General features: G+C 36.4%; 2 protein-coding genes and 1 long non-coding RNA gene across 3 annotated transcripts; 1 reads left to right on the forward strand and 2 right to left on the reverse strand.

Annotated features, from left to right (window-relative positions):
* Positions 1-30,249: 30,249 nt before the first annotated feature.
* LOC101895336 (monocarboxylate transporter 13) lies at positions 30,250-107,126 on the reverse strand. Its single transcript, XM_059128249.1, has 6 exons — positions 106,874-107,126; positions 98,565-98,658; positions 60,579-60,812; positions 60,397-60,523; positions 60,159-60,338; positions 30,250-32,405 (listed from the first exon to the last, which is right to left on the reverse strand). The coding sequence occupies exons 2-6, from the start codon at positions 98,653-98,655 to the stop codon at positions 31,061-31,063; spliced, it is 1,977 nt and encodes a 658-aa protein (XP_058984232.1). The 5' UTR covers positions 98,656-98,658; positions 106,874-107,126; the 3' UTR covers positions 30,250-31,060.
* Positions 74,429-75,719, forward strand: LOC131805022 (uncharacterized). The gene has a single exon (XM_059128250.1). The coding sequence runs from the start codon at positions 74,700-74,702 to the stop codon at positions 75,690-75,692; it is 993 nt and encodes a 330-aa protein (XP_058984233.1). The 5' UTR covers positions 74,429-74,699; the 3' UTR covers positions 75,693-75,719.
* Positions 107,127-138,696: 31,570 nt separating the features above from the next.
* LOC131804905 (uncharacterized) lies at positions 138,697-141,287 on the reverse strand. Its single transcript, XR_009343383.1, has 3 exons — positions 140,641-141,287; positions 140,152-140,362; positions 138,697-140,078 (listed from the first exon to the last, which is right to left on the reverse strand). It is a non-coding gene; the product is annotated as an uncharacterized LOC131804905 (long non-coding RNA).
* Between the last annotated feature and the right edge of the window lie 2,892 nt (positions 141,288-144,179).

A 144,179-nucleotide genomic window follows, 5' to 3' on the forward strand; every position in this document is an offset into this window, starting at 1 on the left:
ATACATAGAATTTTCAATATAAGTGACCAGCAATTCCACCAAAATAATGAATTAAAAATAAGAAATATATTAACAAAGAATGATTTCCCACAAAAAACAATCGACGGTTTAATAAAACGTGTAAAGGAGAATACAAATGTAAAAATTAGAGAAGAAAAGGAAATATCATACAAATCTTTGACGTATATACCTGGATTTTCGGAGAGATTTTGCAGATCGAACGCGTATAATAAGGACAAATACCAATTAGCTTTAAAAACCAATTACAGTGTCAACAATATGTTCAGTAGAACTAAAACGAAGACAAAAAAGGAGGAAAGAGCAATGTCGTTTATAAAATAGCATGCAACGGCGACGAAACCAATATATGCCAAAAAGTATATATTGGCACGACAAAAACAAAATTAAAAACTAGACTTTCCGGACATAAATCGGATCAAAAATCAGACAAACCTTTAGAACAAAAGACAGCTCTAGCAGCACATTGCACATTAACAGGACATAGACCGAACTTTAAGGATATTAATATAATGGCACAAGAAAACAACTACAAAAGACGATTCACATTAGAAATGTTACATATCATAAATGTACCACCGGAAAAAAGATTGAACTTTAAAACTGATACGGACTACTGTGCACATATTTACAGAAATTTAGCACATAAACACAGATGGAAAAAGACTTAGTTCGAATTTGACGTTAAATTAGAGCAGACGTTTTCCTCTAAAACAAAGTTAATGTAAGAATTGTGTGTTGTGTAATTTGTCTTATTAATTTGTAATAATTTGTGTTATTTGTAACAGATCCCTGAAGATGATTGTCGATGATAATCGAAATATTGGATAAATAAAGAGAAAAAAGGAGATAACTAAATAAAATTGTTTTGTTGTATAAGACTTTCCAAAAGAATTTTAGTTTTATTTAATTCTTTGGTTCCTCTTCTATTGTGCTTACAATCTCGTCACAAGAGTAAAAAATGTTTTTTGTCATAGAAGTTATTTTTAAAATAACTTCTGGGGAGAATATCCCAGACAAAAAACAAGGGAACTGATGAGGATTGGTGGCTCTTTCCGAAACCTAGGTATTCCCTGCCTTACCCCCTGGTAAACATTACCATCGTTCTCCACTAATAAACAAACGTTGTTTTTATAAAAACAACAACAAAATACTACGGTATCCCGAACAAACAAGCCACACTGTTCTACTTATAGACAAGGCACGGTCGACGAAGGGGTTTTTGTTGTAACAGACAAAACCAACTTACACAGTTATGCTACTTCGTACAGGTTGAACGAAAGCATAACAAGTGGAGAAAAATGAAAATGTTTATAAGTGCGGTTGTAAGATTTTTAAGACTTTTCAAAAGAATTTTAGTTTTATTTAATTCTTTGGTTCCTCTTCTATTAAGTTTACGATCTCGTCACTTGGGTAAAAAATGTTTTTTGTCATAGAAGTTATTTTTAAAATAACTTCTGCGGAGAATATCCCAGACAAAAAAAAAAACAAGGGAGCTGATGAGGTTTGGTGGCTCTTTCCGAAACCTAGGTATTCCCTGCCTTACCCCCTGGTAAACATTACCATCGTTCTCCATTAATAAACAAACGTTGTTTTTATAAAAACAACAACAAAATACTACGGTATCCCGAACAAACAAGCCACACTGTTCTAATAAATAACAATGATAAATCTCATATAAATACAAATAAAAATAAATAGAAAAATAAAATGGATTTAACAATTTGTGCTAAGTTTAAATAGGATTCTTTAATAGAAATCAAATTAGAATCCATTGATGAAGATTGGCAAAATGCACGCAGTGTGTGTGTGTATATTTAGCAATGTGTATATTTAGCAGAAATATAGGAGAAAGAAGAAAATACATAAATTAGAAGTCTCTCAGGGACAAATACCAAACTACAAAAGCTAAATTATTACAAATTTTAAAGAAAAGAAAACAAAGTCAAAATAATACCGCTAGAGGCGATGTTACAAATCCGTCACTGTTTCACAGCTCAGCTGTGTATCCTCCGGGTACAACCTTTGACATGACGGGAATTTGTATTAAAGTGCCACCTTGTGACACCCAAAACTTCTACGGAAGTTATGAACAATGGCCAACTTTTAGAGACATGTTTACGGCCATATATGCAAAAAAGCTATCGTTTGCTTAACAAAGCAAAGGGTGATGCTGGTTGAATGGTTGATCGGTACCCGTTATCTGATCAGAATTTTTCGTTGGCATGGGAATGGGAAGCATTATCAGTGCGATACGAAAATGTGAGGGTACTGGTAGATAATCAATTAACGATTTTATTCAAGACTGAATCTAGCAGAGATATAAAAAGAATTCAATCAACAGTTAGCGACTGTCTAGGTATATTAAAAGCACATAAGGTGCAAGTAGATCAATGGGATCCTATTTAAAATCAGTAAATCAGAGAATTGAATTTGCAAGAGAAAAAAGGTTGTGTAACAATTGTCTTATATATGGACACATTTCTCAGGAATGCGTTAGTGTACATAGGTGAATGTTCTGCAAAAAGAAACACCACACTTAACTACATTTACCAAATAACGTTCAAGAGAGATCTACACAGCCAAGATTTGTAGCAAGAGAACATCAAAACACTTACCGTTCTGAAAATGGACGCTAAACAAACAAACATTCGTTCGAAACGAACATTCGTTACTCAAAAAATAATTAAACGAATGGTCATATTAACTGAAAAAGCTAGTTTCAAGATTAGTGGACTGAATAGAACAGTCGTGGCTAATTCTAATAAAAAATGTGTTCTGACGCTATGTTCAGAAAAACCTTTAGTTGTGCAAAATTTGACAAGTTTATTGCCGACACAAACATTTAAAATTTCAGATTTGGGAAGCATTAAGGATTTGAAGTTAGCAGATCCAGGCTTTATGATTTCTGCTCAAATTGATATGCCTATATGAAGCGATGTTATCCCATATATAATCCTAGAGGGAGTTAAAAAGAACATATTGGCCAACAGGATAGCTCAAAATTCGATATACGGTTGGTATATCTATGGGCCAATAACAGCCAATGAAATTTGTTTAGCGTCTATAGAAATAAAAAATAATTCTGAAGATGAAGTTAGTTCATTATTGAGAAGGTTTTGAGAACAAGAAGAAATAAGTGCCATTTCCACGAAATCTGACGAATTTTGTGTATTGTGGAAGATTCTTTGTAAAATTACCTTTCAAAGAAGAATTTTCCCAAAAAATGTACCTAGATTCGTCCAGATTCAAGGCAAAGAAACAATGTGAACATAAATCTTCCAAAGAAATTTCAGAAAAAATATTGTTAACGGCTTCGAGTGGAAGTTTATTTCACCTAGCGCTCCACATATGGGAGGATTATGGGAAGCAGGAGTTAAAAGTTTTAAGACACACTTTAAAATGGTTATGTCTGAAAAGAAATTCAATTTTATTTAAGAATGGAGAGTGTTTTAAACTCTAGGCACTAACACCACTGTCAAAGGATCCAAAAGATTTAGAGGCTTTAACCCCGGCACATTTCCTAAGAGGTGGACCATTATTATTCGCTCCGGAAATGCCTATTGGCGATTTATCGCTGATAAATTGTTGGGAAAAATAAAAGCCCTACATCATACCTTTTTCTAAGAGATGGAAAACAGAATATATCCAGGAACTCCATAAAAGATACAAATGGAAATATCCTAAACAAAATATTCAAGAGAATGACTTGGAACTAGTCAATGATGAACTGCTACCTCCGAATGACTGGAGAATGGGACGTGCGGTAAAAGAGCATGAAGGGCACGTAAGAGTAGTTGATGTAAAAACTACAACAGGTATCATATCTCGTCCAATTGTGAAGTTATGTGTACTCCAACTCAGTGGTTGTCAGTAGAAATGTAATATATGTGTATGTGTGTCAAAATCATGATTAAATGTCTAACATACAATGCCTTGAATGTCACTATTTTTTTTTTTTTTTTTTTGATATCTTTTCTTCCAATATATTTCTTGCAGTTACATAATCATGAATATGGGCCAAGATAGAGTCTGTCAGGTTTGATACGGCATTCATCACCTGAGGAACTGTCCCGCATTTAAAATGATGACAGTGGAGCAAAGGGAGAGTGTGGTATTGGCCCGGAGGTACCTCAAGAACTTTCTCGGACGAAATCACGTAGCTATATTTTGTTCCTGGCCAGGGACATGTCGTTGGTGTGGTTCTCGCCACAATACGATGCTGCATCGTCCTGTAGTGGCAGGTCACACTGATAGCAACATAGGGTTTGCCAGAATTCACCCGTATGCAAACCAAAGAGCGCAGCAAAACCAGCAGCAACAATAAATTCTAGCACAGCTTCAAATAAGGAACGCGCAGACTATCACAGGGACTACACTAAGGCAAAACAACGAAAGCAAAAACAAACTAAACAACAGATTGGTGTGCAGAAAACACAATCTAACAACAAACAGCAGCGACTAAAGACAAAGCAAAATAAAGAACAAACCCGACATGCCGTCCAACAGCCCGTAGAAAACCCCGAAGAAAAGCCTTTAATGCAGCAGCCAGAGATGATGGACAGATTTCAGATTTAACTGTTGCACTAGTACAAGGGGCCCGGCATGTTGGTAATAGACCCAACCCGATGGACGACGACATCGACATCTCGATAATTAAAACCAATCGATGTCGTCACATCATACAAAAAAATTGTGAATTTTTATATAAAATAAATGAGTAATTTTTTAATTTGAAGTAATAATTTACTTGTGCTTTTTTCTTTTGTGCGGACAACAAACGTAAGTATCGCCAGAATACTTTTGTGTTTGTTGTAGTTTGCTAAATTATATTGTTGTTCGTCTTTGTGCAACAATAAATTTCGGCTCAAAATCAACTCAAGTCCATACGACGGTTTTGGAACTTGTACAATATATAAAGTCCCTTTCTTTTGGCAAACACGTTAGTTCGGATCAGCAGTTTCAAAAAACATAGCGCGTAATTGGAATTCTATTAGGTGTAGATTGTTTATTACAGTCCGCAGACGTTTTCCTACAAAATTGAATAATTGTGTTGTTGGAAATTACAACTTCATTTGTTCTTAATTTGGGGTATCTCAATAATATAATGAATTGTATCATATTTTTTAAAAATAAAAACAAAATATTTTTTAAAATCAATGAGTGGAAGAAACATGTATTACGGGACACGCATTAAAGATATTAACCTGTTTTGCGCTGGAATTGAAAGATGGAATAGTTTGGATCATATTTTGAATGAAAATGCTGGCATTTCATTCATTTCGGTTTTGGCCTTTAAAACTGTATTGTAATGTGGCGTTTCCACTGCACTTGATTCGCTCTCTATTCGTTGTTTGACACTTAATTATGAAAAAACTACTTAATTCTTCACACAAAATTTCCTGAGCGAACACTCATATTTGTACATTGTTCAAATGAAATCACTCTCAGAACAACGAAAAAATGTGTCTCATCCCTAACAAATGACAGCATTTATCGAAAAAATAAATTATGACATTTAAAAATTAAAAATAGGAAAATTTAATGAAATTTAAAAAATTTTTGGGAAGCCTGAAAATTATGAATGAAAACTACAATGTTGAATGGCCTATGTACATTCAAACGAAAGTTCATTTTGAGTTTTGCCTTGTTAAGGAGAAGATCATATGTTTTATGATTTATGTGTTTGTTTTCTCTTTCGAGACGAGCTTAATGATCTGAAATTTGCAGTGAAAAGGAAAGCTAGATAGACACTATCACACACTCACCACTATGCGACTCGTTTCGCCGTTGGTTAAGCGGCTCATCAGGCATATTTGGTGTGGATGATGGCTTACAAGGGCCGTTCTCTGGAAAGTAGTATATATTTCGAACTTATTGCAAATTAGCATATGCGAATTATACACTAGAAACTCTCCAGGTTCGACTCAAGTTCTATTGGAAGATCTTTTTCACAGCAAAGTTTTTTTTGTTTTTGTAGTGATGGATTTTTTGTCCACAACAACTACATTGCTTCCAATGCATACACTTGTTTTAGTGCTGCTTTAGGAAGACGGGTTAATGGCTCATTTTGTTTTCTATCTCATTCGAGGTACGCATTTTGTCCACGACTTAAAATTTCCACAGAAAACCGGAAACAAAAGAGGCAATATTTTCAAAATGTTTGTATCGGCGGAAAAATGCTTTACAAGTGTCTCTCCAGCAGAATTTAAAAATAGAAAAGTACAAAAATATGTTCAAAATGTCAACATTTACACAAAAAGTTGAAAACGTGAATGAAAACTATAAAATTAATGATATAATAAATCTTTGGGAGAAAAACAATCATTTCTTCTATTCATATTAGTGAGAATTTAATGAATTTTAGTATAAATTCCCATTAAAATCAACAAACAAAGTTTTTGAAAAAAGGAATTATTTTACTATGAATTACGAATCGTTCCGTATTAACGGGTTAATTCGTGTACCTAATTCTGAGAGCGAACAATGTTGTTCGGTTTCCAATGGAAACATGCTATAATATTCTTTATTGTATTTGTTACATTTTTTTCTTCTACCTTCTAAAAATTCTGAAATAGTGGGGACCATTATTCACATTTCCAACAGCATACGGCCCCAGTTGTAAAAATCTTATTACCAGGTGGTAAATCGGGGAATTCCATGGTTTCGGAAAGAGCCACATATCTTCATCAGTTTCCTGGGTTTTAGTCTGCGTATTTTCTCCCAAGATTTTTTAAAACAAGACAAGGACTTTTTCACCCAATGGGAACGGCAGTGGGTATCGCGAGGAACTTCTTCTCGCTTCGTCGCGTTGTTGCGCCACATCTTCCTGGGGAGCCCACCTTTTAATAGAAAGGCAAACCTTTTAATATAAAGATTATTTGTGAACCGCCTGAGGCGTGAATCAAACGAAAACGGCAATATACAGATTGGTAAGTGGTCTTTCGCATACCTTCTGTGTAATATCGACGGTCCTGTTTATTAAGAAAGGATGTAAAGCTCATACTCTATCAGTGGGTATATATCCCATTAGGTTATTAGCTTTGGCTTATATTGATAGCAATGGATACATTTTCGAACAATTTTATTATATTTGCACTCAGAAATCGTAAAAAACAGCGTCGACTATTAAAGACTGACATTTAACAAATGTTTTTCTTATATTCAGAAATCTCATCTGAAAAACTAGAATTTTTTACAACTTCGACCGTTTTCAGCAAAGCCCAATTTAATTCACGAGATGTAAGATAGAAACGAAATTGTACAGAGTGGAAGGATGTGTTTTTCTGAATCGCACCAGAAGTATATATTTTGAACTTCAAAGTTAATTATTGTCCTAATTCGTAACCGCGTTTTCGCTATAAGCTGCCGCTGAGAGCTCAAACCTTTAGTTTTAGCTTTTAATAGACAGCATGTCACAAAACGAAGGAATAGAAAACAGCATCCATAAACATGAATTGATGCGTTATGAAAATGCATGCACTTGAATTTCAGATGAAGTCGTTGTGTTTACGTATCTCAGGATTTGAATCGTATCTACCCGTGGCAAATTAAATTTGAAATATTCACATGCTGAATTCAAACGTAAATCGATTCATCTCAGTCTTATTTATTAATCCATAGTTCTTTCAAATAAGCGTTTCCAGCTCTGCAATCTCTGACTTTGTGTGTATACAATGGATTAATGAAAATAGATTTTGACAATAAGATGTTGCCAAATGTACAAATTTGAAAAAATTTTAAACATATGATTACATGGCTTTACTTTTTTAATTCTACCATAGGTACATTTCATAATTTGTTTCGTAATTCATTCATAATTTGTTTGTAATATCAGCATTTTCAGGCTGTGACGACTCCTCTTGTTGTCTTCAATTGGAATTATTTGATCGATTCTTCTTCTCTGGGATGTGGCGCTAGAATTATGACTTTATTTCATCTTGTTAGGGTTTCAAACACACACATAAATATGTTTTTATTTTTATTACACATTGTGGTTTTGGCCTTTTTGTTTTTTGTTTTTGCATGCCCAAACAACAATTGAACAGTTGAAATATTTTTAAAACTGCTTGATTTGTTTCTACATTCTAAGAATAGTGGGACCATTATTCACATTTGTAACAGCATACGGCCCCAATTCGTGCTTATTACTCCGTGGTGTAGGTTACTCAAATTATGATAACAGGTTTCTGTTTTAATATTTTTGCGCCATAAAGTTACATAGCTCAAATTTCATCAATTTGTTGGATTGCTGAAGATTTTGTGAACAACCGTTTCAGGTAGATTGCAAATAATGCAGATATGTATATGGCAAAACATTTAGATCCAGAATATCAATGCGCCTTCTCCCTGAAATTTTTGAAAAGTATGTACGTTTTGCTATTTATATTTCTATGAAAATATTGATCTATAGAATTACAGCTCTATGCATTTGAACGTCCATTACCGGTTGAAAAGGATTTATCGAGATGTTATAATATAGACTCTGATTTGAGCAGTTGAGGCTTTATTAGGTTGGTCACGCTACTGCATAATAGTTTTGAAGTAGCGTTTAAAAGCCAGCAGCTATTAATGATAGCCTTAGCTTCACAGTGCAACTGCTCTTAAATATTGACAGCCATGGTTCATATTGCACAGAGTGTTGCTATTTGCTTCGATGTTTATATGCTATAAATTAGCGGTTCGGAAACTTTTCAGCCATCAATAAAGAGAATAGTTTTTCAAAAATATTTTTATTTTTCAAAATAATCTCCTGAAACTTCAATACACTTAGTCCAATGCTTTTCTAGCAATTTTTCCGCTTGATTAAAAATTGTTAAAACACTATTTTGCGCTGGCGTGTTGTCTTGATGAAAAATTATTTTTTGTGTTATTAGGCATGACGTTTTTCTCGAATTTGTACATTTAATTGATCCAAAAGGTGGTTAGTATTCTGAATTTATTGTTTTACCCTTTTGAAGATAGTCAATCAATAAAATACCTATGAAGTCCCTTCTCTGGGGCCTTCCTCCAGGTTCAGTCCATTGTTTGGATTGTTCTTTTGTCTCTGGAGGATAGTGGTGGATCCATGTCTCGTCAACAGTTATGAAACGACGCTGAAAATCTATTTTATTTCGCTTAAAACGATCGAAACAAGCTTGAGAAATGTTCACTCTTATGGGTTTTTAATCGACTACTTTTCTGACATTCTACTCCCTCCAGGCGGCATAGAGATAAGAACATACGCAGATGATTGCACGCTCGAAGCGTCCGGACCCATTATTGATGACATTTGCGATCGGTTAAACGCTTACCTTGTTGATATTGCCGCCTTTTCACTGCGAGGAATATGAAGATATCCGCCACTAAATCGACGGCCACACTTTTTAGCACATGGACTGCGGAGATGGGGCTATCTTTGAATGTATAGGTAAATGGTGCTGTAATTCCGACCACCAACTACCCCAAGGTCCAGGGGTCATATTCATCCGCAACAGGGTGCCTCCTCATGACCTACATGAGGAAGCGAATATCTTACCGGTGCGACAGCATAACAAAATGCTGTCAATGCAATACCTGCTTAGGTGTTATAGACAAAGCCATCCGAATCACCATCTTGTGGATAGGCAAACTCCGCCCAGGCACGTAAGGAAAGACCTTCATGATCTAGAGAGAGAGGTGCAGAGGTATAAGAGAGAGCCTCTGATCAACAGGCCTATCAAGCGAGACTGAATAGTACTCACTCTAACGCGGTCTCAGAAGTCATTGAAGGATATAGAGTGAATACTGTACTAGGAGACCATCCCCCTCCCGTGGCAGCTAAAAAAACGAGAGCTGCCCCCACAAACCCGAGTAGTTTTGCTACAACAACCATATCATTTTGAATTTCTTATCCTGACAAACCTTTTTTATGTAAATATTTAATGACAGCACGCATTTCTAATTTTTTCATTGCAAAAAATTGCGGATTCGTCTTTTTGAACGCCTGTTTCAATATGTAAGTGTTGCCAGAAACTAAATTGAACATGTGTTCATAAAATAGATGGAAGTTTCCAAAAAATTTACTTATTTTGTTTATAACGCGCTTTTTGTGCTAAGCTAAAAAGTTTCGGAACTGCCCTCATATTTATTTCAGCTCGTCGTCTAATCGAATTTTATTTTTGAATTGTTCTGTACCTTAGATAAAATCCTTAGCTAACATTCAACGTTTACCCTTTTTTAATTAAGCTTCAGTATAGTACCTTTCTCCAAATACTGGCATCTTCTGTTAACAATAGCTGGACAATGCCAGTGCAAGTCTAATAGCAGTTCAACTATACGTAAGGATGTTTATTGTTGCTGATCCTTGTAAGCGCTATACCAGTTCAGGGATCCTGTAATTGCTCGGATCTCCGCTAAAGTACCGTATTATGAACCGGCAGACGTAAAGAGATCTCGGTTTCCGGTTATTTTATGAAGAATCTAAGCCCTAGCATTTCTGCTCGATTTCCATCGATCCACGTGACTTCCATTAGCATTCAACGCACAGAAGATATATTTATTTCGGGTATCCGGTCCGATACAATATAATTTTTTGAATCTCACGTTGATAACCGTAGTATTGTTTCACGGTATGTTGCGTGCCCATTTCTGTTCCACTCGTCTATTGCCTTCAGCGTTACAGTAAGATGGCTGCTTCACACCTTTTCTAAATTTCTATTGGATGGATAAACAGAATTGTCTTTTATACCCCAGTTGATGTAATCTTCATTGACCTTTTGCAATATTTTAATATTGCATTCCTTAGCCATATCTGTCCACCAAACTATGTATATCTGTTCACCAAACTATATATATCTGTCCACCAGACATGTATACCCCGAGGTATACCCCGATTGCAAATACTTGTTTACATTTTAGACATATATTCCACAATAATTTCGGCAAATGTAGGTAAAAAAACAAGTAAAAAACATCAAGTTCGGCCGGGCCAAACTTTTAATAAACTCCACCTTCGGGTAAAGGAAACATTAGAGCCCATTATGACCCACATATACCAATTTTTATTTAGATTCATGGGAAAATGTGCCAAAATCATCAAAATTCCGAATATCGGGAAATACGTCTACATGAGGCTTTACAAAAACTTGGACCTATACATACAGTGTTTCGCCAAAAGAGCTAGAACCCATCAAGACCAACAAATACCAATTTCTAGACAAATCCGGGAAAAAATGTGGCACAAACCATTAAAATGCCGAATATCGAGAGGTACCGTTATATGGGGCTATAACAAATCGTGGACCTATACATGCAATGTTTCGCCAAAGGAGCTAGAACCCATTATGACCTACAAATGACAATTTTCAGACAAATCCGTGAAAAAATGTGGCAAAAATCAGCAAAATACCGAATATCGGAAGGTACCGTTATATGGGGACTATACCAAAACGTGGACCTATAATTACAATGATTCGCCACACGAACTGGGACCCATTATGACTTACAACTACCAATTTTCCGAGAAATTCGTAAAAAAAATCAGTTAATAATCATTAAAATACTGAATATCGGGAGGTACCGTTATATGGGGACTATACCAAAACGTGGACCTATACATACAATGTTTCGCCATACGAACTAGGACCAACAAATACCAATTTTTAGAAAAATCAGTGAAAAAATGTGGCAAAATACAAATTTTCAGACAAATCCGTGAAAAAATTTGGCATAAATCATCAAAATACCGAATATCGGGAGTTACCGTTATATGGGGACTATACCAAAGCGTGAACCGATATATCTCATTTTCAATGCCAACCACACACAATACAAATTGCTCTGTAACATTTTGGAGCTCTATGTCAAATAATGAGGGCTGTATCGTGATTTCAACAGACAGAGGGACACCGTTAAATCGACTTAGAATTTTATGCTGATTATGAATATATATACTTTATGGGGTTTACGATGAATATTTAAGGATGTTACAAACGGAATGAGAAAGTTAATATACGCAAAAAATTATCAATATAGGCACACGTGTTGGTATAACCCCCATACAAATGTATAGCTAATTTCAGCTATTTCTGGGGTCGTATCCACATTTTTCAATTGCTTGCCCTTATCCTGGTTTCTAAGGGGCAAATCTTTCATTGTAAATCTACCATGTTTTATTCTAATACAAACCAATAACAAATGAATATTTTATTACAAAATATAATAAAATTTAGCAAAACGGCATTGTAGAGCCTGGCTGCTGTATAACTAAAATGTGTGTAAGATCTTCTACAGATTGCATGTCCTCTTCATTACTAATTCTTAGTTCATAGACGTATTATTAAAATAGATATAAATGTATACAATGAATTTCTAAATATTTATAGCCTGTTCAACAAACATACTTTTCTTCCAATTGCAAGGCAAATGGCAGACAAATAGATTTTTGGTTTCCGCACGTAAATAAACAAAAAGAGCTTTTTTCTGTAGGCAAATTTGGGTTCACCTAACTCAAACACAAACAAAACGAAGTGCCAAAGTAGACAATCAAAAAATATCAATCGTTCATTCACAAAATTTAAATAAAGTAAAATATTGTGTTTGAAAATAAATATTTCACACAAAATGTATGGTCCATTTCAACCGCTGTGCTGCATCGATCCCAACAGGTGCGCTTCTTCGCTATTCACTACTATAACCCCTCGCAAAATTAAGCACAATTTGGTATATATTTATGACCTGAGAGACTACAAAATCAGAAAAAATTTTATGTAGGCCCATTTCAAGCCCTATAGATTTCTATTCTGACCCTATCCCTGACTCAATGCAAAATTTCGTGAGGTTTGAATCATAATTGTGGCGTGATTTCAGATGACAATGGACACTCATAGCTCGGCGAGATAGGAAGATAAATATGTAAAATCGTTGAACCAATATTTCGAGGTTTGTGGCATCACCTAACCTTTGGTGGATTAGGTTGATATTTCACCCACCACCCACCATTTACACTTTTATTTAAACGAAAAACCGAAGCTCGGACATGATTTCCGCGGTCATAATCTCCATTGTAATTATGGAGATTACGACCTTTTTTCGGTCATAATCCCCATAATAAAGTGGGGACTACTTACAAAAGTTATTAAACGTAGTAAATTTGTGTTCGCATAGTCCGGTGCCGGACATACACAGAAGAGAAAATCTTTGGACATACAAAAGTTATTAAACGTAGTAAATTTGTGTTCGCATAGTCCGGTGCCGGACATACACAGAAGAGAAAGTCTTTGGACATACGCATTAGTATGGGGGTTATGCCCGCTTCTTTCTGGGGTTTATGACCGTTTTCCTATTCCATTATGGGGGTTCCGTCACAATCCCCAGAAAGTTGCGGAAATAATTCCTATAATAATGGGTATGCCCAAAACGATTGGGTGTGAGAACAAATTTAAATTCTCTGCTCTCCTGCCGGGCATCGAGTGTTTTTCCTCTGAGAATATCCCGCTCCGGCTACCGTGAATCAAATATTTCTAAAATTAATTATTTTTGTAAGTAGTCCACACAGCAAGCATTCATATTCCCCATGGGAATTGTATCTCTTTTCAATGGACGCAACCATTTTTAAAAAAATAAACAAATTTTCTTTTCGGAAACATAAAAAAATTTTTGACAGTAGGACAATAGGTGAAATGAGCATTTACTCCCAGACGAAAAAAAAATGAATTGAAATAAAAACTTGATCGTCTTCTGTGAACAGGCTATCAGTCTTTTTTTGCATTAAAAAATGACTAACAGGAAATTTTAATAGTTTAGCTCTAGTTTTACATACACAAAAGAATCGCCTTTTTTGTATGCCAAGCAAGCCACATTTTCTTGCTTTTCCAAATCTGAGAAAAATAAACATTTTTATTTTGTACAACAAGCGTATCAATATTCAAGACAATTTGTACCGTGCAAACTCCATTTTAAGTAGCTCTACTATGTCAATCCATTTCACATTACAATAACTGTGTGTTTTTACTCGATATCTAGTAAAAATTGTTACCAAAAGTGCGACAGCATAACAAAATGCTGTCAATGCAATACCTGCTTGGGTGTTATAGACAAAGCCATCCGAATCACCATCTTGTGGATTGGCAAACTCCGCCCAGGCACGTAAGGAAAGACCTTCATGATCTAGAGAGAGAGGTGCAGAGGTATAAAAGAGAGCCTCTGATCAACAGGCCTATCAAGCGAGACTGAATAGTACTCACTCTAACGCGGTCTCAGAAGTCATTGAAGGATATAGAGTGAATACTGTACTAGGAGACCATCCCCCTCCCGTGGCAGCTAAAAAAAACGAGAGCTGCCCCCACAAACCCGAGTAGTTTTGCTACAACAACCATATCATTTTGAATTTCTTGTCCTGACAAACCTTTTTTATGTAAATATTTAATGACAGCACGCATTTCTAATTTTTTCATTGCAGAAAATTGCGGATTCGTCTTTTTGAACGCCTAAATTGAACCTTTGTTCATAAAATAGATGGAAGTTTCCAAATAATTTACTTTTTTTGTTTATAACGCGCTTTTTGTGCTAAGCTAAAAAGTTACGAACTGCCCTCATATTTATTTCTAGCTCGTCGTCTAATCGAAGTTTATTTTTGAATTGTTCTGTACCTTTGACAAAATCCTTAGCTAACATTCAACATTTACCCTTTTTTAATTAAGCTTCGGTATAGTACCTTTCCCCAAATACTGGCATCTTCTGTTAACAATAGCTGGACAACGCCAGTGCAAGTCTAATAGCAGTTCAACTATACGTAAGGATGTTTATTGTTGCTGATCCTTGTAAGCGCTATACCAGTTCAGGGATCCTGTAATTGCTCGGATCTCCGCTAAAGTACCGTATTATGACCCGGCAGACGTAAAGAGATCTCGGTTTCCGTTTATTTTATGAAAAATCTAAGCCCTAGCATTTCTGCTCGATTTCCATCGATCCACGTGACTTGCATTAGCATTCAACGCACAGAAGTTATATTTATTTCGGGTATCCGGTCCGATACAATATAATTTTTTGAATCTCACGTTGATAACCGTAGTATTGTTTCACGGTATGTTGCGTGCCCATTTCTGTTCCACTCGTCTATTGCCTTCAGCGTTACAGTAAGATGGCTGCTTCACACCTTTTCTAAATTTCTATTGGATGGATAAACAGAATTGTCTTTTATACCCCAGTTGGTGTAATCTTCATTGACCTTTTGCAATATTTTAATATTGCATTCCTTAGCCATATCTGTCCACCAAACTTTGTATATCTGTTCACCAAACTATATATATCTGTCCACCAGACATGTATACCCCAAAGTATACCCCGATTGCAAATACTTGTTTACATTTTAGACATATATTCCACAATAATTTCGGCAAATGTAGGTAAAAAAACAAGTAAAAAACATTAAGTTCGGCCGGGCCAAACTTTTAATAAACTCCACCTTCGGGTAAAGGAAACATTAGAGCCCATTATGACCCACATATACCAATTTTTAGACATATTCATGGGAAAATGTACCAAAATCATCAAAATTCCGAATATCGGGAAATACGTCTACATGAGGCTTTACAAAAACTTGGACCTATACAAACAGTGTATCGCCAAAAGAGCTTGAACCCATCAAGACCAACAAATACCAATTTCTACATAAATCCGCGAAAAAATTTGGCACAAACCATTAAAATGCCGAATATCAAGAGGTACCGTTATATGGGGCTATAACAAATCGTGGACCTATACATGCAATGTTTCGCCAAAGGAGCTAGAACCCATTATGACCTACAAATGACAATTTTCAGACAAATCCGTGAAAAAATGTGGCAAAAATCAACAAAATACCGAATATCGGGAGGTACCGTTATATGGGTACTATACTAAAACGTGGACCTATAATTACAATGATTCACCACACGAACTGGGACCCATTATGACTTACAACTACCAATTTTCCGAGAAATTCGTAAAAAAAATCAGTTAATAATCATTAAAATACTGAATATCGGGAGGTACCGTTATATGGGGACTATACCAAAACGTGGACCTATATATACAATGTTTCGCCACACGAACTAGGACCAACAAATACCAATTTTTAGAAAAATCAGTGAAAAAATGTGGCAAAATACAAATTTTCAGACAAATCCGTGAAAAAATTTGGCATAAATCATCAAAATACCGAATATCGGGAGTTACCGTTATATGGGGACTATACCAAAGCGTGAACCGATATATCTAATTTTCAATGCCAACCACACACAATACAAATTGCTCTGTAACATTTTGGAGCTCTATGTCAAATAATGAGGGCTGTATCGTGATTTCAACAGACAGAGGGACACCGTTAAATCGACTTAGAATTTTATGCTGATTATGAATATATATACTTTATGGGGTTTACGATGAATATTTAAGGATGTTACAAACGGAATGAGAAAGTTAATATACGCAAAAAATTATCAGTATAGGCACACGTGTTGGTATAACCCCCATACAAATGTATAGCTAATTTCAGCTATTTCTGGGCTCGTATCCACATTTTTCAATTGCTTGCCCTTATCCTGGTTTCTAAGGGGCAAATCTTTCATTGTAAATCTACCATGTTTTATTCTAATACAAACCAATAACAAATGAATATTTTATTACAAAATATAATAAAATTTAGCAAAACGGCATTGTAGAGCCTGGCTGCTGTATAACTAAAATGTGTGTAAGATCTTCTACAGATTGCATGTCCTCTTCATTACTAATTCTTAGTTCATAGACGTATTATTAAAATACATATAAATGTATACAATGAATTTCTAAATATTTATAGTTTGTTCAACAAACATATTTTTCTTCCAATTGCAAGGCAAATGGCAGACAAATAGATTTTTGGTTTCCGCACGTAAATAAAAAAAGAGCTTTTTTCTGTAGGCAAATTTGGGTTCACCTAACTCAAACACAAACAAAACGAAGTGCCAAAGTAGACAATCAAAAAATATCAATCGTTCATTCACAAAATTTAAATAAAGTAAAATATTGTGTTTGAAAATAAATATTTCACACATAATGTATGGTCCATTTCAACCGCTGTGCTGCATCGATCCCAACAGGTGCGCTTCTTCGCTATTCACTACTATAACCCCTCGCAAAATTAGGCACAATTTGGTATACACCTTAGTCTGTTTTTACACGGTCTTTTTGTACACGGTTTTGATATAACACGGTTTGAAAATTGAATATTTTTAATTTATTTACACGATTTTATTCCATTTAGCACGATTTGAAATTTTATGTACTTAAATTTTTTTGTCAAATTTAATTTTTGCGAAGTATGTTCATATCACAAACAAGTATTTGTGAAAGAAAAAAGTCTGAAACCATCGATAGTATCGATAATTTGCGAACACTAGCTTAAAGATTTAAGTGAATTCCCCTTTAGCGCGTACAAACAATTTTTACTGGTCAAAGCAAATGTGAATAGCACTATGTGCATACAATAAAATTTACTGGTCAGAGCAATTGAAACGTGTTAATATTTTGTGAACTGTTAATGCAATAAGACGTGTTTGGTAAAGAAAAACATAAAAATTTTTGTTTTTTACTAATTTTAATAGGTTTTAGAGATTAGGAACAAATCACCCATTTTTGTATAAGATCAATGTCTTTTTTACACGGCTTCTTCTGGAACCAATCTACCGTGTAAAAACAGACTTAGGTGTATATTTATGACCTGAGAGACTACAAAATCAGAAAAAATTTTATGTTGGCCCATTTCAAGCCCTATAGATTTCTATTCTGACCCTATCCCTGACTCAATGCAAAATTTCGTGAGGTTTGAATCATAATTGTGGCGTGATTTCAGATGACAATGGACACTCATAGCTCGGCGAGATAGGAAGATAAATATGTAAAATCGTTGAACCAATATTTCGAGGTTTGTGGCATCACCTAACCTTTGATGGATTAGGTTGATATTTCACCCACCACCCACCATTTACACTTTTATTTAAACGAAAAACCGAAGCTCGGACATGATTCCCGCGGTCATAATCTCCATTGCAATTATGGAGATTACGACCTTTTTTCGGTCATAATCCCCATAATAAAGTGGGGACTACTTACAAAAGTTATTAAACGTAGTAAATTTGTGTTCGCATAGTCCGGTGCCGGACATACACAGAAGAGAAAGTCTTTGGACATACGCATTAGTATGGGGGTTATGCCCGCTTCTTTCTGGGGTTTATGACCGTTTTCCTATTCCATTATGGGGGTTCCGTCACAATCCCCAGAAAGTTGCGGAAATAATTCCTATAATAATGGGTATGCCCAAAACGATTGGGTGTGAGAACAAATTTAAATTCTCTGCTCTCCTGCCGGGCATCGAGTGTTTTTCCTCTGAGAATGTCCCGCTCCGGCTACCGTGAATCAAATATTTCTAAAATTAATTATTTTTGTAAGTAGTCCACACAGCAAGCATTCATATTCCCCATGGGAATTGTATCTCTTTTCAATGGACGCAACCATTTTTAAAAAAATAAACAAATTTTCTTTTCGGAAACATAAAAAAAAATTTTGACAGTAGGACAATAGGTGAAATGAGCATTTACTCCCAGACGAAAAAAATAAATGAATTGAAATAAAAACTTGATCGTCTTCTGTGAACAGGCTATCAGTCTTTTTTGCATTAAAAAATGACTAACAGGAAATTTTAATAGTTTAGCTCTAGTTTTACACACACAAAAGAATCGCCTTTTTTGTATGCCAAGCAAGCCACATTTTCTTGCTTTTCCAAATCTGAGAAAAATAAACATTTTTATTTTGTACAACAAGCGTATCAATATTCAAGACAATTTGTACCGTGCAAACTCCATTTTAAGTAGCTCTTCTATGTCAATCCATTTCACATTACAATAACTGTGTGGTTTTACTCGATATCTAGTAAAAATTGTTACCAAAAGTGCGACAGCATAACAAAATGCTGTCAATGCAATACCTGCTTGGGTGTTATAGACAAAACCATCCGAATCACCATCTTGTGGATAGGCAAACTCCGCCCAGGCACGTAAGGAAAGACCTTCATGATCTAGAGAGAGAGGTGCAGAGGTATGTATAAAAGAGAGCCTCTGATCAACAGGCCTATCAAGCGAGACTGAATAGTACTCACTCTAACGCGGTCTCAGAAGTCATTGAAGGATATAGAGTGAATACTGTACTAGGAGACCATCCCCCTCCCGTGGCAGCTAAAAAAACGAGAGCTGCCCCACAAACCCGAGTAGTTTTGCTACAACAACCATATCATTTTGAATTTCTTGTCCTGACAAACCTTTTTTATGTAAATATTTAATGACAGCACGCATTTCTAATTTTTTCATTGCAAAAATTTGCGGATTCGTTTTTTTGAACGCCTGTTTCAATATGTAAGAGTTGCCAGATCGAAACTAAATTGAACATGTGTTCATAAAATAGATGGAAGTTTCCAAATAATTTACTTTTTTTGTTTATAACGCACTTTTTGTGCTAAGCTAAAAAGTTTCGGAACTGCCCTCATATTTATTTCAGCTAGTCGTCTAATCGAAGTTTATTTTTGAATTGTTCTGTACCTTTGACAAAATCCTTAGCTAACATTCAACATTTACCCTTTTTTAATTAAGCTTCGGTATAGTACCTTTCCCCAAATACTGGCATCTTCTGTTAACAATAGCTGGACAATGCCAGTGCAAGTCTAATAGCAGTTCAACTATACGTAAGGATGTTTATTGTTGCTGATCCTTGTAAGCGCTATACCAGTTCAGGGATCCTGTAATTGCTCGGATCTCCGCTAAAGTACCGTATTATGATCCGGCAGACGTAAAGAGATCTCGGTTTCCGGTTATTTTATGAAGAATCTAAGCCCTAGCATTTCTGCTCGATTTCCATCGATCCACGTGACTTCCATTAGCATTCAACGCACAGAAGATATATTTATTTCGGGTATCCGGTCCGATACAATATAATTTTTTGAATCTCACGTTGATAACCGTAGTATTGTTTCACGGTATGTTGCGTGCCCATTTCTGTTCCACTCGTCTATTGCCTTCAGCGTTACAGTAAGATGGCTGCTTCACACCTTTTCTAAATTTCTATTGGATGGATAAACAGAATTGTCTTTTATACCCCAGTTGGTGTAATCTTCATTGACCTTTTGCAATATTTTAATATTGCATTCCTTAGCCATATCTGTCCACCAAACTATGTATATCTGTTCACCAAACTATATATATCTGTCCACCAGACATGTATACCCCGAGGTATACCCCGATTGCAAATACTTGTTTACATTTTAGACATATATTCCACAATAATTTCGGCAAATGTAGGTAAAAAAACATACAGTTCGGCCGGGCCAAACTTTTAATACCCTCCACCTTCGGGTAAAGGAAACTTAGAGCCCATTATGACCCACATACACCAATTTTTAGACATATTCATGGGAAAATGTGCCAAAATCATCAAAATTCCGAATATCGGGAAATACGTCTACATGAGGCTTTACAAAAACTTGGACCTATACAAACAGTGTATCGCCAAAAGAGCTAGAACCCATCAAGACCAACAAATACCAATTTCTAGACAAATCCGCGAAAAAATGTGGCACAAACCATTAAAATGCCGAATATCGAGAGGTACCGTTATATGGGGCTATAACAAATCGTGGACCTATACATGCAATGTTTCGCCAAAGGAGCTAGAACCCATTATGACCTACAAATGACAATTTTCAGACAAATCCGTGAAAAAATGTGGCAAAAATCAACAAAATACCGAATATCGGAAGGTACCGTTATATGGGGACTATACCAAAACGTGGACCTATAATTACAATGATTCGCCACACGAACTGGGACCCATTATGACTTACAACTACCAATTTTCCGAGAAATTCGTAAAAAAAATCAGTTAATAATCATTAAAATACTGAATATCGGGAGGTACCGTTATATGGGGACTATACCAAAACGTGGACCTATACATACAATGTTTCGCCATGCGAACTAGGACCAACAAATACCAATTTTTAGAAAAATCAGTGAAAAAATGTGGCAAAATACAAATTTTCAGACAAATCCGTGAAAAAATTTGGCATAAATCATCAAAATACCGAATATCGGGAGTTACCGTTATATGGGGACTATACCAAAGCGTGAACCGATATATCTCATTTTCAATGCCAACCACACACAATACAAATTGCTCTGTAACATTTTGGAGCTCTATGTCAAATAATGAGGGCTGTATCGTGATTTCAACAGACAGAGGGACACCGTTAAATCGACTTAGAATTTTATGCTGATTATGAATATATATACTTTATGGGGTTTACGATGAATATTTAAGGATGTTACAAACGGAATGAGAAAGTTAATATACGCAAAAAATTATAAATATAGGCACACGTGTTGGTATAACCCCCATACAAATGTATAGCTAATTTCAGCTATTTCTGGGGTCGTATCCACATTTTTCAATTGCTTGCCCTTATCCTGGTTTCTAAGGGGCAAATCTTTCATTGTAAATCTACCATGTTTTATTCTAATACAAACCAATAACAAATGAATATTTTATTACAAAATATAATAAAATTTAGCAAAACGGCATTGTAGAGCCTGGCTGCTGTATAACTAAAATGTGTGTAAGATCTTCTACAGATTGCATGTCCTCTTCATTACTAATTCTTAGTTCATAGACGTATTATTAAAATAGATATAAATGTATACAATGAATTTCTAAATATTTATAGCCTGTTCAACAAACATACTTTTCTTCCAATTGCAAGGCAAATGGCAGACAAATAGATTTTTGGTTTCCGCACGTAAATAAACAAAAAGAGCTTTTTTCTGTAGGCAAATTTGGGTTCACCTAACTCAAACACAAACAAAACGAAGTGCCAAAGTAGACAATCAAAAAATATCAATCGTTCATTCACAAAATTTAAATAAAGTAAAATATTGTGTTTGAAAATAAATATTTCACACAAAATGTATGGTCCATTTCAACCGCTGTGCTGCATCGATCCCAACAGGTGCGCTTCTTCGCTATTCACTACTATAACCCCTCGCAAAATTAGGCACAATTTGGTATATATTTATGACCTGAGAGACTACAAAATCAGAAAAAATTTTATGTAGGCCCATTTCAAGCCCTATAGATTTCTATTCTGACCCTATCCCTGACTCAATGCAAAATTTCGTGAGGTTTGAATCATAATTGTGGCGTGATTTCAGATGACAATGGACACTCATAGCTCGGCGAGATAGGAAGATAAATATGTAAAATCGTTGAACCAATATTTCGAGGTTTGTGGCATCACCTAACCTTTGGTGGATTAGGTTGATATTTCACCCACCACCCACCATTTACACTTTTATTTAAACGAAAAACCGAAGCTCGGACATGATTCCCGCGGTCATAATCTCCATTGCAATTATGGAGATTACGACCTTTTTTCGGTCATAATCCCCATAATAAAGTGGGGACTACTTACAAAAGTTATTAAACGTAGTAAATTTGTGTTCGCATAGTCCGGTGCCGGACATACACAGAAGAGAAAGTCTTTGGACATACGCATTAGTATGGGGGTTATGCCCGCTTCTTTCTGGGGTTTATGACCGTTTTCCTATTCCATTATGGGGGTTCCGTCACAATCCCCAGAAAGTTGCGGAAATAATTCCTATAATAATGGGTATGCCCAAAACGATTGGGTGTGAGAACAAATTTAAATTCTCTGCTCTCCTGCCGGGCATCGAGTGTTTTTCCTCTGAGAATGTCCCGCTCCGGCTACCGTGAATCAAATATTTCTAAAATTAATTATTTTTGTAAGTAGTCCACACAGCAAGCATTCATATTCCCCATGGGAATTGTATCTCTTTTCAATGGACGCAACCATTTTTAAAAAAATAAACAAATTTTCTTTTCGGAAACATAAAAAAAAATTTTGACAGTAGGACAATAGGTGAAATGAGCATTTACTCCCAGACGAAAAAAATAAATGAATTGAAATAAAAACTTGATCGTCTTCTGTGAACAGGCTATCAGTCTTTTTTGCATTAAAAAATGACTAACAGGAAATTTTAATAGTTTAGCTCTAGTTTTACACACACAAAAGAATCGCCTTTTTTGTATGCCAAGCAAGCCACATTTTCTTGCTTTTCCAAATCTGAGAAAAATAAACATTTTTATTTTGTACAACAAGCGTATCAATATTCAAGACAATTTGTACCGTGCAAACTCCATTTTAAGTAGCTCTTCTATGTCAATCCATTTCACATTACAATAACTGTGTGGTTTTACTCGATATCTAGTAAAAATTGTTACCAAAAGTGCGACAGCATAACAAAATGCTGTCAATGCAATACCTGCTTGGGTGTTATAGACAAAACCATCCGAATCACCATCTTGTGGATAGGCAAACTCCGCCCAGGCACGTAAGGAAAGACCTTCATGATCTAGAGAGAGAGGTGCAGAGGTATGTATAAAAGAGAGCCTCTGATCAACAGGCCTATCAAGCGAGACTGAATAGTACTCACTCTAACGCGGTCTCAGAAGTCATTGAAGGATATAGAGTGAATACTGTACTAGGAGACCATCCCTCTCCCGTGGCAGCTAAAAAAAACGAGAGCTGCCCCCACAAACCCGAGTAGTTTTGCTACAACAACCATATCATTTTGAATTTCTTGTCCTGACAAACCTTTTTTATGTAAATATTTAATGACAGCACGCATTTCTAATTTTTTCATTGCAAAAAATTGCGGATTCGTTTTTTTGAACGCCTGTTTCAATATGTAAGAGTTGCCAGATCGAAACTCAATTGAACATGTGTTCATAAAATAGATGGAAGTTTCCAAATAATTTACTTTTTTGTTTATAACGCGCTTTTTGTGCTAAGCTAAAAAGTTTCGGAACTGCCCTCATATTTATTTCTAGCTCGGCGTCTAATCGAAGTTTATTTTTGAATTGTTCTGTACCTTTGACAAAATCCTTAGCTAACATTCAACATTTACCCTTTTTTAATTAAGCTTCGGTATAGTACCTTTCCCCAAATACTGGCATCTTCTGTTAACAATAGCTGGACAACGCCAGTGCAAGTCTAATAGCAGTTCAACTATACGTAAGGATGTTTATTGTTGCTGATCCTAGTAAGCGCTATACCAGTTCAGGGATCCTGTAATTGCTCGGATCTCCGCTAAAGTACCGTATTATGACCCGGCAGACGTAAAGAGATCTCGGTTTCCGGTTATTTTATGAAGAATCTAAGCCCTAGCATTTCTGCTCGATTTCCATCGATCCACGTGACTTGCATTAGCATTCAACGCACAGAAGTTATATTTATTTCGGGTATCCGGTCCGATACAATATAATTTTTTTGAATCTCACGTTGATAACCGTAGTATTGTTTCACGGTATGTTGCGTGCCCATTTCTGTTCCACTCGTCTATTGCCTTCAGCGTTACAGTAAGATGGCTGCTTCACACCTTTTCTAAATTTCTATTGGATGGATAAACAGAATTGTCTTTTATACCCCAGTTGGTGTAATCTTCATTGACCTTTTGCAATGTTTTAATATTGCATTCCTTAGCCATATCTGCCCACCAAACTATGTATATCTGTTCACCAAACTATATATATCTGTCCACCAGACATGTATACCCCGAGGTATACCCCGATTGCAAATACTTGTTACATTTTAGATATATATTCCACAATAATTTCGGCAAATGTAGGTAAAAAAAAAACAAGTAAAAAACATTAAGTTCGGCCGGGCCAAACATTTAATACCCTCCACCTTCGGGTAAAGGGAACATTAGAGCCCATTATGACCCACATTTACCAATTTTTAGACATATTCATGGGAAAATGTGCCAAAATCATCAAAATTCCGAATATCGGGAAATACGTCTACATGAGGCTTTACAAAAACTTGGACCTATACATACAGTGTTTCGCCAAAAGAGCTAGAACCCATCAAGACCAACAAATACCAATTTCTAGATAAATCCACGAAAAAATGTGGCACAAACCATTAAAATGCCGAATATCGGGAGGTACCGTTATATGGGGCTATAACAAATCGTGGACCTATACATGCAATGTTTCGCCAAAGGAGCTAGAACCCATTATGACCTACAAATGATAATTTTCAGACAAATCCGTGAAAAAATGTGGCAAAAATCAACAAAATACCGAATATCGGGAGGTACCGTTATATGGGGACTATACCAAAACGTGGACCTATAATTACAATGATTCGCCACACGAACTGGGACCCATTATGACTTACAACTACCAATTTTCCGAGAAATTCGTAAAAAATCAGTTAATAATCATTAAAATACTGAATATCTGGAGGTACCGTTATATGGGGGCTATACGAAGACGTCAACCTGCACAAACAATTTTCTGTCTTAAGGTGTAGTATCCATTTCGAACTTCAAATACCAAATTTGAAATAATTCCTGTGAATATATTGCTAAAATTATCAAAATACCGAATATAGGGAGGTACCGTTATATGGGGGCTATACGACGAAGTGGACCTGCAAAGACAATTTTCTGTATTAAGGTGTAGCATCTATTTCGAAGTTTAAATACAACATTTGAAACAATTCCGGTAAATAATGTCGCTAAAATCATCAAAATACCGAATATCGGGAGGTACCGTTATATGGGGGCTATATGAAAACGTGGACCTACATGCCCATTTACGAACTTAACCTGCCTACTGGAAAAATAAATATGTGTGCAAAAATTTTAGACAGACAGACAGACAGAGGGCAGACAGACAGGGCTATATGAGAACGTGGACCTACATGGCCCATTTACGAACTTAACCTGCCGACTGCAAAAATAAATATGTGTGCAAAAATTTTAGACAGACAGACAGAGGGCAGACAGACGGATAGACAGACAGAGGGCAGACAGACGGACATCGTTAAATCGACTTAGAATTTTATGCTGATTATGAATATATATATATATATATATATATATATATATATATATATATATATACTTTATGGGTTATACGACGAATATTTAAGGATCAGTCTGGCAACTCTGCTCGCTTACAAGCGTTTTTCTGTGTGTCGAATATCATTTTTAATTATAAATTAATTTTTCGGTGTTTTTTTGTGTCTCTCAAGTGCTAAATAGTGATATTTCAAATAATTGAATTTATTAAAATTCCATTTGTGCGAAGTTTTCGCGTTTCATTCAGTGTTTTCCTATTTTTTTGTTTGTTATAATTAATTTTTTTTTGCGCCTTGTTTACATTGGTGTTTATATTCTTCTTTTTGGTTTCTATCCTTTGTTGCTTCCTTTGTGTTATTCTGTGTTTTGACGTTTGTGGCTAATTCCCCTTAATATCTTTGTTCGTAAATAATTAGCTTTTCTTAGCATACTTTTAGGCAGTTACATTAAATTACTTACCACACTATTTCCAAAATTACACTTTTAAATTAAAAAAAAATAACTCTTTTTTACTTGAATCATTTTCCCTATTGTTTGATATTTAATACTCTCATAATGGCTTTCTCAAATAAAGATTGTGCTGTTAGAGACATCAGTGAACGGTTAATATCTTGCTTTATTTGCGATAAATTTTGGCATCTTAAATGTGCTGGTTTCAACGGTTGACAGTTTGACTTTATTACAGACAAGGCTAAAGGTCTGCGTTAGTCTTGTTTTGAATGTAGAGATTTACAAGTTGATTATCATTGCCTATTTAAAGAAACTAAGGCTGAAATTGAAAGGTTAAAAAAAGCTTTAATTTAACTTTTAAAAAATTTGAAAAAAGTTGAAAAATTAGTATTGAATTTTCTGATGACTCTCCTAAGAGAAAAAAGGCTTTAGTTGAATCTAACAATCTTGGCCAAAATAAATTGGGTCTCGATAACTTAATAAGTATAAATTCTCCAATTTCGCCAATTCCCCCTCCAAATGCTAATAATCCATCCAACGAAAGCCGCAAAGACATAGACCTAACTTCCAATGCTTCCACTTCGATCGGAAAAAGGTGTAAAAGCTAACCCACCTGCAGTAGTCGTGCAGGCTCCAACTATAACTCCTACAAACTCTTCCGCGGTTGTCAATGGCATTGATCCCATCGTTGTAGAACGGCGTAAAACAGTATTTGTATCTAGACTTCACTCTGATACTTCTACTGACAACATTCACAGCTATATAAAATCTAATCTAAATGGTGAAACTGATCAAGATTTAAACATCTTTAAATTTCGTTCCTCTCAGCAGCGTGATATTTCGTCATTCAAAATAACTGTTCCTCCCAGATTGTTTAACATTATTGTTAGTAGTTCATTTTAGCCCGAAGATACCTTTGTAAAAGAATTTATATTCCGAGAACGCTCTAATTTCATTAGACCTGTGAATATCTTGCCAGCTTCAAAAAACTAATTGATGTTTGCGGGATCCTCTACCAAAATGTTAGAGGATTAAATACTAAACTGAGAAGTGTATTCCTTAAAAGCTTCTTTTGTGAATTTAAAATAATTGCTTTTACGGAAACATGGTTAAAATCTGATGTTCTTGACAATGAGGTTTTCTCTCACAATTATCAAGTTTACAGAAAGGATCGAGTAATGGAAAAAGGAGGCGGCGTTTTGATAGCAGTTCATAACTCGATTCCTTCTGAAATAATTGATGTCTCAGCTGATCCCTTTAGTGAATTTGTCTGTGCTAAACTAAATATCACAGGTAACACTGTATTCTTAACTTGTTCTTATATTGCTCCTAATTCTGGACTTGAAATTTATATAAATCATGCCAATCTAATTGATAAAGTGTCTTCTTTTCTTAAGGATAATTCTTCGTTATTGTATTTTATTTATATTATAGATTATGTTCCCTCGTCATACCCAATTGGTTTTACTGCCTTTTGGGATATTATATTTGAATCCTGCTGTACGAAGTGAATGGCATTTTAAATATTAAAGACAGATTATTGGATTTAGTCTTCTCTTCTTCGTTGAACATTTCGATTTCCAGATCCTCTCCCTTTGTACTTCCTGAGGACAGCTATCATCCCACGCTGTTGATAAATCTCGAATTGAGAGCCTCTTCTCCTAATATAATATCTACTAATGCCTTAAGTAAAAGGCGTAACTTTGGAAAAACAAACCTTATCGATCTTCGCACTCTTCTATCGAACACTATATGGCGTATAAGTGACGACATTGACTCCAGTGTCTCAGCATTCTATAATCAACTTAATTCTGCTTTATCTTATTCGGTACCTACTGTTAAGCAAATTATAGACCAGGGTCCTGCTTGGTTTACGCCTGCACTGGGACGTTTACGCAATTTAAAAAGTAGATTATTTAAAAAATTCAAGAAATCGAATACGGCATTGAACTATTCAAAGTATTCTTCTGCAAGGTATAAATACAACTCTGAAAATTCCAAATGTTATTCTCAACATTTAATAAAGATGAGACAGAACTTGTTGCATAATCCCAAAAACTTTTTCAAATTTGTAAATTCTAAAAGGAAAGCACAAAAATTTCCAAGTCGTCCATAACTTGGTAGTATTAAATCTAGTGATAACTTAGATATTGCTAATTTAATTGCCCACTTTTTTCAATCATCTTATACGTCGGACACTTTTAACGCTATTTATAACTACAATATCGTAAAAATAAACTATTTTCCTAGTATCTTAACAGAAGATGAAGTTTTTTCTGAGTTAAGAACATTACGTTCTTCGTTCTCCCCTGGTCCTGATGGCGTTCTAACGTATATTCTAAAATCTTGTGCTAGCGAACTTTACGTGACACTCACTAAAATTTTTAATTATTCCCTAATAAAAGGTTATTTTTCATGTTACTGGAGGTCGAGCCTTGTCTTTCCTCTTCATAAATCAGGAAATAGGTGTTCAGTCGATAATTATAGATGAATCGCTAAATTAAGAGCTATTCCCAAACTCTTCGAACTTTTAGTTTCGCGTAGGATATCACATTACCTTAAAACTATAATTTCACCTTTTCAACATGGATTCATGAAAGGTAGATCTTCAATCACTAATCTCTTAGAATTTGTTTGTCATGTACATAACGGTTTTGTTAGTAAACAGCAGACTGATGTAATTTAGACCGATTTTAGCAAAGCTTTTGATACGGTAGTGCACAAGCTTTTGCTCCTTAAATTAGATTTAATGGGTTTCCCAACATCCCTGCTAAACTGGATATCCTCCTATTTAGATTGTCGCGCCCAATCTTCTTTTTATATACATCTTCATAAAAAATATTTATGTTTCATCTGGTGTACCGCAGGGAAGTCACTTGGCTCTTACAAATTGGATAATGTTGAGTATTTTGTTGATTTGGACGTAATCTTAGATCCTAAGCTACGGTTTCAATTACACATTGACTCTTCTGTTAATAAAAATCTTTACTAGGCTTCATCAAGCGTTGGTCCAAAGAGTTTAATGATCCTTACGTAACCAAAAGATTGTTTGTTAGTCTAGTTCGACCAGTATTAGAATATGGTTGTATATTATGGAGTCCATTTTATAAATATTATACTGAAAAAATTGTCCATTGCAAGAAGAAATTATGAACTTAACATCCCAATGAGATATTTTTGTGTAATTTATAACAGCTTAGATAATACTATTTGCTTAAATAGTCCTTTGAACACAATTAAAAATATATTCTACATATGTAATTTATGTCGTGAAATGTCTATGTTAATGTTATGTTTATGTTACCTTTTATTTTTGTTTTTTCTTAACTCTATAAGCTCATTTTTACGGCATATTATGTACAAATCCCTCCGCGGAACCAGTAGAACTTGCCTTTGAGCAGCAGTTGTACATGTTATAATTAAGGTTTGTTTTACTTCATCAAGCTGCTTGATCATCTGGCATTTGATCTACAATCCCCTATGCGGAACAGTAGACGTGGCCAATGAGCCGTGCTTTTAGATTGTTGCTTTGTAAATTTATGTTTACCAATTTGTGTGTAACTTTTAAAATGACTTGTATTTTATTCACTGGCTGATGTATTATCTGTAGCCGGTGTGAAACCATCGCTAACCCGCCTTGGTCCGGATTTTGGTGTGTACACGCTCCCTACGTTATAGAGAGGTTGCCCCCACGGTCGGCAGGGGCGGGTGTGAGAGGCGTGGGACCGAACGAAGAAAAAAAGTTAAAAACGGAATGATAAAGTTAATATACCCTCCTTTCCAAAGTGGAGGGTATAAAAAATTAATAAAATTTTCGAATAGCAAAATAATTTATTTTACTTTTTACTCTTTTGTCACAACTACAATTATAAATGTAAAAAAATTGATAAACTGTTTTACAATTCTGCAAATATTTTCTAAGAATGATATAGAAGAACAATTTCATTAATAAGAATTTTATGACTAGTTCTATAATTATTTATAAATTCTTGCACTTTTCAAAGTGCATTTCCTGTAAGTAACAAAGAAACCCCTGTAAATTTAAAATTGAAGTTGACATTATTGCATGGCACTTATTCTTGCTAAATCAAGTTGCGAATTATGGAGCGGTAGAAGATTTGCTGTCAAGATTATTCCAACGGTATCTTAATATCCAGTTTTTTTGATACACGGAACATTCTATGTCAGTGTAGTTACTGTGTAATAAATATATATTTTTTTTCGAATTCAAAAATAAATTTTCATTTCAATTAAGTCAACTATTCTGACGGAGGAGTGGAATGAGAAATAATCAGATGGATTTACATTACAAAAATAGTTCAGGGTAGCCCGAGTTAGTACATCACCGAGAGACATAAAGCAAACTAATATTATATTAAAATTAAAAACTAGGCAACAGCAAGTTTCGGCAAACGCAAAAATCGATCAACAATACGATTTTTTCGGGTGTACCAATGCTTGATGATTTATCTGAATTCATGAATAAGATTATTTACAAGTAATATAATCGTTTTTTACATAACGATAATCAGAATATACATTATCATACAAATATTATACTATGCCATATTTGTGCCCAGCAGCTCAAAATTAAGTATAGTTTTTCAAATTGGCCAGAACTTTTATTCAATATTCTCATCAGATGAAACCTCTTTAGATTTATGTTTGTTAATAAGTGGCATAAAACTCCAAAGACTTGCACCAGCAAGTAGAATAAGTCCAAGAGTGTGAAAGAGAGGATTGTATTTCCCGACAGATTCGAACCAAAGACCGCAAATAGGGGGACCAACTAGCTGTAAAATGCCATTGACAAATAAACTGATGCCGTAGGATGATGTTAAACGTTCGGTTCCAAGCATATCTGCCATTATAACAGCTGTTATACCCACATAAACCCCTGAGGCTAGACCAAAAACTGCGCACCAAAAGCCAACCATTCCATAGCTCGTTGAAAATGGGAGTATTGAAAGACTTATTCCCGATATAGCTAAGCCACCTATAAAATACCAAGTCTTCGGAATGAATCCCATATCTGAAAGTGCTGAACCGCCAATACGCCCAATTAGATCTGTGGTAGAAACAATAGATATGAGGTAAGCGGCAAGTGATTTATCAAAACCTAATGCCACACCGAATGCTGGTAAAAGTATTATGAAATTCGTGTAACCTATTGCGTTGGTGGAATTAGATATTAATATAACTAAGTACGTTGGATCTCTCAATAGACTTAAGTCAAAGAATTTTGTGCGTTTTTCTTGTTCTGACTCTTGTTGCATATTTGTCTCCAATATAGAATCGGAACCAGCAACAGCACTTAAAGCTGCTCCACTAGCAACTGACCTCAATGATAGATGTGATGAAAATTCTTTAGGTTGGAACGAAAGAGTACTCCCGTGATAAGGGGTGCTTATATACTGAAAACTACTTGTAGATGGGGAAAGACGTGACAGCCTATTCTTTGAGTTATTGCGCAAGGCATTGACGCGCTCCAATTTATTACTTGATCGTCCCATTTCTTGTACAGCATAGAGGGAAGATTGTGAATTCATTTGACCAGGTGTAGCAAAAGTTTGGTTACGTTGCGGCAGGCGAACTGGAGTACTGACTTTGCGAATACGCGAAGAGGATGATGAATGAAAATCATCATGATTTTTTCCCAGATGCTGCACAACGGCTGCCGAAGCACTTCTAATAAATTGAGAGTCATTTTCAACTAAATTGTAATCATGAGGAAGTGTTGGTGGGGAGTTATAAGGCAATCCTGGATTATTGGCCACATATTTTCCATCTTCGTGTGACTCGTCTACTGATTCAAATTTCAATACTATGCCAATGTCCTCTTCTTCGATGTCTTCCAGCATTTTCTTCACTATAGGAACACGTACCATATGTCTTTCCACTGGCTCATAAAATATTGCAGCTACAAACACGTTTAACGTTATTCCTCCCATGATGAGAACCGCACCCCTGTAACATAAAATAATATTTCTTAAATAAATTGCATAGAAGATATTTTAAAGTCAAATTAATTAAATCAAGGCCTATATAAGGGCGGCCAGAAAGCACATGTGTCAATTAAGTTTGCCGCCAAAAATCATAATTGGGATTTGAAATTCAAATCCCAACAGCATGAAAACCCAAAGTGTATGGCCAAATTACTGTGAGTGGTAGTCTGATTGTCCTACCTTACATGGGCCCTGGAAATTAATAGCAGTATTCGGTATTCTGATGGTTTTTATAACATTCGTAATGGGTTCTACCTCCTTTGTCAGAACGTCATGTTTATAGGTTAATGTTTTCCTATAGCCCCCAAGTAAATGAATAATTTTAGCAGAAATTGTCCGCGGAGCCGTTTAAAATTTGATATGTATAGTGTGAAATGAGTTCTGTCTTCTAAGACATTAGACTGCTGCATTAGGTTCACGATTTCTTATATCGCCCATGTAGTGTACCTGCCAATATTTGATATATTAGCCACATATTCAAAAACATTTTTTCCCGCTTTGCATCTGATATTAAACACTTTAACAAGAAATTGCCTATGTAGTTTATCGTTTTGGCGTTACCCCTATTTTTATGGGTTTTATTTTACTGTAATCTGTAACCGACCCACTGGCCAAAATTAAACTAGATGGGAATATTTTTATTGAATACGTTATGAAAATCAAAAAAAAAAAATTCTGAACACATATATATAAATATGAGGAGTGCTATATTATGAATCCACTATATAGTAGTAGATATTAATTTGTCAAACACACATTTCAACACTTTCCTTTGTTTAATTAATTTATAAGTAAACGATTATATAAGCAATACAATCGAGGCTTCTGTAGGGGTTTGGTCGTTAGATCTGCACGTTTATATTCAGATGAAACTTGACATGTTGACAATAACATTTTCTGTAACATTTTCACGTATGAAAAAATGCTTGAGATCGTTGTACTTCGTTTGCTTATAATATTCTGGAATCTTTTGAAGTTTTTTTTAATCATATTACTTCTCTTGCGGTTGTTGATGCAGTTGGTTGCCCTTGACTCATCCAAGATATAGCTGTGCCTACATAGGTTACTACAACACCTGTCAAGATTATTCCAACGGTATCTTAATATCCAGTTTTTTTGATACACGGAACATTCTATGTCAGTGTAGTTATTGTGTAATAAATATATTTGTAACATAAAATAATATTTCTTAAATAAATTGCATAGAAGATATTTTAAAGTCAAATTAATTAAATCAAGGCCTATATAAGGGCGGCCAGAAAGCACATGTGTCAATTAAGTTTGCCGCCAAAAATCATAATTGGGATTTGAAATTCAAATCCCAACAGCATGAAAACCACAAAGTGTATGGCCAAATTACTGTCAGTGGTAGTCTGATTGTCCTACCTTACATAGGCCCTGGAAATTAATAGCAGTATTCGGTATTCTGATGGTTTTTATAACATTCGTAATGGGTTCTACCTCCTTTGTCAGAACGTCATGTTTATAGGTTAATGTTTTCCTATAGCCCCCAAGTAAATGAATAATTTTAGCAAAAATTGTCCGCGGAGCCGTTTAAAATTTGATATGTATAGTGTGAAATGAGTTCTGTCTTCTAAGACATTAGACTGCTGGATTAGGTCCACGATTTCTTATATCGCCCATGTAGTGTACCTGCCAATATTTGATATATTAGCCACATATTCAAAAACATTTTTTCCCGCTTTGCATCTGATATTAAACACTTTAACAAGAAATGGCCTATGTAGTTTATCGTTTTGGCGTTACCCCTATTTTTATGGATTTTATTTTACTGTAATCTGTAACCGACCCACTGGCCAAAATTAAACTAGATGGGAATATTTTTATTGAATACGTTATGAAAATCAAAAAAAAAAAATCTGAACACATATATATAAATATGAGGAGTGCTATATTATGAATCCACTATATAGTAGTAGATATTAATTTGTCAAACACACATTTCAACACTTTCCTTTGTTTAATTAATTTATAAGTAAACGATTATATAAGCATTACAATCGAGGCTTCTGTAGGGGTTTGGTCGTTAGATCTGCACGTTTATATTCAGATGAAACTTGACATGTTAACAATAACATTTTCTGTAACATTTTCACGTATGAAAAAATGCTTGAGATCGTTGTACTTCGTTTGCTTATAATATTCTGGAATCTTTTGAATAGTTTTTTTTAATCATATTACTTCTCTTGCGGTTGTTGATGCAGTTGGTTGCCCTTGACTCATCCAAGATATAGCTGTGCCTACATAGGTTACTACAACACCTGTCAAGATTATTCCAACGGTATCTTAATATCCAGTTTTTTTGATACACGGAACATTCTATGTCAGTGTAGTTACTGTGTAATAAATATATATTTTTTTCGAATTCAAAAATAAATTTTCATTTCAATTAAGTCAACTATTCTGACGGAGGAATGGAATGAGAAATAATCAGATGGATTTACATTACAAAAATAGTTCATAGTAGCCCGAGTTAGTACATCACCGAGAGACATAAAGCAAACTAATATTATATTTAAATTAAAAACTAGGCAACAGCAAGTTTCGGCAAACGAAAAAATCGATCAACAATACGATTTTTTCGGGTGTACCAATGCTTGATGATTTATCTGAATTCATGAATAAGATTATTTACAAGTAATATAATCGTTTTTTACATAACGATAGTCAGAATATACATTATCATACAAATATTATACTATGCCATATTTGTGCCCAGCAGCTCAAAATTAAGTATAGTTTTTCGCTATAACATTCCAATATCTTGAGTCCTTCTTTCTTATACGTGGTTCCAATATCTAGGATCCAGCAATATATATGAAAACTCGGTTTAGTCTCTGAATATCATCTTGGGTATAGTTATCAAGGTATCTTGAGAGGAAGCCATCGCTGTATGCCAGATCTGGCATTGTTCCCAGCATCAATCACACATCACATCAGAGCACCTACTGCTTGTCTATAAGGAAATTAACTTCTTGATTTTTCTGCTTTTGAAACACTGTGTTTTCCATCGGTGTTGAAACTGGAGGACACTCCAAGAAATTAAATCTCTCCAAAATCTTCTTGGAATATGTTTTCTGGAAAATTTTAATTTAATCATAACTGTTTTTAACTTTAGAAACTATTTTGAACTCTGATTTTAAACTGCTTAGAAAATCCTTAAGATCATCTTTGTCTGATGCAGCTACCAATCCATCATCAGCATGGAGAGCAAGGATTAGCTTTCTACCATCTTTCTCTCTTATAAACAAACAAGTTCTGCAGCCATCATTAAAACCAGTTTACCACATAAAAATGCAGCTTCTGAATAGTTTACTGGAGACTCTGTTTGGTTAACGAAATCGTGTGACATCATTTCAATATTATCGCTGATACAATTTGATAATATAACTGTTCGATTTCTTCACCGTTTTATATTGCTATTATCACATGTGTCATCTAATTCGTGTTCTCTCCGACGTTTCCCATTTTGAATTTTTCAAAATCTTCTAAGTCGCTTATTTAATTTTTGTCTTTTTTTAATCGAACGTTCCCACGCCTCACGTTCCCAGCCCAGCCAACGGAGGGGGCGACCTCCCTTTACGCAGGGATCTCGTACTCATCATGATCCGCATCATAATGAGAATTTAGTAGGAAATTGAAAACCTACTACAGAATCTAATTCATTAGCTAGTTTGTCAAATAATAAAACATGTATTTTAATTGTTTAAAATAAAATTATTCTAGATTTAATAAATTCTAAACTCATACCAAAATCTGCATTACAGTACACAGAATTAAAGTCAATACACATTTTACTAAGAGGTTCGCCCATTGAATACTTCGTGCGGTGAAAATCGGTACACAATTTTTGGTAGTATCTACTAGACCTAAACGGAACATTAATTCTAATAGATGAGATTAGGAAATCTGAAGGTATATTACCATATACTATTTTTAGTACAAAAATGGAGTTCAACATAATACGTCTGATTTTAAGTGTAGGCAATCTAATTAATTTTAGCCTGCTAGCATAAGAAAGCAAAACAAAATTACTATACCAATGTAAACCCCGTAAGGCAAATAGCAGAAATTGTTTTTGCACGGATTATATTTTATCTGAGTATATTGCATATTGAGGATCCCATACAACAGAACCGTATTCTAATATAGTCTAACAAAAGACGTAAATAGCTGTTTTGTTATATATGGATCAGAAAATTCTCCATTCACAATTTGCTTTATTTACTATTATTACATGGCCATTAAAATTTAATTTTGGATCCATCAAGAGGCCAAGATCGACAAATAACTCTACAGTTGATAATGAATGACCTTCAATATTATATTGCAATATCAAAGAAGAAGATCTGGAGAAGCACATATGCTTACAACATTTGCTTAAATTTCCAGCCGAGTACATTTCAGTTCCGTTTTTGTTTTCACTTATCTACACAAACAGTACAAAACAAGAAACAAGTCCCATTATCTTCTAATATCGGTTTTGATTCGTTTCGTACATCGAGAAAAAAACAGAACGAAACGATTGCAAACGTTTCCAATAGTTTATATTCGTTAGCTGCTCAAAATATCACATTATCTCTTTAATGTAGACACGATATCATATCTAATATATCTGCCTTTTTCTCCATATCCTTCCGGTGTTGACTAGGAACATGAACATAGCATTTTGATCCGATAATTCTGGGTTGTTTAAATCTTGGTTTATTCTCAATTTTTTAACATGCCGTTTATCTTGATGCCCAATCAACTGTGCATAACGTTTCATTCGGCAACCGGTGTCCAGATAAAATCGTTTCACCTTACACTCTTTAATTGTAGAATAAAACTTACTTGAGGGGTTTCTGTAATGTAAAGACAACATAGAATTATTTATCGATGAATCATACACACCATACATTCCCAAGTGTCACCGTCTTCTCGGCATTGTTTACTTTTAATAAAACTTGAATCACCGCTTTGTCCATTGAATTTAAGGCCTCTTTAACGGCAGCTTGTATAGAGTGTGGTATTTTAAATTCGTCGTAATCAGTAAAGAATTCCTTTGAATTTGTTACGTGCCAATACACCAATCACTGGTAGGTATGCTCAAAATAACTTCATTCGACACAGAGTGATAGGCTACATTTGAATGAGATTTGTCCGATGGTTTTGGTTTTCCTTCTGCTATCTATTTTCTGCAATCTTTAATCCAATGCCCCATTTTCTTGCAGTAGTGACAAGTTTCTTTCAATATTAAGATTCATCTTATTTTTTAACTTCTTTTCATTTAGCACTACAGGGTGAAATGAAAAAACTGCAACCAACTTCAGACAGCTGTCATTTCTAAGCCACTCGTCCGACAGCTGTTAAAATTATTCCAGTGACAGCTCATTATATTGTTTACATACGTACAAATGCATATTTGTGAGAATTTTCCAGGAAAAATGTTATTCGTGATGGAATTCAAGGGTAATAGTGTGATTTCTATGTATTTGGCTGGAAAATCACAAGTCGCTATCGTTAGAGCATTCCAGCATTTAAATGTAAATAAATCTTTTGTGTCTCGCACCATCGCTCGTTACCGGTAGCGTCATTTTATGCTATCCATTTAATAGAAAATAAATTCATGCTCATTTTGTATAATTGATCTTTGGAAGTTTCTTCCAAATTGCTGATGCAGAGCTTTCCAAATATTAGCTTTTCTATAATAATTACTATACTTGTTGTATTCTCTTGCTTGAGCTTCTGATGCTGCTTCCGCCAAGGGCTTTGTAAGTCTTTTCTCAACTACATTCAGAGCTTCCTCATAGAAATCCAAAAGATCCTTGACCTTCCGCTGCCATATTGGTCAATCTGACTCACCTCACAACGGCTTTATGTTTTGGCAAAATTCCATGGTAAAATCTTTATATAACCTTTCTTATATCTTAGCTGGATTTATATTTTATTATGCAAGCCATACACGATACAACTGGTTGTATAACTCGGACAGGTTGTACTCTTTTTTTAATGACTGTTTTAAAAGTTTAATGACTGCTAGTATAAGCAATCTATCCTCCGAAGAGACGTTGGCTCGTGTTTAATAATACCGCCAGGGCATGGAAACGGCCAACTGCTTAAAGATGAACTTGAATTTTATACAAAAAGGTAGTGATGATCTGAATTTTATTATGGTCATAATAGGTGATGAAATCTTCCGTAGATCTTGCTCTAATGAGCTCGTTAATAGAGCTCCTACTGGATTCATGTTTTCGACATTCATATATAATTTGATTTGCGGTTTCCTCAACATTACAAAGATAGCAAATAACTGAAGGTTCCACACCAAAACTGTTAGGGTTATACTGTAAACATTCAAAAACTAGGCATCATTGTTATTATGAAGGCACACATACACACACACTACCCTCAGCTACACTCTTTCTCACTCACTCAGTCTCTTTCAGTCATTCAGACAACTCAGTCACTACACAACACAATTATCTTACAATCCAAGTAGCAACGCGCTACATCATATTTGCTACGCATTGAAGTGCTGCATTGCTACGAGTCCCAGCACTTCAAAAGCAGCATTAATGGAATCTCTTTCGCATTCCATGACAGACTTCGTATATGAACCGGAGAGCGGATTAATTTTCCAAGCGTGGTATAACCGCTACCAACACGTTTTAGAGAAAGAAGCCCAATCCTTGGACGATCATGACAAAGTTGCGTCACTCTGCAGAAAGATGTCAAACAGTGTTCACAAAAGATTCAGGAACTACGTTCTTCCAAAGAATCCAACAGAAATGAGTCTCAAGGACACCATAGAGAAACTTAACAAATTATTTGGTAAGGTACAAACTCAAGTGTCTCAACACTACAAGTGTTTACAAATGAAAAAACTTGATGGAGAAGACTATAAGGAATACGCCGGTAGAGTCAACTTACAGTGCGAACTCTTCAAGCTAAATGAAATGCAAGTGGATCAATTCAAGTGTCTAATTTAAGTCTTAGGTTTACAATCAAGCAAAGACAAAGACATTCGCTTACGTTTACTCAAATTGGTAGACGAAGCAAAGGACTCCACAACTCTAGACATTCTTGTAGATGAAACTCAACGACTCATGGATTTGAAAACAGACAAAACATTGATCGAGCATCAATCGTAATCAATTTGCGCAGTTAAGAAATTCGCCAAGAACAACAACAAGCATTTTCATAAAATTCCTGAAACGCCCTGCTGGTTATGCGGAGATATGGCAATCTAATTAATTTTAGCCTGCTAGCATAAGAAAGCAAAACAAAATTACTATACCAATGTAAACCCCGTAAGGCAAATAGCAGAAATTGTTTTTGCACGGATTATATTTTATCTGAGTATATTGCATATTGAGGATCCCATACAACAGAACCGTATTCTAATATAGTCTAACAAAAGACGTAAATAGCTGTTTTGTTATATATGGATCAGAAAATTCTCCATTCACAATTTGCTTTATTTACTATTATTACATGGCCATTAAAATTTAATTTTGGATCCATCAAGAGGCCAAGATCGACAAATAACTCTACAGTTGATAATGAATGACCTTCAATATTATATTGCAATATCAAAGAAGAAGATCTGGAGAAGCACATATGCTTACAACATTTGCTTAAATTTCCAGCCGAGTACATTTCAGTTCCGTTTTTGTTTTCACTTATCTACACAAACAGTACAAAACAAGAAACAAGTCCCATTATCTTCTAATATCGGTTTTGATTCGTTTCGTACATCGAGAAAAAAAAACAGAACGAAACGATTGCAAACGTTTCCAATAGTTTATATTCGTTAGCTGCTCAAAATATCACATTATCTCTTTAATGTAGACACGATATCATATCTAATATATCTGCCTTTTTCTCCATATCCTTCCGGTGTTGACTAGGAACATGAACATAGCATTTTGATCCGATAATTCTGGGTTGTTTAAATCTTGGTTTATTCTCAATTTTTTTAACATGCCGTTTATCTTGATGCCCAATCAACTGTGCATAACGTTTCATTCGGCAACCGGTGTCCAGATAAAATCGTTTCACCTTACACTCTTTAATTGTAGAATAAAACTTACTTGAGGGGTTTCTGTAATGTAAAGACAACATAGAATTATTTATCGATGAATCATACACACCATACATTCCCAAGTGTCACCGTCTTCTCGGCATTGTTTACTTTTAATAAAACTTGAATCACCGCTTTGTCCATTGAATTTAAGGCCTCTTTAACGGCAGCTTGTATAGAGTGTGGTATTTTAAATTCGTCGTAATCAGTAAAGAATTCCTTTGAATTTGTTACGTGCCAATACACCAATCACTGGTAGGTATGCTCAAAATAACTTCATTCGACACAGAGTGATGGGCTACATTTGAATGAGATTTGTCCGATGGTATTGGTTTTCCTTCTGCTATCCATTTTCTGCAATCTTTAATCCAATGCCCCATTTTCTTGCAGTAGTGACAAGTTTCTTTCAATATTAAGATTCATCTTATTTTTTAACTTCTTTTCAAAAAAAAAAAAAACTGCAACCAACTTCAGACAGCTGTCATTTCTAAGCCACTCGTCCGACAGCTGTTAAAATTATTCCAGTGACAGCTCATTATATTGTTTACATACGTACAAATGCATATTTGTGAGAATTTTCCAGGAAAAATGTTATTCGTGATGGAATTCAAGGGTGATAGTGTGATTTCTATGTATTTGGCTGGAAAATCACAAGTCGCTATCGTTAGATGATGAAATCTTCCGTAGATCTTGCTCTAATGAGCTCGTTAATAGAGCTCCTACTGGATTCATGTTTTCGACATTCATATATAATTTGATTTGCGGTTTCCTCAACATTACAAAGATAGCAAATAACTGAAGGTTCCACACCAAAACTGTTAGGGTTATACTGTAAACATTCAAAAACTAGGCATCATTGTTATTATGAAGGCACACATACACACACACTACCCTCAGCTACACTCTTTCTCACTCACTCAGTCTCTTTCAGTCATTCAGACAACTCAGTCACTACACAACACAATTATCTTACAATCCAAGTAGCAACGCGCTACATCATATTTGCTACGCATTGAAGTGCTGCATTGCTACGAGTCCCAGCACTTCAAAAGCAGCATTAATGGAATCTCTTTCACATTCCATGACAGACTTCGTATATGAACCGGAGAGCGGATTAATTTTCCAAGCGTGGTATAACCGCTACCAACACGTTTTAGAGAAAGAAGCCCAATCCTTGGACGATCATGACAAAGTTGCGTCACTCTGCAGAAAGATGTCAAACAGTGTTCACAAAAGATTCAGGAACTACGTTCTTCCAAAGAATCCAACAGAAATGAGTCTCAAGGACACCATAGAGAAACTTAACAAATTATTTGGTAAGGTACAAACTCAAGTGTCTCAACACTACAAGTGTTTACAAATGAAAAAACTTGATGGAGAAGACTATAAGGAATACGCCGGTAGAGTCAACTTACAGTGCGAACTCTTCAAGCTAAATGAAATGCAAGTGGATCAATTCAAGTGTCTAATTTAAGTCTTAGGTTTACAATCAAGCAAAGACAAAGACATTCGCTTACGTTTACTCAAATTGGTAGACGAAGCAAAGGACTCCACAACTCTAGACATTCTTGTAGATGAAACTCAACGACTCATGGATTTGAAAACAGACAAAACATTGATCGAGCATCAATCGTAATCAATTTGCGCAGTTAAGAAATTCGCCAAGAACAACAACAAGCATTTTCATAAAATTCCTGAAACGCCCTGCTGGTTATGCGGAGATATGGCAATCTAATTAATTTTAGCCTGCTAGCATAAGAAAGCAAAACAAAATTACTATACCAATGTAAACCCCGTAAGGCAAATAGCAGAAATTGTTTTTGCACGGATTATATTTTATCTGAGTATATTGCATATTGAGGATCCCATACAACAGAACCGTATTCTAATATAGTCTAACAAAAGACGTAAATAGCTGTTTTGTTATATATGGATCAGAAAATTCTCCATTCACAATTTGCTTTATTTACTATTATTACATGGCTATTAAAATTTAATTTTGGATCCATCAAGAGGCCAAGATCGACAAATAACTCTACAGTTGATAATGAATGACCTTCAATATTATATTGCAATATCAAAGAAGAAGATCTGGAGAAGCACATATGCTTACAACATTTGCTTAAATTTCCAGCCGAGTACATTTCAGTTCCGTTTTTGTTTTCACTTATCTACACAAACAGTACAAAACAAGAAACAAGTCCCATTATCTTCTAATATCGGTTTTGATTCGTTTCGTACATCGAGAAAAAAAAACAGAACGAAACGATTGCAAACGTTTCCAATAGTTTATATTCGTTAGCTGCTCAAAATATCACATTATCTCTTTAATGTAGACACGATATCATATCTAATATATCTGCCTTTTTCTCCATATCCTTCCGGTGTTGACTAGGAACATGAACATAGCATTTTGATCCGATAATTCTGGGTTGTTTAAATCTTGGTTTATTCTCAATTTTTTTAACATGCCGTTTATCTTGATGCCCAATCAACTGTGCATAACGTTTCATTCGGCAACCGGTGTCCAGATAAAATCATTTCACCTTACACTCTTTAATTGTAGAATAAAACTTACTTGAGGGGTTTCTGTAATGTAAAGACAACATAGAATTATTTATCGATGAATCATACACACCATACATTCCCAAGTGTCACCGTCTTCTCGGCATTGTTTACTTTTAATAAAACTTGAATCACCGCTTTGTCCATTGAATTTAAGGCCTCTTTAACGGCAGCTTGTATAGAGTGTGGTATTTTAAATTCGTCGTAATCAGTAAAGAATTCCTTTGAATTTGTTACGTGCCAATACACCAATCACTGGTAGGTATGCTCAAAATAACTTCATTCGACACAGAGTGATGGGCTACATTTGAATGAGATTTGTCCGATGGTATTGGTTTTCCTTCTGCTATCCATTTTCTGCAATCTTTAATCCAATGCCCCATTTTCTTGCAGTAGTGACAAGTTTCTTTCAATATTAAGATTCATCTTATTTTTTAACTTATTTTCAAAAAAAAAAAAAAAACTGCAACCAACTTCAGACAGCTGTCATTTCTAAGCCACTCGTCCGACAGCTGTTAAAATTATTCCAGTGACAGCTCATTATATTGTTTACATACGTACAAATGCATATTTGTGAGAATTTTCCAGAAAAAATGTTATTCGTGATGGAATTCAAGGGTGATAGTGTGATTTCTATGTATTTGGCTGGAAAATCACAAGTCGCTATCGTTAGAGCATTCCAGCATTTAAATGTAAATAAATCTTTTGTGTCTCGCACCATCGCACGTTACCGGTAGCGTCATTTTATGCTATCCATTTAATAGAAAATAAATTCATGCTCATTTTGTATAATTGATCTTTGGAAGTTTCTTCCAAATTGCTGATGCAGAGCTTTCCAAATATTAGCTTTTCTATAATAATTACTATACTTGTTGTATTCTCTTGCTTGAGCTTCTGATGCTGCTTCCGCCAAGGGCTTTGTAAGTCTTTTCTCAACTACATTCAGAGCTTCCTCATAGAAATCCAAAAGATCCTTGACCTTCCGCTGCCATATTGGTCAATCTGACTCACCTCACAACGGCTTTATGTTTTGGCAAAATTCCATGGTAAAATCTTTATATAACCTTTCTTATATCTTAGCTGGATTCATATTTTATTATGCAAGCCATACACGATACAACTGGTTGTATAACTCGGACAGGTTGTACTATTTTTTTAATGACTGTTTTAAAAGTTTAATGACTGCTAGTATAAGCAATCTATCCTCCGAAGAGACGTTTGCTCGTGTTTAATAATACCGCCAGGGCATTGAAACGGCCAACTGCTTAAAGATGAACTTGAATTTTATACAAAAAGGTAGTGATGATCTGAATTTTATTATGGTCATAATAGGTGATGAAATCTTCCGTAGATCTTGCTCTAATGAGCTCGTTAATAGAGCTCCTACTGGATTCATGTTTTCGACATTCATATATAATTTGATTTGCGGTTCCCTAAACATTACAAAGATAGCAAATAACTGAAGGTTCCACACCAAAACTGTTAGGGTTATACTGTAAACATTCAAAAACTAGGCATCATTGTTATTATGAAGGCACACATACACACACACTACCCTCAGCTACACTCTTTCTCACTCACTCAGTCTCTTTCAGTCATTCAGACAACTCAGTCACTACGCAACACAATTATCTTACAATCCAAGTAGCAACGCGCTACATCATATTTGCTACGCATTGAAGTGCTGCATTGCTACGAGTCCCAGCACTTCAAAAGCAGCATTAATGGAATCTCTTTCGCATTCCATGACAGACTTCGTATATGAACCGGACAGCGGATTAATTTTCCAAGCGTGGTATAACCGCTACCAACACGTTTTAGAGAAAGAAGCCCAATCCTTGGACGATCATGACAAAGTTGCGTCACTCTGCAGAAAGATGTCAAACAGTGTTCACAAAAGATTCAGGAACTACGTTCTTCCAAAGAATCCAACAGAAATGAGTCTCAAGGACACCATAGAGAAACTTAACAAATTATTTGGTAAGGTACAAACTCAAGTGTCTCAACACTACAAGTGTTTACAAATGAAAAAACTTGATGGAGAAGACTATAAGGAATACGCCGGTAGAGTCAACTTACAGTGCGAACTCTTCAAGCTAAATGAAATGCAAGTGGATCAATTCAAGTGTCTAATTTAAGTCTTAGGTTTACAATCAAGCAAAGACAAAGACATTCGCTTACGTTTACTCAAATTGGTAGACGAAGCAAAGGACTCCACAACTCTAGACACTCTTGTAGATGAAAATCAACGACTCATGGATTTGAAAACAGACAAAACATTGATCGAGCATCAATCGTAATCAATTTGCGCAGTTAAGAAATTCGCCAAGAACAACAACAAGCATTTTCATAAAATTCCTGAAACGCCCTGCTGGTTATGCGGAGATATGCATTACTCAAAATACTGTACATTTAAAAATCATAAATGTTCACAGTGTCAGCAGACAGGTCACAAGGATAACTTTTGCAAAAGTGCAAACGAGGCAAGTCCACTACAGACAAAGCCAAAGTCAACTCGGACAAAACAAAATACAACGCCAACGCAGTTTTCTCATCGAAACAACTCCAATTCCAACAGACATAGAAACAGAGCTAGATAGACTTGAAAAAGAAAACAACAATCACACCAGTCAATTCTTCAAAATTTGCAGCGCCAATAGTCACGAGTAGAAGGAACGGTAAAATTAGAAATTCAATTGAACCAAATCAGTATCCTTTGCCTACTCCTGAAGAAATTCTATCAGACTGTCACGATTGCACGATATTTAGTCATTTGGATCTCTCTGACGTATATCTTCAAGTAGAAGTCGACGACCAAAACAAAGACTTGCGAACTATTAATACTCACAAAGGGTTATACAGATATAATCGCTTCACTCCAGGTATCAAATCAGCACCAGGATCCCTCCCGCGAATCATGGATGAGCTATGTACAGGCATCCAAGGAGCTCGAGTGTACATGATCATGATCACAAAACTAATCTAAATTTGTTATTACAGAAAATTCAAGATTACGGTTTCAAACTCAAATTCGAAAAATGTCAATTTTTCAAACCATCAATCAAATATCTAGGTCAAATCATAGACAAAAACGGCATACGCCCTGATCCAGACAAAATTCTTGCAATACAGAATCTCAAGGTCCCTGAAAAGATTTCAGTAGTACGATCCTTTCTGGGCTCCATAAACCACTATGGAAAGTATGTCTACAACATGAGAAATATCCGAAAACCACTAGATGATCTCTTAAAAAAGATCACAAATGCCTTTGGACCAAAGAATGTCAACAATCTCTCGACGAATTCAAACGCATTCTAACATCGGACTTACTACTAACTCATTACAACCCATCACTGCCAATTCACATTGCAGCGGATGCATCATCACATGGCATCGGATCGGTAATATATCATACTTACCCAGACAACAGTGTCAAAGCCATTCATCACGTCTCAAGATCACTTACTCCAACGGAACGAAATTACAGTTAAATCGAAAAAGAAGGACTAGCACTAGTTTCATTTCCACAAAATGATTTTCGGAAGAAAATTCACCAATAACCATTGCTCACAATATTTGGTTCCAAAAAAGGTATTCCGGTCTGTACTGCGAACAGGTTACAACGTTGGGCTCTTATCCTTCTCACCTACGATTTCGATATAAAATATACCAAAACTAAGGATTTTGGACACGCAGACGTTAGGTCAAGATTGATAAACGCACATGAAAAACCATCAGATGAGTACATCATAGCTTCCATCAACCTAGAAAAAGACATAAGGTATGATATCACAGACGCCGTATCAACATCGACAAGGACATAGAGCCGAACATCGACAAGGACATAGAGACTTACGTCAAGAAATGCAACAATTGCCAAATTGTAGCAACAAGTACAATCAAAACCAACCTTTGTCCTTGGCCCACAACAACACGAGTTCTCGAACGTGTTCACATAGATTACGCAGGTTCTGTTAGAAGCATTTACTACCTCGTAATAGTGGATTCATATTCCAAATATCCTGTCATATATGAAACTTCATCAACCACCGCCGCAGCAACATTAAGGTTACTAACAACTTATTGTTCACAATTTGGAAATCCAGAACAAATAGTATCCGACAACGGAACACAATTTTCCTCAACAGATTTCGAAAATTGGTGTTCGCAACGAGGAATAAAACACACATAAACACTTCGATATCACCCAAGTTCCAATGGTCAATCCAAAAGATTTGTCTATACTCTCAAACAATCTTTAAAAAATCAGAGAGAAAGAAGACGGCATCTAATGCACTACAAACATTCCTAGAAGTGTATAATTCAACACCGAACAAAAACTCACCTAATGAACTATCTCCAGCGGAATCATTCCTAGGCCAAAAATTGAGAACTGTATTCGACTTAATAACAAAGCCTCTACTATCGAGTCAAGAGAGAAACATTCAAATGGAGGAACAGTACAACCGTAAACACGGCACCAAACAACGAAATTTCACTACTGCAGATCTTGTCTACGCTATACACTTCAAAGGTAATAAAAGCTACAGGGTTCCAGGTGAAATGATCAACAAAGTGGGAAATGTTACGTACAACACTCTCGTTCAAGTGAATAATCGACAAATTCTCGTGAGATCTCACGCAGATCAACTCAGACTAAAAGAAGCCGATCACGATGTTGTACCTGCAAAGCAAAATGATAATCTTCCTCTTCAAATCCTACTAGAAGACTTCAACATTAGTCCACCAACGGAAGATTTCACAACTCCACCATCATCTCCGGTTATGCTTCCACAACGCATCATTTCTCGAAGACATCCTGTACAGCCAATATCCAGGACCCCCGAGAAGTCTCAAAAAGGGAGATGTTAGGGTTCTACTGTAAACAATTAAAAAACTAGGCATCATTGTTATTATGAAGGCACACATACACACACACTGCCCTCAGCTACACTCTTTCTCACTCACTCAGTGTCTTTCAGTCATTCAGACAACTCAGTCACTACACAACACAATTGTCTTTCACTCCAAGTAGCAACGCGCTACATCATATTTGTAACGTATTTTAGTTGCAGAAATAACCAGAATAAATCTTGCTCAAGTTTTTAATTTATCAACAAGTCTTTTCTTAATAAAGTAAAAGCGCAACTAAATCTTTTACACGAACGTAAGAGTACAAGAAAAACGAAATAGAGTACTGTTGCAAAAACAGTGGCCCGTTAATATCTGTTGATTTCTTTGCATTTAATGGGGTTGATGAAAAATTTTCCACACCATCTGTGATTGTTAACTGACATAAAGATGCTTCCTCTATTCTGGGATAAATTCTGATAATCTGCTTTCCACTCTGCCCAAATTTTCTTTGTTATCTGCATTGTCGCATCACCAATAGTTAAAGGAGTATTGGTTTCAGAGCCCAATTGCCTTATAATATTATAAAATGAGTCAATTATATATAAAATTCTTTCCGATGTCATCTTAACTCAAATGCGTCTCACCTATTGGCTGTTTAAAAAATAACACATAAATACTGGAAATACCAGTTTGCAATAGAGGAAAGAAAGTCATATATATATTTTGTTATTTAATACTAAAATAGCGTACAAACATTTTATTTTAATTGGACGGATCCAATTGTTTTCTCTCTTCGCCTTGTGCGAACGAAGGCTCTCCCCGCTATTAAAGTAATATCATTTACCAAACTCTTTTTATTTTTATATTTATTTATATGCATTTTCCCCTTTTCCCGACAGCTGTTGATAATAAGAAGTTAATCGTTTCTTTTTTCCTATTTGTAAAGGAAACTTCATCACCATCAATAAAACATACATACAAACAAACAGGTACGTACAGTGAAAGGCCTAGTGAAATTATAAAATAATATTCTATAAAGAAAGATTTTTTTAAATTGTGCAAAACAACAACAGAAAGTGTCGTTTATTCCTTTAGTGGTCGTCTCTGTATTACAGGTGAAAAAATGAAAAAAACGTTGATTTTTTAACTTGTTGATATTTTTTGCGTCGATTTGTGGCTCTTTATATGTTGTGCGAAGTAAAATTTGGCTTTTGGTTTATTTATCAGTGTGCTTTAATTGTTCTTCTATTAATTATATTTACAGAGATTTTCTAAAACTTTCAAAATACCATTGATTCCAATTAATATGTTTAATGGATTATGATGAAAAAGAACACCAAAAATTTGAAAAAGGCTATGATTTTATGATGACTTCAAAGGAAAAAATTGATACAGTTGATCAGAAACATAATCCTTCTTCCCAAGTCTATTTACGATGGCAGGCTGCAATTAATAGGAAGTTAGGCCAAAAAGGGCTCGTACTACTTCTTTTAATTCAAATGTGAGTGGTGCAGTTGCCTCGTTATTGGAAAGTTCGGGTGAATCCCTAGAAACCCAATACTTCGACTCATGACCAACATTTAGCGATTTGCGGTTGACAAATGTACATACGAAGTGAGATGAAAAAACTGCAACCAACTTCATGCTGCTGTCATTTCTAAGCCAGCTGTTAAAATTAAACCAGTGACAGCTCATTATATTGTTTACAAGCGTACAAAAGAATTTTCCAGAAAAGGTTATTCGTGACGGAATTCAAGAGTGATAGTGTGATTTCTTTATATTTGGCTGGAAAACCACAAGTGGCTATCGTTAGAGAACTCCAGCATTTAAATGTGAATCTTTTATGTCTCGTACCATCGCTCGTTACCGTGATACTGGTAGTGTAGCCCAACGTCAAGGAAGTGGACGGAAGAAAACAGAAACATCAGCAGAAATGGTTCGAAAAGTAAAGAAGCGACCTGATCGAAACCTGCGTCGCAGTGGCCGAAAAATGGTGCAAAAACTTACACCACAACAGAAAGGAAATACACTCAAAAGAGCTATAGAGTTGCTTCGCTTGCCCGAAAGTGGTGAAATGCCGAATTCGGGTTAAATGAGAAAACATTTGTAAACAAACTAAATGATCGTGTTTACTTGCCAGAGGTCAGTTGAAAATGTGATGGTGTGGCCACCAAAATCTCCTGATACCAATCCGTTAGACTGTTGTGTCTGGAGTATTTTCGAAAGCAAGGTTGGCACTAAAAAATATCAAAGTGTCGATCACCTCAAGCAAACGCTTTGCCGGGAATGGGCCAAAATACCGCAGAGCAACATTCGGGCAGCGTGTGACGGTTTCATTGGCCGTTTGAAGGCCGTAATTCGTGCCAAAGATGATTAAATCAAACAAATCTTATCTTATTCTAAAATTTGATGATATTTGCAAACTTTTTTGCTTTTATTTAATAAAATTTAAAAAAATGAAAAAAATATGGCGTTTGACTTTGTTGCAGTTTTCTTATCCCACCCTGTAAATAATTCTCGTCTAAGCGACATTGATAGACTTTGTCGTTTGGTCCCGAGGAAGATTCCGAGATAGTCCCAATGTTTCCGTTTACTAATCGTTGTCTTGGAAGGTTTTATTCGATATATGTTTTGTTGTTGTGACTCTTTGGAAGCAGAGTGTAAACGATAAAATCTCTTTTTCGTCGAGGAAAGACTTTGATGCTTTTGTCACTTCGAATTCGTACGCTCATGTGCTTTTATGACATGCGTAGTTCAGATCAGTCTAAGAGCTTATCGGTATAAAGTTATGAAACCTGTAAATTGTTTTCGTAGCGGTCATGAAGTAAAGAAATGTCTTAGCAAACGTTGGCTTTGGAAGATAATTAAATTGGGTAATTCGACCCAAACTTCCACCGTGACATCTAAAGTTTCTCAAAATTCGAGTTCTAGGCCATCTAATTCGGGAACACTTAACGCTGTACACATCCAGCCCATGTAGATGCTACACAATTATCTACATGGGCTGGATGTGTACACCGTTAAGTGTTCCACACCACAAAGAACAAGCCTGTACTTTTAGGTACGGCGATGGTGAATATCGTTCGCCTGTTGTTAGGAGCCCACCTTTACCCCAAAATATAATTAGATGATTGTATTCCGATTTAGTCTGAGCTTTACTGTCTTAAAACACAGTGTTCATCCCGTTAGTTGGTGTTGTTGTTGTTGTTGTAGCAGTAGTACATGTGTATGTTTGTGTTCTGCTAATCTGGTTCCAGCTCCAGGTTTAGAAATTCGGCTACTTTAACGGGCTGTAGCCAGAGATCCTCTGGAGTGAGTTGGGTAGGTTTGGCTGAGCAATTAAAAAGGTGTAGCGTATTGTGCGGGCCTGTATCGCACGCCGGGCAGGCGTCACGCACATCTTCATCAATTCGTGTCCAATACGAATTGAGGCGACTACACCATCCTGAACGTAATTGCGCCAAAACTACCCTGGTTTGTCTAGGCAGCTGACGTTCTTCGGCTGCAATGGATGGGGGGTGGACTACGAGGACGGCATTCACTTTATAACTGCTAATAGCATCCGCGACTGCATCGGTGTGAATGCCACTCAGACCTGCCTGATAGGCTTCTTGATCTAGAGGCTCTCTCTTGTAGCGCTGGACCTCCCTCTCTAGATCATGTATGTCCTTCCTGACACGCCTGGGTGGGGGAGAGTTATCCACCATATGATGGTTGGGATGACTCTCACGGTAACACCCAAGCAGGTACTGCAACGAAAGCATATGATTATGCTGACGTAAGGGAAGGACTTTCGCCTCCTCATGTAGATGGTCTACTGGTGTCATGAGGAGGCACCCTGTCGCAGTTCTCAGGGCAGCGTTCTGGCAGGTCTGGATATTCTTCCACTGCGTAGCACTAGTATTCGCAGACCACACTGGAGCCGCATAGTTGACCACAGACCGACCTATCGCGTTATAAGAGGTCAACAAGGTTTCTTTGTACGCACCCCAAGAGTTGCCGGCTAGCGCCTTGACGACCTTGTTCCTACTTTTCATCTTGTCGCAGATAGCTGTGGCTTGCGCGGACGACTTGAACATGCTGTCGAACGTTACCCCAAGAATCTTGGGGTAGTTCGTGGTCGGTATTAGATTCCCCTCGACCTGAACATTCAGCTGTGTTCTCATCTCCGCAGACCATGTGGTAAAGAGTGTGGCCGTTGATTTCGTGGCGGATATTTTCATATTCCTCGCGTGGAAGTATGCGGCAAGCTCCGCGAGATAGGGGTTCAACCTTTCGCATATGTCATCGACCACTGGACCCGACGCCATGATCGTACAATCATCCGCATACGTTACAATCTCAATGCCGTCTGGAGGGCGAGGAATTCCGGAAAGGTAGAGGTTAAACAGTTCCGGAGATATCACCCCGCCTTGGGGAACTCCCTGTTTCACTCTACGGGCTTTGGACTTCTTGTTCCGGAATTCCACGTACGACTGGCGTCCACACATATAGTTGATTATCCAACGTTTCAAACTTGGCCGGAGGGTAGTTCTCTGTACGTCCTCAAACAGTGTGGCATGATTGACCGTATCAAATGCCTTTGATAGGTCAAGGGCTACCAACACTGTTCTGTCACACGGCCTGTTCTGGTTCAGTCCTCTACTAATATGTGTGGAAATGGCGTGTAATGCTGTTGTGGTACTATGTTGTGGACGGAATCCATGCTGGTGGTTGGCAACTGTATAGCTTCCTCTAATGCTGGGGAGGAGTAAAGCCTCAAGAGTCTTTGCTACTGGCGACAAAAGCGAAATCGGCCTGTACGATTCGCCTTTACTGGCCCATTTTCCAGGTTTCGGGCACTATGTGGGTGGCTAGCGACAAATTGAGAACTTTCGTTAAGTACTCGACTCCCGGCGTATCCAGCTGCTTCAACATTACCATTGAGATTCCGTCCGGGCCCAACGCTTTGGATGACTTAGCGTTACGGATGAAATTTGCAACATCACCCATCGTAAACTGTGGTGGTTCCTCCTCGGCGGGAAGAGATCTGATACGACGTAGTACTCTTCGCTTCGCCCTATCGCTCTCGGGGTGCTCGACAAATTGTCGGTTAAAGTATTCCACGCACCTCTTCGGATCAGTCACTGTTACGTCGTTAAAAGTGACTGAGGTCCTATCATCCTTTTTTCCAGGGTTCGAGAGCGACTTAACCGTTACCCACAGCTTACTCATATCGGTTCCAATGTTGCAGCACTTCAGATGGTCTAGCCACTTTTTCCTCTTATGCTCCTGTACCAACCGGTTGACTTCCACAGTCAAATCACTGATTCTAGGATCAGTAGGGTTGGTACGACGGAGATCATCACGCTCGTTTGCTAATCCCGCTGCCTCTGCTGGGAAGTTTGGTCTTATCTCGGGTATTCGACCAGCAGGTATATAGCGAGCGGCTGCAGCTCTGATGATGTTTCGGAAAATCCTTTCTGCTACCCGAACATCAGAAGGGTTGGGCAGTTCTCTGAAGTGGCGGTTGGTGAATTCTCTGAACTCTGGCCAGTGAGCTTTCCCATGGTTAAGGAAAGTGCGGCGTTCAGAGGTTATGAAATCGGGCGACCTGCTTATGGAGACGATTATCGGGAGAAGGTCTGAGCCAAGAGAAATGACGGGTTGCCAAGTCACGTAATTTATCAGACCGGGTGACACTATGGTTAAGTCTGGCGAACTGTGACACTCTCCTCTTATTCGGGTGGGGGCATCCTCGTTAACCGTGCAGAATGTGGAGCAGTCAATCTGCTCTGCCAGCGCTGATCCCCTCTGGCCATTACCTAGGACGGAATGCCACAACTCATGGTGGGCATTAAAATCCCCTAGTACCAGGCGGTTATTGCCTACCAATAATGGGCTAATATCAGGCAAATAACGCGGTTCACAGCTATTAATCGGCGGGATATACACATTAAGCACCTCTACCTTGGCAGTTCCACACTTGACTGCTACCCCCATACATTCTATGTATGGGTCACTAGAGACTAGCTCAAGCGAGATAGGTCTGTACTGAACAGAATGGTGTAACAGGAACGCTAATCCCCCACCTCCACTTCTGGTGCGATCCTTCCTTAGTACGTTGTAACCATAACAACGTTGTAGGCTGCAATTTTCATTCAGCTTGGTTTCCTGCACCGCTGCGATCTTAATATTCCTCCGACTCATAAATTCCACTATCTCATCTATTTTGCCTCGAAGTCCGTTGCAATTGAATTGCAAGAATGATGCACAATCCGGAGTTGGAACAGCAACATGTGGCGTTAGGTGCTGCGGTGTTCGTTGCTGTTCTGGAGACTGCGGTGGAGTGCCATACTCCGACGACGTCTCTGACGAGAACGACGAAGAAGAGGACTCGCTGGGGACTACGTTACTGCAGCAAGTCGCAACATAATCCCTTTCGCTGTAGTCTCGCAAACGCCTTAATCCGGAACAGTTCTTGAAGTGCACCCACTTTCTGCATCCATTACATCGCACCGAGACAGATCTGTGGTGGATGACGTTCTGACAAACCGAGCAGAACCAAGGTCCGGGGTTTTCCTCAATCCCGGCACGGACCAATAAAATCCGGAGCAAGCATTCCGGGATATGCTGCTCCCAATGCAGAAAAATAAACAAACACAAACATACTGGATTGGCAGCCGCTGGCCGAAACTGGAATCTTGTTGTTTCGGGTCAATCCGGTATCGTAGAACCCGCTGCCGTGGGATTGCCGTTAGTTGGTTGGCCCCAGTGACTGTAAAAGCGAAGATAATTATGCTGAAAGATTGGCTGGACAACGTTGGTTGGGATGATTCACTCTGGCTGATTGAAAAAGGCTCACTGAGGCTGATTGGAAAAGGCTCTTCGAATCATGGATTCAATATGTTCCAGGAGTTTCTGCTGAACTTCACGTCTTTTCTGACGACTTGGAGTCTATATGAGTGTTGAGTCTCCAGATAGAAAACATTTTGTTCATTTGCCTTCGTGCAAAACAAAGATCGCTCCCTTAAATCAATTTACTTGTCCTTTTTAAAGCTTTTTGGAGCAGTTTTGGATTCAGTTCTACTGAAAACCATTGTTCGGGAGATAGCTATTGAATTTAGGCAAATTTATTATTGAACACATGGACCTTATTGCTTGCAAATCGTGTATGTCGGATACAAGAAAATATTGGCAATGACAATTGGCATCATGTCAAATCCGAAGATAATCTCGCAAATTTAGGAAGTCGAGTTATGTCTCCCTTAGAATTATCTTCCTCCCGCCTATGGTGGCACGGTTCTATTTGGTTAGGTAAAGCAAATCCGTATGGTCGAATCATCATGAGAAACGAAATGAGAATATTTCGATCACATTTTTACTTTCTTTTCGTCGACCTTTGAAGAGCGTTTCGCATCATTGCCTACGTTGTTAGATGTCTTATTTATTTCTTATTTCTCATTTGAAATGTGCACACGGTGCTATTCTTGTGATATTGCGTACTCTGAGATTGGAATATTGGATTTCTCGTATGAAAAATCTCATCCGCTTGGTAGTAAAGCGTTGAAGGTCTGCATTTTTTGAAAAAATCCACTTGCCGTCAATTCATGGCTGCACTTCCCCCAGAAACAAAAACTCTTGATCGGCCATTCACATACAGTGTTGCCAACATTTTGAGAGCTAGAAGCGTAATTAAAAACCAGAAAAGCGTAAATGGCGCAAACACTTTCCTTAAAAAAGCGTAAAAAGCGTTATGTTTTTTTTTTTTTTTCTAAACCAAATGCAAAAATTGTCAATAAAACACTTTTTTTAAATAAATACTGTTTAGGTCGTATCTTATATAAACATTTCATGTATAGGGCATACATATTTTAAAACAAGTAAAAAAGCAGTAAGTTCGGCCGTGCCGAACTTTGAATACCCTCCACCATTTGGAACGAATTAATAAATGTACAAAAAAAAAAAAATAAATAAAACAAAATCCATTAAAAATTCTGTTAAAATCTTAAAAATACCCAATATCAAAGATGCCAATATATGGAGGATATACGATATTGTGAACATATATAGACAATTCTATTTCAGGGGGTAAAGTACTCACTAAGATCTTCTTGTGTAGAATTTTAGACAATTCCAATGAAAATGTGGCTAAAATCATCAAAATACTTTTTACATGTAGTTAAAACTTGCAGACATATACATTTTTACAAACAATAATGTTCATCCTTAAACACATAGCTTCAAATGCAGTTTAAGTTCTGTAAACTCGTACAACAAAGCAGACATGTATGAACTTTCGTTTTATTCTAGTTCATTTTACTTTTTCTTCAATTGGTTTATAATACACAAAATTTTTCGTTTTATTTTGGTTTACTAAAAAAGAGTTACATGTAAAAAAAATAACTTCAATGACAGGAATGAAAGACACGTAAAGAATTTGCAGTAAAGAACTTGCGACAAGTAGATGCCATGCTATCAAAATATTCGAATGTATAAACATTGCCAAATTTGAAAATCTAAAACGCGCTAAAAGCACTAACAGAAAGTAAGAAAAACGTACGTTCAGTGCTTTTTTTCGTTTCGCGCTATGCCCACTATTTTGGCGTTTTGGGGGGTCTAAAAAGCAGCGAAAATCATTAAGTTGGCATCGCTGTTCAAATATACTGGCGTGGACTTCACAGGTTCATTTGATATGAAATCATACCCTGGTCGGTTTTGTCGCCTCACTGTGTCCGATTTGTCGATTGCTAATTTCTTGGTCGCGTTGCATAGATTCTTGCTCGTCAAAGTTGTCTCCGTTCCATTTTTTCGGATAATGGAACAAACTTCGCGAGTCATTTAAATAAGTTTTAGAGAATTCTTGTAAGAAAGTACAGGTTCCGTTTCTTCCGCGTTATCAGATCAGGGGCCTATCGTGGCTGGTGCCCCTCACATGGGGGGTTTTGGGAGGCTGGAGTAAAGACCTTCAAAGTGCATTCTCGAAAATAAAATTCACGTTCGAAGAATTACCTACCGTTTTGGCTACAATAAAAGCCTGTTTCAACTCTTGTCTTCTTTGCGCGATGTCGGACATTTCAGGCGAAATAGTCGTGTAAACCAGAAGATTTTTTATTGGGGCAATTTGATTTAGATTGAAAACGCCTAAATGACGCCTATTTACATGGTAAATGATAAACGTTGGCGCCAACGCCGCCTTGCTTCTCAATCAGAGAGTCTATTTTCTTCTATCGCTCCGATTGGAACGAAGGATCTCCACGTAATTGTGCAAATACAGGTAATATCGTTAGGCCAACTCCCTTTTATTTATTAATAATAAATTCTGGCTTTTTCCTTAATTTTATATTTAAAACTAACCCCGCATTTATTTCGTTTTAGATCTGGTTTGCTTCGAATTTCCCCATTTTCCCCGCATTGGAGTTTACAATAGTTTCGTTCTGTATTTTCTCGGAGCGCAAAACGAAACAAAACCGATATTACGATAACGGGATTTGTTTTGTATTTCGTACTGTTTGTATATGTGCGTGCAAACGGAAACAAAACGGAAATATACACTGCTGGATGATGGAAAATTGGAAACGAAACAGTACATTATAACAATGTACAAACTAAATCCTTTTCATTAATTTATTATGTCCAGCAAACAATTGAAAAAAGTTCAAAAACAATACTTAGAATAACATAATTTCTGACAGCAAACGTTTGAAAACGTTTCATGGCGATTCTTTGGCAAACGATACAGCTGAAAAACTCACTGCCGAAATACATTATGACAATCGTATTGGTTGTGTACCTCTGTCATGGAAATGTTTGTGGTTTTTGTTAGAGAACAAAATGATTGAAAAAAAAAAAAACATTTTAAGTTTGTGACTTTGAGTTGGCGGTACGTTAATCGTTTCATTTGTTTTTGTACGCTGCCATGCAGATAAAAGTTCGTTTAACTTTGATAAAATATTAGCCAAATCTGTTAATTGGAGCACAAATAAAGCAGCGGTTTGTGTCTTCGCTAGGTAAATTCGAATTTATCTAAATGGACATTGTTTCTGTTTCATTAAGAAAATTACTTCTGTTTATAATTTTGTAAAAAACATTAAGTTCGGCCGAGCAAAACTTTTAAAGCCCTCCACCATTGGGTAAAGAAATACTTTTATATAAAAGTATCTGAATCCAATCGTGTTCCACTTTAAACTACAAATACCAGTAAGTCCGTTTAGATAATGATGTTAAACTTTTGAAAAAAACAATAAAGTGGGTGAGGCCATTATATGGGGGCCATACAAAAACGGGAACCTCTATAGACAATTTTATACATCAAGAATTGTCATCAACCAAATCTTCTTAAATACCAAATTTGAAACAATTTCGTGGGTGTGACTAGGATTATCAAAATATCGAACCATCCTAGATAAAATATAAATTGTTCTGCAAAATTGAAGCTCTACGTCAAATTATGTGGGCTGTATCGTGATTTCAACAGACGGACCGACAGACAGGCTGACGGACATTGTTAAATCGACTTAGAATTTTATGCTGATCATGAATATATATACCTTATGGGGTCTACGACGTATATTAAGGGATGTTACAAACTGAATGACAAAGTTAATATACCCTCCTTTTTAAGGTGGAGGGTATAAAAATAACAATTCTCTTACGTTCAATACAACGCACAGTGGGGTGAGATGCCCAACAACGGAGATTAATTCAGGGAAGCATTCTATCGTTCTGAAATTTTGCTCAGACATTCATATTACTTCTAATATGTTTGGCATTAAAAATATGACATAACGGTCCACGTTTCGATAGCGTTACTTCATGATTTTTGGTATTTTGAAGGTTTCGGCCACAATTTCACACCCAATCATGAGTATCTTGACATTTTGAGTTCGGAGCGGACAAAATCACTGCCTGCTAAATTTTGTGAAGATAAATCCACTATTAGTATTGACCATATATAACGGCGCTTCTAAATTTTAGATATTGACCATGTATAGCGGTACTTCCAAATTTTAGTTATTTTGGAAATCTCTCCATGGAAAACATATAATGCCATTTCCTAATATTAGGTATTTTGAGGGTTTCAGACGCAGTTTTTTTAAACTTATTATTTGGTATTTTGTTTCCCAATGGAAGGAAGGAAAAATTACAAAAATTGCCTATAAAAAACCAAAATTTGAGTAAAGCCAGAAAAATAATTTATCCTTTGTAAAACCTTCTAAAATCTGAAGACAAAAAGAATACATATTTTTATGAGAAAGGAATAATTATAAAAAATATGTATACAAAATTGGTTGGCAATTAAGCATTCCGAAATTCTGAAAAAGGAAAATCATCCTCCCCTAAATCTCTCTCATTGTCTTTAATTGGATCATTAGTCAAAATTGAGGGTGAGGCAAGTAACCTCACCAATGACTTTTTAAAGAGACTGGAACGTTTTTATATATAGTTTAGAATTTCAGTTAATAACAGGATAAAAACGCAAGAGAAACTTTTTTAATAAAGAGCAAAAAAAAAACAAATAAAACAGAGAACTAGATCAAAGTACATTCACCGCAGAATCAGTTGACTAATTTCACCATTTTTTAAATTAATCATAAACGGCATGAGTTTTTTTTTTTTTTTTTTTTTTTTGATTATGAATGATGACATTCCATACTAAAATACAAAATTAAAATTTTAAGACCTTCTCGATATTATTTTTTTAAAACTCCATATACTTTTCAGATATGGCGACAATATGGTAATATTTTAAATTAATTTTTAAAATATTTTGACATCATTATTTTAAAACTTTTTTATTCAAAAACACTGTATTCAATGTTTCAATTTCAAATGATCACTTTTGATGAGAAAAAAAAACTAAATTATTGCACTTTAAAAAAACCAAAGATAATTTTTTTTCCTTCTTGCGAAAAAAGGAACTATTTTTCTTAACTTTGCCACTGTTGTGTAATTAGAAAACTAAACAAGGTATGACTTTAAAATTTTCGGTACTGATGTAGAATTTAGTGTTCTATAATAATTTAAAAACATTTATTCCAAAAGACGAATTTTATTTTTCAATTAATCTCCGTGTTTTGTGATATCACCCCCCTGTGCATTATATTCCTTGTAAAAGCAATGCACGATTTTTGTGTTTGGTGGTATGAATTATATTCACATGCACAGATTTATATGATAGTATAAATAGCTCTTATTCCAAAATATATAACAAATATATATAAATGTTACCTATAGCCATATGTTTCCAAGAGCCACCTTAAAACAGGTGGCAATATTATAGATCCTAAAGCACTTCCAGAAATACATAGTCCATTCGCAAGTCCACGATATTTCACGAAATAAGACGTGACAATATATACTGTAGGGGGGAAAGATAAACCAGCACCGATTCCAACTAAAAGGCCGTAACTAAAATTTGGGATATCATTTATATTATGTGTTTAATTATTTTCCACCCTTAACAAACCTTATATATAAATACGTTACAGACGATGCCCAATATGATAGTATCATTCCAAGAGCAGCAGAAGCTCCTCCAAGTAGTGTCACTGTCCTGTATGAATATTTTACAGAAAGAATACTAGAAACAGGACCTGTGTAACATATGTTTAGTATAGTTATTCTTTCAACATATTGTCTTGTACTTACCTAACGAACTATACAAAAAATAACATAAAGCTGGAATCCACGCAGCTGTGGCAGGGGATGCTTGAAAAGCTTCTAGAAATTCAACAAAGAGGACACCAAAACTTTTTATTGTTCCAGGTATTAAAATATTAACCATCATAGAACCAGCCAATACTAACCAACCCCAACCACCATCGGGTGGGACGAGTTCGTACTCGATGATTTCATCCTTTGATTTTGAACTTAAGAGAGCAACTGAAAATATAAAATAGAATTCAAAGTTATTAAGTCATATATTAGGAAAATTTCACGATTTGAAAATAGTTCTTTACATCTTAGTTTTAAAAATACAAAGTGGGTGTGACTTCAAATATGTCTGAACGTCCGATACGATAAATTCCATATTTAACTAGCCAAGACACAACCGTAATATATATATATATATATATATATATATATATATATATATATATATATATATATATATATATATATATATATATATATATATTCGACCGATTTCGTTCATTTGACGCCTCAAACACAATATGAATGTTCGATTCCAATGAAATTTGGAATGTGTGACGGGATTCAATCCGAAAATAAATTTGTCTAATTATATTGAAATCGGTTCAGATTTGGATATAGCTCCCATATATATTTTCGGCCGATTTCAAGCATTTGATGCACCAAACACGCTATGTATCCCCAATTTCAATGAAATTTGAAACGTGTGATAGATTTTATCAAAAAAATTGATTTCCCAAATTATATTGAAATCGGTTTAGATTTGGATACAGCTCCCATATACATTTTCGGCCGATTTCATGTATTTGGTGGACCAAACACGATATGTATTTCCAATTGTAATGAAATTTAAAATAAGTAACGGAATTGGGAGCCAAAATGAATTTGTCAAATTAAATTGAAATCGGTTCAGATTTCGATATAGCTCCCATATATATTTTCGACCAATTTCATGTATTTGATGCACCAAACACGCTATGTATCTCTAATTTCAATGAAATTTGGAATGTGTAGCGGAAATTAAAACAAATATACATTTGTCAAATTATATTAAAATCGGCTCAGATTTGGATATAGCTCTCATATATATTTTCGACCGATTTCATGTATTTTATTCACAAAACACGATACGTATTTCCGATTCCAATGAAATTCGGCATGAGTGGCTAAATTTGGTACAAAAATAAATTTGACAAATTATATTCAAATACGCTCAGATTTGATTATAGCTCCCATATATATACTCAGCCGATTTCACATATTTGATGCACCCAAAGCGAGAGAGACAAAATCTGGCACCAGAAAAAATTGTCAAATTATATTGAAATCAGTTGATGTTTGGGTATAGCTAACATATATATTTCGGCCGATTTCATACATGTTATGCACCAAACACGATATATATGACCGATTCCATTGAAATTCAGAATGTGTCGCAGAATTTGGTTACAATAATAAATGTGACAAATTAATTGGAAATTAATTAAGATTTGGATATAGCTCCCATATATATATTATCGGCCGATTTTACATATTTGACGCACCAATTTCAATGAAATATGAAAGGTGTGGCGGAGTTTGGTGTAAAAGTATTTTTTTTTAAATTATATTTAAATCGGATCAACGAAGTATGTTGCTATCTCGAATTCATTAATTGCAATAGAAATGCCACTCAACTTCAAAAGAATGCAGTTTACCGCACGTTTGGTATTTGCTATGAAATAAATAAATCCGAAGGACAAACCCTTCGTGTATGTATGTCATGTTACTGCTTTTCTAATGGTTTTGGTTATGTACGCATTAACGTAATGCAATAATTTTTTTTAATTTTTAAATATGTTTATTTTTTAACCAACATATATTCGTAAATACAATTTTGAATGCATATAAAATCAGAAGGGGTAGCGAAGCGCACCGGGTTCAGGTAGCATATATATGTATATATATATATATATATATATATATATATATATATATATATATATATATATATATATATATATATATATATATATACATATTTATATATATATATATATATATATATATACATATTTATATATATATATATATATATATATATATATATATATATATATATATATATATATATATATATATTAATTAATATTAATATTATTAATTTTTGTTTGTTGGTAATTGAATCAGTTGAGAACGGCTGGTCCTTTCTATTTCTAATTTATTATACTTTATTTATAAAAAAATAGCGTAAAAAGAGTATACCAACACATCAATTAAGAACTGCTCGTCCGATTTTACTCAAAATTTCTTTTGGAACAGTGGAATGGAAAAAAAAATTATAAATCGAAAGTTGTTTTTTTGATATGGAATTTTGTGAAAAATTGCTTCAGACCGCCATTGAAATTTATTTTTCATATTTTTTAACTTCAATATCTATAAAAGAGGGAAATGTTTGTATTTTTGTTGGTTTGTAATTTATACATTCGAAAACCGCTGCACAGATTTTCCTGAAAATGTCCAGGTACACTACACCTAAAGTAACATTTTTGAAATTCCGCTTGAAACTGGAGGTATAGCATCAGAATCGGAGGTACCTCCCAAAAATTTAGATTTTATATGCACATATCTATTGATTGATTACAGATACAGTCTCCGAATTTAGAATGCGCCAAACTATAAAAAAATCACCAAATTATATTGAAATTGGTACAGATTTGGATATTGCTCCTATATATATTTTCGGCCGATTTCACATATTTGATGCACCCAACGCGATATGTATGCCCGATTCCAATGAAACTCGGACAAAGACGAAATTTGGTACCAAAAAAACGTTTGCCAAATTATATTGAAATCGGCTGAGGTTTGGGTGTAGCTCCCGCTACGTACGTCCTATTTCAATGAAATATGGAAGGTGTGACGGAATTTGGCGTAAAAGTAAATTTTTCTCAGCTGTTTCTGGCATGTTCACGCGTTGGTAAACCGAGGTATTTGTTTGTTGACGCATTAAAGTATTATAATAATTATGTTTTTTGAAAATTTTTGAATTTGTTTCATTAAAAGGTTTTATTTAGCTCACCCCGTTTGTTTTATTATTTATTCTTGTGTCAAATTTAGTAATTCAAATTTCACCATCTTCCTGACAACCGATTAATCCGAAAATTTGTATACACTTTGGATTTTGGTGACAATGCAATTATGTTTATTCATTATCATTATAAATCCAAGTTTTATTAATCCCATCAATATGGGTATCAAATGAAAGGGGTCAAAAAGCAGAATACAACATAATATAAAAAATTGAAATCCAAGATGGCGGCTGCTCCCAAATTGGCGGATAACGTAGGATTTTTCAAAGGGCTCAAAAAGCAGAATACAATATACTATAAAAATTGAAATCCAAGATGGCGACCGCTTTTAAATGGATGATGTTCATCAAAGATGCTATGTTTTTACGCAACAGTGTTGTTTGTTACATTACCGGTGGCTGCATAAATAACACCATAAAAAAATGATGTACATATTAGACACATATGCACACACACATGCACATATATGCAGCCACCGGTAAATTCCAATGCTGAATTCAAATAAATAAGCATCGTCACCAGCCAAAACAGGTTTGCTGTGACGATGCAAATTGGAGTTAGACGAGTTCTGTCTCGAATTTAAAAGCGCGTACGCAAGTTTCCCCCCGAAGTGAACAGTGCCCAAAAACAGAAAAAAAACAAAGTTTCAACAAAAAAAAAAACATCATACAAAAAACATAAAACATTGTACAAAAAACCAAAACCAATTGAACAAAAAAAAGTACAAATAAACAAAAAATTTGTAAACAACACATTGTACAAAAAAAGTAAAAATTAATTGAACAAAAAAAACCTAAAACTAGAACAAAAAAGTGTGAACGAAGCAAATTGAATTTTAAACATTGAAATAAAAAAATACGAAAAAACGTAAATAAAAACAACATCTTTTAATTAAAGAAAAAAAAATAAAAAAAAGGTGAAGTAAAAAACATTTGGTCCTCCAGAGCCGGAGCATAAAGTGAAGTTTTTAAAATATTAAAAACAAAAAACAAAGTATTAAGTGGACAGACACAGTGAAGTGAAACAAAAACAAAAGTGCATAATAAAATATAAATAAATAAATTAACAAAAAGTGCAACCAAAAGAAAAAGTGAAAAAAAATAGAAAATACACTGTGCTACAAAAAAGTGACATTAAACAAACAAATATATTACAAATTTACTACAAAAAAGGGACAACACACAGTGCTACAAAACAAACAGAAAATACACAGTGCTACAAAAGTGACATTAAAAAGTGATACAAAGTGACATTACACGGTGCTACAGAACTAAAAGAAATTACACAGTGCTACAAAAATAAACAAAAATTAATTAAATTTTTTATTTTTTCGTTAATAAAAAAAGGTCTACACAAAAGACAAAATACAACAATAAAAAGTGTAACAAAAAGTGACAGTACACAATATCACAAAAAACCCAAACAAAATCCAGAAGTACGCAAAATTGTGGAAGCTGCCAGAAGACCACGAAGGACTCCGGCAACACAACAACAATAGTAACAACAACAAGAGCAACACTACAACAACGAATTTTTTGAGACCCAAAGGCCAAATCAAAGTGAGTACTCAATCAAATTTATTTTGTTGGACATAAAGGGCATACCGGGAGCCGGCAAATCCTCAATATTTGCATTGACCCGAAGATTCCCATATCTTGAAATCTCAAGTTGACACTTTTTAAAGTTGCTGCGTTGCCTCTAAGACACTTTTTTGAGAAAATTTCCCTTTTTGGAGCCATTTTGTAAATATAGACTCACATAAGCGCAATAAGTACTTATAAAATAGCGCGAATTTTCATACACATAAATATATAATATTGGAATTTGCTGAACGTGCAGTTCAAAAAATAAATAAGCGCCATATTGAAAAAAATCAAACATTCTTATTGGAAAATTGGCGTCACTTGACACACATATAAACGCCATATTGGAAAAAACATTCTTATTGGAAAATTGGCGTCACTTGACACACATATAAACGCCATATTGGAAAAAAATCTAGCGTCACATAAAAATATATAATCGCCATATTTTTAACTTTTTTGGCGTCACAAAAATACATAAGCGAAATACATAGCAACCGTTTGGTGGACAGACGGATTTTGCAAATAATAGCGTCTAGTGGACGGACATGAAACAATACTTAACCTAGAATTTTTTGTCGGGATTTTTGAAAAAAAAAAATTAGATTGGCGTCTGTGGACAGACAAAAGAAAAAAAATCGATCCCATATATAATATAACACATTTTTATTATATTTTACAAATATCTTAAAATTTTTAAATCAAGAAAAACATTTCTGAGACCCAAAATTTATTTCTGGATTTTTTCGCAGAAATATTTTGCTGGTATTTTTTTTTTTTGCTTTTTGCTAAAACAAACATTTTGAAAGAATTTGCTGAACAAAAAAAGTTAGATTTTTGTGGAAATTTTAATTGGAGTTTGACACAACAAACATTTTGCTGGGATATACAAATTTTTTGGAAAATTTTGCAAATTATTGGAATTTTTCTGGGAAAAAAAATTTTTGTGGAACTTGACCCAATACTAGCACCTTGTGATTTTAAATTAATTACCTAGCGTTTTTAGAAAACTTGTTGCTTCAAACAAATTTTCATAGCAATATTTTTGTCTCGTCAAAATTTAAAATTACTCCTGCAATTTTATGGTAATATTTTTGAGGATTCTTTGTTCGACAACCCAGCACACATTTTTATTTCAATAGAAAATATTTTTCATTTTTGGAAATATTTATTGAAAATTTTCATTTTCTACAATTTTACTGCTGGGAAAAAACCCTCGTTGGTGGAAAATCAAAAATCTTTTGGTCGTGTTTGTAGCGTTTTTTTTGCCTGTACAATCCTCATCTTTATTCTTTTTGGAATAATATTGATTATTTCTGGATTTTCTTAAAATAAAATATCCCTGTGAGTGGATTTCAAGATATTTTATGACACCTTGGTATATCTTGATTGAGTTTGACTTCTCTGGACAACCCAGCAAACATTTTTAAACAAAATTATTTCGGCGTCTCATACAAAGTAAAGTTTTTGGGATTTTGCAAGAACTTTCAAGTCTTTGGAACAAAACGAAATATAATTCGACCCAACCAAAAATTGAACATAGATTTCGTTGATCAAATTGAAGAAGATAGCTTATCCTTATTTTTTAAAAATAAAAATTTGGATAAAAGTTTGAATCTTATTCCAAGTCAATCCTTTTCATTGGGTTGCCTTTCCTTTTTTCAAACAACAAAATTTCGGTAAAGGTTAATACTCAGTCATCAAGATGGATAAGACCCTAAGCGAAAAATTCGCAAACTGCGTCAACGATCTTCAGGATTACATTTCAATTTTTTCAATAACCAAACCGGATGACACGGTTCATACTTTGGAGACAACACGTATGGAGTTGGATTCTGCATGGGACCAGGTGAAAAGGGCATATTTAGACTGCCGTGATTATGTTCCAGAGGAAGGAGGAAAAACCATCGACAAAAATAAACTGAGGAAACATTATATGGATACCATGGGATCATATAAACAGGCGCTGAGTTCAATAAATGGACAAATTCAAAATATTTTGGATGAAAAGGCACAGGAGAAAATGAAAAGAGATTCAGAGATGTCACAGCAAGGAAAGGAAGTGGATTTTACGCCAATATCACGGCTGCCGCCATGCGACACAGACACTTTTAAAGGGGGTTATCGAGAATGGCCGACTTTCAGAGATTTATTTTCGGCAATTTACATAAACAATTCAAAATTAAGTAATGTCGAAAAGTTATTCCATTTGACTCAAAAGACAGCAGGAGAAGCACGAGAAATTATAACGCATGTTCCACTAACTAATGATGGATTTGCACTAGCGTTGAAAAATCTTACGGATCGTTATGAAAACAAAAGGATGCAAATTAATGAAGAAATTAAAACACTTTTTAATCTACCTGGTGTTTCTACAGACTCAAGTCACACTATTCAAAAACTACAACGCACTGTAAATAGCTGTATTCAAACCTTGGGGATGCTTGACGTCGATGTAAAAGGATGGGATCCGATTTTAATATACATTTGCTCAACAAAATTACCTAGAGGCTTCCTAGAAGAATTCGAGAACTCATTAAGCGATTGTAAACAAATACCAAAATGGGAACATTTTGACGATTTCTTAACAAACAAATTCAAAACCTTGGAATCTGTAGGGAATATAAAACCCTCAACATCAAAATTTGCTCAACAGAAGCAAAATAACATCAATAAACCTAGATTTTTGAAAACATTTCAAACAAATGTCGCAAAAAATACAACCAATTTTGGAGGAAGAAACAACTTAGCACAACCTCAACAAAATAAATCACAAAATATTCAAACATGTCAAGTCTGCAAATCAAATCATTTTATCAGGGATTGCAGCGAATTTTTAAAAAAGAGTGTAAATGACAGAATTCACACTGTGAAAACGTCACACTTATGCTACAACTGCTTGTCTTCAAACCACGGAGTAAGAGATTGCAAAAGTCGCTTTGGTTGTCGTATTTGTACTATGAGACATAATACTTTGTTACACAAGGGGTCGGAAACCCAAACCACAAACACATACCTAGCTCGAGTGGAAGCACAACCTAGTACCAGTGCTGCTGCTCTTTCAACTCACATACAGTCCACTACCAACCTAGAACCAACTACTATTACCACTTTGACCCTCCAAGATGAGCGAATTAGTGAGCAACAATCTGGAGGAACTCTACTTTTCACAGCAATAGTACAAATTGAAACCAAAGGACAACTTTACGATGCCCGAGCTCTAATAGACTCAGGATCACAATCCACTTTTATTTCTGAGAAGATGAAAAACCTCTTGAAATTACCCACAAGGAACAATCTAGTTCATATCACCGTCCTTAGTCGATTTGTAGCCGAAACATCTACGAAATCTTGCTTGTTTACTATGAGATCCAAATACGACCCTAGCTTTAAACTGGAAGTATGGGCTCCAGTTTTAAAGAATTTACCTTCAAATCTACCACCACTAAACTTAGATGAATCACAACTTCGAGATGTAACAGCATTAGAACTGGCTGACCCGAAATTTTACGTTAGTCAACCCATTGATTTACTTATTGGAATGGACATAGGATCATTAATATTCACACTTGGAACTCCGATGAGAACATTTGGATCAATTTTAACTCAAAAAACCAAATTTGGATGGATAGTTGGAGGACCCATACCGGGAAGCACTCTTCAACGAAAACAAATATCACTTCTAAATACAACATCAATAGAGAAAGTACTTACACGATTTTGGGAGGTGGAAGAGACCCCTAAAAAAGTTTTACGGTCAGAAGAAGACCAATTTTGTGAACAAAATTTTACTGAAACAACAATACGAAACAAGGATGGAAGATATGTGGTGACTCTCCCATTCAAAAAATGCGAAGAATTAGGAAATTTCCGAAACATCGCCAATTCTATCAATTCTACAGAATGGAGAAAAAACTTATGAAAACGCCTGAGATAAAAGAACAATATGATGCCTCAATACTTGAATATTTAGAACTTGGTCATATGCGGAGGATCAATCCGGATGAAAGAGAAGAAATGCCCAATTATTATCTACCACATCATGCAGTAATTAAGCCAGATCGAATCACGACAAAGTTAAGAGTCGTCTTCAATGCTTCTTGCCCATCATCAAACAAAACAAGTCTCAATGACATATTGTTTCCGGGACCCATTTTACAACAAGATTTGGTACTACAAATTCTAAAATGGAGATTTTTTAAGTATGCTTTTAACGCCGATATTACTAAAATGTATAGGCAAATACTGTTGGATTCAACTCAAACAAAATATCAAAGAATTCTGTTTAGAAAATCTCCAACAGACCCAGTTGAAGACTATGAATTACTAACTGTAACATTTGGAGTAAATTGCGCACCGTTTCTGGCACTGAGAACTCTTATGAAATTGGCAGATGATGTTCAAGATTCGTATCCAAGAGCTGCAAGAATTATAAGACAAAATCTTTATGTGGATGATGTACTTGCGGGTGGACACACAATCGAGGAGACTATAAAAGCTCGGAAGGACTTAGTAGCAGCGCTCGAATCCGCTGGATTTCAACTTATGAAATGGGCCTCAAATTATCATACAATAATAAAAGATATTCCACAAGAAAATTTATTGCCTCTTAACTGGTTGGATATCTCTGAAGATGCGTCCACGAAAACGTTGGGAATTCGATGGAATATATCAGGTGATTTTTTCACTTTTACACCTCCAACCGTGGAAAACAAAAACATTTACACAAAACGAGAAGTTTTATCAACTATAGCCAAATTGTTTGATCCATGCGGATGGCTAGCGCCAATAGTGGTCGTAGCAAAACTGATAATGCAACAAATCACCCATATAAATTGGCAAAACTTTGTCAAAAATAGCAATGATATTAAATCTCTCAGAGTTCCAAGATGGATACAGTTTACACTAGATGCTTCTGTTGAGATTCGTGGATTTTGTGACGCATCGGAGAGCGCGTATGGAGCAACGCTATATGTTCGGATTGAAAAAACTGACCATACCACACACACCTTTTTATTAGCAGCAAAGACTCGTGTAGCACCAATCAAAAAACTATCAATACCAAGGCTCGAATTATGTGGGGCAGTATTACTTTCCAAATTAGCAAAATCTATTACAAACAGTCTACAAATATCAAAATATTCAACACATTTTTGGACAGACTCTACTATCGTCTTGGCCTGGTTAAAAAAGCCTCCTTGTCACTGGAGCACCTTTGTGGGAAATAGAGTCTCGGAAATATCTGATAATGTTGGGCAAGAAAACTGGAAACATGTTGACTCTGCAAGCAACCCAGCTAACATTGCTAGTCGTGGATGTTCTCCAACTGAACTAACGACTCATGAGCTCTGGTGGCATGGACCTCAATGGCTCAAAATGCCAAAAGATCGTTGGCCATCGCAAGATATCCCAAACGACACAAATTTAGAGGCTAAAGCTGTAAAAGTTCTGACTATATTTCAAGAAAGAGATGATCCATTAAAAAATTTCTCATCATTGGCAAAAGTCTACCGATCATACGCCTATGCTCTGCGATTTTGGAAAAATACTGGCGCAAATCGGCAAAATCTTCGCTCCTCATCAATAGATCTTACCGCAGCCGAAATCCAAGATGGAAAACGATCTTGCATAATTTGTACACAAAAATTCGTTTATGCAGATGAATATAATTCACTAATGAGAAAGTCTCCAATTTCTCCATCTAGCCCTCTATTGACGTTAAACCCGTTTCTCGACTCAAAGGGTATTATTCGAGCTAATGGCAGATTAGTTCAATCTCCAGCCCTTACATATAGCGAACGACATCCCATAATACTACCACACGGAACTACCCTTAGCAAATTGTTGGTCGAATTCACTCATAAGATCACTTTACATGGTGGTAATCAATTGATGACCCGAGTGCTAAGATCCGAATTCTGGATATTTGGACTCAAATCTCTGGTTAAACAAACTATACGAAAATGTCGAATCTGCTTAATTCACAAGAAACAAACCCAAACTCAAATAATGGCCTCGCTGCCACCCGAACGTACTTTTCTGTCTCGACCCTTTACAAACACTGGGGTAGATTTTGCAGGACCCTTTAATATTAAAAGTTATTCAGGAAGGGCTTGCTTTATTACAAAAGGCTATGTTTGCCTGTTCGTCTGCTTCGCCACCAAGGCTATACATTTAGAACCAACTAGCGATTTATCTACTTATGCCTTTCTCGCCGCTTTCTCCAGATTCATAAGTCGGCGAGGTTGTCCGTCTTGTATATTTTCCGACAACGGAACCAATTTTGTGGGAGCGGTCGATCTATTAAAGCGAGATCGATTAGCTTTCATGAAGAATATTCAAAGTAGCACAATCCAAAACAATTTCAATCAAAATCTTACTTGAAAATTTATCCCGCCTGGCGCTCCGCACATGGGCGGTTTGTGGGAGGCCGGCGTTAAATCGTTTAAAATGCATTTGCGAAAAAGTATTCCAAAAATGAATTTCACATTTGAAGAATTTACAACTATCTTAGCAAGAATTGAAGCCTGCCTTAATTCGCGACCCTTAAGTCCTGGTAGCGATGATCCAAATGACCTTTCCCCGTTAACTCCTGGTCATTTCTTAATTGGAACATCAATTCTTACTCCTGCTGAACCCGACATTTCCGACACAGATCTTAGTCTAGTAAATCGTTGGAAACGACTCAAAGTTATTTCACAATACTTTTGCAATAGGTGGAAATTAGAATATCTCCACGAACTTCACAGAAGAACTAAATGGAATCGTGAAAAGGAGAATATCAAAGAAGGAGATTTAGTAGTCATAAAGGACGATAGGTTGGCTCCAAATGAATGGAAGTTGGGTCGAATTGCAAAAACATATCTCGGTAGCGATCAGAATACGAGGGTTGTAGACTTACGGACATCAAGTGGCAACATTAGCAGACCTATCACATAAATTGTCAAATTGTTTTCCGACTGACTAGCCGGAATCCTACTTAAAAAAGAACATAGTACTCGCCTTTGGTTTTTTTCAGATATGGCTGCCTACTTGCCCAATCAAGACTGTCGTTTAGATGATCGCAGCCGCAGTCCCAACCAATCCGCACGTCCAACAGCGAGAAGTTCTAGCAGACCCAGACGCCCAACCGAACCCATTCCCAGCAGACCGGCTCATAGACACCGCAGACCCAGTTCCACATCGCCAGAAAGACGTCAACGAAGCCGCTCCGCTGCAAGATCCCGCCAACGCCAAGAACGACCCAGCTATTGGCAGTACTCCTGTGGGTTGTGTCAGGAGGACCATGCCCTCAGTGCTTGCGAGAGGTTTCGCCACCAGACCCCCTTCCAGCGCTATGAGACTGTGGAGCGTAGGGGGTACTGCAGAAATTGCCTTGCCAGAAGTCATTTGGCCCCTGACTGTCCGTCGTTGACTGGTTGCAGGAGGTGCAACAATCGGCATCATACGCTGCTACACGGGGCGTCTCAGCTGGAGGAAGTATCTCTAAACGTGGAAGTTGTAACAACACCAAACTTTGCGTGGGATTTGGTATTTGTGTCAACGGCTATGGTGCACATCAAAGCTGACAAAATAGAGGGGTACACCATGATAAGGGCATTAATCAGCCAATCAGCGACGATGTCCAAAATATCGTATGCGGCTTTCCGTAGATTGGGCTTACAATCGCGGATTTACAAAGGGCAGCGATTTACCACCTTTACGGTTTCGCCCCGCCGCACAAACAGCCACTGGAGTCTTAGAGTCAATGCCTTGATAATCGAAGATTTGCCCAGGCGCATTTACTCGGACCCGATCCTCGAGGACCCCACAAGAAGTTTCAGAAATTGCGCCCTAGCCGACCCTGATCCCCGAGGCAACAATCCCGTCGATGTGGAACTGGGTGCTGACGTTTACTCAGCCATAAGGAAAGACGAGTGCAAGGAGGCTGGAATTGGAGATGTCCTGGCCTATGATACCCAACTGGGTTACGTGTTTGCCGGTCCAATAAAAAATATGCCAAAAATATAAAGAACAATATTGTATTTCAAAAATGAATGTAAACACTTGTCATTCGGGGGCCAGAAATGTTCATCAAAGATGCTATGTTTTTACGCAACAGTGTTGTTTGTTACATTACCGGTGGCTGCATAATTTCTCCATCTAGCCCTCTATTGACGTTAAACCCGTTTCTCGACTCAAAGGGTATTATTCGAGCTAATGGCAGATTAGTTCAATCTCCAGCCCTTACATATAGCGAACGACATCCCATAATACTACCACACGGAACTACCCTTAGCAAATTGTTGGTCGAATTCACTCATAAGATCACTTTACATGGTGGTAATCAATTGATGACCCGAGTGCTAAGATCCGAATTCTGGATATTTGGACTCAAATCTCTGGTTAAACAAACTATACGAAAATGTCGAATCTGCTTAATTCACAAGAAACAAACCCAAACTCAAATAATGGCCTCGCTGCCACCCGAACGTACTTTTCTGTCTCGACCCTTTACAAACACTGGGGTAGATTTTGCAGGACCCTTTAATATTAAAAGTTATTCAGGAAGGGCTTGCTTTATTACAAAAGGCTATGTTTGCCTGTTCGTCTGCTTCGCCACCAAGGCTATACATTTAGAACCAACTAGCGATTTATCTACTTATGCCTTTCTCGCCGCTTTCTCCAGATTCATAAGTCGGCGAGGTTGTCCGTCTTGTATATTTTCCGACAACGGAACCAATTTTGTGGGAGCGGTCGATCTATTAAAGCGAGATCGATTAGCTTTCATGAAGAATATTCAAAGTAGCACAATCCAAAACAATTTCAATCAAAATCTTACTTGAAAATTTATCCCGCCTGGCGCTCCGCACATGGGCGGTTTGTGGGAGGCCGGCGTTAAATCGTTTAAAATGCATTTGCGAAAAAGTATTCCAAAAATGAATTTCACATTTGAAGAATTTACAACTATCTTAGCAAGAATTGAAGCCTGCCTTAATTCGCGACCCTTAAGTCCTGGTAGCGATGATCCAAATGACCTTTCCCCGTTAACTCCTGGTCATTTCTTAATTGGAACATCAATTCTTACTCCTGCTGAACCCGACATTTCCGACACAGATCTTAGTCTAGTAAATCGTTGGAAACGACTCAAAGTTATTTCACAATACTTTTTCAATAGGTGGAAATTAGAATATCTCCACGAACTTCACAGAAGAACTAAATGGAATCGTGAAAAGGAGAATATCAAAGAAGGAGATTTAGTAGTCATAAAGGACGATAGGTTGGCTCCAAATGAATGGAAGTTGGGTCGAATTGCAAAAACATATCTCGGTAGCGATCAGAATACGAGGGTTGTAGACTTACGGACATCAAGTGGCAACATTAGCAGACCTATCACATAAATTGTCAAATTGTTTTCCGACTGACTAGCCGGAATCCTACTTAAAAAAGAACATAGTACTCGCCTTTGGTTTTTTTCAGATATGGCTGCCTACTTGCCCAATCAAGACTGCCGTTTAGATGATCGCAGCCGCAGTCCCAACCAATCCGCACGTCCAACAGCGAGAAGTTCTAGCAGACCCAGACGCCCAACCGAACCCATTCCCAGCAGACCGGCTCATAGACACCGCAGACTTCCCAGTTCCACATCGCCAGAAAGACGTCAACGAAGCCGCTCCGCTGCAAGATCCCGCCAACGCCAAGAACGACCCAGCTATTGGCAGTACTCCTGTGGGTTGTGTCAGGAGGACCATGCCCTCAGTGCTTGCGAAAGGTTTCGCCACCAGACCCCCTTCCAGCGCTATGAGACTGTGGAGCGTAGGGGGTACTGCAGAAATTGCCTTGCCAGAAGTCATTTGGCCCCTGACTGTCCGTCGTTGACTGGTTGCAGGAGGTGCAACAATCGGCATCATACGCTGCTACACGGGGCGTCTCAGCTGGAGGAAGTATCTCTAAACATGGAAGTTGTAACAACACCAAACTTTGCGTGGGATTTGGTATTTGTGCCAACGGCTATGGTGTACATCAAAGCTGACAAAATAGAGGGGTACACCATGATAAGGGCATTAATCAGCCAATCAGCGACGATGTCCAAAATATCGTATGCGGCTTTCCGTAGATTGGGCTTACAATCGCGGATTTACAAAGGGCAGCGATTTACCACCTTTACGGTTTCGCCCCGCCGCACAAACAGCCACTGGAGTCTTAGAGTCAATGCCTTGATAATCGAAGATTTGCCCAGGCGCATTTACTCGGACCCGATCCTCGAGGACCCCACAAGAAGTTTCAGAAATTGCGCCCTAGCCGACCCTGATCCCCGAGGCAACAATCCCGTCGATGTGGAACTGGGTGCTGACGTTTACTCAGCCATAAGGAAAGACGAGTGCAAGGAGGCTGGAATTGGAGATGTCCTGGCCTATGATACCCAACTGGGTTACGTGTTTGCCGGTCCAATAAAAAATATGCCAAAAATATAAAGAACAATATTGTATTTCAAAAATGAATGTAAACACTTGTCATTCGGGGGCCAGAAATGTTCATCAAAGATGCTATGTTTTTACGCAACAGTGTTGTTTGTTACATTACCGGTGGCTGCATAAATAACATCATAAAAAAATGATGTACATATTAGACACATATGCACACACACATGCACATATATGTAGCCACCGGTAAATTCCAATTTGTACACAAAAATTCGTTTATGCAGATGAATATAATTCACTAATGAGAAAGTCTCCAATTTCTCCATCTAGCCCTCTATTGACGTTAAACCCGTTTCTCGACTCAAAGGGTATTATTCGAGCTAATGCCAGATTAGTTCAATCTCCAGCCCTTACATATAGCGAACGACATCCCATAATACTACCACACAGAACTACCCTTAGCAAATTGTTGGCCGAATTCACTCATAAGATCACTTTACATGGTGGTAATCAATTGATGACCCGAGTGCTAAGATCCGAATTCTGGATATTTGGACTCAAATCTCTGGTTAAACAAACTATACGAAAATGTCGAATCTGCTTAATTCACAAGAAACAAACCCAAACTCAAATAATGGCCTCGCTGCCACCCGAACGTACTTTTCTGTCTCGACCCTTTACAAACACTGGGGTAGATTTTGCAGGACCCTTTAATATTAAAAGTTATTCAGGAAGGGCTTGCTTTATTACAAAAGGCTATGTTTGCCTGTTCGTCTGCTTCGCCACCAAGGCTATACATTTAGAACCAACTAGCGATTTATCTACTTATGCCTTTCTCGCCGCTTTCTCCAGATTCATAAGTCGGCGAGGTTGTCCGTCTTGTATATTTTCCGACAACGGAACCAATTTTGTGGGAGCGGTCGATCTATTAAAGCGAGATCGATTAGCTTTCATGAAGAATATTCAAAGTAGCACAATCCAAAACAATTTCAATCAAAATCTTACTAAAAAATTTATCCCGCCTGGCGCTCCGCACATGGGCGGTTTGTGGGAGGCCGGCGTTAAATCGTTTAAAATGCATTTGCGAAAAAGTATTCCAAAAATGAATTTCACATTTGAAGAATTTACAACTATCTTAGCAAGAATTGAAGCCTGCCTTAATTCGCGACCCTTAAGTCCTGGTAGCGATGATCCAAATGACCTTTCCCCGTTAACTCCTGGTCATTTCTTAATTGGAACATCAATTCTTACTCCTGCTGAACCCGACATTTCCGACACAGATCTTAGTCTAGTAAATCGTTGGAAACGACTCAAAGTTATTTCACAATACTTTTGCAATAGGTGGAAATTAGAATATCTCCACGAACTTCACAGAAGAACTAAATGGAATCGTGAAAAGGAGAATATCAAAGAAGGAGATTTAGTAGTCATAAAGGACGAAAGGTTGGCTCCAAATGAATGGAAGTTGGGTCGAATTGCAAAAACATATCTCGGTAGCGATCAGAATACGAGGGTTGTAGACTTACGGACATCAAGTGGCAACATTAGCAGACCTATCACAAAAATTGTCAAATTGTTTTCCGACTGACTAGCCGGAATCCTACTTAAAAAAGAACATAGTACTCGCCTTTGGTTTTTTTCAGATATGGCTGCCTACTTGCCCAATCAAGACTGCCGTTTAGATGATCGCAGCCGCAGTCCCAACCAATCCGCACGTCCAACAGCGAGAAGTTCTAGCAGACCCAGACGCCCAACCGAACCCATTCCCAGCAGACCGGCTCATAGACACCGCAGACTTCCCAGTTCCACATCGCCAGAAAGACGTCAACGAAGCCGCTCCGCTGCAAGATCCCGCCAACGCCAAGAACGACCCAGCTATTGGCAGTACTCCTGTGGGTTGTGTCAGGAGGACCATGCCCTCAGTGCTTGCGAAAGGTTTCGCCACCAGACCCCCTTCCAGCGCTATGAGACTGTGGAGCGTAGGGGGTACTGCAGAAATTGCCTTGCCAGAAGTCATTTGGCCCCTGACTGTCCGTCGTTGACTGGTTGCAGGAGGTGCAACAATCGGCATCATACGCTGCTACACGGGGCGTCTCAGCTGGAGGAAGTATCTCTAAACATGGAAGTTGTAACAACACCAAACTTTGCGTGGGATTTGGTATTTGTGCCAACGGCTATGGTGTACATCAAAGCTGACAAAATAGAGGGGTACACCATGATAAGGGCATTAATCAGCCAATCAGCGACGATGTCCAAAATATCGTATGCGGCTTTCCGTAGATTGGGCTTACAATCGCGGATTTACAAAGGGCAGCGATTTACCACCTTTACGGTTTCGCCCCGCCGCACAAACAGCCACTGGAGTCTTAGAGTCAATGCCTTGATAATCGAAGATTTGCCCAGGCGCATTTACTCGGACCCGATCCTCGAGGACCCCACAAGAAGTTTCAGAAATTGCGCCCTAGCCGACCCTGATCCCCGAGGCAACAATCCCGTCGATGTGGAACTGGGTGCTGACGTTTACTCAGCCATAAGGAAAGACGAGTGCAAGGAGGCTGGAATTGGAGATGTCCTGGCCTATGATACCCAACTGGGTTACGTGTTTGCCGGTCCAATAAAAAATATGCCAAAAATATAAAGAACAATATTGTATTTCAAAAATGAATGTAAACACTTGTCATTCGGGGGCCAGAAATGTTCATCAAAGATGCTATGTTTTTACGCAACAGTGTTGTTTGTTACATTACCGGTGGCTGCATAAATAACATCATAAAAAAATGATGTACATATTAGACACATATGCACACACACATGCACATATATGTAGCCACCGGTAAATTCCAATTTGTACACAAAAATTCGTTTATGCAGATGAATATAATTCACTAATGAGAAAGTCTCCAATTTCTCCATCTAGCCCTCTATTGACGTTAAACCCGTTTCTCGACTCAAAGGGTATTATTCGAGCTAATGCCAGATTAGTTCAATCTCCAGCCCTTACATATAGCGAACGACATCCCATAATACTACCACACAGAACTACCCTTAGCAAATTGTTGGCCGAATTCACTCATAAGATCACTTTACATGGTGGTAATCAATTGATGACCCGAGTGCTAAGATCCGAATTCTGGATATTTGGACTCAAATCTCTGGTTAAACAAACTATACGAAAATGTCGAATCTGCTTAATTCACAAGAAACAAACCCAAACTCAAATAATGGCCTCGCTGCCACCCGAACGTACTTTTCTGTCTCGACCCTTTACAAACACTGGGGTAGATTTTGCAGGACCCTTTAATATTAAAAGTTATTCAGGAAGGGCTTGCTTTATTACAAAAGGCTATGTTTGCCTGTTCGTCTGCTTCGCCACCAAGGCTATACATTTAGAACCAACTAGCGATTTATCTACTTATGCCTTTCTCGCCGCTTTCTCCAGATTCATAAGTCGGCGAGGTTGTCCGTCTTGTATATTTTCCGACAACGGAACCAATTTTGTGGGAGCGGTCGATCTATTAAAGCGAGATCGATTAGCTTTCATGAAGAATATTCAAAGTAGCACAATCCAAAACAATTTCAATCAAAATCTTACTAAAAAATTTATCCCGCCTGGCGCTCCGCACATGGGCGGTTTGTGGGAGGCCGGCGTTAAATCGTTTAAAATGCATTTGCGAAAAAGTATTCCAAAAATGAATTTCACATTTGAAGAATTTACAACTATCTTAGCAAGAATTGAAGCCTGCCTTAATTCGCGACCCTTAAGTCCTGGTAGCGATGATCCAAATGACCTTTCCCCGTTAACTCCTGGTCATTTCTTAATTGGAACATCAATTCTTACTCCTGCTGAACCCGACATTTCCGACACAGATCTTAGTCTAGTAAATCGTTGGAAACGACTCAAAGTTATTTCACAATACTTTTGCAATAGGTGGAAATTAGAATATCTCCACGAACTTCACAGAAGAACTAAATGGAATCGTGAAAAGGAGAATATCAAAGAAGGAGATTTAGTAGTCATAAAGGACGAAAGGTTGGCTCCAAATGAATGGAAGTTGGGTCGAATTGCAAAAACATATCTCGGTAGCGATCAGAATACGAGGGTTGTAGACTTACGGACATCAAGTGGCAACATTAGCAGACCTATCACAAAAATTGTCAAATTGTTTTCCGACTGACTAGCCGGAATCCTACTTAAAAAAGAACATAGTACTCGCCTTTGGTTTTTTTCAGATATGGCTGCCTACTTGCCCAATCAAGACTGCCGTTTAGATGATCGCAGCCGCAGTCCCAACCAATCCGCACGTCCAACAGCGAGAAGTTCTAGCAGACCCAGACGCCCAAGATGGATACAGTTTACACTAGATGCTTCTGTTGAGATTCGTGGATTTTGTGACGCATCGGAGAGCGCGTATGGAGCAACGCTATATGTTCGGATTGAAAAAACTGACCATACCACACACACCTTTTTATTAGCAGCAAAGACTCGTGTAGCACCAATCAAAAAACTATCAATACCAAGGCTCGAATTATGTGGGGCAGTATTACTTTCCAAATTAGCAAAATCTATTACAAACAGTCTACAAATATCAAAATATTCAACACATTTTTGGACAGACTCTACTATCGTCTTGGCCTGGTTAAAAAAGCCTCCTTGTCACTGGAGCACCTTTGTGGGAAATAGAGTCTCGGAAATATCTGATAATGTTGGGCAAGAAAACTGGAAACATGTTGACTCTGCAAGCAACTCAGCTGACATTGCTAGTCGTGATGTTCTCCAACTGAACTAACGACTCATGAGCTCTGGTGGCATGGACCTCAATGGCTCAAAATGCCAAAAGATCGTTGGCCATCGCAAGATATCCCAAACGACACAAATTTAGAGGCTAAAGCTGTAAAAGTTCTGACTATATTTCAAGAAAGAGATGATCCATTAAAAAATTTCTCATCATTGGCAAAAGTCTACCGATCATACGCCTATGCTCTGCGATTTTGGAAAAATACTGGCGCAAATCGGCAAAATCTTCGCTCCTCATCAATAGATCTTACCGCAGCCGAAATCCAAGATGGAAAACGATCTTGCATAATTTGTACACAAAAATTCGTTTATGCAGATGAATATAATTCACTAATGAGAAAGTCTCCAATTTCTCCATCTAGCCCTCTATTGACGTTAAACCCGTTTCTCGACTCAAAGGGTATTATTCGAGCTAATGGCAGATTAGTTCAATCTCCAGCCCTTACATATAGCGAACGACATCCCATAATACTACCACACGGAACTACCCTTAGCAAATTGTTGGTCGAATTCACTCATAAGATCACTTTACATGGTGGTAATCAATTGATGACCCGAGTGCTAAGATCCGAATTCTGGATATTTGGACTCAAATCTCTGGTTAAACAAACTATACGAAAATGTCGAATCTGCTTAATTCACAAGAAACAAACCCAAACTCAAATAATGGCCTCGCTGCCACCCGAACGTACTTTTCTGTCTCGACCCTTTACAAACACTGGGGTAGATTTTGCAGGACCCTTTAATATTAAAAGTTATTCAGGAAGGGCTTGCTTTATTACAAAAGGCTATGTTTGCCTGTTCGTCTGCTTCGCCACCAAGGCTATACATTTAGAACCAACTAGCGATTTATCTACTTATGCCTTTCTCGCCGCTTTCTCCAGATTCATAAGTCGGCGAGGTTGTCCGTCTTGTATATTTTCCGACAACGGAACCAATTTTGTGGGAGCGGTCGATCTATTAAAGCGAGATCGATTAGCTTTCATGAAGAATATTCAAAGTAGCACAATCCAAAACAATTTCAATCAAAATCTTACTTGAAAATTTATCCCGCCTGGCGCTCCGCACATGGGCGGTTTGTGGGAGGCCGGCGTTAAATCGTTTAAAATGCATTTGCGAAAAAGTATTCCAAAAATGAATTTCACATTTGAAGAATTTACAACTATCTTAGCAAGAATTGAAGCCTGCCTTAATTCGCGACCCTTAAGTCCTGGTAGCGATGATCCAAATGACCTTTCCCCGTTAACTCCTGGTCATTTCTTAATTGGAACATCAATTCTTACTCCTGCTGAACCCGACATTTCCGACACAGATCTTAGTCTAGTAAATCGTTGGAAACGACTCAAAGTTATTTCACAATACTTTTGCAATAGGTGGAAATTAGAATATCTCCACGAACTTCACAGAAGAACTAAATGGAATCGTGAAAAGGAGAATATCAAAGAAGGAGATTTAGTAGTCATAAAGGACGATAGGTTGGCTCCAAATGAATGGAAGTTGGGTCGAATTGCAAAAACATATCTCGGTAGCGATCAGAATACGAGGGTTGTAGACTTACGGACATCAAGTGGCAACATTAGCAGACCTATCACAAAAATTGTCAAATTGTTTTCCGACTGACTAGCCGGAATCCTACTTAAAAAAGAACATAGTACTCGCCTTTGGTTTTTTTCAGATATGGCTGCCTACTTGCCCAATCAAGACTGCCGTTTAGATGATCGCAGCCGCAGTCCCAACCAATCCGCACGTCCAACAGCGAGAAGTTCTAGCAGACCCAGACGCCCAACCGAACCCATTCCCAGCAGACCGGCTCATAGACACCGCAGACTTCCCAGTTCCACATCGCCAGAAAGACGTCAACGAAGCCGCTCCGCTGCAAGATCCCGCCAACGCCAAGAACGACCCAGCTATTGGCAGTACTCCTGTGGGTTGTGTCAGGAGGACCATGCCCTCAGTGCTTGCGAGAGGTTTCGCCACCAGACCCCCTTCCAGCGCTATGAGACTGTGGAGCGTAGGGGGTACTGCAGAAATTGCCTTGCCAGAAGTCATTTGGCCCCTGACTGTCCGTCGTTGACTGGTTGCAGGAGGTGCAACAATCGGCATCATACGCTGCTACACGGGGCGTCTCAGCTGGAGGAAGTATCTCTAAACGTGGAAGTTGTAACAACACCAAACTTTGCGTGGGATTTGGTATTTGTGCCAAAGGCTATGGTGCACATCAAAGCTGACAAAATAGAGGGGTACACCATGATAAGGGCATTAATAAGCCAATCAGCGACGATGTCCAAAATATCGTATGCGGCTTTCCGTAGATTGGGCTTACAATCGCGGATTTACAAAGGGCAGCGATTTACCACCTTTACGGTTTCGCCCCGCCGCACAAACAGCCACTGGAGTCTTAGAGTCAATGCCTTGATAATCGAAGATTTGCCCAGGCGCATTTACTCGGACCCGATCCTCGAGGACCCCACAAGAAGTTTCAGAAATTGCGCCCTAGCCGACCCTGATCCCCGAGGCAACAATCCCGTCGATGTGGAACTGGGTGCTGACGTTTACTCAGCCATAAGGAAAGACGAGTGCAAGGAGGCTGGAATTGGAGATGTCCTGGCCTATGATACCCAACTGGGTTACGTGTTTGCCGGTCCAATAAAAAATATGCCAAAAATATAAAGAACAATATTGTATTTCAAAAATGAATGTAAACACTTGTCATTCGGGGGCCAGAAATGTTCATCAAAGATGCTATGTTTTTACGCAACAGTGTTGTTTGTTACATTACCGGTGGCTGCATAAATAACATCATAAAAAAATGATGTACATATTAGACACATATGCACACACACATGCACATATATGTAGCCACCGGTAAATTCCAATTTGTACACAAAAATTCGTTTATGCAGATGAATATAATTCACTAATGAGAAAGTCTCCAATTTCTCCATCTAGCCCTCTATTGACGTTAAACCCGTTTCTCGACTCAAAGGGTATTATTCGAGCTGATGGCAGATTAGTTCAATCTCCAGTTTACATATAGCGAACGACATCCCATAATACTACCACACGGAACTACCCTTAGCAAATTGTTGGTCGAATTCACTCATAAGATCACTTTACATGGTGGTAATCAATTGATGACCCGAGTGCTAAGATCCGAATTCTGGATATTTGGACTCAAATCTCTGGTTAAACAAACTATACGAAAATGTCGAATCTGCTTAATTCACAAGAAACAAACCCAAACTCAAATAATGGCCTCGCTGCCACCCGAACGTACTTTTCTGTCTCGACCCTTTACAAACACTGGGGTAGATTTTGCAGGACCCTTTAATATTAAAAGTTATTCAGGAAGGGCTTGCTTTATTACAAAAGGCTATGTTTGCCTGTTCGTCTGCTTCGCCACCAAGGCTATACATTTAGAACCAACTAGCGATTTATCTACTTATGCCTTTCTCGCCGCTTTCTCCAGATTCATAAGTCGGCGAGGTTGTCCGTCTTGTATATTTTCGGACAACGGAACCAATTTTGTGGGAGCGGTCGATCTATTAAAGCGAGATCGATTAGCTTTCATGAAGAATATTCAAAGTAGCACAATCCAAAACAATTTCAATCAAAATCTTACTAAAAAATTTATCCCGCCTGGCGCTCCGCACATGGGCGGTTTGTGGGAGGCCGGCGTTGAATCGTTTAAAATGCATTTGCGAAAAAGTATTCCAAAAATGAATTTCACATTTGAAGAATTTACAACTATCTTAGCAAGAATTGAAGCCTGCCTTAATTCGCGACCCTTAAGTCCTGGTAGAGATGATCCAAATGACCTTTCCCCGTTAACTCCTGGTCATTTCTTAATTGGAACATCAATTCTTACTCCTGCTGAACCCGACATTTCCGACACAGATCTTAGTCTAGTAAATCGTTGGAAACGACTCAAAGTTATTTCACAATACTTTTGCAATAGGTGGAAATTAGAATATCTCCACGAACTTCACAGAAGAACTAAATGGAATCGTGAAAAGGAGAATATCAAAGAAGGAGATTTAGTAGTCATAAAGGACGAAAGGTTGGCTCCAAATGAATGGAAGTTGGGTCGAATTGCAAAAACATATCTCGGTAGCGATCAGAATACGAGGGTTGTAGACTTACGGACATCAAGTGGCAACATTAGCAGACCTATCACAAAAATTGTCAAATTGTTTTCCGACTGACTAGCCGGAATCCTACTTAAAAAAGAACATAGTACTCGCCTTTGGTTTTTTTCAGATATGGCTGCCTACTTGCCCAATCAAGACTGCCGTTTAGATGATCGCAGCCGCAGTCCCAACCAATCCGCACGTCCAACAGCGAGAAGTTCTAGCAGACCCAGACGCCCAACCGAACCCATTCCCAGCAGACCGGCTCATAGACACCGCAGACTTCCCAGTTCCACATCGCCAGAAAGACGTCAACGAAGCCGCTCCGCTGCAAGATCCCGCCAACGCCAAGAACGACCCAGCTATTGGCAGTACTCCTGTGGGTTGTGTCAGGAGGACCATGCCCTCAGTGCTTGCGAGAGGTTTCGCCACCAGACCCCCTTCCAGCGCTATGAGACTGTGGAGCGTAGGGGGTACTGCAGAAATTGCCTTGCCAGAAGTCATTTGGCCCCTGACTGTCCGTCGTTGACTGGTTGCAGGAGGTGCAACAATCGGCATCATACGCTGCTACACGGGGCGTCTCAGCTGGAGGAAGTATCTCTAAACGTGGAAGTTGTAACAACACCAAACTTTGCGTGGGATTTGGTATTTGTGCCAACGGCTATGGTGCACATCAAAGCTGACAAAATAGAGGGGTACACCATGATAAGGGCATTAATCAGCCAATCAGCGACGATGTCCAAAATATCGTATGCGGCTTTCCGTAGATTGGACTTACAATCGCGGATTTACAAAGGGCAGCGATTTACCACCTTTACGGTTTCGCCCCGCCGCACAAACAGCCACTGGAGTCTTAGAGTCAATGCCTTGATAATCGAAGATTTGCCCAGGCGCATTTACTCGGACCCGATCCTCGAGGACCCCACAAGAAGTTTCAGAAATTGCGCCCTAGCCGACCCTGATCCCCGAGGCAACAATCCCGTCGATGTGGAACTGGGTGCTGACGTTTACTCAGCCATAAGGAAAGACGAGTGCAAGGAGGCTGGAATTGGAGATGTCCTGGCCTATGATACCCAACTGGGTTACGTGTTTGCCGGTCCAATAAAAAATATGCCAAAAATATAAAGAACAATATTGTATTTCAAAAATGAATGTAAACACTTGTCATTCGGGGGCCAGAAATGTTCATCAAAGATGCTATGTTTTTACGCAACAATGTTGTTTGTTACATTACCGGTGGCTGCATAAATAACATCATAAAAAAATGATGTACATATTAGACACATATGCACACACACATGCACATATATGTAGCCACCGGTAAATTCCAATTTGTACACAAAAATTCGTTTATGCAGATGAATATAATTCACTAATGAGAAAGTCTCCAATTTCTCCATCTAGCCCTCTATTGACGTTAAATCCGTTTCTCGACTCAAAGGGTATTATTCGAGCTAATGGCAGATTAGTTCAATCTCCAGCCCTTACATATAGCGAACGACATCCCATAATACTACCACACGGAACTACCCTTAGCAAATTGTTGGTCGAATTCACTCATAAGATCACTTTACATGGTGGTAATCAATTGATGACCCGAGTGCTAAGATCCGAATTCTGGATATTTGGACTCAAATCTCTGGTTAAACAAACTATACGAAAATGTCGAATCTGCTTAATTCACAAGAAACAAACCCAAACTCAAATAATGGCCTCGCTGCCACCCGAACGTACTTTTCTGTCTCGACCCTTTACAAACACTGGGGTAGATTTTGCAGGACCCTTTTTTATTAAAAGTTATTCAGGAAGGGCTTGCTTTATTACAAAAGGCTATGTTTGCCTGTTCGTCTGCTTCGCCACCAAGGCTATACATTTAGAACCAACTAGCGATTTATCTACTTATGCCTTTCTCGCCGCTTTCTCCAGATTCATAAGTCGGCGAGGTTGTCCGTCTTGTATATTTTCCGACAACGGAACCAATTTTGTGGGAGCGGTCGATCTATTAAAGCGAGATCGATTAGCTTTCATGAAGAATATTCAAAGTAGCACAATCCAAAACAATTTCAATCAAAATCTTACTAAAAAATTTATCCCGCCTGGCGCTCCGCACATGGGCGGTTTGTGGGAGGCCGGCGTTAAATCGTTTAAAATGCATTTGCGAAAAAGTATTCCAAAAATGAATTTCACATTTGAAGAATTTACAACTATCTTAGCAAGAATTGAAGCCTGCCTTAATTCGCGACCCTTAAGTCCTGGTAGCGATGATCCAAATGACCTTTCCCCGTTAACTCCTGGTCATTTCTTAATTGGAACATCAATTCTTACTCCTGCTGAACCCGACATTTCCGACACAGATCTTAGTCTAGTAAATCGTTGGAAACGACTCAAAGTTATTTCACAATACTTTTGCAATAGGTGGAAATTAGAATATCTCCACGAACTTCACAGAAGAACTAAATGGAATCGTGAAAAGGAGAATATCAAAGAAGGAGATTTAGTAGTCATAAAGGACGATAGGTTGGCTCCAAATGAATGGAAGTTGGGTCGAATTGCAAAAACATATCTCGGTAGCGATCAGAATACGAGGGTTGTAGACTTACGGACATCAAGTGGCAACATTAGCAGACCTATCACAAAAATTGTCAAATTGTTTTCCGACTGACTAGCCGGAATCCTACTTAAAAAAGAACATAGTACTCGCCTTTGGTTTTTTTCAGATATGGCTGCCTACTTGCCCAATCAAGACTGCCGTTTAGATGATCGCAGCCGCAGTCCCAACCAATCCGCACGTCCAACAGCGAGAAGTTCTAGCAGACCCAGACGCCCAAGATGGATACAGTTTACACTAGATGCTTCTGTTGAGATTCGTGGATTTTGTGACGCATCGGAGAGCGCGTATGGAGCAACGCTATATGTTCGGATTGAAAAAACTGACCATACCACACACACCTTTTTATTAGCAGCAAAGACTCGTGTAGCACCAATCAAAAAACTATCAATACCAAGGCTCGAATTATGTGGGGCAGTATTACTTTCCAAATTAGTAAAATCTATTACAAACAGTCTACAAATATCAAAATATTCAACACATTTTTGGACAGACTCTACTATCGTCTTGGCCTGGTTAAAAAAGCCTCCTTGTCACTGGAGCACCTTTGTGGGAAATAGAGTCTCGGAAATATCTGATAATGTTGGGCAAGAAAACTGGAAACATGTTGACTCTGCAAGCAACCCAGCTGACATTGCTAGTCGTGATGTTCTCCAACTGAACTAACGACTCATGAGCTCTGGTGGCATGGACCTCAATGGCTCAAAATGCCAAAAGATCGTTGGCCATCGCAAGATATCCCAAACGACACAAATTTAGAGGCTAAAGCTGTAAAAGTTCTGACTATATTTCAAGAAAGAGATGATCCATTAAAAAATTTCTCATCATTGGCAAAAGTCTACCGATCATACGCCTATGCTCTGCGATTTTGGAAAAATACTGGCGCAAATCGGCAAAATCTTCGCTCCTCATCAATAGATCTTACCGCAGCCGAAATCCAAGATGGAAAACGATCTTGCATAATTTGTACACAAAAATTCGTTTATGCAGATGAATATAATTCACTAATGAGAAAGTCTCCAATTTCTCCATCTAGCCCTCTATTGACGTTAAACCCGTTTCTCGACTCAAAGGGTATTATTCGAGCTAATGGCAGATTAGTTCAATCTCCAGCCCTTACATATAGCGAACGACATCCCATAATACTACCACACGGAACTACCCTTAGCAAATTGTTGGTCGAATTCACTCATAAGATCACTTTACATGGTGGTAATCAATTGATGACCCGAGTGCTAAGATCCGAATTCTGGATATTTGGACTCAAATCTCTGGTTAAACAAACTATACGAAAATGTCGAATCTGCTTAATTCACAAGAAACAAACCCAAACTCAAATAATGGCCTCGCTGCCACCCGAACGTACTTTTCTGTCTCGACCCTTTACAAACACTGGGGTAGATTTTGCAGGACCCTTTAATATTAAAAGTTATTCAGGAAGGGCTTGCTTTATTACAAAAGGCTATGTTTGCCTGTTCGTCTGCTTCGCCACCAAGGCTATACATTTAGAACCAACTAGCGATTTATCTACTTATGCCTTTCTCGCCGCTTTCTCCAGATTCATAAGTCGGCGAGGTTGTCCGTCTTGTATATTTTCCGACAACGGAACCAATTTTGTGGGAGCGGTCGATCTATTAAAGCGAGATCGATTAGCTTTCATGAAGAATATTCAAAGTAGCACAATCCAAAACAATTTCAATCAAAATCTTACTAAAAAATTTATCCCGCCTGGCGCTCCGCACATGGGCGGTTTGTGGGAGGCCGGCGTTGAATCGTTTAAAATGCATTTGCGAAAAAGTATTCCAAAAATGAATTTCACATTTGAAGAATTTACAACTATCTTAGCAAGAATTGAAGCCTGCCTTAATTCGCGACCCTTAAGTCCTGGTAGAGATGATCCAAATGACCTTTCCCCGTTAACTCCTGGTCATTTCTTAATTGGAACATCAATTCTTACTCCTGCTGAACCCGACATTTCCGACACAGATCTTAGTCTAGTAAATCGTTGGAAACGACTCAAAGTTATTTCACAATACTTTTGCAATAGGTGGAAATTAGAATATCTCCACGAACTTCACAGAAGAACTAAATGGAATCGTGAAAAGGAGAATATCAAAGAAGGAGATTTAGTAGTCATAAAGGACGAAAGGTTGGCTCCAAATGAATGGAAGTTGGGTCGAATTGCAAAAACATATCTCGGTAGCGATCAGAATACGAGGGTTGTAGACTTACGGACATCAAGTGGCAACATTAGCAGACCTATCACAAAAATTGTCAAATTGTTTTCCGACTGACTAGCCGGAATCCTACTTAAAAAAGAACATAGTACTCGCCTTTGGTTTTTTTCAGATATGGCTGCCTACTTGCCCAATCAAGACTGCCGTTTAGATGATCGCAGCCGCAGTCCCAACCAATCCGCACGTCCAACAGCGAGAAGTTCTAGCAGACCCAGACGCCCAACCGAACCCATTCCCAGCAGACCGGCTCATAGACACCGCAGACTTCCCAGTTCCACATCGCCAGAAAGACGTCAACGAAGCCGCTCCGCTGCAAGATCCCGCCAACGCCAAGAACGACCCAGCTATTGGCAGTACTCCTGTGGGTTGTGTCAGGAGGACCATGCCCTCAGTGCTTGCGAGAGGTTTCGCCACCAGACCCCCTTCCAGCGCTATGAGACTGTGGAGCGTAGGGGGTACTGCGGAAATTGCCTTGCCAGAAGTCATTTGGCCCCTGACTGTCCGTCGTTGACTGGTTGCAGGAGGTGCAACAATCGGCATCATACGCTGCTACACGGGGCGTCTCAGCTGGAGGAAGTATCTCTAAACGTGGAAGTTGTAACAACACCAAACTTTGCGTGGGATTTGGTATTTGTGCCAACGGCTATGGTGCACATCAAAGCTGACAAAATAGAGGGGTACACCATGATAAGGGCATTAATCAGCCAATCAGCGACGATGTCCAAAATATCGTATGCGGCTTTCCGTAGATTGGGCTTACAATCGCGGATTTACAAAGGGCAGCGATTTACCACCTTTACGGTTTCGCCCCGCCGCACAAACAGCCACTGGAGTCTTAGAGTCAATGCCTTGATAATCGAAGATTTGCCCAGGCGCATTTACTCGGACCCGATCCTCGAGGACCCCACAAGAAGTTTCAGAAATTGCGCCCTAGCCGACCCTGATCCCCGAGGCAACAATCCCGTCGATGTGGAACTGGGTGCTGACGTTTACTCAGCCATAAGGAAAGACGAGTGCAAGGAGGCTGGAATTGGAGATGTCCTGGCCTATGATACCCAACTGGGTTACGTGTTTGCCGGTCCAATAAAAAATATGCCAAAAATATAAAGAACAATATTGTATTTCAAAAATGAATGTAAACACTTGTCATTCGGGGGCCAGAAATGTTCATCAAAGATGCTATGTTTTTACGCAACAATGTTGTTTGTTACATTACCGGTGGCTGCATAAATAACATCATAAAAAAATGATGTACATATTAGACACATATGCACACACACATGCACATATATGTAGCCACCGGTAAATTCCAATTTGTACACAAAAATTCGTTTATGCAGATGAATATAATTCACTAATGAGAAAGTCTCCAATTTCTCCATCTAGCCCTCTATTGACGTTAAATCCGTTTCTCGACTCAAAGGGTATTATTCGAGCTAATGGCAGATTAGTTCAATCTCCAGCCCTTACATATAGCGAACGACATCCCATAATACTACCACACGGAACTACCCTTAGCAAATTGTTGGTCGAATTCACTCATAAGATCACTTTACATGGTGGTAATCAATTGATGACCCGAGTGCTAAGATCCGAATTCTGGATATTTGGACTCAAATCTCTGGTTAAACAAACTATACGAAAATGTCGAATCTGCTTAATTCACAAGAAACAAACCCAAACTCAAATAATGGCCTCGCTGCCACCCGAACGTACTTTTCTGTCTCGACCCTTTACAAACACTGGGGTAGATTTTGCAGGACCCTTTAATATTAAAAGTTATTCAGGAAGGGCTTGCTTTATTACAAAAGGCTATGTTTGCCTGTTCGTCTGCTTCGCCACCAAGGCTATACATTTAGAACCAACTAGCGATTTATCTACTTATGCCTTTCTCGCCGCTTTCTCCAGATTCATAAGTCGGCGAGGTTGTCCGTCTTGTATATTTTCCGACAACGGAACCAATTTTGTGGGAGCGGTCGATCTATTAAAGCGAGATCGATTAGCTTTCATGAAGAATATTCAAAGTAGCACAATCCAAAACAATTTCAATCAAAATCTTACTAAAAAATTTATCCCGCCTGGCGCTCCGCACATGGGCGGTTTGTGGGAGGCCGGCGTTAAATCGTTTAAAATGCATTTGCGAAAAAGTATTCCAAAAATGAATTTCACATTTGAAGAATTTACAACTATCTTAGCAAGAATTGAAGCCTGCCTTAATTCGCGACCCTTAAGTCCTGGTAGCGATGATCCAAATGACCTTTCCCCGTTAACTCCTGGTCATTTCTTAATTGGAACATCAATTCTTACTCCTGCTGAACCCGACATTTCCGACACAGATCTTAGTCTAGTAAATCGTTGGAAACGACTCAAAGTTATTTCACAATACTTTTGCAATAGGTGGAAATTAGAATATCTCCACGAACTTCACAGAAGAACTAAATGGAATCGTGAAAAGGAGAATATCAAAGAAGGAGATTTAGTAGTCATAAAGGACGATAGGTTGGCTCCAAATGAATGGAAGTTGGGTCGAATTGCAAAAACATATCTCGGTAGCGATCAGAATACGAGGGTTGTAGACTTACGGACATCAAGTGGCAACATTAGCAGACCTATCACAAAAATTGTCAAATTGTTTTCCGACTGACTAGCCGGAATCCTACTTAAAAAAGAACATAGTACTCGCCTTTGGTTTTTTTCAGATATGGCTGCCTACTTGCCCAATCAAGACTGCCGTTTAGATGATCGCAGCCGCAGTCCCAACCAATCCGCACGTCCAACAGCGAGAAGTTCTAGCAGACCCAGACGCCCAACCGAACCCATTCCCAGCAGACCGGCTCATAGACACCGCAGACTTCCCAGTTCCACATCGCCAGAAAGACGTCAACGAAGCCGCTCCGCTGCAAGATCCCGCCAACGCCAAGAACGACCCAGCTATTGGCAGTACTCCTGTGGGTTGTGTCAGGAGGACCATGCCCTCAGTGCTTGCGAGAGGTTTCGCCACCAGACCCCCTTCCAGCTCTATGAGAATGTGGAGCGTAGGGGGTACTGCAGAAATTGCCTTGCCAGAAGTCATTTGGCCCCTGACTGTCCGTCGTTGACTGGTTGCAGGAGGTGCAACAATCGGCATCATACGCTGCTACACGGGGCGTCTCAGCTGGAGGAAGTATCTCTAAACGTGGAAGTTGTAACAACACCAAACTTTGCGTGGGATTTGGTATTTGTGCCAACGGCTATGGTGCACATCAAAGCTGACAAAATAGAGGGGTACACCATGATAAGGGCATTAATCAGCCAATCAGCGACGATGTCCAAAATATCGTATGCGGCTTTCCGTAGATTGGGCTTACAATCGCGGATTTACAAAGAGCAGCGATTTACCACCTTTACGGTTTCGCCCCGCCGCACAAACAGCCACTGGAGTCTTAGAGTCAATGCCTTGATAATCGAAGATTTGCCCAGGCGCATTTACTCGGACCCGATCCTCGAGGACCCCACAAGAAGTTTCAGAAATTGCGCCCTAGCCGACCCTGATCCCCGAGTGCAAGGAGGCTGGAATTGGAGATGTCCTGGCCTATGATACCCAACTGGGTTACGTGTTTGTCGGTCCAATAAAAAATATGCCAAAAATATAAAGAACAATATTGTATTTCAAAAATGAATGTAAACACTTGTCATTCGGGGGCCAGAAATGTTCATCAAAGATGCTATGTTTTTACGCAACAGTGTTGTTTGTTACATTACCGGTGGCTGCATAAATAACATCATAAAAAAATGATGTACATATTAGACACATATGCACACACACATGCACATATATGTAGCCACCGGTAAATTCCAATGCTGAATTCAAATAAATAAGCATCGTCACCAGCCAAAACAGGTTTGCTGTGACTATGCAAATTGGAGTTAGACCAGTTCTGTCTCGAATTTAAAAGCGCGTACGCAAGTTTAGATGATAACAATTTTTTATCAATTCCACCAATATGGGTATCAAATAAAAGGGCATGACAAGAAGAATACATTATACTATACAAGTTTAATATTTAAGATGGCGCAGCCACTAAATGGCGTATAATAATAAGATTTAAATTTAGAAATTGTATCTGGAATTCTGGTATCCTCAAGTCACGACTTTGTATCGTGTAAAGAATTGTGTGGCGTTAGAGTGGCTAAATTGTCAACCGTTTAAAAGTCCATTACTGGGAACAAAATGGTACAAAAATATAAAATTTGAATTTTATTTTTTTATGCATATGTTTATAATTCCCACGACTGTATCTATTTTTTATTATTTTTTGGTTTTTAGTACATTTATCTTAAACATTACAATGTATGTGTAACATAAAACCTTTTAACTTAAAAAGTTTTTTAACTATTTATTTTTTTTTTTTTTTAACCAACAAATGTTCGTATATAAACTTTTGAATGCATATAAAATCAAAAGTAGTAGCGACGCGCACCGGGTTCAGCTAGTATTTTTTATATATGCCAAAAATTTCAGTTTTGATTAGAAAATACTTCTTAAAGCACTCAACATCTTAATGCTAAGTTCACATGGCACGTAATTCTCTCTCTATTCGTTGTTCGACCATTAATTATGAAATATCTACTTATATTACTCACAAAATTTTCTGAGCGAACAAAGATTTTTGTTCTTTGTTCCATTTAAATCACTCTCAGAACTAGTATGAAATGTCTGCCATCCTTAACAAATGAGAGCATTTATCGGCAAAAAGTAAATTATGGCATGTCGAAATTCCAAATAGAAAAATATTTATGAAATTTTAAAAATTTTCAGGAAGAATGAAAATTATGAACGAAAGATAGAATGTTAAATGGCGTATGTGCATTCAAACGAAAGTAAACTCGTCCGAGGTACGCTTTTTGTCCACGAGTTGGAATTTCGACAGACAACTGGAAACAAAAGAGGCAATATTTTCAAAATGTTTGTACTGACAAACATTTTTTTGACAAGTGACTCTCCAATCTATGATCTGTTCCAGTACCTGCAAGAATCTACTACTTTCGCGCTTTTCTTCGATATCATAAAGAGAAAATCTGTTATCGTAGTAAAAACTTTTACATTCTTGGCACGTGATTCGCTCTCTATTCGTTGTTCGACCATTAATTATGAAACATCTACTTGATTCCCCACACAAAATGTTCTGTGCGAACAAAAATTTTTGTTCTTTCTTCCAATCAAATCACTCTCAGAACTACGATGAAATTTTTTTCAGGAAGACTGAAAATTATAAATGAAAGGTATACTGTTGAATGACGTATGTAAATTTTGTTTTCTCTCATACGAGGTACGCTTTTTGTCCACGAGTTGGAATTTCGACAGAAAACTGTAAACAAAAGAGGCAATATTTTCAAAATTTTTGTATCGACAAAAACATTTTTGACAAAAGACTCTTCAACTGAATTTTAAAACAGAAAAATACAAAAGTATATGTAAAATGTCCACATTTTTACAAAAATTTCAAAACATGAATGAATATTGCTAGTTTAAAGATAAAATAAATTTTTGGAGAAAAAACAAGAATTTCTTCTATTATAATTGATGATAATTTCATGTACTTTCGTACAAATTCCTATAAGAATCGACAAATAAAAAATTTGAAAAAAGGAATTATGTTACTATGAATTACGAATCTGATTCTGATTGAAAGTGCAATGAGAACATAGCATAACGTACTTTTAAGTTTCGCCTATGCCTAATGGGAAACCAATGGTTAACTATTATTTCCGGCATAGATTTCACAACACTGAAAACTCCAAATTACAATCAATTCGATAGAAATTGTAAAAAAACAGGCAGAAGTACAAATGAGACGAGACGTATATATTCCAATCATCATAGGAATGTTGTATAAAGGTTTTAGAATACATGAGTAGGTTGATAAAACTAAATACCTTACAACATGGTCTTCTAAAAGTTACGAATTCAAAATTACTTTTGTTTTGGAAAATGTTGCCAAGACCTTTAAATAATACTAATAATTGAGATTTGAAAATGTTTTTAAATACTATGATAAAACCAATATAAAGATGTACTAGTGGATAGGAAATAAATCGTAAAGTGGACTTTTTTTGTGACAAACTATTTATAGCCTCGAAAGGTTATATGAATGAAACCAATATAAAAAGACAAAATTTAACTATGTGCGTGAAAATAAATTTAAATTTTGTTGTTGCAAAATGGTCAGGCTTTATCCCTTCATTGTTGTTTTTATAAAAACAACGTTTGTTTATTAGTGAAGAACGATGGTAATGTTTACCAGGGGGTAAGGCAGGGAATACCTAGGTTTCGGAAAGAGCCAACAATCCTCATCAGTTCCCTTGTTTTTTGTCTGGGATATTCTCCCCAGAAGTTATTTTAAAAATAACTTCTATGACAAAAAACATTTTTTACCCAAATGACGAGATCGTAAGCTCAATAGAAGAGGAACCAAAGAATTAAATAAAACTAAAATTCTTTTGGAAAGTCTTCTAAATCTTACAACCGCACTTATAAACATTTACATCTTTCTCCACTTGTTATGCTTTCGTTCAACCTGAACGAAGTAGCATAACCATGTAAGTTGGTTTTGTCTGTTACAACAAAAACCCCTTCGTCGACCGTGCCTTGTCTATTAATAAAACAGTGTGGCTTGTTTGTTCGGGATACCGTAGTATTTTGTTGTTGCAAAATGGTCAGGCTTTATCCATTCATTGTTGTTTTTATAAAAACAACGTTTGTTTATTAGTGAAGAACGATGGTAATGTTTACCAGGGGTAAGGTAGGGAATACCTAGGTTTCGGAAAGAGCCACCAATGCTCATCAGTTCCCTTGTTTATTGTCTGGGATATTCTCCCCAGAAGTTATTTTAAAAATAAAAAAAAATTTTTTACCCAAGTGACGAGATCGTAAGCTCAATAGAAGAGGAACCAAAGAATTAAATAAAACTAAAATTCTTTTGGAAAGTCTTCTAAATCTTACAACCGCACTTCAGGTTGAACGAAAGCATAACAAGTGGAGAAAGATGTAAATGTTTACAAGTGCGGTTGTAAGATTTAGAAGACTTTCAGGTTGGACCCACTGTAGGAAAATGGTTAGGGATGCACCTTTATAGTGTTCATTTTCGGAAAGAGCATCGAAAATGCTCCTAGACCACTTACTCTAATAATCCAACCCCATCTGGAAATCCCACAGTGGCCAGACTTATATTTTTATATGGTCACTGTAGGAGAAATTGCTTTGGACCCACTGTGGGAAAATTGTTAGAGATGCACCCTTATGGTGTTCATTTTTGGAAAGAGCATCGAAAATGCTCCTAGACCACCTTTTCTCATAATCCAAACCCATCTGGAATTCCCACAGTGGTCAGACTTATATTTCATATGGTCACTGGAGGAGAAATTGGTTTGGACCCACTGTGGGAAAATGGTTAGGGATGCACCTTTATGGTGTACATTTTCGGAAAGAGTATCGAAAATGCTCCTTAACCAATGATTCTCATAATCCAAACCCATCTGGAATTCCCACAGTGGCCAGACTTATATTTCATTTGGTCACTGTAGGAGAAATTGGTTTGGACCCACTGTGGGAAAATGGTTAGGGATGCACCCTTATGGTGTTCGTATTTAGAAAGAGCATCGAAAATGCTCCTAGACCACTTATTCTCATAATCCAAACCCATCTGGAATTCCCACAGTGGCTAGACTTATATTTCATATGGTCACTGTAGGAGAAATTGGTTTGGACCCACTGTGGGAAAATGGTTAGGGATGCACCCTTATGGTGTTCATATTTAGAAAGAGCATCGAAAATGCTCCTAGACCACTTATTCTCATAATCCAAACCCATCTGGAAATCCCACAGTGGCCAGACTTATATTTCATGTGGTCTTCTTAGGAGAAATTGGTTTGGACCCACTGTGGGAAAATGGTTAGGGATGCACCGCTATGGTGTCCATTTTCGGAAAGAGTATCGAAAATGCTCCTAGACCACTTATTCTCATAATCCAAATCCATCTGGAAATCCTACAGTGGCCAGACTTATATTTCATATGGTCACTGTAGGAGAAATGGGTTTGGACCCACTGTGGCAAAATGGTTAGGGATGAACCTTTATGGTGTTCAAACCAATTTCTCCTACAGTGACCATATGAAATATAAGTCTGGCCACTGTTCTTGTTCTGGCCAAAGTTCTTACAATTATATTTTTTAATAAAATTCATATAACATTTTATTGTTATATTATTTTCATAATTTTAACTTTTATTTTGTTTCATAACAAGCACTTTTGAGTTAAATTTAAATTTACTCTCATTAATATGTAGTTAAATTTAAATTTATCTCTAAGAGAAAACCAGTGTTGGTAAGCGAAAAATCAAAGTAGTAGAATTTAAATTTAAATTTATTTTCACGCACATGATTTAACTGTACTAATATCATCAAATGCCAAATTAGAGCCCATTTGGTCGAAGAATATTAAGAGATGGTATTATATGAGACATATATCTATATGAGGACATATATATACTTTTGTAACATCAATCATCAACGTTTTTCACTCTTCTACATTCTTTATGGGGTCACTAACCGATGACACCTTATTTTTGATACTTAAATTAAACTACATTGACATTTTTTGCAATTAATTAGTCTGTTCTAGAACTGCAAGAATTTTAAAGTTGTTACAATGTTAACCTATTTTTATTTTATGATATCGAAGAAAATTGCAGAACTAGTAGATTCTTGCAGGTTCTGGAACAGAGCTAATGTTTACTTCAGTTTAGAAATTACTATCGAAAGACCAATATATGCTGTATTATAATGTAATGGAACACCACTGAAAACAAAGCCAGGCAGACATAGTTTTTTTTTTTTTTTTAAATTGGATCTAACAATTGGCAGATCATATATAACTTCCCAAACTACGCCCCAAGATCAAATTTTGAACGAATATATCACAGCTTGGAGTCATATGCAGGCCAATTCTTCATGGAGTTTAAATACTAGCTATATGCATAAGTTTTCCAAATTTTTTAATATGCAAACAATCGTAGGTCAGAGCATCAGCATTATCTTTTATGAACGAGTGTAGAAACTACATACTATGTAATTTTACCAACTAAAACCAAGATTCGACGCAAATAATTTACTTACCTGTTTTATCATTTATATCGTTTCCCCCATTGGTTTTGTTCTTTTTAGTCAAATGATTTTGTCGAGAGTTTAAATCTTTATTTTTTTCCATAATCTGAAATGTAAAAAAAAAATTATTAGTTACTTAAAATGTGCACAACACAGATTCATACATAGCGCGGTTCACATGGACAACGGTAAAATTTTCGAAAATTCGTGAACTTTCCAACGATCACCCACTTAAGTCGGCAGAATTGTCCTGGCCAGCACAGTGGTGTTCGAATTTATCTTGACTCATAGGATTCAGTAAAAAGTCACAGAATTCGGTGATTCCGAAAGAAAGTACTCTTCATGGTACTCCTCTATTATACTTTTTCATTTGATGCCTTTTCACTGTCAAATTTATATTTTGTAACTCTTTCTTAAATACAGGGTGAGGTGAAAAAACTGCAAACAACTTTAGACTGCTGTCATTTCTAAGCCACTCGTCCGACAGCTGTTAAAATTATTCCAGTGACAGCTCATTATATTCATATAGAAAAAAAGTTATTCGAGATGGAATTCAAGCGTGATTGTGTGGTTTCTTTATATTTGGCTGGAAAACCACAAGGTGCTATCGTTAGAGCACTCCAGTATTTAAATGTGAATAAATCTTTTGTGTCTCGTATGCGGTGATACTGACGTCGAGATACGTCAAGGAAGTGGACGGAAGAAAACACCAACATAAGCAGAAATGGTTCGAAAAGTAAAGAAGCGACTTGATCGAAACCCACGTCGCAGTTGCCGAAAAATTAGCTCGTGAGCTGAATATATCGCAATATTCCATACGGCAAATATTGAAAAATGAGCTCGGGGTAAAGCCATTGAAATTCCAAAAAGTGCACGAACTTACACCGCAACAGAAAGAAAATAGACTCAAAAGAGCTAAAGAGTTGCTTCGCTTGGCCGAAAGTGGTGAACTGCCGAATTTGGTTTTCTCCGATGAGACAACATTCGTTGTCCAGCAGTTTGTAAACAAACAAAATTATCGTGTTTACTTGCCAAAGAGGTCAGCTGAAAATGTGCACCTTCGGTTGGCCACCAGAACTCAAGCGCCATCCATGGAGATGGTGTGGGCCGCCATAACAGCCGATGGTCGCTCTCCGCTTGTATTAATCGACTGTGGCATCAGAATAAATGCCGAATATTATCGCGAAAATTTTCTGGAGGGTATATTAAAGCCTTAGACACGTAAACATTTTGGCCACAGACCTTGGACATTCCAACAGGACTCAGAATGGTTACAAAATGAGGTTTAATGAGGGTCGCTTTATTTCCAGCGCACAATGGCCACAAAAATCTCCGGACACCAATCCGTTGGACTATTGTGTCTGGAGTATTTTCGAAAGCGAGGTTGGCACTGAAAAATACCAAAGTGTCAATTACCTCGAGCAAACGCTTCGCCGGGAATGGGCCAAAATACCGCAGAGCAACATTCGGGCAGCGTGCGACGGTTTCATTGGCCGTTTGAAGACCATAATTCGTGCGAAAGGTAACCAATTCAAACAAATCTAAACTTATTTTAAAATTTGATGCTATTTCCGACATTTGTGCTTTCATGCAATACAATTAAAAAAAATGTAAAAATTATGGCGTTTGTCTTTGTTGTATGAGTACATCTGGAAAGAAAATTACATTTATTTCCGACCAAATATTTGGTTGTTTTCTCGGTTTTTAGAGGGCTTATAAAATTCAAAGAATTGTAAAATCTAAAACAAAACTAAATTATTAGTCTTATAAGACATGTACAATTTGATTATGGAATTGTGGAATTTTGCTGCAGCTGGGGCAAGTACGAATACAATACCACGCCTTGTTTTAATATAATACTGATAGCAATTTTGAATTAAGTTCTTTACAGGAAATTGCCAGTGTATATTTTCGATTTATTACAGAAATATCAGGTATTGAGGAGATTTTTAGCAAAATTTAAAAGCTGGTTATTCTGTGGTTTTGATCCTTAAAGACAGACTCAAAATAAAACATAAATTACCACCGAGAACGCTTCCTTAAGATGAAGGGTTTTAAATATCTTTCTTCATATGTTTAAGCCAAAAAAAAGAAAACAAAACTTCGTCTCTCTGTCCATCTGCCACTCTTCATACGTAAATATTTAAAATATGAAAATAAATTTTATTTCAAAATGACAAGGTTGATTTCGATGTGGCAAGTGAGTCTACCTCTGGTCGAAATATTGGAAAATAAAAATCAAATTTATAAAAATATAAATTAAATTAAAATTGCAAATTTTACAAATTTAATAAAAAAAAATGCTTCAAACATTGTTTAATAGAATGGTGAAAAATTTAAGAATCGGAAATCCCAAAAGTGTCGACAAATGGCTCACTTACCCTATAACGCTTGGAAAAACTATGGATTTTCCCTTTATGTCATCGAAAAATATTGCAAAACTAGTAGATTCTTGCAGGCTCTGGAACAGACCAATAATATACAATTTTTTCACAAGATTTTATTGACAAAATGCAACTTACAAAAAGAAAAATGTCCTCTATCAATTTGTGTTCCGTGACACAAAATATTGTTTATGGTTTGGTTTTTGGCATTAAATACTAACATAACGTAAGTAATTAAGTAGAATTAATATAAGTTCCACCGATGGTTGACCTAATCAGAATTTTATAGTATATCTGTGTCAATAGACAAATGCTGTTTTACTAAAATTATGACATAGTCTTGCGTAGGTAAGGTTAGGTTAAATACTAACATAACGTAAGTAATTAAGTAGAATTAATATAAGTTCCACCGATGAGTTGACCTAATCAGAATTTTATAGTATATCTGTGTCAATAGACAAATGCTGTTTTACTAAAATTATGACATAGTCTTGCGTAGGTAAGGTTAGGTTAAAGGACGCGCAGTTACCATATATCAACCGCTCCACTCGGAGACCTATAGGTCCATTGTGTTCATCCTCAAAAAAAGAAAGAAGGATGAAGGAAGGAGTGGTTCATAGAAGGGGGTGAAGATAGAAGATAGAGTTATAGAGTGTGATCTACGGCTGAGGAATTTGCCGTGTCGTCTTTAGCCACTTGAATCTTCTGACTAATTGAAGAATTACTATAGGGTCTGTGTTAGAAAAAGAAGACAGATTATGTGACACTAGTTCTCCCACCGGCCTGTGTCTCACATTAATGAGTGTTGGGCAGTGGCAGAGCAAGTGTTCGACTGTCTCAATTTCTTCTTCATCTTGACAGATCCTACAGTAGTCAATGTCTTCGCTGTTCCATTTCGAGATCATTGCCCTCACCTTACAGTGACCTGTGATGATATCCACCAAAAGCTTTAGATCAGGTTTCAGCAATAACAGTAGCGACTTTGTTTTCTTCTCTGAGAGTGTGGGCCAGAATCTTTTGGAGATGGTGCAACCCATTTCATCCAGCCATTTTTGTTGGATTCTCTCAGAGTAATGTCTGTGAATGACCTGTAGGAAGTGGCGCAGTGGTGGTTTAACCGAGTTATCTACTTCAATTGTAGTTGATTCGGATCCTAGCCTGGCCAATTCGTCAGCAGTCTCGTTACCTGGGATGTTATAGTGACCAGGAAGCCAACAGAGCTTGATGGACAACCCAGTGTTTTCCAAGGCTTTTCTGCAGTTCAAAACAGCCCTATACTTAATGCTAAAGGAATTTAAGACGTTCAGTGCCGCTTGACTATCGACATATATAGTCACCGGACCGCTGACCTCAGTATTCCTCGTGACCAGCAGGTCTGTGGCCTTTTTGACCGCAAAGATTTCCGCCTGAAATACGAACATTAAGGGTATCACAGAAGACACCAGCTCCCGTTCCAAAGTCCATCTTTGAACCGTCGGTATAAACAGCTATGCCGCGAAAAGGTGGGTTGTTATGGGCCTATTCGTCTCTGTTAGGTATGTGTACTTCAGGTGGGTCCAAGCTCAACCGTGGTGAAATATAGTTACTTGTATTGACTACCACTCCCACATCCCTTACACGTCTTAGAATCGCAGTGCCTAAAGGGTTGACTGCGCCATTTGTTTAGTTCTCTGAGTCGAAGAGCAATCCTAAAAGCTTGTTCCTCTACATGTATACTCAGCGGACTTAAGCACAGTAGGGTGTCCAGTGCTGCTTGAGGTGTGCTCCTGAAGGAACCCGTTATTAGTAGGGATGCGGCTCTTTGAGCTTTGTTAATGTGTCGTAAGTAGGTTGACTTATTCAAGGAATGCCACCATACTAGAGATCTATAGGATAGAATGGGGCGAACAATTGAGTCATACATTCATTCAATGTGCGGTTTGAGGCCCCAGCTTTTAACTATGGAGTTCTTAAAGGAATAGAGTGCGATCAAGCATCTCTTAGCTCGTTCCTCAGTGTTCCTCTTCCAACTTAACTGGCGGTCGAGGATAGTTCAAGGTATTTGGTTTCTGATGAGAGGTTTAAAGTGACTCCATCTAGCCTTGGTGGTATAAATGATGGATATTTACGTTTCTTAGTGAAAAGGACGAGATCTGTCTTTGATGGGTTCACGCCTAGTCCATTGCGACGCGCCCACCGTGATAGGGTGAGTAGAGCTCCCTGCATTAGATCAGAGATTGTTTGCAGGAATTTCCCGGCAATCAATAGGACAACATCATCAGCGTATGCGACTACTTTTGTCCCTTTTTTCTCTAGATCTATAAGTATGTTGTTGATAAGCAAAAGCCAGAGTAATGTTGATAGGACACCCCCTTGCGGCGTACCCCTAGTGACCGATTTCCTGACGGATGTTACCCCAATGCTCGAGTTGATGATTCTGCTACTAAGCATCGTATCAATCCAGTCTATGAGGAGTTGGTGTACCTTAAGTTTTGATAGTGAGTCATGAAGGGATTTTAACGTAACGTTGTTGAAAGCTCCCTCAATATCGAGGAAGGCAGCCAAGGTGAACAAGGAGCCATTCATGTTCTTCTCTAAATACCCTACGACATCATGTTGTGCTGTTTCAACAGATTTACCTTTCATGTAGGCATGCTGAGCAGTGCTGATGGCGGTCTTGGGTAGTCAAGATCTGATCTCTATGTCTATCAGCATCTCCAATGTTCTCAATACGAAGGATGAGAGACTTATCGGTCTGTAGTCCTTAGGAAGTGAGTGAATCGGTTTCATCGCTTTGGGGATATAAGTGACTGTGACTTCTCTCCATGATTCCGGGATGTAGGATAGACACAGACAATCTTTGAAAATCTCCAACAGTATTGGGCACATTGACGCTGAGACACGCTGGATCATAGCGGGAATAATGCCGTCTGGTCCTGGGGATTTAAAAAGCTTGAATGTGTCTATAGCCCACTTAATTTTGGATAAGCTTACAATTCTGTCAGCCAAATTATGGTCCCTAGCCGTAAAGTCGCGATACACTTGATCGGTTTGGCGATTGCTTGCCGTGTCAATACAGCCGGGGAAGTGGGTGTTGGCTAGCGGATTGAGAGTCTCTAGTCCAAAGTCAGTCCATGTGCCGTCAGTCCGTTTTTACTCCCTATGGATTTAGGATCCTTCGAAAGGACTTTACGGGATCTGGAGGCATCGTTGAAGCTTTCTATTGACTCGGTGAAGCATACCCAAGATGTGCGCTTGGCCTTCTTAATCTCACAGTTGTAATTGTTAAAGGATGTCTTATAGGCATCCCAGTCCGGACGTAGTTTGGTCTTGTTGGCCCTATTGTACAATCGTCTACTATCCCTCCTTAGCTTGGCTAAATGTTTTGCCTGGGTAGGTTAGCGGGCAGACTTTTTCATAGCAATCAAGCAAGGCATTCGTTATTCCATTTACGGAGTTGTCAATATCGAGGGTTGAGGTTAAGACCATGGTACAATGAAGAGAAGGTAGGTCAACTTTGAAAAAATTGCAAATATAGAGGTCTACCTGTTTGGCTTGTAATGTCAGAATTAGTATCAAAGCAATAAAAAATTAAACAACTTCTTGCATTTATTTTGAATAAATAATTGAAAACCGCGAAAACTGAATGAAAGGTCAACACTTCTTTTCAAAACCAGTTTCTATATATCTTTAAAGGATTATTTCACTACAAAAACTCTAGATTTTGTCGATGCATACGATGAAATAAACATTTTGAAAACATCCGAATTTGAATGTTTTCTGAACAATTTTTTGTTATTGAAAAAAAAAACACATACATAAACAAATAAAGATGACATATTAAGCCAAGAAAATAAAAAAATTTAAAACATATGGTATCATAGCCCTACCTTGATATCATTGTACCATGGTTAAGGCTATGTTGTCGAAACAGTGAAGCCTAGGTATAGCCAGCTCCGTAAATTTGTCCCATTTTGCCTTCCTTGGGTTTCTATGAGGTTTTTGATGAATTCCCTCTACTAAGATTTTGAAAACTATCTTCCGGTGATCTGAAAACGAGCACTCAGGAGAAAGTTTCCAGTCTTGTATAAGAGATTAATTCTTGTTAGTAAGGGTGAGGTCAATGGCCTCAGCCCTGTCTTTGATTTGAAATGCTGCATAAAATAGTCTTGCGTAAATAGTTATGGACAGGGTTGTCAGATTTTTTTCATCGCCAACGCAAAATCAAGTTTCAGAATTCGCCAAAAATTGCCAAAATGGAAATTCTTCAGTTTATGTCAAAAGTTATTCTGCTTACAGTCATATGGCTGCAGAGGGTTTATATCATTAGATATTCAAAAACGACCCTAGGTCTCTTTGGACCAAATCCGTTTCACATTTAGAGTCGATCCGTCTGTCTTTCTAGCTGTTGCACGATAACTCTCAAAAGGAGAATCCGATTTGATCCATCGTAATATTATTTTCAAACTTAGATCGAGTTCAGAGGTGGGCAACGTCGGTTCATTGCTTCTGGTACCTCCCCCAAAAAAGATCAACATTTTCAAAGAAAATAAATTACCGTATAGAATGAGAAAGGATCATTCAATTTTGTGCAAACGTTGTGAATCCAAATATTTTTGTCAGTGCTAGGTCAGGTACGAATGGACAATAAGAAATTTGCAAAAATTCTGGTGAATAATGTCGCTAAAATTATCAAAATACTAAATATCTTGATATATCTTTATATGGTGGTTATGCGAAAACGTGGACCGACATGGCCCATTTACCTGTCGACTGGAAGAATAAAAACGCGAAATTTTAGCCCTCTACTTCAATTCGTTCGAAAGATACAACAGACGTAGGGACAGACATAGACTACGACTTAGACTACGCAGTTCCAGAGTATATGTACTTGGTAAGGTCAAACATGAGTATTTCGAGGAGTTACGAATGGAATGACATAGTTAATATACACTCTATAGAATGGTGGAGTGTATGAAACGGGATGCGATTATCGATTTGGCAAATGAGATTAACTTGTCCTGAATTATACTAGACGAGGTTATTGTTTTCGTTCACTTTTGAACGAGTCTGTCGCATTTATAGGCAATTATTTCCAGCAAATTTGTTTTCCACCACGTATTTTTCTGTCATTTTTTTAATTATAGGAATTACATGAAAATTGCCAGTACGAGCAATACCTTGTCTCGCCTTCAGACAAAAAATTGCCACCAGAAAACTTGCCTAATATAAATTCGAACGATTTTTTGCCATATTATCACCCCATAATGTACCCAATATCAACATTTTGAGGATTTAAAAACTCCGGCACAAAAATACTATTTTTATTGTATTACTATCGAAACGGTAAAAATAACGCCATCATATGCTTTGATATTTCGATAGGTATTTCCATAATCTTTTAAATATAACCGGATATTGCATGCAAACTTCGGGTCGAATGCCCGAGGGCAGCCCCCTAAACTCAATTTGCTCCAGTCCGTAAAGTTTTTATACCGCTGAAGAGCTTATGAGCCATTCTAACCACAGAGTGCTGTGACCTTTAAACATTCACATTCATAAATATCGATATTGCTGGACTACCTAAATGCTAATAAAATTGATGTATGTACGCAATGTATACAGACATATACATATATGCATACTGAACCCGTGTTGTGATCCTCACCAATCAATACGAATCAATACGAATAGTTCGACATTTGAACACAAAATTCCGCTATGTTATTTCTATACAGCCAATTCTACTAATTGATATACATACAAATACACGTATATATTTACTTCACAAAACAAAATATAAATTGGAGTATTAATAAGTGTACATACATAAGTACATGCAGACGTTATTGTCAAGTGATTTATATTGGGGCTCCCGTATCAATTTAAATCGATCGAAAGTAAAATTTATTTATTAAAAAGAGAGTCTACTTTCAAACATGCAAAATTGTCTATTACCTTAAGAATAATGTCTTATTGTGTTGCAAATCCACTGTAGCACCGAGTTTCAACTGTTACATGACAGAGTTTATTAAAAAGTTATTGTTTTTGTACTGTGTATGAGGATATCCGAAAAATACTATTTTAACAAAAAACAATATAACTCTTAACTGGAACTGTGACTTGTCGTTTTACATCAGCCGTAGCACCATATTGTCATTACACACTTAATCACAAACAGTTGTGTTCGATCATTGTTTGAAAAATTCTTTTAACATATGACTGTCTGATGATGTTAATTTACTGTGAGTGGTACAGCTGATTTTGCATTCATCCACATTGACCAACCACAAAAACATAATACGACCCAAACCACATATGTTACAGACATGGTACAATCAGGGGGTAAAACAATGGTATAATAAAGAGGTAGAACAGCTTCGCAAAACTACTGTGGTCATGCCAGCTCCCAGACAAATTTGCATGCAACAAGTTTTTTTTCATTTATTCGATATTTTCCCTCATTTCTAAAATGAGTTAAACAGCGCTAAAAATGAATTAAATGTCTTGATTTTCTTTCAAAAATATGATCTAAACAGTTTGATCTTTCAAATCCATGGCAAAACTGGCGAATATTTTCAATGCCCAGCCCGCAGTGTACGTTTCTCCCAATCATTAATTTTGAAAATATTTTGGTTTTATTTTTTATACCCTCTTCCATTCATAGTATGGAGGGTATATTCAGTTCGCTATTCCGTTTGTAACTCATCGGAATATTCATTTAAAACATAACAAAGTATATATATTCTTGATCAGCGTAAAATTCTAAGACGATTTAGCCCTGTCCGTCCGTCCGTCTGTTGTAAGCACGCTAGAGTCAAAACGAATAAAGATAGGAAGCTATAATTTTTCACAGAGCAGTTTTTTGTCTGTCTGAAAATAAAAACACAAAGAGTTCCTTTTGAGTACTTTACCCCCTAGAAGAAAATTGTCGTATAGCCACCTTACAACGGTACCCCCGATATTCGGTATTTTGATGATTGTAGCCAAACTTTTCAATAAAGTTGTCTGAAAATCCACATAGGGATTTCCTTTTGAGTACTTCATACCCTGGAAGATTATTGTCTATATAGGTCCACGATATCGTATATCCCCAATATAACGGTACATCCCTATATGGAATATGGAATTGTCTAAAACTTCATACTAGAAGTTCTCTCCTAACACTTTACTCCCTGGAAGAGAAATATCTACATATATAGGTTAAAGATATCATATAGCCCACATACAACGGTACCCCTCCCCATATAAGATATTTGGCGATTTTAGGGACGTTATTCACCGGAGTTGTTTCAAAGTTTGTACCTAGAATTAGTAATGGTTATTATAGCCTATGGCAAAATATTACTTATGCAGGTCCACGTCTTCGTATAGCCTCCATATAATAATATAACCCAATATTCGGTATTTTGATAATTTTAGAGACATCATTCACCATAGTTGTTTCAAATTTCGTATTTAGAGTTCGGAACTACAATCTATGATAGACAATAGTCTATGCAGGTCCAGGCCTTGGTACCAGCCCCATATATCAGTACCTCCCTATATTCGGTATTTTGATGGCCGAACTTACTGTTTTTTACTTGTTAAAACAATAAATACATACACAAAATTGGCAGAAGTCGATCACACTTACAAAAAATATTGTAATCAGCTGGTAGCTTTACCTTACCCTTCTGTTATACCATGGGTAAAACGGTTTTGTAACGACTACAATAGACCACGCATATAAAAAACTCATTAAAAATAGTCGATTCATATACCATCCAACTTGGAATTCTAAGGCTCGTTCTTGGCAAAACAATTATGGTAAACTAATTTGCTAAATTTAATATGTCAACCCTGACGATCTCGACCTTGTCATTTTTTAATAAAATTTATTTTCATATTTAAAATATTTTCGTATGACGAATAGTAGATAAATATTTGAATCCCTTCATCTTAAGGAGACGTTTTCGGCGATGTTAGTTCTAGTGTAGGTCTCGAATGACGTTTTATATTAGGTCCCCCTTTAAAGATCAAACCCCCAGATTTACCAGCTGAAAATGTTGTCAAAATCTTTAAAATAACTGCTATATGAATTCAGTACTAAAACGAAAACTTACGCTGACAATTTCTTGTAAGATGACAATCTTCTACTTGTATTTCGAAAACAAGGCTTGATATTGTCTTCATACTTGTCCTTAGTGAACTCAAATTCAACCATCCCATAATTAAGTTTTAAATGACTTATCAGACTAATATTTTAGTTTCCCGTTTTAAATTATATTCTTCTTTGACTTTTATACCTCTAAAAGGCGTAAAAAATTGGATTTTTTTCGAAAATAAGTGTAGTTCTATCCAGCGGTACGCCCATGGTAGAAGTATACAGGTAGCCGCATTAACACAGCTGCTGGGACAATGAACTCTCAAACTGATTTTGGAATAGAATATGTTGAATGAAAAATCATTGCAATTTGTAAAAATAGTTAAAAAATGCATATTATAACGGCCTCCGATTTGCACCATATAAGAAAACATATAAAAATCTAATTATTTTTGACAGATCAATGTTCTCAAGCGTAGATGCTTCTACCTGAAATCTTCTATCAGGGGTACGTCTATATTAAAGGAAGAACTATAAAATATACAATTGACAATGAAGGGACAAAAATTAAAAAAAAAAAATAATCGTATGATAGCATCAAATTACCTTGGTAATTGTACCATGGGCTCGTTATTACATCTTTTCTTTATAGTCAGGTTTGTTATTCCGTTCTTTAGGAAAAGTAAAGGATAACGTTCACATTTTTACATCTTCCCTTTAAAATAAATTCACCTTTTCAGAGGTATGTCAATAAAATGAGTAATCATTTGTAAATGTAACTGGTAATCACTGCAGTTTTTTTTTTCTCAGTGGCATCTTCATATTAGTTAAAAAAATAACCAAACAAATTTATAATTAATTTCGTGATAAAAGTCTTCAATTCAGTTCTTAAATATAATTCAATAAAAAACGATTTGCGTTATCCATTTCTTTATTTGAATAAATCTTGCTGTTATTGCCACATTATCAATTAAATGGCAACATAGCGACATCAATTCAGCAAACTTTACGTTAAAAGATAAAGGAAGATAGAAGACACATCGATGCAGATGTAGCAATGAACTTTCTAACCAATTTTGGAATTGAAATGTTTTAATGAAAAATTATTCAAAGTTGTTAAAAATTCATATCATAGTAACATCCTATAGACGTCGTATGGGAAAACATATACAAATCTACACATTTTTGAAGAAACATTTGAAGATTTTTGACATATCAATGTTCCCAAGCGTAGATGCACCTACCTCTATTCTTCCACCATGACTTGACCTTTTGCTTATGGGACAGTTCATATTTAAATGAGACTTGTAATAACGAAAAACGATTTATTTGTCCGAAAACATCATTATTTTATCGGAACAACTCTAGTTTGGTAAAACCAATTTCTCCTACAGTGACCATATGAAATATAAGTCGGGCCACTGTGGGATTTCCAGATGGGTTTGGATTATGAAAATAAATGGTCTAGGAACATTTTCGATGCTCTTTCCGAAAAGAGTCACTGTAGGAGAAATTGGTTTGGACCCACTGTGGCAAAATGGTAAGGGATGCACCTTTATGGTGTTCAAACCAAATTCCCCTACAGTAACCATATGAAATATAAGTCTCGCCACTGTGGGATTTCCAGATGGGTTTGGATTATGAAAATAAATGGTCTAGGAGCATTTTCGATGCTCTTTCCGAAAATGGACACCACAGAGGCGCATCCTTGATCACTCCATTAGTTTGTTTCAGTTTGCAGATATTTACGCGCGCAGTGTTTTGAATGCCAAATTTAATATTGGAACAAAGTTTTAGCAATTATGCATTTTTAATTAAATCCATATAACATTTTTATTATTATATAATTTTCATTATTGTAACTTTTATTTTAGCAATTATGCATTTTTAATTAAATCCATATAACATTTTTATTATTATATAATTTTCATTATTGTAACTTTTATTTTTTTTCAAAACAAGCAGTTTTTAGTTAAGTTTAAATTTACTCTCACTAAAATGTAGTTAAATTTAAATTTATCTCTGAGAAAAAACCAAAGTAGTGCAATTTAAATTTATTTTCACGCACATAACTCTGTGCTGGAGTCTTATAATATTATTATATTGTTAAATAGACTTTTAAATATACTTTTTGTTTATTTTTCATTTTTTAACAAAAGTCTTATATTGGGAAAACCAAACCCATCTGGAAATCCCACAGTGGCCAGACTTATATTTCAAATGTTCACTGTAGGAGAAATTGGTTTGGACCCACTGTGGGAAAATGGTTAGGGATGCACCTTTATGGTGTTCATTTTCGGAAAGAGCATCGAAAATGCTCCTAGACTCATAATCCAAATCCATCTGGAAATCCTACAGTGGCCAGACTTAAATTTCATATGGTCACTGTAGGAGAAATGGGTTTGGACCCACTGTGGCAAAATGGTTAGGGATGCACCTTTATGGCGTTCAAACCAATTTCTCCTACAGTGACCATATGAAATATAAGTCTGGCCACTGTGGGATTTCCAGATGGGTTTGGATTATGAAAATAAATGGTCTAGGAGCATTTTCGACGATATTTCTAAAAAGGGACACCACAAAGGCGCGTCCTTGATTACTTTCCATTAGTTTGTTTCAGTTTGCAGGTATTTATGCGCGCAGTGTTTTGAATGCCAAATTTAATATTGGAACAAAGTTTTAGCAATTATGCATTTTTAATTAAATCCATATAACATTTTTATTATTATATAATTTTCATTATTGTAACTTTTATTTTGTTTTCGTAACAAGCAGTTTTTCGTTAAGTTTAAATTTACTTTCACTAAAATGTAGTTAAATTTAAATTTATCTCTGAGAGAAAACCAGTGTTGGTAAACGAAAAACCAAAGTAGTGCAATTTAAATTTAAATTTATTTTCACGCACATAACTCTGTGCTGGAGTCTTATAATATTATTATATTGTTAAATAGACTTTTAAATATACTTTTTGATTATTTTTCATTTTTTAACAAATGTCTTATATTGGGGAAGAAAAGGACAATACATTTTTATCCCAAAATTGTACGATGCTTTGCCCATTAACATCGGAAGTATTCATTTGTTTTGCAACCGAATTTGAAATAATTTTAAATTATTGTATTTTTATTCAAACTGAGGAAGAATTACTGAATTGTTTTAATCAAGTTTCTATAATGCATTTATATCTTATAAGCATGTTTCTTGTATGAAATAATTATGCTGTGAATATATAAAAATAGCGTGTTGTTTTGAAAAGTGTTTGTAAGATCTGTTTTTATACCCTCCACCTTGAAAAGGAGGGTATATTAAAATTGTCATTTCGTTTGTAATATACCTAAGTATTCATCGTAGATCCTATAATATATATATATTCATGATCAGCATAAAATTCTAAGTCGATCTAACGATGTCCGTCTGTCTTTTTTTTACCCAAAGGTGGAGACCCGACCCGGGTTACTTGTTTTTATATGCGTAGTCTTTTGTATTGACATAGAACCCTGATCCGATGTCCACTTTCTGTAAGAATTATTTAAATTAGTGTTTATCATTCATATAATATTTGTAATTATTTTTGAAATGTATTCAAAAACGTAAAAATATAATGTATTACTTGGTTTTTATATATGTTTAAGCTGGATAAATTCTCCTATACACGACCAGTAATAAATGTTTTGTTTTAGCCATTGATTCGAAATTTTTTTTTTTTTATTTTGAAAACACAATTTCAATGATACATAGGAGTGACCGAAGTAACACTCAGAAAAAATACTGACTTCCTAAAGGTGTGAGTACATAAGCACCTTGTAGTCTTCACATGACATATTTTGTGGAGTATCATAAAGGCATGCCATAGCCGCACTCGAATCATGCCATCGTTTTTTTAGAATTTGACAATCCTATGCCTAGCCACGATGCCAAGCTTCTTATATATACCCCCTCCACCTCCTTAAACGCATGTTGCTTCGTAGAAATAAATTGCAGCGTGTTCGTAAACACATCCCTGGAATTGTTGACAACATATTTTGTCCATTTTTACAATACTGTAGTAGATGCGAAGTCAATAAAGACAAAATACGATGGCAAATCCATTTTATATAATCTTTAGAGCTATAATGAAACCAAAAACTTTGAAATTTTATTTGCTCTTGATAATACAGATGCAGTATTTTCCTTGTATGAAATTTTTTGGCATAGTTTGTAGTACTCATTAAGAATGTCTCTAAAATAATAAAAATACCGAATATGCGGAGATACCATGTGGGCTTTACGAACACGCAGACAGACACGCGGACTCGGCCAGCTATTTACGAAATTAACATAATATAATAATCGCAAAGTTGTAGCCTTCTATCTTTATTCGAACAGACGAACGCTTTATACCACCCAAAAAAAGGCTTGACATCATCTAGAAATCCAAAATAAACAAGTAAAATAAAACATTAAGTTCGGCCGGGCCAAACTTTTAATACCCTCCACCTTAGGGTAAAGGAAACATTAGAGCCCATTTTGACCCACATATACCAATTATTAGACATATTCATGGGAAATGTGCCAAAAATCATCACAATACCGAATATCGGCTATATGGGGCTATACAAAAACGAGGACCTTTACATGCAACGTCTTGCCACACGAACTGGGGCCCGTTATGACCTACAAATACCAATTTTCAGAGAAATCCGTGAAAAAATGTGGCATAAATCATCAAAATACCGAATATCGGGTGGTACCGTTGTATGGGGTCTATACAAAAAAGTGAATCGATATATCTCATTTTCAATACCAACCATCCTACACACAATACAAATTGCTCTGCTAAACTTTGGCGCTCTATGTCAAATAATGTGGGCTGTATCGTGATTTCAACAGACAGACGGACATACAGACAGACAGACGTACACCATTAAATCGACTTTGAATTTTATGCTGATTATGAATATATATACTTTATATATATACTTTATGTTACAAACGGAATGACAAAGTTAATATACCCTCCTTTCCAAGGTGGAGGGTATAAAAAAAACTACAAATGTACATACATTCGAAAATAGTAAGTCAAAATGAAACAAAGTCATGCAATATAAACCATTACTATTGTAAGTTTCAAATTTCTAATTTTTACACGATTTTATACTTTTACACCCATTACCGCAAAATGGGAATTAATTTTTTGTCATTTAAATTGTGTGTTGGAGACCCTATGAAGTCCATAATTTTCATCATATTATAATTCAATGAAGATTAAAGAAATGTTCAGTCCCGTGTTACTTTCCAATATTTGTAATTTTTTTTGCATTTTTCTGCCACAATTTCCGACTGAATGAGTCCCAGTTTGACATTTTGGTGTTTATTTCATATCGACGTACATTCCAAATCTACGTTCCCAACCAATATTCTCTTGAGGGTTACAAACTCAATAGAAAACAAAATGTTTTTCTTTTCTGACCACACATTGATTAGGAAAGTGGACTTAGAGTTCACATCATGTGGGGACTATACATAAATATATGGCTATGTGACCAATTGGCCTGCAAATGCGATTTAGAATGAATTTCTAGAAGTATAGAAATCCTTTTCTTACTAAATGCTCAATTCGCTCTACTATGTTGGGCCCTTTGTATTCGTTATTTCATTGATTGCAGTCCCACTGAACTTTGCATTTTGATTGAGATTGTGCTGGCCACTTCATTACTTGAATATCTTCTTTTTCAAACCAATCTTTTACATGTCTTGAGGTGTGTTTCGGATCATTGTACTGCTGAAATTGCCATACCAGTGGCATATTCCATTCTGCATGGGGAAGCATAACACTTTGCAAGATTTGTTGATACATGAATCTATCCATAATCCCATTTATTTTGTGTATGGGTCCTAGTCCATTGTCAGAAAAGCAACCCCAGACCATCACATTACCTCCCCCATGTTTTACTGTGCCTTGGCAATATCGTGGATCTAATATCTTATTTATTGGTCTCCGTACCCTCTTCATTCCATCAGAACATTTTAAATTAAAATTTGATTCATCCGAGAATAAAACTGTGTTCCACTCCTGTATAGACCAACTGATGTGCTGAATTTTATTCGAGCTTTTCTATTTTTTCCGATATGAATGGCTTTTTGCAGCCCGATACCTTTTAAGCCCAGCAGCACATGCTCTTCTTCGTACGGTTCGACTGCTTATACTTAAGTTGATTTAGCCGGATTTTTTTTTTTGAATTCTCTAACTATTCTTACATCGTCTATCCACTGCAGTGAACACTTTCGAGTATTCCGGTTGTTGTAAACTTTTTTATAGTCCAATTTGCTTTGTAATTCGAGTTCATCTTGATGATAACAGTACGAATATATATATATATATATATATATATATATATATATATATATATATATATATATATATATATATATATATAATAAAAATATACCACAGCATCGCCTGAAAGTAACATAGTCTATATACATTTTTGAAATTGCACTTGGAAGTGGAGATATTGCATCAGAATCGGAGGTACCTTTCACAAATTTAGTTTTTATATGCACATATCTATTGATTCAATGAAATGTGGAACGTGTGGTGGAATTTGTCCAACAAATGTGTCTGCTAGATTATATTGAAATCGGTTTGGATTTCAATATTTTTTTATAATTCCGTGTTGGACAACCTGGGTACGTTAGCCCACCAACAGATATGCAGATCCTTACTTTGGCTTGAGCTCAAGCCCCACACAAGAAGTTCCTTCTGAGTACTTTATCCCTTGAAAGAGAATTATCTATATAGGTCCACTAAATCGAATAGCACCCATACTACGGTAACCCCGATATTCGGTATTTTGATGATTTTAACCACATTTTTCAATTGAATTGTCTGAAATTCCACACAAGGAGTCCCTTATGAGTATTTCACCCCCTGAAAGAGAATTGTCTATATAGGTCCACGATATCGTATATCCTCCATATAACGGTACCCAACGATATTCGGTATTTTGATGATTCTAGCCACATTTTTTAACGGAATTGTCTGAGAAACCACACAAGGAGTTCCTTGTGGGTACTTTATTCCTTGGAAGATAATTATCTATATATGTCCACCATATATATATAACGGTACCCCTCCATATTCGGTATTTTGATGATTTTAGCCACATTTTTTAATGGATTCTGAGATTCCACACAAGGAGTCCCTTCTGCGTACTTTACCCAAAGACATAGATTTGTCTATATAGGTCCACGATATCGTATATCTCCCATATATCGGCACCTTCCGATATTAGATATTTTAACGATTTTAACTGAATTTTTAATAGATTTTATTTTTTTGAAAATTTTCTAATTCGTTTCAAATGGTGGGGGTTTTCAAAGTTCGGCCCGGCCGAACTTACTGCTTTTTTACTTGTTTTATTTAATTTCATTAGGAGTTGTGCTGAATGTGACAACCCAAATAAATTCAAAATTTATCACAATTTTATAAAATAAGCTTGAAAAATCTCAAAAAACATTTAAAGAATATGGTCCGGAAACAAAAAGTTGATATGTAAAAATAGTTCTTGTATAAATTCCCCGTCATACGCATACAATTTTGGCGAGATTCTGTAACAAACAGCCAATTTCTGTTCAAAACGATGGGTCTCCTTCTATCGTTTTTTTTTTCTGACATTTTCTTTTGTATTTTTTCGTTACAAAAACCAAAAATATAGGGGAAAAAAGTTCTATTGTTTTTGTCACTCACTGAAAAAACATGCACTACAAAAACCCAAAATATATTTTCTTTCGCCCAAAATTCCAAACGAAAGGAAAAATACTCTTACAAAAACAGGTTGTTAAAATACACTTCACTTTAATTCTTCAATAACACTTTAAAGAAACTTTCTCCAATGGTTTTTCTTTTTTTGAATGAGGAACCAACCTGCTTGTGATCAAATTAAAAAGGGCCGATCTTCCCTCTTTATCATTATCAGGAAACCTCGCATGCCATTTTGTTAACGTTTCCTTCTATTTTTCATTCTATCCATGCACTTTATTCACATTTTGCTTCCAAAAAACAATTGCAATTTTAAACAGTTGACAACATTATAAATATATTATAAATTTATGAATGGTAATTAAAGCAATTAAACCATACACTAATTTTAATCGCACGTGCCTCGCTAAAACAAAAATTATGATTCAACTTTAAAGGCAGAGATGTTTTTTTACCAATTCGCTTCCTGGTCGACCTTATATATGGCCCGTAGCTTTGGTTTTGAACGATCTTGTCTCCAATGAAGGTACGTAAAAATATACTGTGAACGTTTCTAAATAACAATCAAGTCTACCATTCTACCAAAATTTATGTATTACATATTTACCGCTACATATCCTGTTTGTTGCATCAAAGAAACGAAATAGGTCGAAAATATAACATATGAGAAGAGAATTCATAATAAGAGGGTGAGAAGGTATACATGAGACAAAAGAAGTGATGCTAATTAAGCGTGTTTTGCTCTCATAAACATCTTCCCCCCTTGGGACTAGGTCCGAACTTAATTGCAATTTTCAATAAATAAACTCATGGACATAGATCGAAGTTCTCGTTCAGCGCCCTCGAAATTTGTAGCATTATCCGAGTAATTACGAAGAGGACATTCACGCCTGGCAACAAATCGAGACAAAGCTGAAACAAATGCCACGGTGGAGAGATCGCTAACAGGCTCCAAATGTATCGCCTTAGTGACGAAGCAACGAACAGACAGATGTAAGCCTTCGAAATACGACAACCTCTTCCACTAATATATTTGATTTCAACTGGCCCAGCGAAATAGACTTCAGATGTGGCGAATGGACGAGCAAAAGTGGTTCTTTCGGGAGGAAGGGCGGCCATAAGCTGAGTTTGTCGTTTCTTTTGGGCTAGCACACACTTCGTACAATTTCGATAGTGCTTTTTTTTACTAAGTTTCTGCCTTGAATGATCCAACATTCAAGGCTAGTCGCTGCGAGAGTCATCTGAAATCCACCGTGGTTGGTTGGTTGGTCAACATGATCAACGTAAAGTACAGCGAATCTGATTCGATATGCCAATACAATCAATCATGCCACACTGTTCGAGGACATTGAGTGCAGCGCCCTCCGGCCAAATTTGAAACGTTGGATAGTAAACTACATGTGTAAACGCCAGTCGTACGTAGAATTCAGAAATAAGGTTAAACGCTTACCTTGTTGATCTTACCGCCTTTTCACTGCGAGGAGTATGAAGATATCCGCCACTAAATCGACGGCCACACTTTTCACCACATTGACTGCGGAGATGGGGCTATCTTTGAATGTACAGGTCGATGGTGCTGCAATTCCGACCACCAACTACCCCAAGGTCTTAGGTGTCACATTCGATAGCCTCTTTAAGTCTTCCGCGCATACCACAGCTATCTGCCACATGATTAGAAGTAAGAAACAAGGTCCTCAAGTCTCAGGCCGGCAGCACTTGGGGAGCTGATAAGGAAACCTTGTTGACCTCTTACAACGGTCTGTGGTAAATTATGCGGCTCCGGTGTGGTCTGCCAACGTTAGTGCTACGCAGTGGAAAAATATTCAGTCCTGACAGAATGCACCCCTTAGAACCGCAACAGGATGGCTCCTCACGACACCTGTCGATCACCTACAGAAGGAGTCGAAGATCTTACCGGTGCGACAGTATAATAAAATGCTGTCAATACAATACCTGCTTGGGTGTTATAGACAAAGTCATCCGAATCACCATCTTGTGGATAGGCAACCTCCTCCCAGGTACGTAAGGAAAGAACTTCATGATTTAGAGAGAGAGAGGTGCAGAGGTATAAGAGAAAGCCTCTAGATTAACAGGCCTATCAAGCGGGAGACCATCCCTCTCCCGTCGCAGCTGAAGAACGAGAGCTGCCCCCGACAAATCCAAGTAGTTTTGGCTCAAATACGATCCGGATGGTGGAACTGTCTAAATTCCTACTGTGCCCGGATTAACAGCGATGTACAGAACATTTGCCCAGCTTTTGGTACAGGCCCACATGACACGCTGTAACTATTTTGCTGTTCAGCCAAGCCTCTCACCTAACTCCAGTCTCGTTATGGACACAACCCATACAGGTTGCATACTTTTTTACACTGTACTTAGAGGCAGAAACAGATTGAATGGAGTCAGAAAATGGAACAACAGCACTTTTTTTTAACGGTGCAACTTTAGATTTTGCCGCGAGCAAATTCGAGTAAACACAATTTCCAATCTCTATTCTTAAGAATAAAGGTGCGGCGTAGGCAGCCGCAAATGAGTCAAAAAACGCGTGCAATTCAATCTTACAATTAGGAGAGAAATTCACCCATAGAGGAATTCTAATTTATTCAATTCCTTTGCAATTCGAGACAAAATTCATCCATTTTAATATATTAAGTTGTTTTAGGGGATCGCCATCCCAATGATCAAAAATCTTGGCAATCATCGACAACACTTGTCTTTGAGAGTAAGAACTTTTCTCTTCTATTTTTTTCACGACGAAAAAGAAGCAGTCAGTGGAAGGCTTCCAGCGAATTCCCAGCGTTTTCTTTCAATTCCAGATAATCTTCATTCAAAAGATACTCTCGAGCTAAATCGTTTAATAGTTCTGTAGAACTAGACGTCCACCTACAAAGTTCAAACCCTGCCGATCCAAGAATATTAATTGACTCCTCTCTAGATCGTAAACCTTTTAAAGGTAGTGTAAACAACAACCAAAGCATCATAAACGTCCTGTTGTTTCTCAGTATTTTTGCGCCAATTGGAAAACGAGACTGTTCATCATCCGCCAGCTTCAAAAGCGTCCTAAGAGCCAAATAAGGGGAACGATTGACAACAAACGTTACCGCCTTCAACTGATAATCAATTCAATATCAAAAAAGTAACATCTTTTAAAGCGAGGGACCTAAATACAATGCATCGTTTACACTTTTCACATTAATTGAGGGACACGAAACGTTAAAGACCATCCTCAACTTCGTCGTTGCACTGTCGGGCTTGAATTGGTAGTTCACAAATCCTTCCACTTTCTCCATATGTCCCAAGGACAAATATTCTAGCATAATGGCATGATAATCAGCTTTTCTAATTGGATTTAGCATTAATGATGTTTCATTGCGCAAAGAATGTGTAGGTGCGACATATCGACTTTATCCCCATGTAAATGAGAAAGGTACAACACCCTGAAAGGGCTAGTCCACAGTATATCTTCCGTTCGAACTCCGAGTTATTGTTGATCGGAAGATTTCTTCATATTTTTGATCGTCTACTGAGATATCTCATTTTGATCGTCTACTGAGATATCCCTTGGGAACCTCTTTAATTTCCCAAAATTTAGCTAGCTGATTATGCACTGACACTCTTGTGCAATGCGAAATCCTCATTGAATTCTGATTCACGTAATTCGTTGTTTTTCCAGTCAATATCCACCCAAAAAAGGTCTCTTGGGTAATAGGGATCCAAGTATGGTTTTCCTAACAACCTCGATCAATACGATTGGATAGACGTTCGCACCGTGCAACATATCTATTGGACTATTTTTAAAAAATGTGTGATCCGCTAATTTTAGATCCGGAAGGTTATTGACACAAGTTTTATCTAAAGATTGTGTGGGAATATTTCCCGTTATTTCTTGAGCCACAAAGGCTTCCAAGTTCATAGGGAAAGAATTGTTCTTCGTCGGACCAATTGTGAAAGACGCCATTTTTAAGCATTTTGTCAACTGTTCACCTCATAATCCTGAAATTTCCGCAGAAACACAAAATGTGCGTAATTTTAACAGCTTTTGGATACGAGAAGTTACAAAAGTGTCATCAGAGCAAGGATATATTAAGGCACGATGATATTTATCTTAGCCGTCACAGGCATTGTTATGTTTGAGACCGAAGTGTGAAAAGTCCGTGGATTTGAGGAAGTTGATGGACCAGGAGAAATATTCATTTGTCTATTCGAGCCATTAATATCCGAAACGCTTTCCAAAGGCTCCCAAAAAGATAGGGTACGTTTAGGCATCTTAGTTAAACATTGATACACGAAAATGGGATCCCATGATCTCACCTCTATTTTATATAACTCGAGGACCGAAATATAATTAGTTACATCCCGCTGTAACTTCTCAATTGGGTATTGTGTAAAATGCGTCTATTTTCGTATGGATTCTTAAGATTGTCCCAAGCAATCGTGAATCCTTCTGCAGTTAAATGAATAAGGCGATTTATTTATCTGGCTTTACCACTGGTTTTTTAAAAAAGGGGATAAAGTTTTATAACCGGACTTAGTTTCTTATTATTTCTATAGATGGCTGTAAATAAATCGCGAAAACTGGACCATGTTAAATAGTCTCCTTGAAAAATATCCGTATCACACGGTGGAACAGCAACTGAGGAAGAAGGTTTTTGGATGAAAAAGCTTAGAGCCACATTAACTATTTCCTTCCAATCACTTATTCACTGTTTCCAAACATCAATTTAGGAACATAAATTCCAAAATAATTGTCCAACAACCGAGCAATGTTAATAGAAATCAACATGTACTCTTTTTTATGATCTCTCAAAGACCAAAGAATTTCTACTACTTCTCAGTCCAATATTTCTTAAATGATTAAAGATCCATGACATCAGATATGAAAAAATCCCAATGAGTAATTAACTGAAATGCTGTTGCGTGCCACTGTATTCATATACATTGAGTAAGCAATAGCCAAAACCATATCTACTTTCTTGTTATACCCTCCACCATAGTATGGAGGGTATATTAAGTTTGTCATTCCGTTTGAACCACCTCGAAATATACATTTTAGAAACCACAGAGTATATATATTCTTTATCAGCATAAAACTCTATGTGGATTTAGAGATGTCCGTCTGGCCGTCACTCTAGCTTCCGAACGGATTGAAGTAAATTGATAAAATTTTACTCAAATGTATATTATGTCTGCAGGACTTTTGGTATTGAATTTTGATGATTTTTGCGACAATATTTATCGGTATAGTCTCAATTTTGGTATTTGAAGTTTGAAATAGATGCTACAGCCTATGACAGAAAATTGTCTGTGCAGGTCCACGTCTCCGTATAGCCATATAACTGTATCCCCCAATATTCTGTATTTTGATTGTCTGTGGATGTCCATGTCTTCGTATAGGCTCATTTAACCCATTTAACTGTACCTCCCGATATGTTGATGATTTTAGCAACATTATTCACCGGAATTGTTTCTAATTTGATATTTGAAGTTCGTAATGAATGCTATAGCCTACGACAAAAAATTGTCTGTGCAGGTGCACGTCTTCTTATAGCCCCCATATAACGATACCTCGCGATATTCGGTATTTTAATGATTTTAGCGACATTATTCATCAGAATTGTTTCAATTTGGTATTTGTTTTACATTTGATATTTGAAGTTCGTAATGGATTCTACAGCCTATGACAGAAATTTGTCTGTGCCCCCATATAATGGTACCTCCCTATATTCGGTATTTTGATGATTTTTTCTACATTATAACCGATTTTTTTCAAGTTTCGCATTTGAAGGTTGCAATGGCTTATGACAAAAGTTGACTTTGAAAGTCCACGTCGTCGTTTAGACCCTAGTATGACGGCTACATTTGGTATTTTTAAAATTTTAATATAATTTTTAACGGATTTATTTTTTTTCAAAATTTCCAAATTCGTTCCAAATGGTGGAGGGTATTCAAACTTCAACCCAGCCAAACATACTGCCTTTTCACTTGTATTATTTTTGCCTTGTGTGCTTCAATTTATCTCGCAGCTTGACACTCAACAGTGAGAAAAAGAAACTCCAACTCAATGATATCAAGAACCAAGCATTAATCAACGTTAGCGAGCACACTTTAAGAACCCAATGGAAATTAAGCAACCACATTAACTCGGTCTCAACTACAGCATCAGTTAATAAAACATAACTTTATTTTATAAAAAAAAATAAATAATTTTTATTATGTTTTGTGGGAGTGAACCTCCTTTATTGAGTTATATTTAACAACTGAACTAAACTTATAATTACATATTTCATTATGGCTATGAATATGTTTACTTAAATTACAAAGAAATCACCTGAGGTGATAGCAAATTTAGCTGAGAACGGAAATAAGAACGGATGCTCGTGTTAATACAAGTATTGTGGGAAATGCTTATATTTGTCTATTACAAGAAATGTTAATATTTTTAATGTTAACTCCTTAGCCCTTAATTTCGAACGTCCGCGTTCGTTATAAAGAAATCGGGGTAACAAAGTATATATATTCTTGATCAGCGTAAAATCCTAAGACGAGATAGAAGGCTAACATTTTGCACACATGTATATTTTGCCAGGAGGCAGGTTAAGTTCGTAAATGGGCCATGTAGGTCCACGTTTTCATATAGCCCCCATATAACGGTACCTCCCGATATTCGGTATTTTGATGATTTTAGCGACATTATTCACCGGAATTGTTTCAAATTTGGCATTTGAAGTTCGTAATGGATACTACAGCCTAAGACAGTGCAGGTCTACGTCTTCGTGTAGCCCCCATATAACGGTACCTCCCTATATTCGGTATTTTGATTTTAGCGACATTATTAACCGAAATGGTTTAATATTTGAAGTTCGTAATGGATATTACATCCTAGGTCAAAAAATGAGCCATGTAGGTCCACGTCTTCATATAGCCCCCATATAACGCTACCCCCCGATATTCGGTATTTTAATGATTTTAGCGACATTATTTAACGGAAACGTTCCAAATTCGGTTCGTAATAGACACTACAGCATAAAACAGATAATGGGCCATGTAGGTCCACGTCTTCGTATAGCCCCCATATACCGTACCCCCCGATATTCGGTATTTTGATGATTTTAGCTACATTATAAACAGATTTTTCGTCAAGTTTCGCATTTAGATATTGTAATAACTTATGACAAAAGTTGCCTATGCAGGTCCACGTCTATACGACACATTCGGTATTTTTAAGATTTTAACAGAATTTTTAACGGATTTTATTTATTATTTTTCTTGAAATTGCCAAATTTGTACCAATTGGGGGAGGGTATTAAAATTTCGGCCCCGCCGAACTTACAGTTTTTTTACTTGTTTTTTATTAATTTTATTATTGATGTATTATTAGTGTGAAGTTGCCCCAAACTTTGTAAAGAAGGTGTTTTTTCAAAGGTATTATAGATGGTAAATGTATTATCGCAGGTAATGGTTTGTAAAGGATTGTCTCAGTGAGACTATAATGTTGATTTCCGATTGTTATCGATGTATTTTGATATTTAATTACGTATGTTCCGTTCAGATTAAATAATTCTCCAATAATTTTTATTTTTAAATTCATTTAATATTATCAAACCGGTTGTAGTTGAAAATTATTGGTGTATGAAATCCTTTAATAACAGTACATTGTGATTTTTATACCCTCCACCATACTATGGAGGGTATATTAACTTTGTCATTCCGTTTGTAACTCCTCGAAATACTCATGTCAGACCCAACAAAGTATATATATTCTTGATCAGCGTAAAATTCTAAGTCGATTTAGCGATGTCCGTCTGTCTGTCTGTCTGTCCGTCTGTCTGTCTGTCTGTCTGTCCGTCTGTCTGTCTGTCTGTTGTAATCACGCTATCTTTCGAATAAATTGAGATAGATGGCTAAAATTTTGCACACATGTTTATTTTTCCAGTAGGCAGGTTAAGTTCGTAAATGGGCCATGTAGGTCCACGTTTTCATATAGCTCCCATATAACGGTACCTCCGGATTTTCGGTATTTTGATGATTTTAGCGACGTTATTCACCGGAATTGATTCAAATTTGGTATTTTAAGTTCCAAATGGATACTACACCCTAAGATAGAAAATTATCTGTGCAAGTCTATGTCTTCGTATAGCCCCCATATAAGGGTACCCCCCGATATTCGGTATTTTGATGATTTTAGCGACATTATTCACGGGAATTCTTTCAAATCTGGTATTTGAAGTTCCAAATGGATACTACACCCTAAGACAGAAAATTGTCTTTGCAGGTCCACGTCCTCGTATAGCCCCAATATAACAGTACCTCCCTATATTCGGTATTTTGATGATTTTAGCGACATTATTCACTGGAATTGTTTCAAATTTGGTATTTTAAGTTCCAAATGGATTCTACACCCTAAGACTGAAAATTGTCTGTGCAGGTCCACGTCTTCGTATTGCCCCCATATAACGGCACCTCGCTATGTTCGGTATTTTGATGATTTTAGCGACATAATTAACCGGAATTGTTTAAAATTTGATATTTGAAGTTCGTTATGGGAACTACAGTCTGTGACAGAAAATTGTCGGTGCGGGTCCAGTTTCGAATTTGAATATGGTAATGGCTTATGACAAACAATGCATATGTATGTCCACGTCGTATAGACCCCAACATAACGGCTATATTCGGTATTTTTAAAATTTTAACAGAATTTTTTAAGGATTTTATTTTTTGAAAATTTCCAAATTCGTTGTAAATGGTGGAGGGTATTAAAAGTTCGGCCCGGCCGAACTTACTGCTTTTTAACTTGTTTCCCTTTAGTAAGTTAGGTAAACATGTATCATTATTTTTTGTTTTTACATATTTTTATATTGTTAGCTGTTTTACATTCTTTTCTTACAGCAAATACTTTGTTTTTACAATTAATTATTTTATTATTTTTGAATTTATATATATAATTATTTTTCTTGACAGATTTAATTAGTTTTGACTTGCAGGTCTCTTTTTCAGTAATTGGTATATCTATAATGAATATTAGTTGGTCTTGGCTACTTGCGATTTTGGTTTCGCTAAATTCTAATGCTATATATATGAGTTAATATATGAGTATATATATATATGAGTTAATAATGCCAACTTTTGACCAATTTATAGCATGTTCTATATTTATTAATTCTTCTTTAATAATTCTTATTTTTTCTTTTATAATCATTGCCAATGCATTTTGCACGGATTCACTTTCTAATACAATTTTAGATAGAATTTCAGATATTTTATGGATATCATTAATAAAATTTCTGTTTATCATATGTTGTTTATTATTGTTATTTATTAAGTCTTTATTTTTATTATTTAATAATATTAAGTCATTATGATCCGGAGTTTCGGTTATAAATTTCCATATCGTTCCTAAGAAATCGATAGATCTTTTATTCTTATTTCTTAATCTAAGATTATTTAATGCTAGTTGGGATTGGCATATTTCATAATTTAGGAAATAATGGATGGTTTAAATTCTGATAAATGGTGTTATTTATTTCCTTCAAAGCTATTTGGTATTGGGAGATGTTGATTGAGTGGATAATTCTAAAGGTTTCTGTTTGTAATTTAGTGTGTCCTGTATCGAATGTTATTATCGGCGAGTTGGAATAGTTTAATATTTCCACTTCAGCAACACATATTGTGCTGAAAACTCTGTAAAAAATGTTTAATTTCGGATAAGATTTTTATGAATTATTTTATTCTTTTTTGTAATGGCATTATCTATATCATTTTCTAAAACAATTTCCTTTTTATACCTTGATAAAAATTTGTTTCTTGGGTGTTTATTTATTGTCACAAAAATTGTTTCTCCTACAGCATAATCTTTATATGGTTTTCTATTTTTATTATGATATTTTAAATCTAATTCTTGTTTTGCTTTTAATCGTTCGATATTCTCTTTTCTAAATTTTTCTAACTGTGTTGGATCTGTTATTACTCTATGTCCAAAGAATTATTCTATTGGTTTAGAATTTGTGGAACTATGGATAGAATTATTATGTAGATCGGAAAATGAATCAAACGTATTTTTCGCTTTGATACATCGCATGATTTCATTCAACGTAGAGTGAAATCTTTCTACTTGTCCGTTTGTGATACTAATATGTGGGGGTGTTTTAAAAATTTCTATTCCAAATTGATTTTCTATCATGAATTTTATTGACGTTGCTGCTAGTGATTTTTCATTGTCGACTACAACTTGTTTGGAAAAACCAAATGAAGTTATTAATTCGCGAAAAGGTTCTTTAATATCCTCGACAGATTGTGATTGTACTATTTTTGCCTGAGCGTATTTAGAAAATTTATCTGCACCTGTAAGTATTATTTTATGGTTTACGTAAAATACATCTAAATGGGCTATTTGACCTGGACATTCTGAAATTTGCGTTTCTTTCAAAATCGGTTTGTTTGGGTGTCTTTCATATTTTTGTTCTTTGCAAACTATGTATTGTTTTACTATTCTATTAATTTTAGATTGCATACTAGGAAAGTAAAATCTCTTTAGTAGGTGATATTTATTTTCTTTTGCGTTTCTGTGTGCTCGTTTATGTTCTTTTATTATCTCATTTTCCTGCTATGATTCAGATCGGTAACGATTTCTCTTGAAATTCTTAATTTGAAATTCCTAAAATGAGTAGGATATACTCTTTATAATCCTCCTAAAGTTCTTTCATCTGTGTGAATGCCGTTTATGACTGATGGATTAAGATATCTTTTGAGTAAAGATACAAGTTCTTCGTCAGTATAATAGATTATTTCAAATTCGTAAGTTGGGATGTGTCGCTGAAATATTTGGTTTTTATAAACATTTATGGGAGAGTTGGAAAATTGTATCAAATTTTCAGAAGAGTTTTCGTCGCTATGCTGCGTTGGTGTTAGAAAATTAGTTTGTGGTGCTCTTGAAAGTGCATCTGCAACAACAGTAGTTTTTCCTGGTTTGTATTGCAGTTCATAATTATATTCTTCAATGGTAGCTTTCCATATTCTTACCATTAGTATTTTTATTGCTAAGTGCAAGTGTAAGAGGTTGGGGGTCTGTAATTATTTTTACTTTAGTAGATCCATAAAGGTAATTTCTTAAATTTTCTAATGCCCATATGATAGCGTTTGTAGCATAGTTTTTCTTAGAGTCCTGGATATAAAAGCAATTGGTCTGTTGTCTTGCGATAATACCGCACCTAACGCAGGTTGCCTTCCTTCTATTTTTGAGTAATCCCTAATGAAGCGACGGTAATAACCGGAAAGGCCTAAAAAAGATCTAAGTTCTTTTGTTGTTTTAGGCTGTGAAACATTTTTTTTGTCTCTAATTTTTTTGAATTTGTTTTGATTCCATTACTTGATATAATGAATCCTAAAAACTCGACTTCATTTTTATAAATTTGCTTTTAAAGCTGGACTTTCATATTTGCGTTTTGTAATGTTTGGAAAATTTTCTCGATATTTTCTATGTGTTCTTCTTCAGTTTCGTCTACATACACGAAACTTATCTTTCCAATATGTTGGCGTAAAATGTCATCTAGTGTTCTCTGAAAAATTGCAGGTGCATTCTTTAAACCAAAGGGTAGTCTTGTGAACTCATATTTCCGTTATTAACAGAAAATGCTGTTTTTTCAATATCTTGTTGTCTTAATGGGATTTGATGGAAACCGTTTTTGAGATCTGCATCAATATATCAGATATTTCAGGTATATGATATCTATCTGCTATAGTTATCTGATTAAATTTTCTATAATCTACTTTGTTTTAAACTGTCTTTCCCTAATGTGGCATAAAAAGATTTGAGTGTTGGAAGTACAAAAAATTTTATTGGAATTTCATTATTTCCAAATAGATTTGGTGGGTAACTTTGATAGGACCTCCTATCGAATTAGCATAAAATTCGTTTTCATTTTTGATAATGTTGTTTGATAGGTTTGGTTGAATGTAGTTTTTATTTGAACCTGTATCTAAAAGAATTTTGAGAAATTTTCTATCGTTAGTCCTACAACTAATATAGGGTAACGAGGATTGCGTTAGCCTAAAAATTAATATCTGTAAAAATTTCTTCAGAATTTTGCAAGTTTTCTTGATATTCTGGGAAACTATTAATATATTCCTGTAAGGCTTGATCTTGATTTAGATCATCTGCTATTTCATGTTTTGCCACGGCGTGGAAATCTCTTTGCATTGATTATATCTTCGAGGCAATTGTGGCGACTGAACAAATTTCTTTATATTGGTGCCTGAATTTTGTGCATATTTAGTTCTAAAGGTTTGGTTTTCCAATTTTTGACACAATGCAAGTGCTTGTGTTAAGTCTCTAGGCACTTTTATTGCTAAAAGTCTTGGCATATCGCCATTTAGTCCCCTAATGAACGTATCTAAAGCTTGTATGTTCTAGTTAAAATGTTTGAAGCTTCATTCCCTATTTCTAAGGATGATAATTTATTTAGGATAAGGGTTAGGCATCCATATACTTCACGGTAAAATTCTTGGATATTTTGCCTACCTTGATAGATTTCTTTTATCGGCGTAATTTGTTATAAGAAAAATTGATATACAATCCCAGTTTAATGGAGTATTGTATGATTCTAATACGTTGTCTGCTTGCCCTGTGATCTTGTTTCTTATAACGCTAATAATTCCATAATATTTGACAGTGCCCTTTATCGGTTCATAAATTTGAAGAATTCTCTCAACGCTTTTTTTCCATGATATAAATTCCATACTGTTACCTGAAAATTCTCTTAGAATTTTTACGATATCTGGAATTTTATCTAGGTATCCTATATTAGCCCTATGTTCTTGATTTATAACCAGATCCGTCCCTGAGTATTCATTTAAATTTTGATTAATAATTGAATTAAAAATGTGTATTCCCTCCGTTCTAATTGCTTGTGATACTATTCCTGTTACTGCATTTCTAAGATTGACTGACATAACTTCTTCAGGTCTATTTTCTGAGGGTTGTGTAATGGTGGTTCGATAAGATTGTTGGGATTTGACATGATGGAAGATGTTTTTTTTTTGATGTTCGGGAAAATAATTTTAAAATTAAATCTTATAAATTAATTAATAAATGTTTATATGTATGTATTTGATAAGTCGTTATTTCAATTTACTGGTTCTTTTTCTTTTTAGGGTTGTTTTTATAATTATGGTTTTGAATTGTTTCTTTATGTATTCAGTTTGTAGTTTTTAATGAAAATTATTCTCTTCTTCTTGTGTTATTTAATTATGTATAATTTAAATTTTTTAATAATTATCTTAAAATTAGAACTTACAAAATAAATATTTTAAGCTGCATCCGACCGCTGTTTCTGATTTTGTCCGTTTTGCGACTGCTACTATGGATCTTCTTCCAGACACTTATGAGGATGTTCTGCGTTGAAAAACTGCAAGATGTAGAGTTCCGGGTTGCTGTGTCACGATATTTTTTAGTGTTCGATAATATGCCTCCTCACTTTCTTTTTTGTTTAAAGTCGAAGCAATTAACTAATTTGGATTGGTGGTGTTTCTTTTATTCACTTGATATTTTTTATTGCTATTTTTTGCCAGTTAGCGATTTATTATTACTTATTACTTGATAAAGTTTTAGAATGTTTTAGCTATTTGATTAGTTCACTAAATTTTCCTTTACGTATCTTAATTTTTTTGTTTTATTATTTTTTGTGTTATTAGTGTTTTTTTTTTTTTTTTTTTTGTGTTACAATTTATCAGTTATGTTTCTTTCTTAAATTTGTATGTATCTCTTTTGAACTTAAGTCATTATAAGTCACTAATATATTTTTAATTTCTCAAACATAAACATAAAATATTTTTATTGCTATTTTTTCAGCCAGTTAGTGATTCATTTATATGTTCTTCACTTGTTAAAGTTATAGAATGTTTTAGCTATTTTATTATTCATTGAGATTTCTTTATATGTTCTTTATTATAGACTTTTTGTTTTTTATTTTATTGAACTTATTTTTTCACTTATATTTTTTTGTATAAACTTTTAGTTTGAAACAACGTTTTTACGCGACAGACACTTAGCTGAACCCTCAAACGTTGGGCGCCAGTTAATAAAACATAACTTTATTTTATTAAAAAAAAAAATAATTTTTATTATATTTTATGGGAGTGAACCTCTTTTATTGAGTTATATTTAACAACTGAACTAAACTTATAATTACATATTTCCTTATGGCTATGATTATGTTTACTTAAATTACAAAGAAATCACCTGAGGTGATAGCAGACATGGTGTCAGCAAATTTACGTAAGAACGGAAAGAAGAACGGATGCTCGTGTTAATACAAGTATTGTGGGAAATGCTTATATTTGTCTATTACAAGAAATGTTAATATTTTTAATGTTAACTCACCCAAACAGAGACTAAGCACCAAGCAGAGAATAAGCACACAAGCTGAGAACATCAAAAACTAAAGAATCAGCTCAACAACCAACAGGTAGGGAGCAAGTACATAAACAAAGAGTTAGCGCAGCACCCATAGCAATCAATAGAGACAGAGCAGAGCAATAAGCGCATAACCAATATGTACAACAATGTTGTGTACAGAGGGCCAACCAATACGACATGCAAACCAAAAATATGCCGGTTCAACACAGCAACATCTTCAAAGGAACAGGGAATAAAATGCCAAAGTTGGAGACAAATCTAACCGTACCCAAAGAGGCAATAAGATGGGCAAACTTTAATTATGTCACGGCTAATCTCCAAAAAAAATTATCGAGCTAGTCTTCGATTTTTGAAGCTGCATATGTTGCTTTCCACAAATTATTGAACTAATTTGTGGAATGTACTTACTGTGCTCCAATAATATTTCCTTGTTTACTGGATGTTCCGACGGCTTTAGAAGGTCCAGGTGGTAGGCTCACATACCCAACTTGACGAAGGTTGTCAACCAGGGATGACAGTCCCTGGACAACTTTGTTGCCTTTGTATTTGGTTGACACTTCCACGCTCTTCAGAGTAAGACCGGCACAAGAGAAAGTAGAGAGAATAGAAACCAATCAAAACAATCATATTAAGGGAATTCATAATAAGAGAGTGAGAAGGTATTTATGAGACAAAAGATGTGATGCCAAGGCGAGCATGGTTCTCGGAGGTTGGGAATTCCCCCTGCGGTTTTGCTGTTGGGGAAGTCCCGTTATTCCGTTCCCGTTGTTCAAGTCCGGCATGAAATTATTTTTTTGTTGTTAACCAAAGAGTCCGCGCGTGCAATAACCTCTCCTCATCCAGCAAGCCATTCCATATCGGCAACGCTACGCACGGATAAAAATTGCGAATTTATCATTATTCTTTGACCCCCGGCGCCCAGAACGTGGGGCCCCAAATATGTGGTAAGTCGCAATATTTTTTTGAAACAAAGAAGATGGGCTGTATCGGTCCACGATATCGTATAGCCCCCATATAACGGTACCCCCCGATATTCGGTATTTTAATGATTTTATCCACATTTTTCAACGGAATTGTCCGAAATTCCACACAAGGAGTTCATTGTGAGTACTTTACCCCCTGAAAGAGAATTGTCTATATAGGTCCACAATATCGTACATCCCCCATATAATCGCACCTTCCGATATTCGGTATTTTGATGATTTTAGCCACATTTTCCAATGTAATGGTCTGAAAATTCACACAAGGAGTTTTTTGTGAGTACTTTATCCCCTGAGAGAGAATTATCTATATAGAACCACGATATCGTATAGTTCCCATATAACGGTACCCCCGATATTCGGCATTTTATTGATTCTAGCCACATTTTTCATTGGAATTGTCTAAAATTCCACACAAGGAGTTCCTTTTCAGAACTGTACCCCCCGACATAGATTTGTCTATATAATTTTTTTTTTAAATTTTCCTAATTCGTTCCAAATGGTGGAGGGAATTCAAAGTTGGGCCCGGCCGAACTTACTGCTTTTTTAATTGTTGTTTCTGCCATGAGACCCATAAAGGTAACATTAAAAGTGCCAAATACGTTGCTTACGAAATACGAAAAAGACAGTTATACAGAAATTTAATACTGAAATGTTTTTGGGGTTATTGGCTTAGAAGTTGTTGGTTTTTCTTGTTTCCTAATTGCACAGACATTTAAAATTCCTTTTATTTTCAATATCTGCCAGGAATATAAATGAAGTACATAACAATTTATTTAAGTCCTGACTATTTCTATTTGTGAAGCTAGGAATAGAAAGGTAGTCTTAAATTCTTTGGAAGCCATCGAATATTCCATTAATTGTTTATTTAAACAAATTCGTACGAGGAATTAGGTAGCTGAGGGCAGACTCACCTGGGGGTTGTAAAGGTCTTGCGACCATCGTGGTAGTGGAGTCTGCATAGGTCGCCTATTCAATATTTTCATTTTAATTTAATTGTTGTCGTCTTTCATTTTAATACCAATTCGCTGTAAAATAGAAGAAAGTCTATATAAGTTTTTCTATGGAAACAGTAAATTTGACCGTTATCTATCTCTTCTATGTCCGCAATCCTACTTTCATTTGTCCTTTTATTCATTTGTTATTCCTTTTGATTGTTAAAATGAATTTTCATAAGGTATTATTTGCTAAATTGCTTGTGAAAATTTAGTATTGCCTTTGATTAAGTTAAATTGTTTGATTTTGCATTCTAAGAATTAAATTTTACTTAGATTGTGGCGTTGAATCATTTATTTTTAATTTATACTTAACAAATTAGTATATATAGGGTTTTAAGTTGATCTGTTAAAAAGGTAAACATTAGGTCAACAGAGAAGGGCCAGTCGGCCAATTCTAGGGCAGGGTAATAAGGTTACCACAAAACTTGCTCCGGCTGTTCCTACTGTGACCACGACCACATACACATTTCCTGCACCGGTAAGGACAACAATATCAGCGAGCTCATCAACTGCACCTTCTATTCCATCATGCTTTCGAGATGCTTCTTTTTTGTCACATGACAGTGTTAAATCCCCGGAGTACAGCATCCATAAAGGAACCTAGCAAACAAACGCATCCATCTCTAGATGAGAGGTGTCCAACTTCGCCACTTGGCTCCGGGAACGGTATCTCAAGGGCCTCTTCCAAACAGAACTACATCGTATGCGTCGTATATACCAAGGCGAATAGCACTAAACTACTCACAAGCTTCGTTTCAATATCAACCGCGAATTGTGAGATATATTTCGGAAGGTATGGCGGGATTATTTCCACAGTCGCCGCTAATGCCAAATTTTTCCCAGCCACCACCAGCTCATGGGTTGATTGCACTTATGCCTCAGCGAGGACAGCATTTTCAGTTTTCACATTGGCAGCCTAATCTGTCAAATGTCGGGTTACGGCCATAAGGGTATAATCCATATGATCCTCGGCCTATAGGCAGTGCAAACTCAGAGGTCTCTAAACATCAGAATTTGGCGAACTGGGTGTGCGTTTTGACAGTACAAACAAAAGTATGAACGTTCAAAAATTTATATTTAGGATTGGAGAGCTGAAACGGGATTGAAATTACCTGGAAGATGAAGTTATCACCAAATGTCACCAGCTATAAGACAAACCGGCCTTAGAATGATATTTGAACCACCGTAAGTTTGTCCTGATTCGTTCGTGGAAGGAAATAGAATTTCAAAGAATGAATTTCAATACATACCCAAAATCTCAACCGACGTCAACAACCTCAAGAGTTGAGACCCTCTTTAATCAGATGAGTGTCTCCTCCCAAATGCTAAATTTTGGGAGAGTTTTAACGACAAATAAAAAGAGCCGCCAGTGTTATAGACAGCCGTAGACAACAGTAACAACGGTATTCGTTTCCACAATGAGTACATTTGATCGACTTCCTAGAAGAATTCTTGCAGGATTTTCGAATCGATGCGATAAACACGCAGACGAGATATAGATGTTGGAATTGCGGTGTCGAAGGTCACAGTTTGATGGACTGTAAGGCACCGCGGAATCGTCGGTTGTGCCTGGATGCTCGTAAGCTCAACGCGATTACGGTGAAGGATGCCTATCCCCTGCTGCATATTGAGGGTCTGCTCAGTTGGCTGGGACATAGGTACTTTATTTCCAGTGTCGATGTTTTCTGGCAAATACCCTCAGATAAATCTAGTAGAGAGAAAACTGCCTTCACAGTGCCAGAAAGACAAGTTTACCATTTTATGGTCATGCCTTCGGTGTCCAAATTCGTTTCAAATGGTGGAGAGTATTCAAAGTTCGGCCCAGCCGAACTTACTGCTTTTTAGCATGTTTCTCCTCGATTTCACTCTTATAGCAAACTCTCACTCTATTTCGAGCGTTTCGTCTCCAATTCTAATTTTCAAAAAGGGGTGAGGTGGAGCGCTTCCACTCAAAATAAAAGTGTGGAAAGTGAACTCCGTGTAAAACTTCCCACTTACGACAAAGTCGCTTGCAATTAAAAATTAAAAATTAAAAATTAAAATTAATTAAAAGCCAAAAAGGAAAACTAAAATTATTTCTTTAGTGTACCATAAATCTAAAATCGACTGAATTTTAATAAGAAACGTTTTCAAATGTGGCTAAGGTTAGGGGTCCTGTCTCAGTCTAATATTTTGCTGGATGACTCTTGAGAGTCATAATGTTAGAATGCACAGTGCAATTTGAAATTGAAAAGTTCAAACAAGTAATTGAGAATTTAAAACAATCAAGTTAAATAGTATCAGTCTGTTTTACCGACAGATGTATACCCCATTTTAGCTAAATATAGGGTGCAAGCATCTTATTAATTTTTTCATCCAAACAAAGGTTCAGTTTTTATACCCTCAGCCATTTAATATGGCCAAAACGTGCCTGATCGAAAAAACGGTTTTTGACCCTAGGTCTCTTTGGACCAAATCCGATTCAGGTCATTTGGAGTCGATCTAGCGATGTCTGTCCGTCCTACTGTCTGGCTGGCTGGTGCGCACGATAATTCTCGAAAAAAGTACCCGATTTGGTCAAAACTTGGTACATACTAATATTATTATCATACATAGATCGGTCCACTCCTTCTGGAACCTCCGCCACAAAAGGTCTAAATTTTCAAAGAAAATATTTTACTACACAGAGAGAAAAAGGATAATCCGATTTTGCTCCAACTTTGCAAATCCTAGTATTTGTATCTGTTCTAAATGATATACAGTGTGAGATAAAAAAACTATATATATATATATATATATATATATATATATATATATATATATATATTTTTTTTTTTTTTTTTTTGCTTTGATTCAATAAAATCCGGAGATTTTGGTGGCCATTGTACGCTGGAAATGGAAGGAGAAACCTCATTTGTAACTATTCTTGGGTGGCGCGTGCTGAGTGCATGGTGCTAAGTCCTGTTGGAATGTCCAAGGTCTGCGGCCAAAATGTTTCCGTTCCCAAGGCTTTAATACACCCTCCAGAATATTTTCGCGATAATAGTCAGCATTTATTCTGATGCCATGGGCGATAAATATGAGCGGAGAGCGACCATCGGCTGTTATGGCGGCCCACACCATCACCATGGCCGCGCTTGAGTTCTGGTGGTCAACCGAAGGTTCACATTTTCAGCTAACCTCTTTGGCAAGTAAACACGATCATTTAGCTTGTTTACAAACTATTGGACAACGAATGTTTTCTCATCGGAGAAAACCTAATTATTTCAAATTGAGAGACAACAGAAATACATATTTTTCAGAAGTTAAGGTGGGAATACATAAAACGTTTTTTGACTGGATTAAGTCATCGGCTGGAGTAGGTGTATATTTTATATTCTCCTTAAATCTGCCATTAACCTCCAGGTAATGCTAATGCTGTTTGTAGTAATAGATATTTCGGCACATAAATACATATTTAAACGTTTACTAATTCCTCTTGCATGTTGGTAACAAACATAATAAATCGGATGAACAGTATATATGGGAGCTATAGCTATATTTGAACCGATCTTCACCAACTTTGATATACTAGCTTCTAGACTCAATTCGGTCGTAAGTGTCAAATCCCATCCCATTTGGACAAATATTAGACGTTTGGTGCACAATAAAACGTAAATCGATCGAAGTTTTATATGGGAGATATATCCAAATCTGAACCGATCTCGATAAAATTTAGCATACTTATTTTCAGGCCCAATTTGGTTGTATGTGCAAAATTCATACTATTCGGGCTGATATTACACGTTTGGTGCACAATAAAAAGCAGATCGGACGAACAGAATTATATATATAGATATATATATAGGTCCACGATATCGTTTAACCCGATACAATGGTAACCACCGATATTCGGTATTTTTATGATTTGATGATTTCAGCCAAATTTTTCAATAGAGTTGGCTTAAACCCCATACAAGCAGTTCCTCCTGAGTATTTTACCCCCTAAAATAGAATTGTCTATATAGTTCCATGATATCGTATATCCCCCATACAACTGTACCTCCCTACGTTCGATATTTTGATGATTTTAGTCACATTTTTTAAAGGAATTGTCTGAAATTCTACACAACAATTTCTCTGTGAGTACTTTAGAAAGGGAATTTTCTATATAGGTCCACGACATCGTATAGCCACGAAAGGAGTCCTCTACCCCCTGGAAAAGAATTGTCTATATATTGTCCCATATAACGCCGAGGGTGAACGACGAATACCCCGAGGTATTCGATATTTCCAGGATTTTCGCAACATTATTCACCGGAATTGTGTCAAATTTCGCATTTGAAGTTCGTAATGGGTATTACAAACTATGTCGGAAAATTGTCTATCCAGGTCCACGTCTTAGTATAGCACCCATACAACGGTAATTGCCTTTATTCAGTATTTTGATGATATTAGAGACGTTATTCAACGGAATTGATTCGAATTTCGTATTTGAAGTTTAGAATCGAGACTACAGCTTATGACAGATATAACGATTTTTATACATATGATGGTTTTTATTTGAGCGATATTTTTCGACATATTTATATAAATATATATTTTTTTGTTTGTTTAAAAATTTCCTTCCGAATACTGGAGGGTATATAAAGGTCGGCCCGGCCGAACTTAGCTGCTTTTTAACTTGTTTAGTCTTTTGTTATATTAACTGATTGCTTCATCAGATCTATAGATGCCTTTATGATTCCTTTTTTCAACGGAATGTTCTAGCTCCACCTACATAATGTGGATTCATGACGTATTGGACAGCCCTTGTTATACAAATGCCTGTATGCGACCATAAACTACCAGATATGTTTTCACATTTTCAATTATTTCTTCGAGGATTTTTCAACTTTTTTATTTGATTTTAGCTAAATATAGAGTGCAAGCATCTATTTCCATTGTTAAGTTATTAATTTTTTCATCCAAACAAATTTTCAGTTTTTATACCCTCAGCCATTTAATATGGCCAAAACGATGTCTGTCCGTTCTACTGTCTGGCTGGATGGTGCGCACGATAATTCTCGAAAAAAGTACCCGATTTGGTCAAAACTTGGTACATACTAATATTATTATCATACATAGATCGGTCCACTCCTTCTGGAACCTCCGCTACAAAAGGTCGAAATTTTCAAAGAAAATATTTTACTACACAGAGAGAAAAAGGATAATCCGATTTTGCTCCAACTTTGCAAATCCTAATATTTGTATCAGTTCTAAATGATATACAGTGTGAGATAAAAAAACTGCAACAAAGTCAAACGCCATAATGTTATTTTTTTTTAAAATTTTATTGAATCAAAGCAAAAAATATAATATAATATATATATATATATATATATATATATATATATATATATATATATATATATATATATATATATATATATATATATATATATATATATATATATATATATATATATATATATATATATATATATATATATATAATATATATATATATATATATATATATATATATATATGCCCGAATGTTACTCTGCGGTATTTTGGCCCATTCCTGGCGAACCTTGCTTTCAATAATACTCCAGACACAGCGACCATCGGCTGTTATGGCGGCCCACACCATCACCATGGCCGCGCTTGAGTTCTGGTGGTCAACTGAAGGTTCACATTTTCAGCTGACCTCTTTGGCAAGTAATCATTTAGCTTGTTTACAAACTATTGGACAACGAATGTTTTCTCATCGGAGAAAACCAAATTCGGCAGTTCACCACTTTCGGCCAAGCGAAGCAACTCTTTAGCTCTTTTGAGTCTATTTTCTTTCTGTTGCGGTGTAAGTTCTTGCACTTTTTGGAATTTTAGTGGCTTTATTTCGAGCTCATTTTTCAATATTTGCCGAATGGAATATGGCGATATGTTCAGGTCACGAGCCATTTTTCGGCCACTGCGATGCGGGTTTCGATTAAGTCGCTCCTTTATTTTTCGAACCATTTCTGCAGATGCTGGTACCTGTATCACGGTAACGAGCGGTGGTACGAGACACCAAAGATTTATTGACATTTAAATGCTGGAGTGCTCTAACGATAGCCACTTGTGGTTTTCCTGCCAAATATAAAGAAATCACACTATCACGCTTGAATTACATAACGAATAACTTTTTTTCTGGAAAATTCTCACCAAAATGCTTCTGTACGCTTGTAAACAATATAATGAACTGTCTCTGGAATAATGTTAACAGCTGTCGGACAAGTGTCTTAGTGTCTTAAAATGACAGCAGTCTCAAGTTGGTTGCAGTTTTTTCATCTCAAAATGTGCGCCCGATAACTCTAGAAGGGAGTATCCGATTAGGTACAAACTTGGTAGATGGTAATATTATTATCAAACTTAGATTGTGCTCGGAGATGGGCAATATCGGTATCTCCCCCACAAAAGGTCGAAAATTTTAAAGAAAATATTTTACTGCAGAGAGAGAAAAGGGATAATCCGATTTTGTTCCAACTTTGCAAATCCAAATAATGGTATCAGTTCAATAGGACAATATTGGTTCACTCCATCAAGTACCTCCCCCACAAAGGGTCAAACATTTTGAATACTTATATCTCTTATAAAATCTGATGTAAGCGCCCGATTGTCTTCAAAGTGCACATATCACAATATTTTTATTAACCCAAGGTCTGGTATGATAAAATGTCAACATTCAAAATTCCAAAAGAAAACAGTCTAAATCGGACTGGTGAAACCTTACTGAAATGGACGCCGAAATTAAAAAAAAATGAGTATTGAAAATAAGTTAAAATTAATAATTATTTCTGAATGCTGTTTATTTAGAAAGTTTCGTTTTCAGAATGCGTTGAAGAGTATTTAGAGGTGGAGTTTTCTCAAATCCCAACCCCCGAGAAGCTGACATGGTTGGAGGCGCCGGTTAAATTAATGTTAAGTCTGCTAGAAGACTTAATGCCACAAGTTGGGAAGACAGCCAACCTAAAAAATAAAAAGAAAATGTTCGCCGTAATTAACAAACATCTGTGATTTTAAGCTTAATTTTTCAATTTACCTTTCACTAATTTTGCACTGTTTTCCAATACGGTTTCTTCGTCTGATTCCACATTCAGCCAGTCCTCTTCACTCCTCCATATTTTCTCTTTTTGTTTTTTGCACGACAAATATTAGTTTCTCTTCAGTTTTTAAGTTTATCTTTTTTCTTTATACTTGTTGTCACGCGCGAACTTTGAAATGTATCAATACATTTTTCAACCTTGTTAGTCCTGCCAATTAAATGTCAAATTTACGATTTGCACATTTCTGCTCGGTCAAATTCATGTAGCTAAAACAAGCAGAAATGTGCACCACTCAGCGCAATTTTTCTCTCGAGAGAGCTGCAAGTTTTGCTAGTTTTTGGAGTACGGGAACGCGTTGTAGCAGATTTAGCACTAATTAGTACTAATTTGTAGGTTCTGGAACACAACTAACGTTTCGATTTTTTGTACAACCGAGACACTACTTCGTTCAATTGACCCACAAACTATACAAACTTGAATACAACCTCTCCAAGTTGTACAACCAGTTGTATCGTGTGTGGCTTGCATTACACGTTTATTACGTACAAAAACAAATTTGCATGTGGTTGTTGTTGCGTATATACACAGTTCGTAGATGTGTGTATTCTTTTGAATTAAAAACAAAAAAAAATCGAAATTATTTCAAATTTAGAGACAACAGAAATACATATTTTTCAGAAGTTAAGGTGGGAATACATAAAACGTTTTTTGACTGGATTAAGTCATCGGCTGGAGTAGGTGTATATTTTATATTCTCCTTAAATCTGCCATTAACCTCCAGGTAATGCTAATGCTGTTTGTATTAATAGATATTTCGGTACATATATACATATTTAAACGTTTACTAATTCCTCTTGCATGTTGGTAACAAACATAATAAATCGGATGAACAGTATATATGGGAGCTATACCTATATCTGAACCGATCTTCACAAAATTTGATATACTAGCTTCTAGACTCAATTCGTAAGTTCAAATCCCATCCCATTTGGACAAATATTAGACGTTTGGTGCACAATAAAACGTAAATCGATCGAAGTTTTATATGGGAGATATATCCAAATCTGAACCGATCTCGATAAAATTTGGCATACTTTTTTTCAGGCCAAATTTGGTTGTATGTGCATACTATTCGGGCCAAATTTGGTTGTATGTGCATATATATATATATATATATACATATATATATATATATATATATATATATATATATATATATATATATATATATATATATAGATATATATATATATATATATATATATAGATATATATATATATATATATATATATAGATATATATATATATATATATATATATATATGTTCACGGATAAGAGAACATGTTTTTATGATACAAGAGAATAGGGGGGCTACCTAGTGTAGATGAGAGGGAGTTGTTAAACTGGGATCTTACACGTTTGGTGCACAATAAAAAGCAGATCGGACGAACAGAATTATATATATAGGTCCACGATATCGTTTAACCCGATACAACGGTAACCACCGATATTCAGTATTTTTATGATTTGATGATTTAACCCCCTGAAATAGAATTGTCTATATAGGTCCACGATATCGTATATCCCCCATACAACTGTACCTCCCTACGTTCGATATTTTGATGATTTTAGTCACATTTTTTAAATTTTTTATTTGAGCGATATTTTTCGAAATATATATATATATATATATATATATATATATATATATATATATATATATATATATATATATATATATATATATATATATTGTAAACTGGGATCAATTAGAAGACGCAAAGTCTTTACCGTTTGCTGCTGCACTTGCTTATCAGTCTGAGTCAAGATTACATCCCGTAATGTAACTCCACCATAACATATGCAGCAATTGAAAATTCTGTAATATTTATTTCTAACTCGAAGGTCTGCTCACCACATTTTCTTATCTTATTTCATGTGGACTGTATTAAGAAGATCCCAGTTTAACAACTCCCTCTCATCTACACTAGGTAGCCCCGCTATTCTCTTTTATCATAAAAACATGTTCTCTTATCCGTGAACATATATATATATATATATATATATATATATATATATATATATATATATATATATATATATATATATATATATTTATTTATATACATACATATATATAAGACCGAATTCAATCTAGAAGATAGTATGTCAAATTTGTTGAAGATCGGTTCAGATATAGCTATAGCTCCCATACATACTGTTCATCCGATTTGTTATATTTGTTACCCAAAACCGTAATATGCACTCCGTAACAACGATATTCAGGGAAATATATCAAATACAGCTCAGAAATATCTTTGCCAAATTTTATTGAAATCGGTTCCGATTTGGATATAGCTCCCATATATATCTTTATCCGATTTCCAATTTATTGTGCACCACATGGGCAATACAAGTTCGAATTGAAAATATACAAATGCTTCGGCATATATAGTCAATTGAACTCTAAATTATAATTTATATAATTATAATTATAGCGTGTATGTTGAGTTCTCCCATTAAAACGTTTAATTGTTATGCGGAGCTCTACTAAATTAGCAAAGTGGTGTAGGGTATCATAAAGTCGGCCCCGCCCGACTTTAAGACATTCTTTAGTGGTTTTTAAATTCTTTTGTTTGTTGTGCCAACATAAAGTTTTCCGCAATATTCTTCCTTGTTACCACCACATTCATTTTCGTGTACTACATTATGTTTGCCCATTTCTGAAATTTTACTTTTCATGTTTGTGAATAAAGATTTTCTAGTGTTATGTGAGCTATGTGCTTTTGTGTGTTTATTTTTTTTAAAAGATTTCTAACTTTTCCAATCTTCCTGTATATTTGGTAATTATATCAGGAATTTGTTTATCTTCGGCGGATCTGTTTTCTGCGAATTTCGACCTGTATAGTTGTTATTATAATAATTTTCAATTATGAATTTGGTTATGTGTAATGGGAAGTTATTATTAATTAGAATGTCATTTATATTCAATTAGTTTTGAAAATTAAATTTTTAGTACCTTATTTATTAAGTTTTTCGCTGAATTGATAATTGTTCGTTTTGTGTTTTGATTGATTATTCTACCTGTATTATTTGCATTGGGTATTAATGTGTTCAAATATGGGACTTTCCCGTCGCATTCTTTTTCCAAACAGGTAGATGCATCAGCACTTGGGAACATCGACATGTCAAAATTTTTAAAATGTTTTTCAAAAAAGTATACGACGTCAATTAGAGGTTATTATGATATGCATTTTTCAACAGCTTTAACGAATTTCAATAATTTTTCAATTTCAAAATTGGTTTGACAGTCCATTGTCCCAGCTGCTGCGCTTATGTGACTATCTGTTTTCTTCTACCAGGTTTTTTTTTAATATTTAGTATTGTCAGCGTTTCTTGTATTGTATCTTCCCTTATAATAAGCCATCCACGTATTACGTCAGTACCTTTGGTGTTGATTGCAATGATTGTATGCTTTTGTTGAGCAATGATTCCATAACCAAATCTGCAATTATGGGTTATGTTGGTTTTGTTTGTCTATTTTGTCTTCAAACTCTTGTCCTTTGTGCAAAATTTGACAATATTCAGGTACATGTCTTTGGTTATGTTTGTATAGGTTTTTTTGTATATGAATGGGCAAGAGATTTCGGAGATGAGAAATCTGCAAAAGGAATTAGTAAACGGTAGTAATTCTGTCTCTCTGCCACAAAATATCACATTTATATTATAAATGTCGTATCCATTTTCGAATTGACCAATTGAACGCAGCACTTAAGAATGGAAAAGCAAGACAGAGAGCATTAGCCAATAAGAAATTTGTTAAAATTAATTTGTAGTTTTTGTTGTTTGGTTTAAATATGTATATATGTACCGAAATATCTATTAATACAAACAGCATTAGCATTACCTGGAGATTAATGGCAGATTTAAAGAGAATATAAAATATACACCTACTCCAGCCGATGACTTAATCCAGTCAAAAAACGTTTTATGTATTCCCACCTTAACTTCTGAAAAATATG

Source organism: Musca domestica, unplaced genomic scaffold (genome assembly GCF_030504385.1).
Source record: "Musca domestica strain aabys unplaced genomic scaffold, Musca_domestica.polishedcontigs.V.1.1 5, whole genome shotgun sequence".
NCBI lineage: Eukaryota > Metazoa > Arthropoda > Insecta > Diptera > Muscidae > Musca > Musca domestica.

Excerpts from the sequence above, each read along its gene's own strand:
- LOC131805022 (XM_059128250.1), top strand. The coding sequence starts at position 74,700 with ATGGCTGCCTACTTGCCCAATCAAGACTGCCGTTTAGATGATCGCAGC.
- LOC101895336 (XM_059128249.1), bottom strand. The coding sequence starts at position 98,655 with ATGGAAAAAAATAAAGATTTAAACTCTCGACAAAATCATTTGACTAAA. Across the intron at positions 60,524-60,578 it reads TTTTTTGTATAGTTCGTTAG|GTCCTGTTTCTAGTATTCTT; the intron begins GTAAGTACAAGA and ends TATGTTACACAG. Across the intron at positions 60,339-60,396 it reads GTAACGTATTTATATATAAG|TTACGGCCTTTTAGTTGGAA; the intron begins GTTTGTTAAGGG and ends CCCAAATTTTAG.